Raw genomic sequence first — 139886 nt, 5'->3', positions numbered from 1 at the left:
TCTTCATGAAGCATGTTTTCCTCCGCATCGCCTTAACTCAGCCGGAGTACAAAAAATGGTAATTTCCTAAACGGTCAGGCTTTGCCGGGAGCTGAATTGCGAACGAAGGAATTCCTGTTGGGAGAGTTTGGGGTGAAATAACGTATGAGAGGGGCTGACTGCAGCCGCGCTGCCGGCAGAGGGGTGTTCGCCAGCCCCTTTGGTTTTCTGGGGCGGTGGGAGCTGTTCCTAATCCAACTTGTCTGTAAAGCTGGGGTTAAAATTAATGGAGAAACCTTGGTCATTTCCCCTCTGACATACTGGATGGATGTCATGACATATATGATTGAGATAAATTTTAGTGGTAGTATTTCTTAATGCGCATTTCAACACTTTTGCTGATTTCTAAGGCTGCTAATCTTTTTTTAACTTCCATTTCAGTTAGCCACGTGTTCTGGGCTGCCTGCCGCGTGTCTTTTTCCAGTTTCGCTGAAGGAACTCCTCCAGCTTTGCAGGGCTGCGAGATCGGTTTGAAAGGCCAGAAAAATGCCAGAGGTGAAAAATTGTCCTTTGAGGAGCGCAAGCATTCAAAGTGTGGTTTCACCTTTCGCACCTCACGAGGAGCGTTAGGTGCAGTGCTGATGCCTGTGGTAGTTTTGTCGTGCTGCTGTTGCAGGTGTCCGTGTGCGTGCTGTCCCGGCCGGGCCGGGGAGGAGGCTGTGCTGAAGGGTCCTGCGCTTCGTGGGCGCTTAAGATCATAGCTGTCCTGGTGTTTCAGAAGCAAAAATCGTTAAAAAAAATGAGTCTGTACACTGTCCTTTATAAAAACATTAAAAGTACAGGCTCAAGTGCCGCTCCCTGGGAAGCGACCACAAGCCGGTGGGTGTCACTGGGAGAATGGCCTGCTCCTTGTCTTTGCTTTAAAATGTGGCTTTGCTGCGTGCTCGTCGTGCTGATCAGCAGCATCTGTCGCTGTGAAGGTCTAGGGAAGAAAAGCTACGCTGGATAATTAGTGTTCGCTGAATCGGAGGTAGGGGAAGAGCGCAGCTCACGGGCGTCATTCTCCCCAGAAGCTGCAACCCACGTCACTCGCTTCCAGTTTTCTCTAAAACAAACCAATATACCCCAAAACTTTGTTGTCCTTCCAACCTTGCTTGCTTGCGTTTTGTTTTGTGTTTTGAGCCGATACAATGCCTAACGTCTGAGCTGTTGGGGAGGAAGCCTTCAGTCTCCTGCTCGTGGCAGCCAGAAAAGCCTCTCGGTGCGTTTCACCTCCTTGATCTTCGATCCGGCGTAGTGGGGCTTGCCAGCTTTTCTGAAGGGTGACAGGTACGGTAGAGCAGGTTTCTGTCAGTCAATAAGGGAGATAAGACAAGCATAAGGAATATATGATAAGCGTGAAGAATTGCTGTGTTGGTCTTTTTTTTTAATTAAACAGTAAATAAAATAAGCCTGTCGAGCAAGTTTGTGCACTTACCACAAGGCTGCCTGGGCAAGGAGGAGAATTTATGGGAATGAAAAATTAGGTTTAGGACAGGAAACAGAAACTAGGCGGGGGAAAAGTGGGAGGGTGATGTCTAAGTTTAGGTAATGGTACAGAGGGCAGATAACCAGCTTGCAAAGCAAAAGGCCACCAGGTAGGGAGAGTTACTGAAAAGTGTATTTGTGCTTGAACCACAGCCCTGCTCTTCTCCCTGGAGCCTGTGCTAGATCGACTGCGATAGTGAGGTGGCAGTTTATAAAAGACTCGGTCGATAAAGGACTGATTAGAAGAGATAAATATGTAACAGAAGTATTAGACATTCAGTAAATTCCTTTGCAAGAGATTTGTAAAGCACAGCTAAATATAGCAAGTTATTTTTAGAAGTTCATGCTAGCCATTTACAGCTGGCAAGTGGAAAACCCATGTCAGTGTGTGAAAAATGGCCTTTGTGAAACGTGTCAGTATTTCTGAATCCCCACGGCATCCAGAAAGCCTTCGGGCACTCGCGAAGAACTTGCTGTGGGCTAATGCAGAGCAGTGTCTGCGCTGTACCGGGCTGTTTTTTAACTACCTAATGGTAAGCATCTCTCGTTTATGGAGTAACAGGAGTGCTGTTTTCCTCGCAAGATGCTTGTGGAGATTTGGGACTACCTAGAAGGCTGACCGGAAGATTGTTTTTTTTCCTGCATCTGAAAAAATCAACATGTTTTTGTGTTCGAGCAGCTGTAGAGTATTTAGGAGTGTAGTGTTCCGTGAGTCAGGACTCATTACCCGCGTTCCTAAGGGCACATCTGTGCTCAGTCAGGGTAACTTCCCTGAATTCGGAGTTGAGCTATTTTGGTGGGACAATGTTTGGGGACTTCGTGCAGTTAGTACATGCTGTGTAAATAGAGCAGCTCAGAGCAGAATCCGGCCCCTTGGCCAAACACTTTGTGTGTTGGCTCGTAAAGCTTTGCTGCAAGTACAGAGAATCCCCTGGAAGCGGCAGGTCGGGTACCGCGTCCAGAACCCCGTCTCCGGGGTGGCAGCGTGGATGAACTCCGTCTCCTTCATGATGCAACTCCCTGGGAAATTCTTCAGTGGGAGTTGGTAACAATGGGCACATTCTTTTCCCTTCAGGGATCGCAGCCCTCTCTTTTGCGTGCTGGAGGAAAAATGGTATTTCTCGTGTTCTGCATGTCCCGTTCCTCAGCTCTCCATGAGGAAGTAGAAGATGTTCCATAGTGACCAAGCATTGGGAAGAAATTTAGGTGCATCCTCAGCTGCTGTGCATCAGGGTCTTGCAACATTCCCCTGAAAAACTGGATTTCCAGAGTTCAGTTCCTAACCCTAAAATTTTTCCTTGGCTTAAAATGCTCTTATTTAAGCACAGAATTAACTTTTATTGTCTTTTGTTTGTCTGCTTATTTGAGAGAAAAAAAAAAAAAGTGTGTGGCTGGTTTTGATATTTCTGTCTTCAAGTTGGAGAAGAGGAAAGCAAAATACAAAAATGGAGCTCCTCCTTACGTTCCATCTGTTTATTTGCATTGCCATAGCTCAAAATCATTTTGGGTTTTCTGTATGGATTGCTGAAGCTGTCGGGAAGTTGCTCTGTGCAGGGCGCCTCCGCGCTGCGGTCTGTGGGCCTGGCAGGCGCGGAAGCTTAGGAGCGGCTTGTTCCCCGTGGTAGTCTCTGGCTGCTCTTCCCCTAACTGCCCGTGCATCCGCACAGGCAGGGAGACCCCTTAAAGTTGCTTCTCGCCTTCCAGTGTGGGCAGGGGCATCCCGTCCCTTGACAGGGACGCCGTAGCCCCATCCCGGTTCAGCTGTCCATGCCGCGCTGTACCTGCGCTCGGTTGGAGTCAAATTAAAGACTGCGTTTCCTCTAGAAATGTCACTGGCCGATGATTGCTATGGTGATGAGGTGTGGGGTTTTTTGTTGTTTGTTTGTTTTTTCTCCTTAATTTGCAGTGCGATACTCAGGGAGCAGAGCGGGACTGGGGATTAGCCAAAGACCTGCTGAGCCCGCTGCCCGTTCGGCCCCGGGGCTCCTGGAGGAGCGGCGATTCTCCCCTGGCTGTGTCCTAGGGAGAAGCAGAGGCGGTCCTGGCTTTACCAACTGCTGCACAGCTAACAGACGTAAAATAATCGGGTCAGGGAGGGGATATTTAGGTATGAATGACCTGTGCGAGGGTACTGGCAGTCTGGTCCTGGCAGATGGGAAGTCTATGCTCTGCGCCTGCTCTTCTACACAGTAGGAGGGTTTTTGTTGTTTTTTAAAGTGTTTATTTCTGAAAATCTTGCTGCTTTCTCTCTGCATCTGTTACACCCAGCGTCACGTTGTGTCCCTGCGGTGTTAGATGAGGCACTCCGAGCACAGCCCTCCTTCTCCGGTGCACGGAGATCCTGGTGGTCCCTGTAGCTGTCGCCAGCGGGTGGGCACTGGCACTTCTGTTCCCGTGTACTCAGGGTTGTGGTTTCCTCTCTTGGCAAGAGAGGACCATTGCAATCACACCGACAGAAACTCAGATAAGTGTGACCCTCCTCTGAGGAGTGCAAAGCTAATCGACGACGTGCATCTGTGACATCTCGAGCATCGCGGACCCTCGAGCAGCCCTGCCATGCTCCGTTCTGCAGCCCCATCTACTCTTCCCGGTGGCAGTGCAAGGTGGTGCATGGGGCTGCATCCCCCCGAGGGGTCTGTCCTGCGGCGACGGTTTCCTTCTGTTTTAAATTCTAAGCACTGGGGGGGAAAAGCAGCACCACAACCTCTTTTAGGGCTCCTGGTTGTAATCCGTGCTTTTTCAGAGGCTGGTGGCTTTTGCAAAGGTAGCACATTTTTTTTGTTTGTAGTCTTTGGTTACCTGTGGTGGCTGTGAAAGGCTGAAATGAGAATCCCCACTAGGTCGTTGCTGAACAGGCTGCGGGGCACATCCTTCAATAGCTGCAGTTTCTGGAGATGTGTTTATATATCCATAAATACAACCAGAAAGTTCTTTGTGTACCTCCTAAGAGTCGTGCGCTGTAGCTGGCACTCCTTCCCTCCCTCCGGCCAGGCGCAGCTTGGCTGGGGTTATTCTGTGCAGAGAGATGGGACTTTATTTTTACTAGAAGAGTAAATTATTGTGACCGCAAACTGTGGAAGCTGGCATCGCTTACTGAACACTATTAAGGAAGAGGAGTCCTAGAGGATTCCTGATCGAATTCATTTTGGTGCATTTCCAGGGAAACGGGCTGAGCCGTACCAAGAGCAGGCAGGGTCCTTTGGGGCTGTCGGGCGGTGGTGAGGCTTTGCGTGCAGTTTGCGGTGATTTCCCTGGCTTGGAAGCACAGCGTTCTTCCTCAGCCACGGCCCGGCTCTCCGCACGCCTTCCCGGCGCTGCGTGAGCAGGGCTGACCCTGCCGCCGCCTCTCTCCCACCCGCACCCTCTCCCTGCTGCCAGGCTTCGGGTGTGCAAAGCGGGGGGCACTGGCAGCTGTGTGTTTGTATCGGGGGGGAACTTCCGAGTGTTTGTTAAAACGAGGGAGAATATGGGCTTATCTCTCCCAGCGTGGAGATGTAGCCCTGTTTTTCCACGCAGCCGATCTCTTCCTGCCCGGCTCCAGCTGCTGGCCGCAGTGGCCCCTTCCTGCTGTCGAGCCGCTTTCCTGTGGCCGTGGCTCATCCCTTTCTCCCCGGCCCCGGTGTCACCACGCCACCGTTCGGGTGCCACCGAGGGAAGGGGCGATTTTCCGCCAAGTATCTGTGGGTGGGGATGCTCTGCACCGGGCTCTGGTGCTGTCCTGGCTGCTGGCCCCCGCAGGGACACAGCCCCCCGGGCACGAGCATCCTCTGTTCCCTCGGTGGCCGTGGTGCCAGCGGGCGCTGCTGCGGCGGGGTCAGCTGCCAGAGTCACCCTGTGTTAATTTCCCAAGAAACACCCCATCATTATAACATCACCCGTCATACCACAGCAGTACCCGATGCTGTCCGTCCTGCGAGTTTGTATAGGATTTGTCAGAAGCTGGTGTTCAGCCAAGGCTCCGTACGTGTACGAGGACAAGTCACGTTGGTCCGTAGGAGTCTGGTTTCCATTAAACGCTCCTCGGGAGCCACGCCAGGCATTCGCAGCGCTGGCTCTCCCTGCGCCTTGTCCACTCCTTTCCTAACCCTAAATCTTCCACAGTTGTTTTGCTACGGTGGGGTCTGCGCACAGTGCCAGCCGGCTGCCCCGGCCACCCCAGGGACGTCCTCGGCGGCTGTCACCTCGGCGTGGGACGGCGGGGGTGGCTGTCCGCCTTCAGCCGCCATTAGCTCCGGGCAGCGGGGTGGCACGTCGGGGTGAATGGGCATGGTCACTGCTCGGGGCTTCCTACACCCGGCTTTGCTGAAGGTGAGGGTGAGGATGGCTCCCCAAAATGAAAAAAATTCCTTGTCCCAAGCAAAACCAAACAGCGGTGAACTAATTAAGGGGCGCTCATTTTTATTTCACTGTTAAGCTAATGTGAGATGTGGTTTATAGCACGTCCACCTGGATTTCCTTCAGCTAGAAAACTGGCAAATAAACTTTCAGGCCAGACAGCGTTTTGAAAGGAAAATGTAACTTAAATCAGCTATACTGTTTCTTTTTTTTCTGGTTAAAATATATTGTGTTTGGCTTTTTCAAACCCTTCTCTGCTATTGCTCTACCCCGTTTCTATAAAAACCAAAAGGGCAAGCAGCTTGCCAAGGACCATTTCTCCGATGCTGGGGCTAAGCGCGGTGCTGACACACGCGATGGAAAAATGCTGCATGCAAATCCTCCGTCCCCGCGGGCGCCCGGGGATTTGCGTGTGCTGCCATGCTCCCGGCTCCCGGCGACGCACGCAGCCGGAGCTGGCCGGTGCCTCCTCGCCCGCACCCCGGCCAGCGCACATGGAGGGGCTCGGACGGGCGCTGGCCGGGGTGCGGGAGGGTGGGATGTGATGAGCCGCCTCAGGTGCCGCTGGCTTTCGGAGGGGCTGCTCAGGGACCCGGCAGTGGGTCGGGATGGGTGTTCAGATGGAGTGATTGAAGTTCACCCCCTAATAAACGTGGTCGAGGAGCGGCTGGGCGGGGGCCATCAGCAGCGTCCAGGGAAGACGACGAGGGTTTGCAGGAGGACAAACAAAGATTCCCCTGAGCAACAACTGAATGAGAGCCTCCGGCCCTGGCCTGAAGCGAACACTGCGGGGACTGAGAGTGAATTATTTGCTGAGGTTTTCCATCAAATCAATGACATCATTCTGTGCTGGAGTTCACCCATTTACGCGCTCCAGCCCCCCGGCAGCTGTGCTTAAATAGCGACATTCAGGCCTGAATCTGCCCATTCAGGAGCGAAGGTTTGACCGTCAGAGGAAACTGCTGAACGAGGCTTTTGAGGGGAAAGCGGGCACTGCGTGCGCTTCGAGCCCGAGCTCCTCCCCGGGCTGGGGACCTGGCTGTCCCCGCGTGCCGCGGTGGCTCGGGGCCCTTGGGGAGGGCTGGGGAGCCCCGGGGTGCTCCTGGCCCAGGGACGGGGGAAGCAGAGCAGTCTGGGGACCTGCCGGGATCCCAGGCGGGCCACTTGATTTCTTTTCTTAGCGTCCAATTCAGTGTTTTCCAATTTTTCTCTCCCCTTCGTAGCAGTGTTTCGGAAAACTCTGTGTTTGCCACTGTGGTGACAAGTTCTTTTGTCACTGAGTCTGCAATAGAAAAGAACAAACAAAAATACACCCAGATGACCATTTCCTTAAGGCCAGAAATGCAGGGGTAGCCTATACTGTGCAGACACAATTCCTCACTAACTCACACCTCATTTTTGGCCATTATTTCCCCCCGGATTTTAACAACTGATGCCAAAAGTGATTGTGCTCGTCTTATTTGTTTTAAACAAACAGCCAAATTAAAAAACCCACCCACGTACGCAGCGTTGCTCTGTCACAGCAGTCTTTCCCCTGGTTTGGCAAAGCAGGGGTGTGTGAGCTGGGTGCACGTTACCGTCAGTGCCGTCACATCTTCCACGCTTGCCGCTTCCTGAATTTCAGAAAGCGCCGTCTCCGGCGCACCCCCCCAGGGGAATCCAGCCTGGGGCTGTGCCTATAGCTGGAGCCCAAAATTAGGGAAAATAGCAACGTAAATCAAAGTATAAAATTATTCCTTTGCTTTTGTTTTATTGTCTCCATCCTATTCCCTGAGGTCAGGGAAGTTCAGCCTCCTCCTGTTTTTTATCTCAGGTATTTGCTGTTGGAGAAAGACTAACCCCCCAAAAAAGCGTGTAGCTGTGTGCAGGAAGACGTGGTTGATGCGGGGCTGTCGGATCCATCGCATGGCCCTCATGCTCTGCCGGCGGGAGAAGGACTCGGTCTCTCCCGCGGTGAAGCGTTCCCTGGGGCTGTCACAGCTGTCACGAGGTGGGTGGGTGATTTTGGCGCTGGGTCTGCTGCGTTCTCGCTGCCCCGTCCCGGCTGCAGCTCCTCTGCCAGTGTCAGCAGACACCTTCGCAACGACGGAGCCACTGACGAAGCTGTGAAGCAGCCGCACAGGATGCGAGGACACAAAGGATTCTTTTGGCTAGAAAATTCTCTGGAAAGTCCAAAAATAATTTGGGCTGAGCTACCAACCACCATCAGGAAGTGTCGTTGCTTCGGGACTGAGCGGTTCTTCACCAGCGGGCCAGGAGCGGGTCCCAGGGCCATCTGCAGACGCTCTGATGGGCGCAGCTTGAGCCCCCCGGCTCACTGCGCTCAGCTGCAGCGCTGCCGTACTTCTCTTAGGGCCTGTTTGTGCCTGTGACCCCCTGAAGACGGGCAGTTATTTTGGGTCCTATCTTTTTCCCCACGTTCATTTTCCGACTCGACGGATTTTTCTCCCATATAATGAAAAAATTGCTTTGAACAGTGGGAAGCCTGTCTGACAGCCTCCGTGCTCCGAGGAGCTGTGCTGATGCCCGCGTGGCACCGGGGGTATCTCCTCCTCTGAAAATGTTCCTGCGGCGGTGGCGAATGCTGCACTTGAAGCTGCCTGTTTTCCTGGAGGGGAAACGTGTCCGTGCCTCTTCCTGTGCGTAGCAGGACACGAGGCCATTGATCGGCTGCTTGTACGATTCGGTGCATCCATTAGTACTGCAGAAGCGTGTTCAACAACACTGAGAGAGAAAAAGAAAACAAAACAAAACAAATGCTCTCTGCAGCCTCTAATGGTTATTAATGTTACAACATTTCCTGAAGTGCTTAAATTCATGATGCCTGTGGATTTTTCTAACCACCTCACTACATTTTTGTTCCATTCAGGCTAAATTTCTAAGACTTGCTGCTCCTGTATATAACAGTTGCAAAAACACACAGCCTTATTGCTCTGTCCTTTTCCAGGTTACTCATCGGCAGTACAGAAATTCTCCCAGACTTTGCAGTCCTTTCAGTTCGACTTTATTGGTGACACACTAACGGATGATGAGATTAATATTGGTAAGTTTTCCTCTTTTTGATGCAAACTTTCAGTGACTGAGAAAGTCTCTCCTTCTCTAGGAATTTGCCTGCACTGATGGGTTTTAAACAGCATCAGGAGCCGGGTTCCATAGCGTATTTTACAAAGTTGAACTTTCACGGGTGGAGTTTCACATTCCCAATTCAGCGGATAATTTGCAGAGGTTTTCCGCAGCTCCAGCCCTGCTCCGTGCTGCCAGGCGCTGGGGCGGATGGTGGCACGGCACTGGCCTCCCAGCAAGTCCCTTCCCAGTGCCACAGGTAGACTGGGAGCAGGCGTGGCCCAGAGCTTTGGTGTATCTCCCCATCCAGGCGGGTGCTGCTCCTAAAGCTGCCTTTGCTTGGCAGAGAATGCGTTACAAAAACAAAGCTGCCCTGCGCTGCCCTGAAAAGGGACCAGGCTGCAAACTGCCGGGAAAAATGAATCGCTGGATGTGTCGTGTGGCAAATAATCGCCAGTCTCTGCCTTCGCGGAAGGGAAGCCTCCGGCGCGTATGTCGTACTACTCCCCACACGTCTGTTTCAGGATTAGCAATCCTGAAGCCGTTTTACGTCCCTGCTAGCCCGGTGCAAATGTGCAGGTTACGCAGCTGCCAGCTGCACCCAGGGAGCTAAAACAAACGGCCTAAGTGCCCTAAACCCAGCGCTTTTCAAATTAGTCCTGCTCTTGGCTTAGCTAGCGCTGTTGAATGGCCCGTGCAGGGGCGTGGGTGCTGCGGTGGTGGCAGTGGTGGCAGCGGGTGGGAGGGACGGCAGGAGATCCTCCAGCCCCCGAGGGTCTGACCCTGGCCCATGGGGCAAAACCCTGGGGGCACCTGCCTGGGCTGAGGGGATGGGGTTGCCCGAGGCGGGGGGCGCAGGGCGTTAGCCAGGCTGCTCCGGGGGGCCAAAGGTTGAAAAAAAAGAAGGAAAAAAAAAAAATAAAGCTTTTGTCAGGCTGTTGTTGAAGAGTGGCTGCAAGTGTGACATTGCTGATGTCAGGTCTCTCGGCCATTGCTGAAAGGGGAAGGAAGTAAGGCCTGTTCTTTGGCTTGTTTTATTTAAAGCAATTTAAAGCAGACTGCAGCTTACCCTTCAAAATCTGATTTCCTTTATGGAAAGTCTCTAGGTGAAACCCACTGGAAATGAGTCAGCCTCCAAATCTAATGGCAATAGAGGTGCTGAATTTCCAAACACATCTGAATAAGGGAGAGGAAAACATTGCCTTATAAATGCCCCTCCTGGGAGCAGAGGGATCTGAAGCAAACAGCCGCCCAAGGAAAGGAGCGTCCCTCCTCTAGGCTGGAAGGGACAAAGCTCCGATGTCCCGTGCCCCTGCGCTGCCTCTCCGCCTACCTCCGCGCGCTGGTCGCGGGAGGGGAGCGGAGCCCACCGGCCGTGAGCCCGTGCGGCAGGGCTGCGGTGCTCAGCAAGCAAGGAAGACTGCTGGAAATGGCAGAGGTTGAATGGGGGGATCGTAGGCGGAGGAGAGCAAGAAGAGATCACAGCAACTGTAAAACACTCCATGGTGAAACGAGCACGTTTCCCTACTTCTGTTTTTCTTGGGGCATATTTATTTCGCTTTGTCAAGACGAGTTCCCTGGTTTCCCTGTATGAAAAAGCCCGTGCTGTGTTCCTCCTCCTGCACCAAACCCTGCAGTGCTTGCTGGGGCTGAGCCGCTTTGCAAGGCTCCCTTATTCCTGAAACAGCAGCAGGGCGTTGACATCTCCGTAGCAGCTTCCATCTCCTGCAAGGATGCCAGAGATCTGCGTGGGAGCATAGGAGCTCATTTGATGTGCAGGATATGGGGATGAAGCAAAACATTCACAAGCACTTCTTATCGTACTTCAGGGAACATGTTTGATCTGTAAATATAGCTAATGGCACACTTCTTTCTTGTTATGTAGGCAGAGAGCAGGCTGACACCCCTGCACGTCAGGTGGTGGCTTTGAACACTGCAAGTGTGAGTCAGGACACAGACGCTGAGTTGATGTTGTCTGTCGTGAGCAGCGCTTTGCCCCAGGAACATTAATAATTACAGACGCACCCGTGTTACACAGCGGCTGCGGTCCCTCCACCGGTCACCTGCACGGGACCCGACTCGGCAGCTCCGTCAGAGATGAACGGAGCAACGCAATCAGATGGCGTGTTCCTCTCTCCCAGGCACAGGAACCTGAAATCCTCTGTTTTTAAGCAGCTGACGTTCCTGGCATGCTTCTGGCCGCGGCCAGCTGAGTCACTCCCGGCAGTTCCCAGGTGTGGCTCGGCAGGCAGTGGTTGCAGGCAGCCTCCCTGCTCTGCTCTGCGAGGGTTTGCAAGCGTTGACCGAGGCCGGTAGCGCAGGTCCACCCCGGTGCCCCTGGACACCGCTGGTCTGGCAGCAGGGTGTAGCCCAAGCCACGTGCTTGCAGTGCAAGGACAAATTCAGTGGGTTGCTCTGCGACTGCGGCCAGGAAACGTGTACCTGGACTCCTCCTGTAGAGCAGGACAGACAGACATCTAGTGAAAGTTTTAGGCACTGACATTTTCCCTGTAAGTTCAGGGCTGGATTCTCTTTCTCCCCATGATAATTCCTTTCCTGGCTCGGGCTCCTGGTGTCTGTGCACACTTCAGATTTCATATCGTCCTGAGTAACCACAGTGAAAGTCAGCGTGTCAGCCCTGTGGTCAAGCGTAATAAACTATTAGGACATTGCATGTGCCGGCCTCTGAAGCCCTCGCTCTGGAAGAGAACTCAGAAGTTACTGACTCATCAAGAAGGTTATGTTTTGATGATGCCAGCTGAGGGACTGTGTCACGAGGCTGTGGTTTTTCCCTTTTGTGTCTGTCTCAGCAACTGCAGAGTGAATCCTCTAGCACGGGAAGCTCCTACTTGCTGGCTGTGCAGCAGCATTATGGCTGGGTTTTAGCAGAAGGACAGGTACTTCTCCTAAGGTACCGGCTGTGGATGAGGGGAGAGGGCCCTCAGCTTGCAGATGGAGCACAAATCATCCTCTCCCCTTATCTGTGGGATGAGCTATTGCTGTACGTGCCTCGCTATACGACTGCTTTGTCTCCTCGTGTTACCCTTGCAAGCCAGGCGTGCCGGAGCTCTGGATGCCGCCCGCTCAAGAGCTCTGGTGTCAGCCAGGCGCTTGCGAGATTCTTTGGTTCATTCTCAGACAGTCTTTAAATTGCTCAGCAGTGGTCAAGTGCCTCCGCGTGCTTTGCAGGGAGTGCAGGGTCTGAACTGCAAGCACAGGAGCTCCTGTGGGTTTTACAAAGCAAGCCGTTCTGTGCTTTACACGTGGCAGTGGAAGGGTGAGCGCGAGGCCCGCAGGACCCGTCCCCAGCGCTGCTCCGAGCAGGGTGCTGCTCCCGCAGCTGGAAGGTGATGAGTGGCACTGAGGGAACCTGGGAATCCCGGGTCATTCCCAGGTACGCTGGGGCAATCAGATTATTCCCCGCGGGCGTTCAGCACACGGCCACGCTGTGTGCGTCGGCCGGTTTGCCCAGCCTTGTCTTACAGCCTCCCGGAGAACTGTGGCTTTTGCAGTGCTCCTCGTTTCAGTGCTGTTCGTGCTCTGCTGGTGAGAGAGGTTTTCTCCCCTGCTACAAATTCAGCCCCTTCCCGTGTTCTCCTTCGGTGGGCAGAGAGAAGGGCCGAGTGTTCCCCCTTGGTGATAACCCTGTTGGTGTGGGGAGGCTCAACTGCTCCTACCTAGTCTCTCTTTTCCCCGGGCTATGTAAACCTTGTTGTTTCAGTTTGTTAAAGGAAAGGTTTTGTATTACTTTTGTTGTAGTTGGACTCCAAGAAAAGTGCTGATCAATGAGATCTTTTTGTTTAATTTTTAACATTTTGGGGAGTGGTGTCGACGTCCGTGATCGTTTCTACACCTGCTGCCTTTCCTTCGCAGGTACACGGACTTTGTGCTTCTTGTGGCTGAACGTAATCTTTGTCATTCAGGGCTGTTTTCATTTTACAGACTTGTCTTGGTCCTAGAAAGCACCTGCAGCTCTTCCCAGCTCAGGCAGAGGTGCTGGGCCCGTTCCGGCACTGCCGGCAGCCGTCCAGACAGGACAGGCAGCCCCGTGCTGCCCGCAGCTCCCGCGGTGGCAGAGCCCGTCCCGCACGGTCCCTGGTGCCGGCGGTTGCCCCTTCCTCACGTGTTTGCCCCTTCCCTGCCGCCTGCCTTCCCGGCTGTGCAGTGCAATTCCTCATGAAGGCTAATCAACGTCATCTTCCCTTCCCAGGGCATTATCTCCCGCACTGCTCCGGGCAGGAGGCTCTCCTCTCCAGTGTGTAAATAAATACCCCTCGTGGCCAGCCTTTACCTATGGCCTTGCCTAACTCGGTTTCTGCCAAAAGGGGCCACCTCTTCTCTGTTTTTTGGCAAGCCCTTATACAGCGATGCTGGGCTAGATGCGGGCACCCCGGCGTGTGTCCCATGCTCCGGAGCCCCATCCCAGCTCCACTGACCAGCCTCTTCTTTTCTTACAGCTGAGTCTTTTAAGGAGTTTGCAGAGCTGCTCCAAGAGGTAGAGCTGGAGAGGTCCATGATGGTAAGATGATCTGAACTGTGCTCTGGTAATTACTGCCTCGTCGCAATGTTTAAATGCTAAATCACAGCCAAACGGCACCACATACCTTGGTGTGAAGTTTCCCATCGGAGGGAAGCGGGGAGCCCTGGGATGTTGCGCTCTGTACCATGTCTGGTCCACAGTGCCATCGCCGCGGGCCCTGAGCACCAAAGGGGAGGTGCTGGGTGGGGGAGAGGTTGTCCCGTGCCAGTGTCCGAAACCTCTCCCGCGTGCCAGGTAGTCGTGGAGCCCCAGTGCCACTGGGCTCACTCCAGGCGTCCTGCTGTCTGCAGCAGGTTTGCTCTGTGGAGCCGGGTATGTCTTAGCTGGTAACAAGCTGGTTTTGCAGTGAAACGACATGTTAAAGAATAAGAAGCGAGATGTATTTTTTAGCTTCGTTTTTGCTTCGTGGAGCACGCGGGTCCGCCTGTGCCCCTGCCCTTGCCGGCACAGCTCCCGCAGGGCGTGCGCTGCCTTCGGTCTCCCGCTGCGTTGTGCCCTCCGCCTCTCCAGAGCTCCTCCAGAGCGAGTGTTGGCTTCCCGTTTCACTCCTAATTCCAGGAAAAACACGAAGGTTAGGCTCGGTAGAGAGCTTTTGCAGCATGCCAGGAATGTTCTGCTTGGCTCCGCTTTCCTCTGCCTCGTGCAGCAGCGAGAGCTGGTGCCAGGCTGCTGGCTGGGCCAGCGCCGCAGGGGTGGCTGTGCCGGCGGGACGCCACCGACCGCCCCGTGGGTCCGCAGGCAGGCAGGGAACGGGAGGAAACCAGTAAGAGGCTGGAGGAAAGCAGTAAGGTATTTCTTTATTAATTATATCCCAGGTACAATGGCTCCTTTGGCAGTGGGTAGGCAGGTGGAAGGGATCATTTCAGGGATCATGGATGCTTTTAGGGATGCTGTCCAACTTTTCTAAATCTTTTTTTTGCCCTCCACTTGTAGGACCAGTCCTTTACAGTAGCTCACTCAAAAGGTTTCACACTCTCACCATGTTGATCAGCTTTAAATGACCTGAAGGGCTATGGCAGGGTAGTGTCGTATCCCCTTCTCTTCCCTTCTCCCTTCTCTGGAGCTCGGGAGACAGTAGAAGTGGGGACGGGAAGAGACAGCAGGTCGTGTCCCAGTGCCAGGGTGGAGCTGGAGCCAGTGGCACAAACTGGGGTGAGTTTGCCTGTGGATTCATGGAGAGGATGTTCCAGGAAAGCGTCTTTCAGACATCTGACAGGCCTGGAAGAGGCACAGGCAGGCTTTCCTTTTTCCCTAGCTGTTACTGTTATTCTCTCGCTGTGACAGATAACCTGCTGTCATTCCTCTTTTGGCTGGATCTCAGGAGAAGGAAAGTCCATCATTTATTTGAGAGCCGTGCTGTTAGAGCCATCAAGCCCAGTGCTGTCTGTGGTGAGAAATGCCAGACCATGAGAAAGCCACGGCAAGGAGCCAGCCCCAGCTCTGCCTTCTGCTCGCGTGAGCTCGGGGCCTTCATCACGCCTTCTCTGAGAAGCAGCTCCTGCCCATCGCGGCCTTGCCGAGCTCTTACGGGTTGTTTAGCGTTGGAAAACAGCTCGTTTCAGGACTGCAGCAGCCACTTCCCGGCAGCGCGCTCGCCGGCATGAGCATCTGCTGCGTTCAGTGGGAGATGCTAGCAACTCGGCACGTCCCTGCCGCTGGGGTCTTACTCGCCTGTCTCAGCTTTGCACTGAAGACAGGGGTGGGTGCTGTCATGGAAAGCAGGGCTGGCGCAGTGGTGTGCCCGGGTGGCAGGAGGGACTGCGGGCAGGTTGTCCGGAGCAGAGGAGCCGGTGGCGGCGGCAGAGGGGAAGCAGCTGCAGCAGCACGTCTTCCCTCCCCTTCCCTCCCCTTCGAGCAGGCAGGGCAGCTCGCTGCGGGCAGGGACCCAGCTGAGCTGACAAGTAAGTAGCAGTCTCCAGTGAGCTTTGAGAATATATTTGTTCTGGTTTGTGCTTCTCGGAGAGAGAAACAAACAACCTTGCCTCCTGGGGCTGCTCCTAGTTAGGGCTCGCGCAGCAGCCAGCGTACTTTGAACATCAGTTCTCTCGGCCCTTCCCGTGTCTGATAGGGACAGCGGTTCTCTTAAAACAGGATGGGTGGCGGGTGCTGTCGCTGACGGGATTGTCCTGCCTGAGCGCAGCCTGTGGCACAGGGCTGGGGGAAACCCGTCTGTCACTTACTGAATGTCCCCGAGGCCTCGTGTGCCGTGGTTGGGGTTTTCTGTGTGTTACAGCTGGGGAACCATGGATACAGATGGGTTAAGTAACTTCACGTACGGACAGAGAACAAGTTTGCAAGTCAGACATTAAAATCTAAGAGTTCTTGGCTTCTAGCCCCGTTCAGCCTCTGTTTAGGAGAAAATGAATCTGTGTCCTGTAATTAAACTGTTTCTTTCTCTGTGCTGCAGGTACAAAACGCTAGTGATTTGCTGATCAAACCTTTGGAAAACTTTCGGAAGGAGCAAATAGGTTTCACCAAGGTAAGGCTTGATGGTTCCTTTGTTTTAAATTTAAACAAATGTGTTTTCTATTACTATATTTGAATTCAGTTTTTCCTCCTGTTTCTTTTTTTGTTGTTTTTAAAAAGTAGACAATTGTTGTACTATGTTTTGACTTCATGCTTTCAGAAACTTCCCCATCTAATGCTGGCTTTCAGCTGCTGGCGCAAGACAGTCCGTGCTGTGACTTTTAGTCTGATTTTTCAATCAGAAGAGGCTCCAAAACCTTTTCCTGAATTCTTTGGGTTCTCTTCTGGCCGGATTCCAGCACAGTCTCCATCCTGAGTGAGGAGTGCTTGTTTCAACCGGTGGTCAGGAGCTACTCCTTGCTTCTTGCCCTTTTCTCCCCTTTGTTCATTCAGTGCTATGGAGAATAAAATACTTTCCATTGATAAGCATGTGTTAGAGCAGAGGGAGAAAGAGCAGCAGAGGCCGGCAGTCCGAACGTGATTATAGCCATGGGGCTTTTGTTATGAAATATTTAAATAAAGCATCTAATGAGTCTTTCAGATGCACCAAACTTTTAAAGAAACAAACTATAAAAAGCAAATCCTGCACATGTTGAGCAGAAAAGATAATTTTTCCCTTGTCTGCTATCAAGGAGTCCAGGTTCCACGTTACTCGGCGGCAGCTTGAAATGGGGCTGGCTCTGAACCAGCTCAGAAATGGAGATGTTTTGGAGAACACTTGGGGCTTGGATTCAGCCCAGCCCATCTGGAGTCTTTGACGTTTAATAAATACAGGATTTGAGAAACCATACTTGGTCACCATCCTGCCCTTCAGAATCCCCCTGTACAACTGTGCGCGTAGAACGCCTCACAGAGAAGCCGCAGCAGCGTGAGCATGGCGAAGGCGGCAGCGGTGGCCATCGGTCTCGTGCTGGCGAAGCGGCCTGCGCTTCCCTGCTGGGCGCGGGGGAAAGCCGCCTCACCTCCTCGCCGGCGGGTTTTGCAGCAGGGCCTCTGTGTTATAAGCACCGGGGCTGAGAGAAAACTCCCTCCTGATTGATCTGTCTGCATTAGTAGGGCCAGCACGTATTTAGAAAAGAGTCGTGGGGAAGGAGTCATGGGGACAAGGTCAAGCCTATTTTCCCCTCTGTGTTTATGGAACACTTTGAGTCAAGAGGGCAATGGTCTGCAAATGTTAAGATGACAGTATTACAGTGTCCTTCAGGCAGTTTTCTTCTCGGGTAGCCCTTAAGGTGTGTGAGGATTACTTTGTCTACAGCCCGTAGCTCTTTCTGCTCCGAGAGCCGTGCCGCCTCCCGCCCGCGGGTCCCGTACCCTGCCTCCTGCTCCGGAGCTGGCCGGTGCCCGGCTGGCAGGCACGTGTCTTGGCACGGTCGGTGCCGTAGCCCCGGCAGCGGGGAGCTCCGAGAGCTGACGCAGACTCACCTGGCAGCTTACAGCCCTTCCTCGGTCCCTGTGGACGGGCAGGGTGCTCCGGGGGGAGGCGTCAGGCGGTGACCGTGGTGGGACGCTGTTCAGAAGCAGGTAAGGGAGGTGGCGGAGGGTGGGGATTTGTCGCAGGTGGCTTGGAGGTCTTTGTGCTTTGGCTTTGGTTTTTGTTTCTGATGAGGAACACGAACTGCAAAGGTGTCGGGGGCACCTCGGTGAGAAAGGGCTCTGCCGCGGCTCAGCGGAAGCGCTCGCGCGCAGGAGCTTGCGGGGGAGCGCTCTGCGCCCCGCCGCGTTTGCAGGTGCGCCCGCGCTGACGGGGTGCACGGGGAGGTGACGCGTTCTCCGACAACGGCCTGCGGCCTTGAGCGGGCGCGAGTTTCGGAGCGAGCCCCAGCCCGCTCCAGACCCTTGCCCTCACCTCCGACGCTCGCCGCTGGCCCGGGTGCCGCTGGGCTGCGTCCTCTGGGTATGGCCTCGGGCACAAAGCCTTCCTTCACTTGCCAGCCTGCAGAGCTCCTCCGGGTCATTCGCATCCCTCAGCAGAAGGCGTGAAATACAAATGAGGACTCCTCACAATGGTGCTCTGTCGGCGAGGGGTCCCTCTCCATTTCTGCTGTGCCTTCACTGACTGGCATCACCCGAGTAGATCCTTCCTGATTTACACCATGGGGAGAGAGGCCGGGGCCAGGCTGTGGAGCAGACCAGAGACATGACACAGAGAATTTGTGCCCTCTGCTTTCGTTTCCCATATTTTGGCAGAGTCGCCTTCTGTGAGATGTTTTCTGTTCTCTTTGCGAGATGCTGAAGCCAGATAGGAAGAGCCTTTGAATTGGGTCTTTGTGATGACTCTGGCTGGAGAGCAGCCAGTCAGTCTGACCGAGACATCTGAGTCTGCATTAACCCGTTTTCCCGGGGATGAATGGAGTCTCCTCGGTCAGATGGCGAGCTCCCACACCGGGGAGCCCCCGGGGCGTCACTAGGACCCGCCGCGGCCGCCCCTCTCCAGCCGCCTTCCCCTGCTAGCCGCAGACCTGTGGGATCGTCGCTTTTCCTGTGACTTGTTGGTAAATGTTTGTATGTGTGGACATCAAGAATAAAAGCGGAGGATCCGGGATCCCCTGAGCTGACCCATTTCTCAGCCCTGGCCACGGAACCTTATTCTGCTCGAAAGCTAAAGAGCCAGCGAGAGTTCGTGGCTGGGGGGGTGCAGCACCGATTTGGGGAGCGTGTGAAGGAACCAACGTAATCGAGACTGCTGCGAGCGCTGGCGAGGGCACGGACGTATCAGGGAGGTGCAGGCATCGCTTAAGGGAGAGAGCGTGTGGGTGATCTGTTTTTTCATTTCATGTTAGACCGTGGTCATGGAGGCTAGGCTGCGTGCTTGGTCCACGCAGGCTATGAACTCGGTGGATTTTGTGCCATGTGCCGTCTCTGTTCGGCAGAAGCTCTTTGAGTCCCAGGCATGCCTGGTGAAGCCGTGCCCGACCGTGAGGTTTGCAGATGAGCAGAGGAGTGTGTGGGGTTGTGGAGTTCCTGATTAGCAGGGGAAGGAGAGGCAATTCGAGAGCGCGCTCCCTGCAGATGGGAACGGGAAGGAGGATGGTGGGGCTGGTTGTGGCCTGAAGCCCCGAATGAGCACGGTGTGACTCGGCGCACGTTCCTCTTGGTCTCCAGAGCTGCGCGGCAGAGCGACGCGTGTCCTTTGCAGCAGATGCAGCTCCGCAGCAGCCCGAGGAAAGCCCCTCCTCGCCCTCTCGCAGGACAGACCCCCTCGGCGTGGCGGGGCTGGGGCTGAGCTCGGGGCGCTGCCGCGGGGCCCCGCAAGGGTGCCCGTCCTCCCTCCCTGCCGGCAGCCTCCCAGCAAAGCCCTCGGCTTTCAGCTCGCACGCTGTGGGCGAGCTCTGATCTGGGGCTGGGGTACTTCCGCTAAGAGCCTTGCTGCAGTCATTAAGTTTAGGAGGATTTGAATAGAAAAAAGTTTCATTCCAATTCCACTTGGAAGAAGACAGCTTTTTTTTTTAAAAAAAAAAAAAAAAACACAAAGCAAAACAAAAAAGTCAGAGGGGAAAAACTTGTTTGGACTCATTGTAAGCTGCGGGAGGAATGTTTACTATGCTCTGGGATGCTGAATAAATGCAGTGTTTTTCAAAAAGTTCTTACATAGGAGATAACGTGTGTTCCTAAAAGCACTTAGTTAATTCTGTTATTAATATTTCATTAACAATAATTTTAAAAGCAAGGGAGGACAGTAACTTCTACTTGCTTTCGTCTCTGTGGGAGCAAGATCTAAGGAGCATTTGAGAGAATGCAGTGGGTGAGGGAAAAAGAGCAGGTTAAATTGAGTGTGGTTTTATAGAAATGCTCCTTCTACACCCCTCAACAGCATTTTACATTTTAGAAATGATCTTTTTTTGTATTAACTGCTGATACACCATAAAAATTAGTTAAACTCAGGCATGAGGTATTTTTTTCCATATGAACATATTTCTCTTTCTCCCGTTTCTTCCCTCCGCCGCTTGCCAGATGAGGCTGCAAGCCGAAGCAGAACCTGCCGCCCATCTCGCGCCTTCAGCTCCTCTCCACAACAGCTTGCGATTTCCCCAAACTGGTCCGGGGTTTGAATTTATTCAGTGCTGTCTTCTTTATCGAGCGATGGAGAACACATCAGCGTTTGTGTTCGTTACTGGGCGTCCGTGCCATGAGTGCAGTAGCTCTGCTGCAATTTCAGCAGGATTATTGTTGCCTTCCTCAAAACGGGGCATACTGGGGTGGGAAATGCAGCAGAAGCGGATTCATTTAATATTTACAGGCTTTCAACTTGTGGTGTTTCCCAGGCTCTGCTCAGAGCCACACGGCAGCTTTGCTCTGAGGCGGAGCAGGGACGGGGACGTTCGGGCAGGGGCAGGCAGGGGGGAGCCCGGGAGCACCCAGCACCGGCTGCGTGCCCGTCTCCCGTTCGTGGCCGGCTGCACGTCCCGCTGGGTGCCGATCCTCCACCCGCACCCCTGCAGGTGTGTTCGGAGGTGGAGGCTCCCGGCAGGCAAAGTGTGTTTCATTTCGTTTTGTTTTTCTTTAAGAAGAAGAGAAGTAGCCACAGGAGCTGGGCTGGGCTCCTCACTTGCAGCTCACTCTGCCTCTTCTCGGGTGGGAATTGCAGAGGATCCTCATTAGCAGCTAATGGTTAAGGGAGAGTTTTGGCAAGTCCGTTTGCCCTTTCCCCCCAGTCCTCGGCTGCTCCACCTCTCGCTCAAGCTGGAACTGAGCGCCTGCCGAGGGGCTCCGGCTGTGCCCCGCTCCCGGCAGCAGCAGCCGCTGTGCAGGGCAGGACCCGGCACAGGCAGGGCTGGCCGAAGCTGCCGGTGGATTGACCGCTGGACTGGGCAGCCTGCGCTTTTCCGAGAACTCCTGCTCACTTCTGGTTAAAGCAGCATCTGCTGAAGCTTAGAGGGCGAAAGCTTAGACTCTGCTGAAGCTGAAGCAGAAGCTTAGACTCTGCCTACATAAGCTGAAGCTTAGACTCTGCCTGCACTCAGGTGAAATCGGCTCGGTTTCTCTTGGTGAGCAAATACATGAAAGTTGGGAGGCTTCTTGGACTTGGCAAATCTTAATGGGAAGGCAATGCTGTCCTTTGCTGAATATTCATGAGCAACTAATTTGTGCTCATGTTTCCAGATTGTGCTTCAGTCTGGGTGGTTTTTTTGTGTTGTTTTTTTGTCTTGGCTTGCTCTGTTCAGCAGCCAACAAGCTGTTAGAAGCCTTGGCTTGACAATCAGGAGGGATTTGTAGTTCATCCTTCTGCTTTTCAGTTATATGTTAATTAGCCAGAGTGGGAAATGATTGGCAAGCCCCCTTTTAGTGGCCAAAACCACCGTTCTGCGCTGCGCTCCTTTCTGCACAGCAGCAGTTCTGCAGGAGCGAGCTGTGCTCCACACGCTGGTGTCCGTCTCGGCCATCGTTCCCGATCCCCGCAGAGAGCTCGGTGCTCGCACCCCCGGCGCAGCCGCATGTCCCTGCCGTCCCTGCCTGCCCGCGGGCGCTGGCAGAGGAGGAGGCGCTCCCTGAAGGAGTTGCTGTCTGGCCTCCGAGCTCCTGCTGCAGAAAAAGCTCTTCCATTGCTCCCCCAGGCTTTTTCTTTCTTTTCACCTATCTTTTCTGCTGCAGAGATGACCCTTTGCCACAGGACGGGCCGTGTCTTCCCGTGGGGCACTGCCCATGCGAGCTGGTGGCAAGGCTACTGCGTGGGTCCCGGTTTGTGGTCTCCCTGTGGCTGCAGGCTCGTGTTCTCGTGGCCACCTGCATGGGCACCACGGTCACCCACAGCTTGTGTTCTCCCCCCATGGGCTGACGTTCCTGTGGCCGTCTGCACGGGCACCACGGCCACCCACAGTGACATCACCTCTCCTGGGGACGGGATGCTCACCTCACCGGGAGCCATGCGCTCCCAGGCTGCTGCATCCAGAGGCACGTCCGCTGCCCTGCCCAGCACCGCTGCCCTGCCTGCGGGCTGTGCCGTGCCCGGCCGAGCAGCACCAGGCTCCGGTGGGCAGCTGCTCCCTGCTCCCTCGCCCCGTGCCTTCCCGCAGCTCCTGGGGCAGACGAGCAGCCGCCCAGCCGGAGAGCGGATGGTGGAGGGCAGGAGAGGTTGGTCCTTGCTCTGGGCTGGAGTGTGGCTGCCGTCCCTCGTGGCCGCTCCACCGGGGTGAGGGACGGCTGAGTCACCCTACGCGTGCTGCTCGCCGGCGTGGAGAGGCAGGACAGGACGCCGGGAGCAGCGCCTCGAGCGCAGGAGCACGCTTCAGCCCCTCGCCCGCTGCACCTTCAGCCGCTCGCCCGCGGGTGCCCTAAGGAGCGGGGCTGGCACCGTCCCTTGCTGTGCTGAGAGACCACCTCTGCATACCACCTCCGTGGGGATAGCTGGGCGCTTGTTGGTTGGGTTCGGAGCTAAGCTTTCCATCACTGGGGGGTTTTGGGACCTGCTGCCAGCGTGGCCATCCTCTCTGAGATGCGAGAGGCCGGCAGCAGGGGAGGTGTGAGCCGCAGACCCGCGGCGCTGCGTCGGCCGCCAGTGCTCTCGGGGCAGCTGTGTTTCACTGCGCTTCTGCGGCCTTGGGGTTTGGTGACTCCTCGTTACAGAAATTAAAACAAGCCTAGGTTCCTGGCTGCGTTAGACGTGGCATCTGATGGCACAGACAGACAATCCAGAAGTGTGACCTTACAGACATGGTAGTCGGGGCTTCGCAAACGCTTTTGCTTCTCTGGGTTTGGATTTACTTATCAGGGGTGTTAGTCACGAGAGTGGTGTTTTGTTTTGACAGTCCTTCCTGGCATCGGCTCCGCAGCTGCAGTGCTGCTTAAATTAGGTTTCACCCTTGGAGGAGACTGCTCCTCTGGATTTGATATGGATCTCTCTTTATTCTGAGGTATGAATTTGCTAACGTGGAGTTACGGTATTGTAACTGATATTGCAGAGGATGATACCAGAAGATACAGTTCCCTTCAGGGATCGTGTAATTACAGCTCTCTGTAGGGCAGTAGGTGTAATTACTGGCGTAAAAAGGTTTGCTGGTCTAAGCCTGCCCTGCTCCAGACAGCTAAATATAAGCAGGGATATTCGAGTTGATGCCTCTGCATTTTTCCATGGTAATTGTGCTTTCACAATAGCAATGTGCAAGGATTAGAGAAACAGGACTCTCTTGTGCGTGAGGAGTCCTTTTCATAGGAAGGCAGCTGGCAGGAACGCTTGTCTGCCCTTTGTCTGAGGTGCCTCCAAGGAACCGGTGTCCACCAACGCAAGCCTGGGTGCAGATGGCAAGCTGCTCCTCCAGCAAAGGCCGAGGTGGCTACTGCCAGGAGATCTGACCTAGCCATTCAATGTGAGCGCCTTTGCCCTTCCCTGACAGACGCTACCCACGATGGGTGACGTGGGGAGCTGTGCAAGCTTCGTGTGCTCCAGTAAACAACCTACGAGTGTCTCCCTGTGTGTGCCCACCAGAAAATAACCCGTCTTCTTCCAGAGGCAATACGGCAGTAGCCGCTCTGAGCAAGGGGCTGAGAAGAAAGCAGACAGCTGGGGGGGGCTAACCGTGCTGAGCCGAAGTAGCAGTTTTGGGAGCCGCCCGGCGTCCCGCTGTGTAGGACATCCCGTTAGACTGCACAGTCCGTGCAAGTGGAATGGGGAAGCAAAACTTCATGGCAGGAGAACCAACTGAAGAAAGAGAAAGGACTTTATTTAGGAAATGTAGCTTCAAACTTTGCAGACACTGCTGAATTCATGAGGAAAATAACTGGTCTCAGCCAGTCTGGCAGAGTCCATCTGCTCTGTTTCGTGGTGGCATTGGTGTGTGTTTGCTTATTCATGAATTTCTGAATGGGGCAAGAGAACAGCATTGCAGAGCTTTTAGGGATAACTGTTGAAAGATACCAGTAATTCCACAGGAGGTTGGGATTTCCTAACCCTGCTTTCTACTTTCATGAGCTTTCAAAAGCTAGACGGAGGATTTGGGCATCCTATACACACCCTGTAGTATGTACGCACTAGCCCTCAGCTACTTGGACCTGGCATTGAGGCTGCTGCCTGGCTGGAATTTCCTTATTTTAGCAATTTAAGTGCCTCTCAGCAATCACCGATGGCTCAGTTACCATCTGATGTGGGTATTTGTCAACCTGGCTTCTACTCAAGGTTGTCTCCTGATTGCCACAGTCCTCTGTGGTTTCGCAGTCATTGTAAGGCATAAGCAAACAGCCGGGTCCTCAGCTCAGCTTCTCTCTGGGCTTCGTTCTCAAGTGTCTCTTGTTGCTCTCCATCTAGATGTTTACCCTTTCAGGTTTGTCAGCGTAAATAACTCTTCTTGTTATAGTCATGCCCTCACAAAGTCGTTCTTAACAAATCAGTCCACACGTTGTGTTTGCATGCCTGTGGCAGGCATGTTTGAGATCTACAACAGGGCAGTAAGAACCAGACCATCGTCACCTTCCAAGGGGTGAAGTCTTCACACGGTGTACTGTGAAACAGCTGTGTTTGGGGCAGCGTTCCCCGGGGCTGTATCCAGGGTGGGCTTGTGTAAGCTTTGACTGCGAGGTTCCTCATCTCTCTTTCCAGCACTGCTAATAAAGTAGACCATGACTTCCCTCCCACGTATCACCCTTCTTGTCTTCTGCTTTCATTCTGATACTTTTCAGAAACACATGATAAAAGCTTCAAAACAGAAAATTGCCACACTCTTCACAAATCTTTTCTTATCCCAGACATGTCTTGGACATCGAAGTATTTGCCCAGTTGTTTCCGAACTATGTGAACAGCACATTAGGAAATGGCAAATGGGTTTTTGATGTATTAGTATGTCTCAAATTTACTTGATATTGAAGAGATTGAGAGGGGAACAATACCTCATCAGTAGGGCTTTTGCCACCACGCTAACATGACAAAATACTTCAAGTGCCTGTGCGACAAAGCATTGCCAGAGCTTGGTCTTGAGTCGTAACTAAATCCAGTGTAGGCAACAGACTGTGAAAGCAGAGCAAATGGAAAGTGGCCTCCTGTTCTGGTTGGGTCGACCAGAATTCTTCCATGGGAATACTGAATTGCAGAGAAGATCTTGGCGTTGTTGCGTGTTCTCATCTGGAAAATGCCAATAACTGGTTCTGCTTCAACTCTTGCATCTACAGGAAAGAAAGAAAAAGTTTGAGAAGGATGGGGAGAAGTTTTATTCTATGCTGGATCGCCATTTGCATTTGTCTTCCAAAAAGAAGGAATCCCAATTACAGGAGGTGAGTATGGAGTTTTCTTCAGAGTTGGGTCCAGAAACAACACCAGCAGCTGCTCTAGGCCTTAAAAAAGGGGGGAAAATCATCCCTTTCAGTAACCAGTTGAAATAAATCTACCTAAAGCCTAGATTCTCTGGATGAGACCAGGGAAATCGAGATCGTAGTTCTCCTTAGCGTGTTGAACGGTAGTAGTGGCTTTATGCATTGTCATCGCTTGTTCTCACCCTTAGAGTACAGGGCAGTGACCGGTTATACTGGCACAGCTGGGGACTGGCCACCCTTTCACCCGGCTTGGGGAACTGATCTGGCTGAAAAATAACTGGTTATTACTATTTTTGCCAGCATAGTTTCCCGCCCAGCTCTGGTGTTTGCAGGGGTAGTTGTGGCAGCCGGCCCGCGGTGGCAGTGAGCAGCAGGCAGAGGAGCGGGTGCCCCTTCCAGCTGCTGCGGCTGCCAAACGTGTTGCAACAAGAACGGAAAGCCCCAGCTCTTCCAGCCCGCATCAGAGCAGCTGGATCAAATCAAATCTGTCAAACCAGTTGTCAGATCAACCTACATGCATCTTTGCAAGGCAAAATTTGGGTAAGCCGTGGTAACACGGCGTGCCACGTTGTCCTACCTGGTGCCGCAGCTCTGGAATTGCTGGTTTCGGTCGCAGCTGGAGTCAGGTGAGAGGATCATGACGGTGGCCTCGTCCTCACCGGTGCAGGGCTGCGGGTGGAGAACGAGCTTATGGTAAAATAACAAATACGCTTCGGGAAAGCCTTGTCCTTGCAGAGTGGGGTGAGGTTCTGGACCCATAAACGAAAGGGAGCCAGAAAAGGGCAGACCTGGGAAGAATGGCCAATGCTCCAGTCTTCCGGTTCTGCGCACGGTGTTCAAAACCTGGGCCGGACACCTTTGGCAGGCTTTTTCTTAAGTGAGGACAGAGCTATTTGTGGGCTGACAGACAAATGCTAGTCAAATATTGTCAAGCTAGTTGTCATGTATTTTCTTTTTCCACCTCTCCCTCTTTCTTCCAGGCTGACCTTCAGGTTGACAAAGAGAGACACAATTTCTTTGAGTCCTCCCTCGAGTATGTGTACCAGATCCAGGAAGTACAAGAAAGCAAGAAATTCAGTATTGTTGAACCGGTAGGAGCTTCCTTGTCTTTCAGGCCTTGTTGTTTGATGCTCAGATATGCTGACAGTCACAGGAAGGGATGAGTTAGCAAGTTGGATTCAGTCCTGGGGAGTCTTGTGGTGGAGCAGGAGTTAACCTTGCATGCTTGGATTGCTGCAGCTTAACAGCCTTGGTGGTGTTTGCTGGAGCACTGTGAAGCCGCAGACTTGTTTCTCATGTCTGTAAGTCGATCCTGAGGAACAGGCTGGTAGCTAGAGGTCTTGTTATGAATTATCTTGGACACGTTGTGTTTGGTAAGCATTAGCTCTCTTTATTTGGTCCACTAACCTGTCATGGCACAGGCTGCGGTGGTACCAGCTCGTGGCTGTGTACAGGGACCCTGCCCTGGGTGGGTGGCTCTGCCCCGGTGCCAGACGCGGTTGAGCGTAGGATCACGTACGTCTCGCGGACAAGCAATCTGCAGATCTGCTCTTGTTCTCCCAGCAGGGTCTTTCATTGCGGGTGTGTTTTATTAAGACAGATGCGTGGGTGGTAGACCTGGGCTTTAGGGACATTGTGGTGGATAACTCATACTAAGACTTGCATCACTCCAAAATTGTAAGAAAAAAAAAAAATTGTGTATGCAATTTCTGAAACCCTGCTTCCTGTCTATCTCCTCTGATTAGAAATATAGAAGAGAAGTTTAATCTGTGTCCTTTCCCTCCTTTGCAGGTGCTGGCTTTTCTCCACAGCCTCTTTACTTACAACAACCTGACAGTGGAGCTCACGCAGGATTTCCTCCCTTATAAACAGCAGCTTCAGCTCAGCCTGCAGAATGTGAGTTCCTGCCCAGCTGAAGTATTTGTTGCATGTGACTTCTATTCTCATTTGTATTTAAACGCCTCTGGTGGCAAGGCTTTTCCATGCAAAACACTGTCCATGTTTGCGTTGTGGGAGGTGCAGATAAAGTTATTTCCTTCTCAGTTCACGTGTATTTTCTCCTCTCCTGCACAAGAGAGCCTGCAGGTGCTCTTACAGTGTTTTTCTCTGTCTAGAAGGGGCTATTGCAATTGTATCATTTAACCTTGTGCATAAACAAGCCTGAGAATTTCTTCCAATTTCATGAGATCGAAATTGTACACGTCTTCTAAAAAGGCCTCCAATCTTGATCTTAGTGGTATTGGCTTACTACATGCTTTGGTAAGCTCCTCAGCTGGCTAAGTACACTCGTGGGGTAAAGTATCTGTGTCCTGTTTCTTTTACCCTCGGTCTTTTCATGGCTCGCCGTCATTCCCGTGGAACAACAGCCATAAATCTGTGCCAAGCCGAGTTCGCTGCTGGCTCGTTAATTGGTCTAAGTGGTGTTCCATAAAAATGCCTTGATTTTGTACCCCGTGTTGACATGACTCCTTAAAAATGATTTCATGCCAAGCAGTGTAGCATAATCTTTTGAGGAATCAACACCTCGGTTTTGTAAGAGACTACGCCTGTTACCTAAACAGTGGTGCAAAGAGGAGTTCAGGTGCTTCCTTCTGCTCCACCTAGCCTTAAAATGTGCAAAGTTTCTTTTATTGAAAGAAGAGGTGACCTCCCAGTGATGACTCCTCAACACCATTTCCATGTACGGTACGTCAAACCTTGTCTCTTCAGTCATCTTCAAGGGTTGTTCTTGTAGCTGGAGTTTTCGTGTGAATTTGTGGAGTGCCTTCCGCATTTTGTACATTGGGGAGTGATTCATTTCTGCCAGAGCACCTAAAAAATTTGACCAGGAATACCTGAAGCTCTCTCTTTGCTCGCGTTCAGATGTGCTTCTTTTTGTTTTCTCTTAACAGACAAGGAATCATTTTTCCAGCACGCGGGAGGAGCTGGAAGACCTGAAGAAGAGGATGAAGGAAGCCCCCCTCACCTGCAAGCTACCTGGGCAGCCGACCATTGAGGGCTATCTGTACACTCAGGAGAAATGTAATGGCTTTTATATGCACCTGAATGCGTTAAAGACTGTGTAAGCCTGGGCTGCCCTGCTCATAGCCCCGCTGCGTGGGCTGCGCTCAGCTCCCGTGCCGAGGCCAGCTTTAGTCGCGGCGGCGCTGTGGGCTGTGCTGCGCGGGGCGTCACCGCCTGCCAGTGCCCAGGGTGCCCAGGGCATCACCGTCAGCGTGAGCTGCCAGCTTTCTCAGCAGTGGCACAGAGCTTTCTCCGGGTTACATGAGCCGTGTAAGCAAGGAGCTAATTGCCCTGCGCTCAAATTAGATGAGATTTATGACTCTCTTGTAGTGCTGGAAAGACCAGGAGCTCTGGCAGATTGCACCTTGGCTGTGTTTTATCAGAACGAATCTGGTGTCCTCCCCAGCTTCCCTCTCGCCGCGTCTCTGAGGGCATCTGAGCACAGCTGAGGTGTTAACCGGCGATGAGAGTTAAGCTGCTGAGAGCGAAATTTGTGATTCTGTGCAGAATCGAATCAAACCAAATTCAGTCTTTTACAAATTTTCGCTGTAGCTTTCCATGGCCATGCAAGCATGAACACTCAGGGGACAAAAGCCTGTATGCAGAGCTGTGGCCTCTGAGTCGACAGACAGCTTGCTTTGTGAGCAGTTAATTTTTGGATTGTATACACAAAGGTACTTATACATATATTTGTATGTATGTTTATCCTGCTTTTAAAAGAAAACACTTAGACGTAATTTTAGGCCACAAATGTTGCATGTTCCGGCATGCCAATGACTGTTTGCTGCCTCTATTTATGTTTCCCCTATAAATTGAGTATGAAGAGAGTTGTACCTGCTAACAACTGCAACTTAAAAAAAAATACAGAAAAAATATCAGTTGAAGTATTTCATATAAAGGGGTTCAGGTAAGACAGCAAAGAAAAGTGACAATAAATCTAGTGTGATATAAATAGGAACTTCAGAGCGTTTTAAAGATGCTGTTGTCTTTACTGCCAAGTTTTCATCAACAGGAAAAAATAGCGGTGTCTATGTGAAACAAGCATTCAAGACACGTAGGATCCTGCCAATGTAGGTCTTGGCTGGACTTGGCCAGGCCAGCCTGGCTCGCGACCAGAGTCCCACAAACACCCTTTCACCAGCAGCGTTTTGGGAGGGCGCTGGAGGCGGCTGCCACCCTGCACGCCTCTCCTCCTCCTCCTCCTGCTCCTCCTCCTCCTCCTCTCCTCCTCCTCCTCCTGCTCCTCCTCCTCCTCCTCCTCTCCTCCTCCTCTCCTCACGGCTCTTGCCAGTGGAGATGCTGGCAAGGGAGGTGTCCCCACGGGCCGGCAGTGTCCATCCCCAGAGAAGTGTGGACATGCGGGAAACGCCGGCCATGCCCTGCCGGCCGCATCCAGCTGAGGTGCTGTCTCTGACTCCAGCTTCCCGTGTGTTTCTGCAGGGGCGCTGGGCATCTCCTGGGTGAAATATTATTGCCAGTATGAAAAAGAGGCCAAAACCTTACGGATGACGCCCATGGACCAGAAGCCTGGAGCTAAGCAAGTGAGTTGGTTTCTTGGAGGGATGTCTGCAAACATTGACCCAGCCATCAGGTCTCACCTCCAGTCCGCCCACATCATCTCCTTCCGTACGCAAACAGACATACGAATGCCACGTCCAGGGCGGCAGAGGCCAGCCCCGCTGTTGGGAGCAGTCGTCTGGCAGCGCCGGTCCTCAAGACGTGCTGACAGTGGGCTGGTCCCACCGCTGCGGCTGTGGAAGGGCTCCTGGCCACAGAGCGGAGGGGTGGGCTTCGTGTCCCTTCCCTGCCTGGCCGCCCAGGCCGGTGGTTTGCACCTTGTGAAGAGAAGTTTCACCTCCCTCTCTCCCAAATGACCTGAAGCCCTGCAGGGTTTGGCAGCGGAGATGCGGGTTCGTGTAATGTGAGCGTTATTTGGGCAGTGGTGACTTGCAAGTTTGGTCTAGTGTGAAATTTCTGCCTTTCTAGACAAGCTAATTTTTATATTTATCCATGCAAACGGGCAGTGAACCTGCAGCCTGGTTTGCATGTAGGCCTCTGGCAGTGATTGCAAGCACTTGAATTACTCAAGTTACTAGATGAGTGCTTCCAAAAGCAGTATTTCTCTGCCTTTGCATGTTCGCACAGTCACTGGTTTGTGATTTTGATTTCTGTTCTCAGAACTGATTACATGCGAGTGGGACTGGTGTTAGGCGAGGAGGAGAGGGCAGCAGTTGCAGCTCTAAACTGTGCAATAAGGCAACGACTTGGGGAACTGCTTCTTTCACAAAATGCTTTGGTTTTTACCAGTGAGTGATGTGTCTGGGAGTTCCCTGCAGTTCCTCGGCGTGACAGAGGAGGGGTAGGATGCAGGCGTGGATGACGGACCGTGGCTCAGAGTACAGCAAGTGCGTCCAGCTGAGTCCACCCACCCTCCTCTGCCGTGGAGCTACGTCCCCCGGGGACGTCCCAGTCAGGCGTGCTGTTCTCCAGTTCGTGATCTCATGGTCTGTTCTTTGGCAGCCCTCTGCACGCTGCAGCAATAAAATAAAATGTATTTTTTGGAAGCCTTTGGCAGAGACCTTGGCAAAGAAATGTCCAGAACATTGACTGGAGAGATCTATTGTCATCTCTGCCATAAACACGTCTAGTAAGGCAAATTAATGCAGGTAGGGGCTTGTAAAATGTAAATTAGTCCCCTTCCCAAACTCTTGCAGTCTGGTAGTCTGCACCTTCGGGTCACAGCTGGCCACACAACTTCAAATGCTGCAATTACAAGGACTGCTCTTAAAAAGCCCCAAACAACCAGCACATGCACAAAACACAGCCAGGAGATTAGCATCACGTGTAAGCCGGATATAATCTTGGAGGGGGCTGTCCTTGCCACCGGGCTGTCCTGGATCCGCTTGATCCGCTTCTGCCAGCAGTCCTGCAGACGCAGCGGCAGTGACAGTCAGGGTGGTGAAAGCGTTCCCGGTTTGCAGACCCAGCCCTGGGGTCTGGTTGGTTGTGAGGTCGCCTGGGTGTCTCTTCAGAGTTCCTGCAAAGTCGTGGAGATCTCACGATCGCGTTCCAAACTGGCTCCGCTCTAGAGTCAGTTAATGCCCCTTTATTAAGGGGCATGAAGGCAAAGGGCCGGAGCTCAGCCCCACAGTGCCGGCCTTTCATCAGAGTGCATCGGCTCTGGGTTTGGTCAGTTAACATTCTTCTTCTACAAGGTATTTTGTGTAAAGCTGTTTGGACCATGAATGCTATGGATAATTGGTAGCGCTCAGCAGCCCTGATAAAAATTAGGACCCAGCTGTGTCAGATAGCAGACAAGCACGGTGCTGGCCTCCAAGACCAAGCGGCTGCCTCGTGAGGTTTGTTTATAGCAGCGTTCCTGCCCTGTGGAGGCATATTGCTTCTCGCTGAGATATTCAGCACTTGTTAGCGGGGTAGTGCCGTGACATCTAGAACATTTTGTGGCTGAGGAGAGGAAGCCTGGCTCACAAAGCCTGTCATCTCTGTCTTTGTTGATGGTGGGAAGGCCCGTCTGTGCTCCTGGTACAAATGCCGCGGGGCCGGCAGGGCGGCCGCGGGGAGCTGGTGCTCTACGGGCAGTGCCGTGCTAGGCTGCAGCCGGAGGGTGCTCCGGAACCTGCAGTCTTCTCCTGTATTTCTTGCCTCTAATCTTGGCTTTAATTTTCTCTCCTAGGGCACCTTAGACCTGACACTGAAATCCTGCGTAAGGAGAAAGACTGACTCTATAGACAAAAGGTTTTGTTTTGACATTGAAACTAATGAAAGGTGAGATGCTTGGTATTCCAGTGGCCTCCGAACAGACAAACCCTGTAACCCTGGGTGAAATCGCATTCTGCTCTTTATTAAAACCAACTTTTGCTTCATTTTCCTGCCTGGCCCTGGGTGAACTCTGCGCAGGTCTGGGACCATCACGCTGCAAGCGCTCTCGGAAGCCAATCGACGGCTGTGGATGGAGGCCATGGACGGGAAGGAGCCGGTAAGTGCTGGGGGACGTGCGCTGCCGAGCAGTGTCCTCTGCTGGGGAGGAGCAGCGGCAGCCCTGGCAGGCTCCTTCTTACAGCTGGCGCTTCGCTGCTGTCGCTTGCTTATTCAGGCGTCGGTTCGGCCACTGCACAGCCGCAATGGGGTTTTGTGCTGGTCTGCTCGCAGCACAGCTTGCAATGGGGATTTTGGTTTTCCCCCTTGAAAGCTCGGGTGCGTTCCCCAGTTGTGCCAGACTGCGTAAGGACTGTGGCCCTGCTGGGTCTGGAACGCTCGGTATTTCTGGGGCTCACAACTCGCTCTCCAACCTGCGGGAGGTGATTTTTTTGTCCGTCCCCGCTCTGAGGAGCGTTTGGGAAGTCTGGCCCGTGGGAGCGGCCACCCTGCGCCAGTGTTCGCCCACCTTTCTGTGCCTGCTGGCGTTTCCCTCCTCCAGTCTGAACAAAGCACAGACTCCTGCGTTTTACCGCGTTTCCTCTAAGCGGACGGCGTGATGTGCAGTGCAGGAAAACCCATTTCTGGCAGCTCCCCTTGCCTTTGGAGAGCTGCTTTCCCTGGGTGGGCTCGGTGAAGAGCGCTGGCGGTGAGCGCGCTTGCCGACCTGCTCGGGGCCGTGTGGCTGCTGATGCGGAGGTGGGACGTGGGAGCAGGGAGATGGGACGTGGGCACCCTCCGCAGCACTTTTCTCCTGCTCGTTTAAAGAGGAGAGGACGTGGGACAGTGTGGAGGGCCAGCGTGCTCGTGCTGGGCAGGCAGCGACTTCGGGGATGGCCGGGGCCCACTCAGTTTGCATGATGTGTTATTAAGTATACGGGATTTTTTATTTTCTATCAAGAATGGCACCTGCTGTTTATTATTAACAAAAAAAATACAACATTTATTTTTGTGTGGGATGAAGGAATGTCTTGACACTTGAATTTTTAAAAGCAAGCAAACAAACAAAAAAGCCCCAGCCCCTGTGTGCCAGACTGTCCCGCTGCCATTTTTACAGGGCACCTAAAGGACAAACAAAGTTTCCTGTTCAGTTTTTGGGAGACCTCTTTCCTAGAAATAGTTGCTCCGGTGAAGTGTAGGAAGTCGGCAAAACCTCATTTATTGTGTAGGTAATGGTATCTTGCTTAGTTATAAAATGACATTTCTTTGGGACATTGTCTTACTGTTTGTGATTGCCTTTGGGTGATTCATGGGGTGCTGCATTTTCTTTCGAAAACAAATATCATGTCATGTTGCATTATGTTTTTGTTTCTTCCTTCTCCATTCCCTCCCCTTTTTCAGATCTACCACAGTCCCATCACGAAACAGGAAGAAAGTGAGTCATTTCTGTTGCTGTTCTCTGAGCTGTCGACGCTGTCCGGAGGTCGGGCAGTGTATTTCCTTGCAGATACACTCGTCCTCAATTTCTGCTGAATAGGCTGTGTACTCCCTCCGTGGCGGCGGTGTAACTCCTTTCCTTTTTGTCACAGCGTCTGGTACTGAGGCTAGATAAGAATGAGTTGCAAACGGTACAAGTTATCCATTGCAATGTGCAGCTGTTATTTAGCACTAGAACTAGCGGGACGTGGAGTTCCATTTGCACTTCTAAACCCCAACATAACAGAGGGCAAAAAAGATCAGTGAGAGATTTTGAGGACGTTTCCCTTAGCAAGGATTATAATAGGAAAGCAGAGGGGGCACTTAGCTCCCATCCCACCACCTGGTCCCGTGTCTCCCCGCTCACAAGCGGGTGCGCCCTCCCCACCGCCCCTGCAGCCCCCGGGGCAGGCTGCCGCCCCTTCGCCTTTCCCCGCGTACAGCCCCTTACCGCAGTGGCTGAGCGTGCTGCCCTGGAAAGCTCTGGGGCGTCATTAGCTGGGTGAAAACTTGCATTCTGTATCTTAGAGCTTACTTCTATCAGCACTTTAATTAGCTGACTTTAGTGAGCGTAGAGGTAGCATTATAGAGGCATAAGCATGAAACCTGTTGTTTGACTGTGTTTGCATTACACGCCTGGAAAGGATGCGACTCAGTGTTTCACAAAAAGAAATACACTCTATTTTTAATAGATTAGAGCTAGAAAGACTTCAAGTCGTATTATACCACTCCGTACCAAGTACTGAGTGGATCTGTCCTTAACGGTGTCTTTACTCATTCCTGTGTTGGAGCTAAGATACCTCTGAGCTTTTCATCACCGTTGCTCAGAGAAGAGAGAATAGGTACAAACAACTTGCTGAAAATACAGTGATTCCAGAGGATTCGCCAACACAGCCTGTGCTGTGACTGGAGTTGGTCCAGATGTGTCCTGTGGCTGTTTTTTCCAGTAAAATGTTGTTTTACATTAAAAAGATAAAAAACCAAACACTCACACTCCCCCCCAAATAACCTAAACCCAAAAAATTCCAAACCAACAACAGTGTGGTCATTTAGGAGAAATTCAGTATAAATGTTTGCACTGAACAGAAAGGTATTTCCCGTTATAACTTGGACAATGCTTTCAGATATCCCAGAAAAATTAGCAGAACTAGTAGCATGATTACAGAAGTAGAAATACACGTATAGAAAAAAGTCCTGACTTTCTACCTGCTCCGTGATGCCTGCAAGACAGGCACAGAGATGGTCTGTGGTTAATTGGCTGGAACAAAACCCTGTGTTCTGCTTTACCCAGCGTATCAAGCTCTATTGTTTTTGCTTTTTAATCTAGCCAAGTAGATAAGCAGAAATTACACGATCCTATGATGTGGAAGAGCTTTAACTGCACATTTTGCAGTGCTCTGGAGATGATTAATCAACTCCTTATCAGACACAAATTCACATGTGGCGGGGCCCTGATTTATGCTTTTATTAAAGACAGAAAGGGGGTAGGGAGCAATGCTGTAACTCAAAATAGACTCAAGGAAAAACGGAGAACATATGGAACTAGTAATTCCTTCTCAGGATTTAAAGAATGCCTGTGTTTTCATGGAGAGATGTACACGATGCAGGTGCACGTGTGAGCCCGGCTGTGCGCCGGGGCACCCAGCTTTGCGTGCCGAGCAGGGTCTGGGTACGGGGCCTTCCCAGAGGTTTTCCACGGGGAGCCGCGTGCTGGAGCTCAGCAGCTAACACTGCTTCTCTCCTTTGAAACAGTGGAGCTGAACGAGGTCGGCTTCAAGTTTGTTCGGAAGTGCATCAACGCCGTGGAAACTAAGGGTAAGGTGCTGGCCGTGGCATCAGGAGGTGCCGCCGTCCTGGCACGCGTGGCTCCCCGCGGCCTGGAACTGTAGGGCATTTTCTGCAGCACAGCGCTGTCAGTGCACAGTCGAAGTCTCGTGCCATTGACTGAAGAACGCACGTCAGGGAGCAGAAATCCCGCGCGGTTTGCAATGTCGTTATACCAAATTCCGGTTAGGACTGAATTTCCACCTTTATCCCGTTTTCACTCATCGGTTTCTCATCTTTGGCTCTGAGAAAACTCACTTAGGCAGAAGGAGAACAGCTCTGGAAGTCTCGCTGCTGCGGGGACGGGGAGGGGTTAGCTGGGGTACGGGGTTATTCTGACCCGTTTTGTTAAAAGCGGCAGGACGGAGGAGGCTGGTGGGTGACCGCTCACCCTCTGGTCTCCCGCGAAGCGCCCGGCCTGTACCGGCGTACATCGCTGGCGTGGGCTGCAGGACGAAGATAAGTCGCTCCGTAACAGCGGGGCCGCAGGCTGCCGCGGGGAGGGGTGGCTGGCTTCATTCCCAGAGCCTCTGGGGGCTGTGGCCAGGGCCGGCCGACGCGGGGAGCAGCAGGGCGAGGGACGCTCCTCACGGAGCCGGGCAGGCGCCGCGGTTCCGTCTCTCCCGACGCTGGCAAACGTTCTCCGAGAGCCTGCCCGGAGGCCTTTGCCTTCTGCGGCAGTTCGAAGCGATCCGCGTTGAAGCGGCGCTCGTTCCAGAAACGGCGGCTGTAGCCAGGTGGGCCTCGCCGGCTCCAGCGCGGGCTCAGGCGGGGGCCCGTGCCGGCAGGAGGTGCGCGACCCGGCCGCGCCCGCGGGCTGCGGGGGGCAGAGCGCGGGGGCCCGGGGCGGAGCCTTCCCGGCGCGGCGGCTGGCGAGGAGCTCCGCTAGGTGGGGCTGGGGGGCTCCAGCGGCGGGGGGGGCCCTGCTGACGCGCTGTGGCTTTCTCCTGCCTAGGGATCGCTACGGAGGGCATCTACCGGACCGTTGGCAGCAACATTCAGGTGCAGAAGTTGCTGAATGCCTTTTTCGGTAAGAACTAATTATCCCGTGCAACTAGATTGTCCTGCTTTTGTGTTGTTCAAGAGGGACAGAGAGGATCGGGTTTCTCGGTGAGAAACGTCCAGCGCGGCTGCTGGTCCCTGTGGCCCCTCCGAGGCCCATCTTCCCCTCCTTTTCGGAGCCTTTTTCTGCAGCCCGCTCTGCTGCCTCTCCCTTTAAACTGCGTTTATGTGTTCGTGGTGCAACCTGCATTTTAAGTTAAGTGAGCAGCAGCGAGATAAAGCGAGGCCGTGACCCTGGAGCAGTGGGGACGAGCCTTTTCCCATCGTGTGCTAAAAATATTCAGGCATTTTGGAGTCGTGTGCTGGGGACGTGTTCCTGCTGCAGGCCCAGGGCGCAGGACATCGGCCAAAGGGAGATGAGCCCTCGCCCTCTCTTCCACTGCCTGCACGGCCGGCAGCTCCCAGTCCGGGGCCGTGGGAGCTCCCGGTCGAGCCGCGGCGGCAGCGGAGGGGCCGTGGACAGCAGGGCTGCACGCGCCGTCGGGCGCACGTGGCACGGGTTTGCCAGTGTCGCCCGACAGTCGAGCAACGGCAAGAATCATTGCTCGCCCGGCCGCCACGACTCCTTTCCCTCAATAACAGCCTGTGTCCCCATTCTTGTTTAGGCAGCGCAAATGAGAACCAGACCTGAAGGTCAGCGCTCGTTAATTAGCGTGCGGGATCCTGAGGGTCCCAGCATTTGGGCAGCCCCTCCTGCAGCACCGCTGCCAGGGAACTCGCCCGGCCGATGCTGTTCGCGGGGAGGTGCCTTGTCCCGCAGAGCCACCACGGCCCCCTCCTAAACCAGCCCCCGCAGACGAGCTCAGGGGGACCCTTTTCCTCAGTGGGGTATCACAGAGAGCTATACCGGGAAGGTGGCCTCCGCAGGGAGGCCGTTACCCTGGTTTAAGGTTTTCACCCGGAAGGACTGGGATACCTCACTGTACGCAATGTATACGTTAACAAGTCAACGTATGCATTGCTGCTGTAAGCCTTTCTGCACACTGAATCTTGTATTGCATACAAGCATGTAAACCGGTGGGTGGTCTTTATACGAGGCACGGTTAAACTCCCTGCAGCAGGTCGTGGGGCTCAGCAGCGTTGCTCCGTGCCGGGACAGGCGCTGCCAGGCTGGGACCTGGCTGAGGCCATCGTGCCCCTGCCCCGTGGCACGTGTGGGCCAGGGCGGGCTGCGAGCCCCTCAGGTGAGCCCCGAGGGTCGGTCTCCCGCATGCCCAAAGGCTGAGCCCTCCTCGGCGTCCCTGCCCGAGGGGCTGGAGCTCAGGGCAGCAAGTACATTCACAGTGATACTGCGTGTCTCGGGCTCGCACCAGCTACCTGCGCAGGCATTAGTGTAGTAGTCAAAGGCTTTTACTGTTGTTTTTTACTATTTTTTTTTACTATTGTTTGCTATTGCTTTTACTATTGTTGTTGTTTATTAAAACGGCTGGTTTGTGCTGACATATAGCTGTACCCAGTTCCTGTGGAGCCATGACTTCAGGCAGCTATCCAGTTATGCTTGCCTGATGACTAATTACTTAGCCTAAGTTTTTATTGCTTCTTGATTCTCACCCTCCCTGTGAGTAGCTCTGTGGTTTTCTCCTCTGAACCCCATCAGTGAGTGGCTTTTCGTTTTATTTATATGCATTGGTCTGGTTGACCACTTACCACCACACTGTGTACGAACTCACGATGGAAAGGCCAACAACACAGAAATAGCTGCTGCAGAAGGATTTCATCCTGAACTTCAGTAAGGAGATGGATTTTTTTTTTCTCTCTAGTCCTATTTCTTTTTAAAAATAAATCATGTGGTTTATTTCTTTAGTCCAGCTGCCCCCCATCTGCCAACCATGTCCTTTACTTCATCATACCACAGAAATGATGTGGTTGTTTGGTGAGGGTAGGCAGGAGCAAAGTGTACTTCCACGCTGCTGTGCCACCTCCTCTGAGCTCCCTCCTCTCCATGCAGCGAGAAGGAATATTTCCAGAACAGCCTTCAGGGGAGTAGCTGTGAAGGAGGGATTGGAGGTGGACACTTAGATTACTTTGGATATCAGAAAGCTTGTCTTGGATCTGTTGAAATGTGTTGTTTCTGCCAGTCTTGGCTGTGCTGGGAAAAAAACAAACTATAGAGAATATGCCCTCACTAACCTTTCACTACTGCTTAAATGTTACCTTTTGCTTCTTCCTTTGTCCCTAGTTAGCAGTGCTCCTCAGCCTCTCCAAAATACTGACGCTGGTACTGTGGTTCTGCTTTTCCCAACCGTGAGAATCAGCAGCTTTCTTCACCTGCTGCTGTAGCTTCGTTTGTCTCGAGAGCATACCCTCCCTGGGAGCGTGCTATTTATTAACAGCCTCAAAATGGACCTTATTTTAAAGCCATTTTGTTCTTTCTCCAGATCCAAAATGTCCAGGGGATGTGGATCTCCAAAGCGGCGATTGGGACATCAAGACGATTACCAGCTCACTGAAGTTTTATCTCAGGTAGCACTGCAGGTCACGCCTGCCCTGAGCGAGCAAGGGAGCTTGGGGCTGATCCACGTGAAAAGTGGAGTGAACTGCCAGATGTTAACATCTGGCTGTTGGAAAGGGCAAAGAAGTGACAAAGGCTTTGGGCAGAGGAATGGATTTTATTTTTTTATTTTTTTATTTTTTTTTTTTAGAAATATGCCTGTTGTAGAAACCCCACATCCTGTGGGGAAAGCTGATTAAATAATACTGGCTGGGGGGGGAGTTGCCTCGCGGAACCGGGGTGCTGGAGTGCGAGCAGGTTTGCCGGTCGGTCCTTCGAGACCAGTCGCGAGTGGGTCACGCTGCCCTGCCAGAGCTCAGTTTTCTTTCTGGTTATTGCAGGAACCTATCTGAACCCGTCATGACGTACAAGCTCCACAAAGAGTTGGTCCTGGCTGCCAGTAAGTCCCGCAGCTGCCCTGCCAACGGTCCCTCGCCCTGCCCTCCCCAGCCAGCGTGCATCAAACTCACTTGACAGAGCTCTGCCAGCCCGGCACTGGGGGGTCCGGGCTGAGAAATAAGCCATAATAATTCATAATAATTCATAATAATTCTTCAAATAAGCCATAATAATTCTGAACTGGCTGCATCCTCAGAGCATGTTGAGAGCCAGCGTGCTGAGATGGAGACTAGAGGGGTACAGGGAGTTGGTCATCTCCCTCAGCGTGAGAGTGCTGGCATTTGGAAATTTATGGCACACTCAGAAACACCTTGGATTAAAGCATCCTTCACACCTCCGTGCCTCCTTGAAGTGAACAGGAGGGTAGGAGAGCACCTGCCTCTCCTCAGTTGGGACCTCTGGAGAATTAATAACACTTGTTCTTTCTTGGAAAGGAAAATTTTCCACCATCTACTGATTGTGCTCAAGCCCAAGATTTATTAGTTTCAGAACTGGTTAAACCAATGATGGCTGGGTATGTGCAAAACTATAATCCCTTCCCTACCCTCCCTCAGAAACTTGCACCATTAAGCTTCCCAGCTACCAAGATCCCACATTATTCTTTTCACACCAAGTATTTTATTGTTTCTTCATTATTTATGTTTCTAAGGGTGACCTCTTTGGGTCAGGGACTCAATTTTTTTCCCTGCAGGACATTTTACCGCGTTGTTCAGTGTTACAGCTCTCTGGGCTAATAAGATACCTAGCAGAGAGGCTGTGTGTTCCCCGGGTGTGCGGGGCGAGGGTGCGAAGGGGAGTACCTGGCCATGCCCAGCCTGTTTCCTTGGCCGTGCTCAGAGGCAGAGTGCGACCCTGAGCTCCCTTTCAAGCTTCATTTCTCCCTCTTTCCACTTCATTTTATTTCTCACAATGATTACCCTGTTGCTATGTAATCTCACTTTCCTTTTGCTTCCCATCACCGAGTTTGGCCAGCCAACCCTACATTGCAGAAGGAACAGCTCCCACCTATTTTCTTGGGCTTTATCTTTCTCTTATGTGTTTATTTTGAAAGTGGTGGGCACAAACTTTTCTTTGTGTTACTTCTTTCCAGAATCTGAGAACCTGGATTACAGGCTGGGAGCCATTCACGCACTGGTCTACAAACTACCTGACAAGAACAGAGAGATGTTAGAGCTCCTCATACAACACCTCGTCAAGTAAGCAGATGTTTTTGTCTAAAGCCAAAGTAAGGGGAATAATGGAATCAGCAGAACAAGCCATTTTTTGTAGCGGTTTTGCAAAATTGTATCCACCAGGGTCTGGCTAGGAATTTACATTTGGACTGCACAAATGGTATGATTATCCTTGCTACCGACTGCATTAAGTGATGCTTCCCTTTCTAATTGCCACTTTCATCCCCTTTCTGACAAGCACCAAGCAGGAGATAATTTTAAAATGAAGATACTCTCTGACAGCAGAGCTGTAGATTGCCACCTCTCACTCCATTTAACAAGAACATTAGGTCTGGGGTTTGGGAACGGCTGCAGGACCTGTGTCCATGGGCTGAATGTGAAGCGTGCTTTGGTTTTATCTCCAGCTCTATGGATTCAATGTCCTGAGCCCTTAGAGCAGCACGAAGGCTTGACCGTGTCAGTCTCTGCTCTCATACAGGTGTTTTGGATGCTTGGTGGCACTGAGCAGTGCTGCTTCCACGTGCTTCCAGCAGTGAGCCCCTGAAAAAGTCTGTTTCGTGATGATAACGGCACTAGCACTGCACTGGGAAATGGGTATTTTCCTGCCTCCTTGTCACACTGAATGCGAAGGCTCAGTGTGGAAGCTCTGCCCTCTCCACCCCAGGGAGAGCAGTGGCAAAGCAGGGAGAGAGGCTTGTGGCGAGCCATGCCGAAGCTCAAAAGCCAGGGAGCAATGTGTGTGCAGGTCAGGAAGGACCAGGGCTTGCAGAAGCAATGGCTTTTGTGTGACAGGGCCTGCTTCGGACCTTTGGAGGAGTCGTTTTGAAAACTGGACTGTTTCAGAAATAAGCAGGGCTGATCTGGATTGTCACGCCCTGACACTCGAGGGCGAGCGCTTGGCCCTCGGTGCCGTGCCCCCTCTTTGGGGCGAGGAGGGCTGGCTGGGGGATCCTGCCTGCCATCTGGTTCCAGCCTTTCATGCATGTGTTTGTGTGGTTTTTAGAGACCTTTCTGTGTAAGTGGCAGAGCTGAGAGCGTCTGGCATGCAGCCCAATGAAGCTGTCCTTGTGGTCACTGTGTTTATTCCTTAAAGTGTTTACACTTAAATTCTGTTCCCCCTCCCCTTCGTGCTGACAGAAACCTCCTTAACGCCAGAGCTACAGGGCAAAGCCAGAATTCAGTACATGTCAGCAGCAGAGTCTCTCTCCTCTGGTCCACCTCTGGAAACAGGTAGTGCCCACCTCGGTGGTTAGTACTGCAATCGGTGCTGCTCCGCAGGCTTGCAGGCTCCTCCGGAGCTTGAAGGCTGCTGGACAGAGAGCGCTCTGTTCTGGGAAAACAGTGGTTCTTCCAGGAAGAAGATGCTGTGTAGAGATTTACTGAAAACCTCCAAAGTATGCTCCCTACATTCAGTCCTCCTCCTCCTTCAGAGAGAGGAAAAATTAAAGCCAAAGTTCTGGATAAACAGGATATTCCAATTTAAATGATTCCTTTTTTGTATGTGTTGCACAGATGACTTTTGCTTGCAGAGTTAAAAGATGAGTGAGGAGTGGGAAGGGATCAAATAAAAATGCTGTCAGCATGTTGCTCTCCCAAACAGTTGTCCTAGCCAAACGTGCCTGTCGTAACCAGAGACGCGTTTTACCTCTGGTAGGGTTGGGAAACAAATTCTGCTGAAACAAAATGAAGAGAATTGAATGACTGATTCTTACCGTGTCCTTTTTTTATTGCTTGGAATAAGATCTGCTTGGAAAAAACCAAACCAACCCAAAACCTGTTCCTTCTTTCCCTCCTCTCCGCAGCATATGTGAGCACAGCCGAGAGAATCTGATGTCACCGTCTAACATGGGGGTGATATTCGGACCTACCCTCATGCGAGCGCAGGAGGACACCGTGGCGGCGATGATGAACATCAAGTTCCAAAACATAGTGGTCGAGATCCTCATCGAGCACTTTGGGAAGGTACCGGAGGCAGCCGCGGGAGCGGCTCCGCGCAGCTCCCGCCTGCTCCACCGTGGTCCCGCACGCTGTTGCTGTGGCAACGCTGCACAGCTCTGGCTCCTTTTTCTGGAGTCTCCTGAGGGGCTGGGGTTTTTATATAATAGACTCCTCTGAAGTGCTTCAGAAGGAAACAAATAGTGTAGCAGATACGTTCCTCACCGTTGCCTTTAGCTAGTTCTGAAGGAGACCCTCAGTCTAGGGATTTTTGCTGCTCCTTTTAAATAAGGGGAATATTTATTGAAAAAAAACCCTGTTCTATGCCTGGACATTACAGGACTTTACTCTTTCCTTTGCTGAAGACAGGAGCTCGACCAGAGCATAACTAGTTTCAGTGGGCACAGTCCAAGAGGAGACCCTATACAACTATTAATACAGGGGAAAAAAAAACCCAAAGCAGACAAGTACTGAAAGGTTGATGAAAACAATTCAGCTGTGCATACGACCTGTTCAGATCCAGGTGTAGGGATAGCGTGGGCAAGCCTGGGGAGGGGAGCTGCTGCCTGGGGCTGAGCAGTCGGAGAAGACTTCAGCAGGCGGCCGGCGGCTGTTGCCTTGGGGCAGCGCTGGGCACAGGGCGGTGCACCCTGGCGAGGCTCCGCTTGCCTCTCATGGGGTCTTTGCTGAATATTTTTGTCTGAGAGCATTGCCTAGATGCACAGTCTGGATTAGTCTGCCGCGGTGGGTGCTGAAGATTCACATGCAGACAACAGCTTTTTGTCATGTGGCATTTTGTCTCCTGACGGAAAGCAGCATATTCCACTCTCTTCTGCATTAGCGCTTTCTCCTCGTGATATCTGGTACAGTGGCTTAGGGTTTTCAGGGTGGCTGGAGGATGATAGAGCTCTATGTTAATATTTAAAAACTTGAGCCGCGTTTGCATTCAGGTCAGCGTGCCAGGGACCAGATTGCTTTCCTGATAACAGCACTAGGTTCGAAGGGGTGAGTTTGGTCCTTCAGCTTTTCATAATACCTTGAATAATACCATATTACCTTTTCACATTACAAAGTGTCCACACAATCTCTTATGTCTTAGAGGTAGGGAAAGTTTGAAGCCATCCTTTAAAGGATGTTGTTTGCTGTGAGGAGGATGGAGTAGCGCTGCCAGCAGACAGGGCAGCACATGTGCAGAAGTGAAGCTCCCTTTTCAGGAAAGGAAGAGGAGGCCAAAGCTGAAAGAGCAGGGCTCTTGCAAAAGTGGATGTGGAGTCAGAGCAACCAAATGGGGACCAGATGGGTGCCATGGGAGTCGGTTGCGGTGCTGAAGGTTGAAACCAGAGAAACGGCATGAAAGAGCTCACAGAGACTTTTGAGTATCCACACAAGAAGCTCATGAAAATCACAAGCTGGTTTCTTTGTAGGTCTCTGCAAACGCTTTAAATAAGTTCCCACAGCAAAACAGGGAATCGTTTGTGTGCTGGGGTCCTCGTGCAGCTTGCTCCAGAACTGAGCCTCTGTCCTCCCCTCTTGGACAGCCTGCGGTGCAGACTGAGTCAACACACGATTCACACTGCCACCTCTAAGAGCTGGAATTAAATCTTTAATTAAGCCAGACATCTCTTTGCTTGCTTTTCATTTCTTCAGTGATAAGGTTAAGTTAGTAACATTTATTAGATTGAGCTAGTACATTTATTAGATTGAGCTTGTAAGTTCAGCATCAGCGCTGACAGTGCCTTCAGCTCACACATGAGCAAACACTCTAAATGAGTCTGGAGGAAGAGAGAGAGATGGTTTATATAGTGCAATATGAAGACTCTAAGGACAAAGTAACTATTCATTAAGTCTTTGTGGATAATTACTGTTTCCACAGCTTATATTTCAGTGCCATGGTTAAATTAAATAAGTTGATCACTCTGGAAACACCTTCTTCATTGTACAAACCTTCTAAATATGAGGGTCTGTCAATATCTTTGTACCTTCAAGTTGTTTAACTTGGATTTTCATTTAGAAGGCAGAAGAAGAGCAGAGGCTGCACCCACATCTTAAAAAAAGTAGTTTGCGGTGGGTTGTAGCATGGTTTTCAGATGTTGAAAAGCGTCTCATGAAAACAGCGTTCTGTGGTACTGTATAAGCATCCATGGGGAAGTTAACACTTCTTTTTTTCTTTAAAAAACAATATTGGACACTTGTCAATATATAGGAGTGAGGTTGATGTTTCCAAAAAATTGCCCTGCTGCAGGTAAACGTTTGCTATTTTAATAATGCGTGAGCTGCTGCTTTTAAATCATGGGCTGTTAATGTCACAGCAAATTCCTCTGAAGCCAGGCAGGGGGAACGCACCGGACCTTGTATTCTGGAGTGGAGAAAACGTACTGGCCCTGCAAAGGGCAGAGCCCCTCTCGGCATTTAGCATCAGCAGCCACGCCGTGTCACCGAATCGGGAAGGACAAGCAGCTGAAACGACGAGATCGGGGCTGGGGGCTCGTCTGGGTCTTTGCCCTGCATGCCGCAAGGGCAGCTGCAGAGCGTGTCGTTCCTCTCCCTTCAGGCAGAGCAGGGCAGGCTAAGTCAGGAGCAAAGCCCGGGTACCAGCACGCTGTACTTAGACCGAGCCTGCTGAGTGAAAGCCTGGGCAGACCAGGCTAGGCGCAGCTCCGGTCCGACCTTGCCCCTGCACTGGCCAGGCAAGAGAGGTGTGGGGACCCCGGCCGCAGAGATGGCCGGTGCCCACCCTCACCGTGGTACGCGCTACCTGGTCTTTGGGATCAAGAAGGTTAACGGGGGGGCATGTTTTTCTCTCTCGTCCCCCATCTTGATTTCCCAGAACTGCTCTTGGGCTGGGAGAAGAAAGAACATGCTTTTGGTTTAAATTACGAAAACGGCATACTTAATCAAATCAGAATGTTAATTTCTTCATTTAAAAATTTTTCTGGGTGACACGATAAAATTGTTCTTCTGTAACAAAGCGTGTGCTGAGGGAGTGGTGGCCCTGCTTGTCGGTTGGGTCTGGTGGGAGCTCTCGTCCTCTGGGCCCGAGCCCTCTCCTGCCGACAGCCGGGAAGGGACCGGCTCCGCGTTCTCCCGGGATGGGCCGCACAGCCTCGGGTCTTGGCAGCCCGTGCCACCACATTCACAGTAACTCACTCTTTAAAGCCTGATATAAATTCAGTTAATATCAACAGGAAAAACACAAGAGTAGTTGGGTTTGTAGTAGTAGTTAATGTGGTGTTTCAGATCTTCAAGAGACTGCCTGGAGGCTTAATTCTTTCTCAGCTCTTAAAAAAAGCACTGATAAATAAGAAACTCTAAATTAAACATGACCAAATAGGTGCCATATGACCAGTGAGAAAGGGAGGTAAAACTCCTTAGCAGCATTGTTTTTATGCCAGTATTTCATCCAAGATAATTTCATAGTGCCACACACTTCATTGTAAGCCAAGAGCTGAAGGGATTTTTAGCGTTAAATCTAAAACCATGCGGTGGTTTGTTCGGGTGCTTTCTGTAGATTGTATCGCCTCACTGGTGTGGAAGTCTTGATGTTTTCTCAGAAACTGTCAGCTTCAAAGCTTCCTTCATCTGCTCCGGGATAATTTGCTTCTACACATTTTGTCTGTATTTGTGATTTTGCTGCGTTAATTAGCTTAGCGCTGCAGTTGCCGCAGTGGGTGTGCAAGGTGCAGAGCAGGCAGCCCGTCTGTCGGAAAGCCCGCGGCAGGACGCGTCTCCAGAGGTGTAACTAAGGCATCAGCCCTGCTCCAGCCCCTCCCTAGCCCCGGCGGCCGGGGCTTTCCTGGGTGCTGCCGACCCTTGAGAGCGGCCGGCGTGCACCTCCGGTCCCTCTGCCGAGAGGCTGGAGGGGCTGGGCTCGCAGGGCTGGAGCCGACGGCTGCGAGGGCCCTGCCAGGCTCTCGTGGGCCGCGGCTGCTCGGGGCGGTTTGGGGCAGCCCTGGCTTTTCCAGCCCTCCTGGGCCGGTCAGAGGTGACTCGGGCCACAGACCGCTCCTGTGCATGCTGGAGAGCAGGGAGGAGCAGGGCAGCCCTTGGCAAAGGCAGCGGGTGGCCGCTTGCTGCGCAGGAGCTGGGTCTTTGCTCCTGGCGTGGCTCAGCTGCCAAACTCCTTCCCAGAGCCGAGGGACCTGACAGCTTCGAGCGCGGCCGTGGCGTGCCGTCCTCGGAGGGCTGCCCGCCGTGCCGGCGCGGCGCCTGGCCCGGGGGTGCTGACCTTCGCGCTGTGGGAGGCTGGGCAGGGCCGTGGGGAAGGTGTCGGTGACGGCCACCACCTCTGTGCTGGGCGGGTGGACCCTGGGCTGGAGGTGAGGCAGCAGCCCCTTCGTGCCGGGCTGGGTCCTCTAAACGTGTCTGCCTTTACAGATCTACTCCGGCCCCCCAGAAGACACCTCCGCGCCCCCAGTGCCTCCTCCCAGGGTGGCTGCCCGGCGGCACAAACCCATCACCATTTCCAAACGTCCTCTGAGGGAAAGACCTGTCTTCTTCGGTGCTTCTGTGGAAGAAAGTGGAGGTCAGTCCAGGTGTTCGCTGACGCCTTACCGGCCTCTCGCCCCTCCTGTTTCTTTCAGCACCTTTCCAGGAGCAATGGAGGTAACGCAGCAGGGCTGCACTTCCCAGGCCGCGAACACGGCAGACAGCGAGGTCTGTTGTTCAGGGAGAAAGGAAAGCAAAAAACCACTCACACATCGGTTGCATCATCTCACAACTCGGACTCCATGAGGATTTTTTTTGCCCTGTTGCTTGCAGCATTCTCGGTTAGCTGAACTAAGACTGGTTCTTGCATATGAGAAGCCCAGTGGAGAGGTTTTGTAGCTTCAGAGGCAAAAATGCACAGTGATGCAAATGCAGCTGGGGAGCAGAGTTGGTGGGAGGGGGGCGAGCGTGCCCGGGCGCGGGGTGGGCTGCGTGCTGCTGGGGTCTAGTCCGGCCCGAGCGCGTCAGTCCGAGAGGCTCTGCAGGGCTGGCTCCGCCGCTGGCGAGGTTACATCCCGAGCAAGAAGGCTGAAGTGCTTTTTCAGGACCCAGTGATAGTATTTTCTAGACCAGGTACAACTCTGCTGTTAAATTCATTTGATTGTAAGGAAACGGTAAGGCCCTTATTATCATGTCGAAGGGCACATGGATTTAAAATCATATTTCTCTCTGCACCCGGTTTGCTCTAATTGTCGTTGAAAGCTGTGCCCTAGATCACATCATCACCAAAGAGATGAAAAGTCTTTTTCTCTGTGACAGTTTCAGAGCTTTGATGATGTTTTAGGCTTAAGACTACAAGTGTACTTTTTGGCACTGGCAAAACATGATTGATGCAAATTGCTCTTTAAAATCACAAGACTGCTCATGTAGTTAGAGATGGCCTTGCATTTAAATGTTTCTCCGAACTGGGAGCAGAAGCATTAGCATCTGACTGCACCGAGGCTGCAGGGTGCAATCAGTTTCATAGCAGCGCTTCTGCATCCTGTGCGTGGGTCTCTAGCACAGCAAGAGCGATGAGACGAAGGATTTGGGGGGGACATGAAAGCGTGGTACACAACTCCTCATGAGCAAGAGTACTGGAACTGTAAAAGGAACCCGTAAGTGTATTCTGTTAGATTCAGCATTGTTTCAGTTTTCTTTATTCCTCGGCGTTTGTGTGAGCCACTTGCTGTTGGCGTTTTGCTCAGAGTGAGGAACCGTTGCTGCCAAAGCAGCCATCTCCTCCGGGCTCCCCGCCGCAAGCGTGCTTGTCCCGCGGTGCTGCAGGAGCTCTGCGGCTCTGCGGGAGAGCTCTGCACTCCCACGGGGCAGAGACCGCGACGCCTCCGTGCCGCTTCCTAACCCGATGGCTCTCTGTCCCCTTGGCTCCGCAGCAGACCGGCACGGCCAGACCCCCAACGGCAGCGGCGGCACGGAGGCCCCCAAGCCGCTGCACCGCAGCCGCCTGCCCGCGCCCCGGCCGGGGGGGGACGAGCCGGGGCGTCCCCCCACCGAGGGCCGGCCTGACCTGCGTGCCGAGGCGGAGGTGGGGAAGCTGGTGGCCAAGCTGCAGGATGGAGGAGCGAAGCCGGCCAGCAAGGCTGCCAACGGGGTGGTGGCCAGCCCTGCCCTGAGGACCTCCACGCTCCAGGCCAGGAGACCGGCTCCCCGGCCAGGGATCTACGGCAGAGAGGGTGAGCGTGCGCCCGGGGCTGTGGCTCGTGCTGGGACCCCAGCCGAAGCGAGGCAGAAGGAGTGCCGTCCTCCCGAGGAAAGCTCGAGGCGCCCGAGGCAGCCCTCCCCGCTGCGCATCGTGCGCCGGGACGGCCGGAGCGGGTGGTGGGCTTCTCGCCTCGAGTCTTCTTGATGTAGCTCAGCAAGAGGGGTTGGGAGACCAGACTAGCTGGAGTTATGGGCACGGGCAGCCCGAGGGTTTGATCAAGCCTCGGCCTGCTGAGTTGTCCCGTTTTATTTCAGACAGGGGGTACTTTTGGTCTGTTGCTTACTGGGGTTGCGGCTGCTGCGGGGTTTCAGAGCAGCCTGCAGAGCCCGGTGCCGGTGCTGGTGCTGGTGCTGCCCCTCCTGCTAAGCCAGGCAGATGCCACCAGTGTCAGACGAAGCAGGCTTTCCGTGCAGGAGCTGAGCCTCTGCTTGTGCTGAGCTCAGCCTAGCTCAGTGGACTCATAAAATCCAAGCCTAAGTAGCGAAATAAAGACCATTAAACCCCAAGCAATTTGTGCCCAGTCTAACCAGCCGTAAGCATGCTGGATTGTCAGCGCTCTCCTCGGCAGAGAGAGGAAAATGGCAAAAGTCACTGTCACATTTTAATTTCTGATGGTTTTATCTGTCAGGCCTCCTGTGACGCAGCTTCTGGCTTACCGAGGCTTTACTGGGAACGTTTATTTCAACGCTTCATCCATTGGTGTTAAATGGAAATAATGATTTATCATTTGTATTCTAATAAGCTTTATACAGAAACTTAGTACAGGTAGAAGTAATTAGCTTGGGGCCAGATCCGAGCTGGCGTTGTGCGTTTCAGTGGAGGAAGGCAGGTAGGTAGGTGTTTGCGTATCCGCGTGTCTGTAGACATTCTCCTCCGCAACGCCAGGGAGCCGCTTTTGGACAGTACGCGTTGCTGTAACAGCAGGTATTTGGTGCTGAGTTTTATAAAATCCTCAGGACGATGGTCATAATAAAAGATGTATTGCTTTCTGCAGTTTGCCAGCTTTTCCGGTGCACTTCCCAGTGCTTTTCAGATGCTGTCATACCCTGACAGCTTCACAGTCCTCTATTTAGAAAATAAAAACCAGGCTGTATTCTTGACAAATGACTCCCGTGTGCAACGGAGAGAAAGAAGAAAGGCCCGGCTGGGTAGCACAAACATCAAATTAATCTGACTGACGCTACGGGCTGTATTTAAATTTGTCACATAAATGGTAGGTGGAAATCTGCTTTTGGAAGAATAAGATATCTTTTAAAGTTGGCTTATACATCAACTGCATTTAGTGCTTCCAAGTGTTATGGGTTTGCGTTATCACACACAGTGCGCTGACAGCATGTCCTGGAGCCACAGCGTAATAAAACTGGCTGTGTTGATCCTCGAACGTATATATAGGAGAACACTGAAGTAGTAATAAAGTTATATTATGTCTGTGTTGATACTTGCAAATCAGTGCTAGCGTGCTGTATTGAGCTTTTAGTGTGCACAGTTTGGGGATAATTTGAAAAACTGGAGAAAACAAGAAGCGTAGGCTGAAGGATTAGAAAACAGGCCTTTTACTGAGAAATTCAAGCTATGCAGCTTACCAAGGAGAAAATTCAGGATCAGAATTCACAAATGCAAGTGTGGAAGAGAGTTGGTTAAGGACTGGTGTTTGAGCTAGCACATCAGGATATAATAAGTTTCAGTAACTAAGGGGCTGACAAAGCCTTGGTTAAGTAGTTGCAGCAGTTATTTATCCTACCAAATAGAAAAACATCTTTGACATATTGCTAATCAGAAACAGGAGACTCTAGCAGTGGAAATGTCTAAATCAGAAGGGCAGGAACCCAGCCCTTAAGATGGTTTTGAGCCATATAAATGGCCAGATGAGAAGAGCAGGATTGCTGTCCTGCAGAAACGCGCCCCGGAGGTCTGGGCGCTGGAGGGAAGGTGTGGGGTCTCCAGGGGTGTCAGGCAGAGGCTGACACTTATTCCTTAAGTCTTCAAGGGTTAAGTGAATAACTTAGGTTGGCTGGATCTTGGGGAAGAAAAGCATCCGAGGCAGGAACTCCTGCGAGCAGAGCAGAAAGCTGGGGCAGAGGACAGGTAGTTCCACCGTCCGAGATAAAAGCTCGGAGAAGCAGCAGCCCCGGGCTGCAGGGATCGCCAATTTGTGCTACTCCTCTTGCTTTTGAAGAGCGGCACTGCACAGGTTTTCTTTAAGAAAACTTGTCCCCAGGCAATATCATCTTTGCAATCTGCAGCTATATCAAGTTTGTCATCGCAGGGTCCAGCATCAGTCCCTCTCTCTAGTGCTAGGAAGGCTGAGTGGGCACAGGCAGAATGGGAACTGTCTTTTCCTGGGACTCTTTCCCTAAATTCTGGCTATCGGCCACTGTCAAAGAGAGGATGTTGGGGCAGACAGAACTAAGCCCGCTAACTTTGTTTAATGCCTCTTCATAAACATCTAGCCCTCCACCAAAGCTTTGTACTCAGTGTTTGTAATCCTCAACCTTGCAGGCGAGTACGACGGCGTCCCTAAGCCACGATCCCATGGCGATAAGCCCGTGATAACGCGTCCCCCTGTGAGACCTCCGGACCCACCATGCAGGACTCCTGTCCCTCCGAGGCTGGAGCAGAGGCCGGATCTGATAGCAGGAACAGCAGAAGACATGCCTTCATCCGTGTAAGTCAGCAGCCCTCGGCGGGCGCACGGTACCCGGGGCGGGCAGCTCGGCCCGAGAGAGCTGCCGGCACCCAGGGGCTTGGGGAGCGTGCGGAGGGACGAGGTCAGCCTGGGTGGCAGGAGTAGGAGCTGGTGTCACCCACCGGGAATTCTGGAAGAGGAGGAGGAGAAACACCGCGTTGGTTTCCAGCAGCGGTGGCGTGCAGTGGCTGGAGCCGTGGACGTCCCTTCGACACTGGTGCAAGCGTGGGTTTGAACGTCACGTTGGAAAGCTGTGAGAGGGCACAGCCTGGGAGGGGAGCGTAGCCATGGCAAAGGCAAACACACGCAGGGAAAACAAAGCTCTGAACCTTCTCAAGTACGGCCTTGGGGCTGAGCTTTGTCCCATCACCTTCTCTGCTATTTCTCATGTCAGCGGAGCTGGAGAGCCCCTCCCTGCCAGGCTCTGAGCAAGCCTCCCAAATGAGACACTTCCCAGGAAAGAACAAGATCCAGCTTGGACCTCTCTTAAGGAAATTGGATGGAGTTCAGCTTCATCATCAGATTTCTTTCCGATTTTAAAGAGACAGAAACCCTGCTGGCTTCAATGGGAATAAAAAGAAGAAAAAAGGGTGACTAAATACACGGGGATCTCGGCCCAGCTGCCAGGACCGGTTTGGTGCGGGCCACGGAGCTCGCCGCTGCTGCGCGTCCAGCAAAGACGTGCGTTTCGTTCCCCTGCCATCCTAGCAGGGCCGCACCCCAAGTCTGCGCTAACGCCCGTCACCCGGTGTTCTGCCACCGCGCCGCAGCCCTGGGGTGTGCGGGGGCCGGCCCCGGGGCCTCGCCCTGCCCGTAGTTGCAAAAACATTTGTCACGAACCGAAGCGCGTCTGCCGTGGGAGCCGCGCAGCCCGCGAGTGACGACCTCCCGCAGCAGTGCCGGGGGAAGCGCGTGCCGTGGGCGAGCTCCCGAGCGCGCTCTGCGCTGGCCCCCGCTCTCTGCGAGAGCTGCCGGTAAAGCCGCGCTGTGCAGCTGATCCAGGTCCTGCGCGTTCACTCCTTAGTCCAGCAAAGGTGCCGCGAGGTTCACAGCCACGGGGCAGGAACAGGCCTTGCCTGGGCTCTCCTGAACCACTTGTTAGAACTTTTCCTTCTGTGAGGACAGTTGGAAGCTAAATATGAAACACATAAAAACTGAAGGAGAGGCCATAAAACGTGATGGATGCAGGTTTACAAACCAGCATGTAGGATTATAAGCAAGAGCATGGAAAGAAGGAGTCTAGCCAAAAGCGATGAAGGGCTGCCTGGCCAGGGCGGTGCGAAGGCAGAGGGGAACGGAGCTGGCAGCACGAGGAGCGTGGCTGCTGCCTCGGCACAAAAGACGTTGTTCGAAGGGGATCGTCTTCAGTGTCTGCTAATGCTACTGCTCTTTTCCCTGGCACAGATGAGATCTAATTAGCAAATTGCCTTATTGGATAACTGGGGTGACCTCTCTTGTTCTCTTTGCAGGGTGGCCTCTAGGACAAAGTTCTTTGAGACAGCTTCCCGAAGAACAAGCAAGTAAGCCTGGCACTGCGAAGCTGGCGTGTAAATAAAAGCAGCCCTGCTGCGTAGGGTGCTCCCTCTGAGGCAGAGCGCGTCAGCTCGGGGAGCCCCAGCCCCGACCTTTCTTGCCTCGTACTCGTGGGTACGAGGGAGATGGGTCTCAGCGAAAGTGCTGGAACTAAACAAAGAGCACAAAGTGTAAAATGTGAATCCAGATAGAGACTTGCTAAGTTAAATGTAAACCTGCTAAGTAATAAACATAGCTATGGATTCCTTTTATCATGCCTGTGGATCTAAGTCAGCGTAGCGCACGTTGTACTTACTTCTCAGCCTTTGCGAAGAGCCAGAGATAAGATCATGGGAGAGATGAGGAGGGCTGCTTAGATCGCAGCAGCTGATCAGAGGCGCGAGCCAGAGAGCGGATGGTGCTACACACAATGCGTAGCTCCACCGCAGAGAGGTACGGTGTGATGGAGTGATAGCTTGGGCACCGAAGCCTTCGGGCTAGGCTGGGATGGCAGGGCTTTGAATTGCAAGCATTGTGGTTTGTGGCAGCAGATTTCATTTGTAATAATATCTGCTCAAATAAGCTTCAGCTTCTCGCTTTTAAAGATGGCCAGCCCTTGCCAACAGTGTGAGCAGGTTTGCATGCAAGTGATATATGTTGTCTGTTAGAGTTGACAGTGAGTTCACTTGTTATATTGAAAAATATATCCCTGGCCTGACTGTTACCCAGCCCTCTAGTTCGGTTTGTGGATCCGAGTTTGAGCCTGCTTATTGCATTCATTTTTCTTCTGTATTCTTCTACTTCCTTATATACAGTTCTTCATCGCCACAAGGCAGGATCCCAGGTGATGAGAGCTGAGGCTAAAGGTACGTCTTTATGACAATGAATCAAATAATAAACCAATAGCATACATGTAACACAAATTCAGCATTTATGGGGTGGTGGGAATCCAGTGGAGGCAATGGGAATCTCAAAAGAAAGATCAGGAGAAACGTCCTTCCTGTAGGAGACCCTTGCAGAAGGAAAGACAGCGACTGGAGGTGGTCCGTGCTCTTCGCTGGGGGGTAGTGCGGCAGGGTGGAGTGAATCGGCCTCCTCTGCCCTTCCTGAGCCTCCTCGCTGCAGCAAGGGTAAACCTGAGCACTCCGCTAACGGCGGTGCCGACATCTGGGCTCGCTCTGGTTGTGGTTTTGCCATTGCTGATGAATTTACACTGCTGCACAGAGCATGCTTGTTTTCTTCTTCCAGACTTTGTAATCACCTCAGCCCAGCTAGACCCGGGACATTTTCTGTGCTTGTGAAACGGACGTGTCGCAGCTAAGACTTTTCCAGTTCCAGTGCCCCTGGAGAGCAGCTATCTTACCGGACGATAATTTCAGAGCACGCTGTCAGAAGTGGCTCAAGAAATTAGAAGAGAGGGAGATAACGATGGAGAGAAGACCCTACCCAGACGTTTGTGTTGAACCGTTCCCAGTCCTTCCGCGCTCCTCTCTGCGCAGGCTGCGCAGGATGCTCGTGTGGGCCCTTGCAGGTGACCGGCAGCGTTTGCAGGGCTGGGCGAGCACCGGCAGCGCTGGGCAGAGCCATCCAGCCGATGGGCTGTGGAAGGGACAGCGGAGGACGGGAGTGGCCGTTTACCTGCTCACTTTTTGGGAAATGCGCCTTGGCAAGGGTGACCTTGGGCAGACGTTGGAGTCGAAACGCAAGGGGCTGACTCCCCGTGCTTGGATGCAAGGGTAGAATGACTGGAGTTTGGGTTGGCCCCCTTGCCATGAGAAGCTCCTTCCTTTGTTGTGTTTTCCTCGCTCAGTAAGCTATTAGTGTGTTTTTTCAGTGTGTAGGAGAGCAGTGTATGTTACTGGAAACGCTTCTTTGTGCTAAGGCAGGCAGGACAGGAATTGGGGGGACCACCGTGCTTAGCTCTGCGGGACGTCTCTTCATCTCCTCCCTGGCATCAGCCTGCCCCTGTCCTGGGAAACCACGCCGGCCGATGCGGCTGTGCCAGGGGGCTTTGCCCGAGCAGGGCCGCATCCCCTGCCTGCAGGTCGGCTTTCCGGGAAGCGCCGGTCGGGTCAGCAGCCTGCGAGAGGGCGGCTGGGAGAAGGAGGCAGCAGGCGCTCCTCCTCCTCCTCTTCCTCCGGCATGAGCCACTCTCCCACCAGATCCGCTTCCCACAGGCCCACCAAAAGTCTCTGTCCTGGGGTGATTCTGGTGGGTCCAGGTGGCGAGGAACTGAAACTCGCTGAATATGGGTCGAAGCCCACCATTTTTCCAAGAGGCACCCAGGTTCTTGTTTGCTCATTACATTAATTTCCAATCCAAGAGACGTCCGGTCTCTTTTCCTCAGCAGCGGCCGTGTAGATGATGCCCTTTGGTCGGGAAGGGTTTCTCCCCGCCAGGACCACCCCTAGTACCCCTGTTAGCAGTAGAGGCTTATTTGTGGTTCCAGCTGACAGCAGGGCTCAGTTCCTGAGCTGTAGCGTTTACCTGTAAATAGGCAATGAGCGCTTCCCTGCTTCCTCCCTCCAGCCCAAAGGCGGCTTCCCTGTTTTGAATGATTTTCCTTGGGTGCTGGGAGCATCCCCAAACCAGTGGGCAAACATCCCCATTAGCTGCTTCCCGGGTGCTCCATCCTCTCGGGCGTGCTTTCTGCCCTGCCTGGCGCAGGTTTGCTGCCGGATGCTGCCACGGTCCTTCCCCTGCCGTCTCCTGAGGCTTGCCTTGCCTGTGCATCTAGCGCCTGTCTGCTTTATCGCTGAATGTAGTTCTGGCGTTCTCTGGACACACACGTGTCGTGTCAATGGTGCTTCCGCTCCCTCGGGCTTTGGCCGTGCCCCAGCTGCTCGCTCCTGTACTCCTGCTTTGAACAGTGGCACGTAAAAGTGGCTTTAAAAAAAACCCCAGAAAACCAGTGATATCAACGCCTAGACTGTATTACGCACACCGGCGTCTCAGGGCTTCTCAAAGCTACGGTGAGCCCTTTCTGCTGCACCCTCTCGCGAGCGGCCGGGAGGTGTGAGCAGCACCAAAACAGAGCGCATCGTGTTTTTCTGATCAGGTATCTAAGAGAGCAGGTAAGATGGAGCTGCGAGCCAGCAAGGCTGAAGGAGGGAGAGGGGTGCCCTGACCAGCCCAGAATGGCTGTGGCTGCTGGGGAAGCCTCTGGAGCAGCCCGCGAGCTCCGCTGCTGGCGCTGGAGCCACCTTCCTGCAGCACCCCGTCAGCCCCGGCCTCCTGCTGCCGGCCGGCCCTGGCACCCCAGCCTGCCCTTGGCTTCGTCACCTCTTGGGGTGGCTGTCCCGGAGCCGTCAGGCCAGCGGTTCCTCCACAGAAGCCCAACATTTCCCAAAAAGCCTTCCCCTCTCGGGGCTGTGCTGCGCGGACCCCTGGAGGCTGGCGGTTTGGGAAGCGCCCGGGCTTCCGCGGACACGGGCGGCTCTGGCGGCGGCACCCCCAGCGCGGCACAGGGATGCTGCGCAGCGCTGGCGCCCACAGCGCCCGTCCCGTTGGAAATGGTGGCCGTGGCATCCCCCACGCTGCTCGTGTGCGGTCAGCCTCGCGCTCGCTGCCCGGCGCGGATCCCGCGGGACGGAGCTGGTGTCCGTGGGAAGACAGACATCCGAGGGAGCTTGGTTTTAAGTCTGACATTGTAAACAATGGAGGGAAGCAGCTTATTAGAAACGTATTTCGTTGTGTCCTTTTAAAGTCATTTGTCACATCTGTGTCTGTGCTGGTTTTTCCTCCTCCGTGTGCACAGCTGAACGCTGGGGACCAGCGGTGGAGCAGCTGTAGGGTGTTCGGCCGTGCTGGTGGAGGGCTGCGGGGCACAGTCCCTGCTGCCAGTGCCATGGGAGTGACACAGCTGGGACCACAGGGTTCGCCCCATGCAGCACGGCAGGTCCCCCAACATCAGCCGTCGGAGCCGTTTTGTCATGTAAAAGCGTAGATTACTTCAAGTGTTTATAAAGTTTCCATGAAGTAAAAAAAAGAAGCGTCCAAGTGTGGTTTTTTTCTTCTTTAAACAATGTCCCAGTGTTGCGCACGCCGCAGCCATCCTCTGCTGTGCAGATCCCGGTGCTCAGTCCCGCGGGCAGCGCAGGACCCGTCCCAGCGCCCCGGGGACGCAGCCGACCCTCCCTGCGCGTGGCCAGGGCGCACGAGCGGGGCCCTGCGTGCCCCGCGTCCCGTCCCCGCCGGAGCAGAGCGACCGCGGGAGCGTGGCACGGCGGCACGGTGCCGGGATGAGCCCGCAGGGCCGAGGCACTGGGGAGGGACCAGGGTGCGCGGGACGCAGAGCAAAGGATGCCGGACCTGTGAGGGTGGTTGTTCTGCCGGTCACGGAGAGGCATGTTTGATAGTATGTGTTTGTTAAATGTTTTCTCATTTTTAACTTCAGCTCACTGATTCTTGTTCAGCCTCTGTCAGCGTAAGCACCTTTCTACCTATTTATGGTTACTGCAGACACAGCACCAGCTTCTTTCCATCCATCCGGCATCTTTTTCCCCTCCTCACGTCTGTTTTCCCATCCCTCTCAACTCTGACGTGGCGTTATGCACTAGCATTTGGTTTTCAGGCTTCTTTTATTTAACAAAAAGACCTCTCACAGGAGAACGCAGCTTTCTCTCTTAAGTGGGAGTCTTGCAACCTGCTTTTGAGCCTGAATTTATGGAGAAGCGCCCGGCCGAGGTGACCCCGCAGGAGCTCGCAGCAGCGCGCGAGGTGCCGGGAGAGGGGGGCTGTTCTGGGGACGCGTGGGGCGGGCGAGCCGCCCTCGGCCCCCGCTCGGCAGCCCCCACGCTTTGCTTCCCTCCCCGAAGAGGAGACGCAGCCTCTTCCCACCACGCTTCCTAAATACACCGCTCGCTGCTTTGTTGAGGGTTCGTTGTTTTTTTTAACCTAGTAACGCGGATGGAAAAGGCTGCAGCTCGGGAACCGCTCCGGCAGTTTGAGGTGAATGAATTCAGCTCCGGTGTCTCTGAGGGTCTTCAGCTGAACGACGGGGAGCGTTCTCACGTACGCCCTTTTTAGGCTGCTAATGGCTGCGTTCTTCTCAGTGTCCTTGCTGCAACTATTTTGTGCCACCCCAGCCCTGGTTCAAGGGTGCTGAGCCTTGCAGCGTGTGCTCCAGGTGAGCGGGCCTGTGCCTTGCCCTGGCTCCGGGCCCCTGAGCAAGCGCCCGGCTGGGCACCGTCCCTGCCGAGCACGGTCCCGCCGTCCCCTTCCCTGCTCGGCACCGCAGCGCGGGGCCTGCGACCCCGCTTGCAGCGGCAGGAGCGGTCCCCGGCAGCGGCACGCAGCTCCCCCCAGGGGCAGCTGGACGTGGGGTGCCTGCCCCCGCCACCCCCGGGCCACCGCGTCTTTCTTCCAGCCCCGGGAATCGCTGGTGCCCGTTAAGCCCCTGCACCATCCGCTGCCGGGAGCAGGAATGGAAAAGGAGTCCCCGAAGCACCTTCCCCACGGCAGGATTTACTGCAGCTCTCTGCATGTTGACAGCCTTGGCCTTTCTTCTCTTACCAAAGAATAAAATCACTCTCCTGGCAGGGAGCGCGAGTGGAATGCCGATTTCTTCATAGCCGTGCTCTGCCGTTAGCAGTGGGCGAGCGCTGGCCGAATCGCACAGTTCACGCGTGAGGCTCATGGTACGTAACGTGCAATGCTTCCTTTGCTCCCTTTCTGTTTTTCCCCATCTCTTCAGCGGGGAAGACGAAGCCTAATAACGTAAGCTGGCGAGAGCCCGCAGTCCTGATCAGATTACTCCAGCGCGCAACCGGCCGGGGAGCCTGGGGAGAGCTCTTTCTTCCTCAGCTCCTCGGCCTGACGTGCGGCTCGTTACAGCGTGAGCGCTCGCAGGGCTCTGACGGTGAAGCCGCTCCCTCGCGAGGGCTCGGCTCAGATCCCCGCTTAGGAGAGCTCAGCGCTGGAGCGGGTGCTCAAGCCGGGGCCGCCGGCTGGGCCGTGGGGTGCACCCGCTGGCGCGGGGCAGGAGAGGGGCCGGGCAGGGCGGGAGCGGGCGGCTCGGGCTGGTGCTGGGACGTCGCCTGGAACGCTCCATGGCCCCGCGGGTCCTGCGTGCCAGCGGCACGGGCTGTGGCGTGACCCTCTGTGTGTCCTTTTATAAATTAACCTAATCCCCTCTTAACCACGGCAAGGTTTCGATTACCCCCCAAGCAAGACTTACAGACTGCAAAATCTCATTTCTCTCGTGATTTGAAACGCTCTCCCGCTTTTCATCCCGGGAGTATTTGGGGGGTATTTTGTTATTGCCGAGTTACCTTCGGGGTACGGAGGGACAGGGCGAAGGTTTGTCTCAGCAGTAATTTGGGGAGGGAAATGATCGTGAGATGGGAACTGCTCACCCGACCTGCAGGCGCAGGGTGCTGCTGCAGCCAGGAGCCGGAGATGAAGAGCGGGGCCGGGGCCGGGGCCCGGTGCTGGGAGCGGTGCGGGAGGCAGGGAAGGGCTGCAGAAAGCACACGGGGATGGGTGGGCTTGGGAGCGGCCCCCGTCTGCCCTCCCAGCTTGGCCAGGCCTCGCTGCAGCTGGTACCGACCTGCGGCCAACGGGTCCGTCGCAGCCGCGGCTGCCACCGCGGGTCCCGGGGCCGGCAGAAAGCTCACGGCACGATTCCGCCGGAGTCGCTCGGGCTCCGGGCTTGCTGGTTAAGCATAAAAAGCTTCAAACCCAGAACTAACTAAAAAGATCCTTGTTAAAGCTGGAAAAAACACACGGCAGCGTTGCAGAGCAGCGGCCGCCCCTCGCCCCGTGTGTGGCACCCGCCGCCGGGCCCCTGCCGGGGGCACGTCCCGGTACCCCCCGCTCCGGTGCCCAGGAGCGTCCCCTGCCCGGGACTGACACGGGGCTCGATGCCCGGGGAGCACGAGCTGAAGCAGCAGCTTGAGGGTTGTGGGGTTTTGGTTTTGTTTTTTGGGGTTTTTTTTTATTTTTTCCTGGCTCCTTGTTTCTCTGAAGTTTCCTTTTGGGGGTGTAATTTTTCCAGGATGGATGCCTTCAAAACAACAGCGATTCAGGGAAAGAAACTGTTTTATTTTTCTATTAGCCCTTGTAGTAAATGATTACAGATTGGAACGAGCACTGAGGCACTATCCCAACAATTCTGGTGTCCCAACCCACAGGTGTGTGGTTTGCTTTCTTAAGGAAAATGTTTTGATTTCATCTGAGCAAGAAAAATATTTTCCAGCATAAGTAAAACCTTGTAGGTTTTTATACAGGGAAAAGATATCAAAACAAGTAGTTTTGAAGCTTGATACTGGGCCTCAGTGAGGAATTCCCAGAGGAAGAATTTGGAGAGGTTAAAGGCACACTTCAGTAGACACATCTATATGATAAATTTAGAATTGAAATGTGCTTAGTGGAGCACTGACATCTTGAATTTATGTCCTGCACAGAGACCCATGCAGGCGCAGGAATCCACCCACGCAGGGCTTCTTGCAAGATCAGAGTCTTAGTTTTAAGCTCCGTAATTCTCTCTGGCCCAACTCGCTGCACAATTAACTAGCTGAATGCTCTGATTTAGAACCAGCTTTCTACACCGGACATTTTCTTGGCAACGTCAGGAGCATTACTTGGCCTATACATCCATAAATCAAGAGTCGGGCCACCAAAAAAAATCCTGCAGTTGGCTTAAAAATCAGGAGATGCTTTGAACCAGTAAAAGCTGCAATACTTTCATTTTCCTTATGTTTTCAGAAGTTTATGGAAGAAGTGCTTTCACAGCCTCTAGCAGAGTCTGTGAGAGAGCTCCTCAAAGGCAGAGCTTCTGAAGATTCTTGAAATCGTATGTAAAACGTTGCCATTCCCATGGAGGGTTAGAGAAAGGTACCCCTTCACCCCCCGCGCGTTGCCCCCCAGGACCTCCGTCCCCTCACAGGTCCGGCTTCCTTTGCTCCGTGTCCTGCGCACCCTGGTCCCTCCCCGGTGCCTCGGCCCTGCGGGCTCATCCCGGCACCGTGCCGCCGTGCCATGCTCCCGCGGTCGCTCTGCTCCGGCGGGGACGGGACGCGGGGCACGCAGGGCCCTGCTCGCTCTCTCCTTGGCGTCTACCCGCCGGCAGCGGTGGGAGGCAGCAGCAATTTTGGATAAGGAGCAAACCCCAGAGCTGGCTGACGTTCCTCACGCCAAGAGCACGAGTCGGCGTGACCCCGCTGAGGTCTGCGGCTGCCGCGTGAGCCACCGGAGCCCAGCGCAGGCGGAGGGCAGAGCGGCTCCCGGCGCCTCTCCCGGCACTGTTTGCTCAAGTCAGGCGGGATGCAGGAGGTGCCGAGCGTGCCGAGACACGAGCTTCAACAGCAGCAAGAAACAGGCAGCCCCTGTCATCGACCGACCGAGCTCCTGGCAGCTCTAGCATCCCTCCGGTGAGGCAGCGATGCCTTCCCCGCACTGCATGCTCCTCGCCCAGGGCATCGCGTACTTGCGCTACGGAGGGGGTCTCCTGAGGGGTAACGTCACGCGCAAGCAGCCCCTGCCGCCTCCCCTGCAGCTCGCCGGGCGGGCTGGGGTGAGCTGCGGGGGCGGTCAGCAGCTGCCCCGCAGCAAGGGCAGGTACAAAAGCGGGGCGGGGGGCCGGAGCCCGGGCGTCCCCGGCCCAGCCAGCGCGGGGGCTGCTGCAGCTGGACCGGGCGGCTCACGCGTCTCCTCGTCAGCGAGACGGCTACGCGGGCGGACCTGATGGCTTTGCCCCAGCTCAGCAACGCGTGCTGACAGTGCATGCTGCCAGCCCATGCTGCCAGCCTCGTTATTCACCTCCGTGCTTCCCCCGACAGTAAGGATGGGTTCTGTGTGAAGCCGGTGTGTTCACACATGGTTAAAAAAAAAAAAAAAGCCCAGCCCAAAAGCCTCGTACCAGAGGCTTGGCATGGACGGCACGTTGCCACCCTCCCACTCCTGCGCCGCTGTAAGCTGCTCTGCTGTTAAAACCTGCACCTTAAAGCACTTCGTGGTGCCCCCACAGGGTCTGGGGCTGGGCTGAGCAAACCGCTGAGCTGGGCAGGAGAGGAGCAGCGAGCTGCGAGAGCCCTCACCACCTTCGCCGAGGCCCTGGGCGCTCCCGGGGCCGTCGTGGGCGCTCTGCAGCGGCCGTAAGGCAGCCCGGGCCCCGGCGGGGCCAGCGGGACGGCAGCAGCCAGGGCCCCTCTGCGGGCTCCGGGCGAAGCCTGGAGTTTTCATTAGTCTGTCCCGCACGGAGTTGCAAAAGCTTATGTTATGCAAACTGGAGAAACTAAACTAAATTACTCAAGTAATTTCATAATGAACAGTTAATTTGCTCATTACCAGGCCCTATGACCTCATGCACTCCATCCCATTCTGCTTCTCACAGCTGGAAATCTTTTAGCACCAGGATTTGTATCAAGGGCAGTCTCCAGCCATTGCCTGCAATTGCTTTGTTTAAATAGGCAGTTTTAGACCCACGGCAAGCTAGCGTCCTGCTGGCTCCTGGTCCTATTTCTGTTCTTTGACTGGGATAAACGAGTGCTGTAAGATATCGTCAGTCGCAGGACAGTTCGATGGCCGGATTCTGCCCCCTCAGTGCGATGCAGAGGCACGGTGTGTGCATGGCCCGGGCTGCACGGGCAGGCGCCAGCCTGCCGCCGGCGCGGCTCAGCGCCTGCACCACTCGCCCTGCGCTCGCCCAGCCGTGGGGCTGAGCCCCGCTTGGCAAGGGGGGTGGCGGAGCCGCCCGGGCCACCACGGACAGGGGCCCGTGACCGCGGCTGGAGGAGGTGCGGGGTGGCCCCCGCGGACGTGGGCCTTCAGCAGCAGGTGGGTGTCCCGCGGGGACGCTGGCCAAGCGGCACGCCGGGGGTCCCCGCAGGTGGAATGGGTTTGGGCTGTGCTGCTGACCGAGGTCCATCCGCATCTCCTGAAATAATCCAGTGTGCAGAGCGTTGCCCTCCACCGGCTCGGGCTGGTGCGGGCTCAGAGGGTGAGCGCAGCCCAGACCCCCGTACAGCGGGAAGGCATCCAGGGAAGCGGTAGCCAGCGCAGCTGTGTCAGTGTGTGCAGCGCTCCCAGGGCCCCTGGGGAGGTAAATCACTGCTGAAATGTGTGTTTAAAGCAATTCATCATCATTTTAGGAAATGGAACAATTTTTCTGTTTTAAAAACTTCCCACTGGCTATTCTGAGGACAAAGGCAAGCGAACTGCTTTGAAGCACGGAGCCATTTTAGGCCTGCTTGACCTGAGATATTTTCGGGGGGGGGGAAGCAAGCAAGATTAATTCCTCGCTTGATTTCTGCTGTTGGAGCCCACTCTGCAGCAGAGGGGCCCCCTGCCAGGCACAGCCTGCTGCTCCCCGCTGCTGCATCGGGAGAGCTGCTGTGTCCCCGAGCCGCCCCGCTCGCTCGGCTGATGGAGTCTTTCACAAAAGGTCCCGCTGCATTTGTTATCACACAGCTCCAGAAAGGGCACCCGGCCGCCTGCCTGCGCCAGGGGCTACTTGCTAACTGGGCCAGGAGGGTTAGGGCCAGGAGTCTGCAGAAAAATGTACCTGGCAGCGCGAAGTGGAGCTCTGCAGCCCTCTTAGCCCTCCCAGCGAGTCCTCCTCCCTGCTGAACAGCGTTGCTTTTTCTAAATGGAATGGTTATTGTGGATATTAAGTGGGTTTCTGCTCCGGAGCAAGACCACTGCCAAGGACAGAGCACTTGGCCCGAGCGTTTCTCCCTTCCCTCTGGAGGCTGGGCTGCGCTGAGCCCCCCGAGCCCCCCGGTCTCCGCCGGGCTGGAGGGCTGGGGCGGCTCTCGCCCGGCCAGGGCAGCACAGCTTTACCTGGCCGGAGCTGCGCATCCCGCATCCCTTTGGGCCGCCCAAGCCCTGGCTCTGCCCGCACAGCGGGTTCGGTGGCTTGGACTTGGCTCTCCTGTGGTCACAGCAGAGACGGAGACACCCGAGCGCCAGCCACTGCCCCGAGGACAGCCAGGAGAGCCCCACCGTGCCCTGCTCGTGGCCCCCGGCCCCTGCTCGGCTGGCACAGCATCCTGGCCTCAGCTAGAGGCGATGCTGTGGGGCAGGGACGGGGTGGCCCTGCCAGCACCGGCGGCGGAGAGCTGGCAGCCTCCCGACCGAGGGGCCGGGTGCGCAGCAGCCACACCACCGCCCTGCCAGCCCCGCCGGGAACGGGGCTGTGCCGCCAGCAGCGAAGAGGGGAAAAGTGTCTTTTTTTTTTGCATGACCACCTGCATGAGATTTCATAGGTGTGTCTCTTCTGCCTCTGTTTCTCTCTGTGTAGACACATCACCCCAAGACACCCCTCGCCAACATAAGCGTCAGGCCTGGGTCCCTGGGCTCTTCGCTCGCACGCCCTGGAGCCCTTCCACGCCTGCAGCCACCATGTCTCCCGTGCCCGGTCTTCTTCCTCTGGCTGGGGGATGATGAACGACCGTCAGAGCCGATGGGGCAGCGATCGGCGCAGCGTGGCACAGGCTGCAACCTGGTTAAGAAGCAAACGAGCCCTGGAGCCCTCGTTTGTGTGTGCGCGTGTGTGTGTGTGAGCAATGACAAGGACTTCCCGAAAGACAGACCAAAGTGATGCTGGCAGCTTTATCTGGACACCTTGTGCTCTGAAGTGAGAGCCAGGGCAGAGAGTTGACCAATTCTACCGTTACTAGTATCGGAAACTGTCCTTGCCAGCCATTCACTGGCTGTGCCTTACCCGGGCGTGCTTGGCTTTCAGCAGAGTAAGGAGGTAAGAAGGAAGATGTTGGCTGAACCCGTCCTGGACGTGCACACCGTAATTACCTTCTTCTCCCTCACGGGAACTGGACTTCGTTTGGAAGGCTCGGTGCTGTTCAGCTGGAGAGCAGAGGCTTCTCCAAGGGCTGCTCGGCAGGACTACAGGCACGCGGCTCAGCACGCGTTGCCAGCGCCGCACCGGCAAGGCGGCACTCACCAGCTCTGCCAGACTGCACGGCTTGCGCGCCCTTAGAAATGGTCAGGGGTATCAGCAATTTCGATGTAATTTGTAGGTCACGGTGAATATCGTGATGCAGCAGAAACGGCTGGAGCCTAACAGAGCAAAACTAGTTCAGATGAAGTGAATTTGCCCTTTTTGCCAGACCCAATCCTCTGCAGACGCTCAGAGTAGCTGCCTTACTGCTGTCATACAGGGAAATACCACGCAAGCCACACGGGGCTGGAGCCCATTAAGAGGACAGAGGCCGGCGTAAGGCCGGGAGACGCGTAGCCACGTGAAGGACTGGGTCCGTCACCCCGTGACACGTTGGACCGGTGGCTCCTGAATGTCCCGGGGACGTTGGTGGCCAAATAGAAGTCTGACAGGGGGACACTGGGTCTAAAAGATGTTGTCAGGTATCTGCGACAGCACCACAGCCCGTGAACGGCGGGGGATTTTTCAGTGTCAATTAAGGGTGAATTTTGAAAATAACACATTCGTGTTTAACTGTGACTCAAACAGAGGGACGGGAGGGGATTCTCTGCAGACGACTAAACGTGACGCTGCTCACGTGCGCAAGGCTTCTGCGCTGCAAAGCCCATTCGCTTTCAGCTCGCGGGGTATGGGTACACGTACCGCTGCTGTGCGGGTACGCGCTAGACGTTGCCAGCTATTTGTGGACTGATGAGGTATTATTTTTTTCCCCAAGCTCTTTGGTCTGTCTCACAGTGAACAAAATCTTGACCCTGTGCCGCGTTCGCATCTGTGCTTTGTATTAATAAAGTGGGCTGATAAGCAGTCTTTTTTATTACTCGGAGAGCGTAGGTCAATTTTATAACAAAGTTCCAGCAGAACGGATTTACAAGTGCTCATAAAGATACTGAAAACAACAACAAAAGGAGGAGGACACTGGCCTTTATTAGCTCCTTGCTCTGAGAAATACATTAATCAAATGAAATTCAATTTAAAAGACCCAAAGAGGCATATATGAAAGGATTAGTCAATTGATGTGTAAATGAATTAACAGTTCAGACATGTGATTAATAGCAAAATCTGACTGTGAAAAATAGCCTACGAATAACCCGACATACAGCCTCGTCCACTGAAAAATGACCCACTTATTCCTGGCATCTTCAATAGCTAATATTCATCACGCCGGATAACATTTTTCATGCACGTAACTGAAACAAAAGCCAAATACACGCATAGAGCAGTGTTCCGACAAACGAGATTCTGCCTTTATTATACTTAGAACAACAACAGATTTTAAGATTACAAAACGAGCTGAACACCAAACGCGAAGGTCTGCCCTGTGGCACAGCACAGGCCGAGCGCTTGCACGGGACCCAAGCACGGACTGAACCAGTCAAAAGGTGAGCATTTTCCTTTCCCCGGCATCGTGTCATTGGGGTTGCCTTTATCCTGGACGCCAGACAGGCTCCTCTTTTTGGTTAGGAGAACAGATGTCCTTCAATCCCGTACGGCGACTTCGGAGTCACGGTCGTCTCCTGGGCGTCCTCCACCGCATCTCGCTGGCCGAGCAGCGGCTGTCGCTGCTCTCCAGTCTCGATGACGTCGTGACATTGTAGGTCTCTATTTTCCTTCTTCAATGTATTCAGGGCCAGATCATAGTTCCAATTAAAAAAAAAAAAAAAAAGGGCAGTGGCAGCAATCCAACTAACGTCCTTCTCTAGAAGCAGCATTTGGCCTCAGATGCTATTAATTTAGGCAAAACACTGCCATTTCTGAAAGGCAACTGAAAGAGACTGCAGTGTTGCAACCGTAACACAACTGCAACCGTAATAAAATGATATGTGTATGCTTTGGCCTCATTGCAGCTCGCAGAGGATAAAGGTTCGCAACGCAGCAGCAAAGTCCCACTGAGGCAGAGCAAAGGCGTTTTCTGTGTCACGCGTAGGAAGCTGAAAGCTTAGCCCTCGCCTTGGAACCAGGCCTAGGGAAATTATTGTACAATATTACATTATTGTACCTGAAAGTCTTTCTGCCCATTTCATAGGCTACTTGTTCTTTTTCTTTCGGTAACCCTGCGGTGTTTGCTTCGTGACTTTACTCAGCTATGGTGAAACCAGCAATTGCAGAGACATTACGCTTTGTTACTTTCACGAGTGTAGCTGTGGGCTGGGAGTCCTCCCCAGGCAAAAAGGCACCAGCAACGAGCTTTTTAGCTTATTACAAAGAAAATAAAGTATATCAATATAGAGAACTCTTTTTATTACAGAGACGTGTTAACAAATAAAAATAGCATTAAATCGCCACAGAACACAAAAACACAAAATGCACAGAGAGCAGCTTATTATAAATCTGCTGTGGTTTTACGTGTGGCGCAGATATTTACTCTTTGAATCACAAGCGTGGGTTCCCCCGCCATTTTAAAAGGGAATGGGCAGAAGTCCCCCGTGCTGCCTGGAGCAGGTGAGCAAGCGCGGGTGGGCGCGGAAGGCTGCAGCCTGCGCCCCTCTCCCCCGGGGCCAGGCCGACCCCGCGAACAGGCTGGAGCTCCCCGTCTGCGGCCGGGCCGCCGGCCGTGCCCCCCGGCCGTGCCCCCCGCCTGCGGCAGGTGTCCATCCCCGCTGCCCCGGGGCGGCAGACACGGTCCCCGCCGCGGCGCTGGCGACCGCTGCCTGTCCCCCTGCCCCACCGGCATCTCGGCCGGCTGCCGGTTCCCAGGTACACCGTCACCTGGCAGCGGGCGCCGGGAGGCGACGGCGCAGAGCTCGACGCGCCCAGTCGTTACGGTACGAGAAAGGATTTCTGTGCCTCTCAAAGTCTGCTTTGAGACAGTTAGAAAACAGCCACCGCTCTGTAATTCCAGGATTCTGCCCTAAAGTGCAAGGACACTTTCTGCAGTCAAAGAGGGCAGAAACCAAGGATGCTCTGTTGTCCCCCAAGTGCAAATCCTATCCCTCTCTAACCAGAATCGGCTACAAGAAAGCTGGAGAAGCAGATACCGACACCAGACTATGCCAGTGTACGCTCCGTTCGTGCCATGAAAGGATGGACCATTGAAAACTGGGCGGTACCTAACCAGAAAAAAGTATTAAATTAAAAGCTTCCATTAATATTGGCACATACTGACTTCTCTCCTGCAGAATATTTAGTTGTGATCAGCGTGCAATCAGAAAAGGAACTCTCTTAGAGCGTTACGTTAAATAGATATCTTTAGCAAGATAAATGGGGGCATGCCTTTTTTTTAATATATATATATAGATGTTTAACACACATTATGGTATTGAGACATCTGGGGAGAGCGATCAGTAAGTGGAGCGACAGCGCACGTAGCAGGAGCTGCAGAGACAGCCTGTGTCGGCAGGTGACTCTGCAAGGGCGGCCGGCTCTCCCCGCGGCACTGCCGGCCCCTCTGCCCGGGACACAGGTGACACCTCGGGACCACCTCAGCGTCCCCGCGGACCCTGGCAATGACCCCGCCGGCACCCCACAGGCCAGGGAGACAAGCGTGAAACCAGCACACGGTGGCAAAGGCGGTCAGTGCCCTGCCTTCCCTCCGCAGGGCCGACTCACTTGGCATTTACCTTGCCGGGCACGGTGTGCAACGCTCACTGCTCTGGCTCAGCGCCATTGCCCCTGAAGCCAAGCACAACGGGCCTTTTGACTTCTACGGGAACAGTGTTCGGCTGCTGCCAGGTTCTCCAGAAACGTTCACACAGTCTCCCCAAGCGGAGAGCCGCTCCCTAGCTCCCACCCGTGCGAAGCGAAGCTCCCCGCTGACCGCGGACGGTGCTGGCAGGAGCCTGCTGGGCCAGGGTGGGCCAAGGTGGGCCAGGGGCTGTGCTGGCTGGCCCGGGGCATCCAACTGCACCGCGTCACCTGGCCCACTTCTTCTGGCATTACGTAGAACTGAGGAAGAGTTCCTCCTGCGCTAGCTAAGGCAACCTCATCGCACCTCATCGCGCACCCTTTATCTCACGAAATTGTACCCTTCCATGCAAAAATGCCGCTCCCGGGCCGACGCCAATGTGTGTGCTCCTTGTCTTCCATCTGCTGCCTTCAGCGGGAGCTGACGGTCTGAGCCATGACCTGGATCAGGCCAGCACAAAAGCCCACACATCCCAGATAAACCAGAGCAGAGCCAGTGAAAGGCAAGGGGGACGTGGTCGTGGTCTGCTCCCTGGCCGTGCAAGTCAGCAATGCCACAGGGGTCCCCTCTCCTGGGGCTCGGCCGTCCCGAGGGAAGCCTCAGGGCCAGTTTCTACATGATTGTGAAGATGGTGACATTCTCTTTGCTTTATTAAAGCAAAAGTAGACGAGAAAATGCAGAAGAAAACACAGAGTACAAAGATATATGGCAGGATCTGGACTTTGGTATTTCGTAAGTCTCTTTTTTCCCCAGTTCCTGCAGCAGCCCATGCAAATAAACAAGGAAACAGTGTTAACTCTCCCCAGCAAATACACACACAGGTGCTAGCGATCCTGGTTCCCACATCCTCCAGTCATCCCTCTAATAATATCACAGAAAGTCAACTTTTGAATAGAAAGTTGCAGAATTTTACTCTGATGCTGAAGCGGTGCAGAACACAACCCCAGTGCCCCACGCGAGCGCCCCGGGGCTCTGGGCTCCTTATCGACAAAGGCAGCCGGGCTGCCTGCCCCGTCGGCCGGGGACACTTCACCTGAGCTCCTGCTCCCTTCTCAAAGCACGCGCGGTTGGAGGAGCATCGTACGTGTGAGCTGCACCCATCTGGCAGATGATACATAGGCAATATCCCCTTCTAAACCATTTTTCATTTGCGCTATGCTTCCACCAGCAAATCAGCGTATGCAAATCCCTATTAAGTTTGATTTCTTCCCAATCTCCCAGCAGAAAAGTACCCAGCAGGATACCTCCACTCATTAACTAATGAGAACTTTACTGACATGAGCTTCTGCAAAATAGAACGCTCTCCAAAGGAGCTATTCAGAGTGCTCGTGAACATCCTCCCATTGATGACAGAGATCAGGGCATTACCAACCCAGTTATTCGTTGTATTCTTCTGCTAATAGCCAGAGAAGTTCAAGAAGAGAGGAATGCACCAGCAGGAGTTTTTTACTGGTTCATTTGCAAATGTTAGTAGATCATATGAACATTTAAAATGCTTGCAGCCCTCTAAAATAGGAAAAGTATTGAGAACACCATCCTGTTGGCTGGCACTCAGGAAGGGTATCTATGGATTCTGTTGCCACCTCCGCGAAGGGATTTCAGGAAGAAGAGCATGATCAGAGCCTTATCTAGCAGGGCAGGAAAACCCACTACAAATAACTGTACAGAGAGATCCTCCCCTTTGATAGGTTTGGGTTTTTCCCTACCCCTTCCCTTAATGAAAATCCCATAGCATGATTGAAAAGTATCAGGAAAATTACATGTTTGTTCTTGCTGAGAGCTTGCAAAGAACCCAGACGTACCACGAGGGCGTTGTCTGAAGAGCTGACGGTGATGCTCAGCTCGTGAACGGTCCAAGCAGCAGAAGCATTAGCGCTGGTTTCTGCACGACACGCGCGTGGCAATCGATTGGCCTAAACCTCATTCCCTTCACTTTTAAAGACATCTGACAAACACAGTAGCTGGGATCACGCAGGGGGAACGCAGCGCGATGCGATGCACTTGTCTGACCAGGTTCACCTCTCCGGGCACCGGCATTCGCTTCGTGCTCGTGGCGTCTCCGTGCCGGAGGACACACCGGTGCTCTGGGCGGGCACAGCTCCGCCACAAGCTCCGCTCCGTACCGCAGCGGCGAAACCACCGCCCGCCAACGAACCGCGTGCGGCAAGGCACGGACTTGCTCTTTGCCTGCGCCGGCACGAGGACGCCTTGTAGATGTCTGTGTCGGCAAAGCCAGACTGTGCCGCAGCCCCCGATGAGAAGTATTACCCTGCACGTGCCACGCTCGACAACACCCCTGGCCAGGTCTGACCAGGCAGTTTTGGTGGGCTCACGGCTGTGCGGGAAGGGGGGGCTGAAATGCCATGGGGAACGCAGGCTTGGCCACTTTGTGGGAAGCGGAGCCCACCAAATAAACAAGTCTGAATACGGGCGTCAGGTGGGCCTGTGTTTCCTTCTGAACCTGAGGTATGAAACGGAGTCAGGCCGACGCTCACGCCTGAAAACACAGCCTGCTTCTCCCAGGCGTTCCCGACTGCTGGGGTCACCAGCAGCTGCAGACCGACCAGCCTTTGCTGTTAGCTGGTCGTGCACCGAGTGCCCCCGCTAGCCGGGACGCATTCACCCGTCCCCACGGCGGAGCTGCCGCCTGTGCTGCGTCAGCCCGGGCGCTGGCTGTGCCACCGCCACGCCTCGCGGAGCTGCTGGGGACAGGCGGTGCGTGCCGGACGGTGCGGTGTCCCCCCGGGCTGCAATCAACCACTGCAATTAGCAGGAGCCGTGCGCGCTGCTCGGGAAGGCAGAAGGTCTCTTCGGCGTCTCCTTTACAAGCCCCTGAAGTGCCAGGGCAGCAGCAGCCCGTCGCCAGACACCTCCCGAAGGACAGGATTCACAGCAGGAGTCCCGTGGCCGCGCAGGTCGCGCAGGTCACGCGGATCCCGGCCCCGCTGCTTTGCTCCCGGGACGCTCGTCTGCTGGCATCAGAAAGAATAGTAAGAAAATAAGTAGCGTAGCTGGAAACCCGGGGTCTGCAGACACCCAGATGGAGGAGAGCTGGTGAGGGGCTGGGCAGGGGGCTTCGGGTGCCCACGGCAGGAGGGGAGAACGTGAGGTCTGAGGACGTCAGGCACTTGCGGAGGTGGGGACGGCTGTGTCGGAGGAGCAGCAGCTGTTGAGGACGGGAATGTGGCTGCTGAGTGCCCAGGCGTCTGCGGGGCAGACCGAGATCCAGCTTGACCGGCTGCAGGAAAAACATCCCAGGTGGAAAACAGTAGCCATCCGCCATCTTTGGGGATTTCCGAAGGTCATCTTCCTCCTCAGCCCTTTTGCTGACAACCCCGTAACGCCCCATCAGCTAATGTTAATGCTCGTCCGCACTGCTGCGCAGGCAGGGCTGCGGGGCGGCAGACGGCAGCGGCGTGCCGTCCGGAGCAGACCCCACAACGGCTGCGCGGCAGCTTCCTGACCCAGCAGCAGGTCCGGGAAATTCATCAGGCTGCAAATTCATCTCATCCCCCCAACTCTTCTCTGTTTCTCTACTGCAATATTTTAACTCATCTGCTTCCCAGCACCATAATGCAAATAAAAAGTCCGGAAGGATGCCAGTAAAGCAACCCACCTGCAAACTTATAGGTTCAACCTGCTTCTTGTCTTGTTCTGTTTTTAAAAAAAACCCCAAACCCAACAACTGCTGGCATTTTTCCCGATCTCCCGTGGCCCTGGGCCACTAAAAGTCACTGTAGAAAACACACAAACGAGAAAGCGTAGACACGGTGCCGCTGCCACCGTGCCACAGTCCCCTGTCCCAGCACAGCGAGCCAGCCAAACCTAGGCAGAAGCCGTGGCAGGTAGTTCAGTTCAGAGGTACCTCAGGAAAAATAGAAATCTCGGGAATCCCAGCAGGTAGTCAGTTGTTACTGTCCATCTTCTTGGCACGCCGCCTCTGTAGAGGGGATTCCCCAAGGCACTGCAGTACAGTAGTGCAGAAATAACAGGCAGGAGATGGCTGAAACGGGGGTGGCAGAACTGGGAGGTCCCTCCGGAAGATCACTGTGCGTGGAAGTAGATAGGCTTGACTTTTCCAGACAGGATCTTGGGAACCTGCACAGAGATGATCTCAGCCATCATTTCAGGGTAGTCCACGCTCACCATATGTGCCTTAATTAAAAGGTCAAATGTAAACTGATGCAGATCCTTGGCAATCTGGGAAAAGAAGAAAGTTTGTTAAGCGAGAAGTCCCTGCTCAGCGATTTCTCGGGGAAGATACCGAGCAGAGGTTAGCAGGCACAGCGGTCAGGGCTGGACCTGGCTGCAGTGGGACCTGCTTTGCTCTCTGGCCGTCGCTGCCCTGCCGGCAGTGATCCGACGGCAGGCATGCATCCCAAGGGTGAGCGAGGGAGCTACCCAGCCTGGCAGCAGGTAGCGTATTTTGCCATGGCCCTTCACACTCAGACATTACTGAGTCCCACAAAAACCGGGATGTATCAAAACGGCACTTTCTTACTCCTACAGAAACTTGTCTTACCGTGTGCAGATGCTCCTGACTTCACTTATTAAAAATTACTTTTTGCTTGCAGACGTGTAACTGTACGGGCATGGAGCTGAGCCCCAGGAAAGAGGAAAGGTCTAGCTCACATTTCACCAGTACAACTTTAAGTCCCAAATAGAGAATTTGTTTTCACTGCTGTAATCAGAAAAGGTTCCTTGGGGGCACTGAGATTTTGAGCTGTTCTGCTAGGCTGATGATGGAAAAGTACTGTCTGCAAAGAGCTTTTCATTGCTGAAAAAGGAAGCCCATAAACCCAAGCACCAGAGCGGCGACTGCAGGGAGTGACAGACACAGACACTTTCACTCCCTCGGCAGTTAGTGGCTGGCTGGCTGGCGCTCCCTCTGGGAGCACACTGCAACCCTGTCCCTGCAAAGGTGTGCCAAGAGTTAAACAGCCAACCACAAAGAATCACAGAACCACCGAACAGCCCAGGCTGGAAGGGACCTCGAAAGGTCACCCGGGCCAACCTTCCCCGGGAAAGGGAGCCTGGATGAGACTATCTAGCACCCTGTCCAACTGCCTCCTGAAAACCTCCAGCGATGGGGACTACCACGACCCCGGGGAGGTTGTTCCAGTGAATGATCATCCTCACTGTAAAAAGTTTCTTTCTTATATCGTTTCTTATGTGTATAGATAAGACATTTCACTGTCCTCTCTTACAGGATGCACGGAGTCCAGGACCTTGGTGAGCTGGTAAAATCGACGAGAGCAGGAGGTAGGGTTCTTCCTCTTGCAAGCGATGATACGGTCAAGTTCCTTAATGTAATTCATTCGAAGTTCATCAAAGAGCTTCTGGTTCTTCAGGCCATCCACTGGAACTGGATGGAACATGAGAAGGAAACAGTAAGAGTTGCCCAGAGAGTGGAGAGAATCAAAGAGCAACAGGAAGGCTGAAGAAGTGGTCGGTGCAGACCTCGGAGGAAAGATCTGCCCACCAGCCCTGCTTCCGCTATGGCCCTCACTCTGATCAGCTTGTTGGACTACTGCTAACCCAAGGACCCTTGTTCGGCACTCATTACAAAAGAGAGGCAATGTAACAAGCTGCAGCGCTATTTTCCTGCTCAGCAGCTGATGCTCGGAGGTCCCCGTGACGACAGCAGTTAGGCTGAGGAGCGACCTCTTGCAGGAGCTGCATGGGAGCAATGCCGCAATGTGCAGAGGTGGGACGGGCTAGCTGCAGGGGGCTGGGTGGTGGCATCCTTACGCTTGGCAGCTCGTCGTCTCTGAGCAGCCCAGATTGAAGTAGAGGAGAACATGCACAGCCATCCCTCGGGAAGTGTGAGTACCTGCACATGCACAGGGAAAGCACCAGATACCTCTGGGGCGATGCAGCATACAGCAACTGGAGAGCTGTTGAGGAAGGGATGTGAGTACTTACTAATACTGAAGAAGAGTAGAGCCTTCATACAGAGAAACTCCTGGGGTGTGATCTGAAGCCACCCGAACTCCTGAGAGAGGTGCCGCATCCTGACACACTGGCTGTACATTCTGGATTTGTGCATCCGGTACCTGGCAGGGCAAGACGCGTAACGCGAGGCAAGGAGATCAAAGCGTTGCCTGTGCGACGTGTGGGGAGGACACGCTCTGCCCGACCCGGCAATCCCAGCCTCGCCCGGCACATCCCCGCTGCCAAGAACCTCAGCTCCGTCTCGGGGGATGCTGGCAGCAACAGGCCTGCATGCCGGAGAGGAACGCTTCCAAAATGCCCGTGTGTAATCCTCTTCGCCTGGCAACGGATGACTACCTGGGATCTGCAAGCTTTGTTTGACCTTCTGCCTTCCTGAAAAACGACTGCAATGATTCACCAAACGTGGCTGCCCGCAAGGGGCGCGAAGCTGAGCTGGGAGCTCTCAGCGAGGTGGCGTGGTTTTGCTTACTGCTGGGCTCAGTTATTGTTTTTAAGCTCTTCTACCTTAGTGTCAGCAAACCCTCCCCAACTCTAAGCTGAGGCTACATCAGAGAGAACCCATCAGGAACTTACAATGTACGTTTGTCTCTGTTTCTGCTCGCTCCAGCTGACCAACCAAGCTGCAACCAGGAACTCAAATCCCTTAGAAAAAAGGCAGGTCCGTATGGACCGGCCCTTCACACCCAGCACCAGCGCTTGCTGCTGCCCTGATGGAGGCTGAACCCAAGGCAAGGTTGAGGAAAGGGAAGAAGGACCAGGAGAGACATTGCAACTCTCATTGCTCCTGGAGATCACTGCGGAGCAAGCAGAGGGGAAAAGCAGGGCCCTCCTATGCTTTGTTGGTCAGCTCTGAAAGCACGATCACTCAAGCTGTACATTTCATAAGCAGACGGGAAAGCAAATTCCTTGTCTTGTTCTCATTTCTCACCTAGTCTGACCCAGACAAAGCACTGTATTAGATTGCTGTTATTTCGCACTTACTCGTTGAAGACCAAATCTGGAGCGAAGTAAAGCATCCTGGAATTGACGTTGGTGAAAGACCGCCAACCCATAGCAAAAACCATAAGGCCCATCCAAGAGTACTGGATTATTGACATCTGGTCATCCACATGCAGGTTGCAAAATCCTATTAAAAAATGAGAGAGGGATGTCACAAGTTACTATTGGCTTCCTGCAGTTTCCAGGACTGTTTTCGTGCGGACTCCAGCTCTCCCGCAGTGCTCCGGTTACGACAAGGTGGTCGACAGCCTAACCTCAGCTTGCCCCAGGACCCACCACCCGGCCGGGTGACACAGCGGCAGCAGCCTGATGGGCAATCAGAAACAGCCAAAGCACAAAACCACAACGGCAAGGGGAGAAAGGGGATCCCCAGACACAAGGAGGAGATAAAGAAAACCACAAGCAGCAAAGCATTTTAAGGGAGGGCAGTGACAAGCAGTAATAAACGACATCTTCCCCCAAGAGTCTCAAACTTCTTCACAAATTGTCTTTGAAGGCTTCGGAAGACCCAGGGAGGTGAACAAGCCTCATTCTGTACAGACTGGACCAAAAAGATAGAGCAGGATGGGATTCAGTGACTTCCTGAAGTCCCGCAGGATAGTAGGTCCAACTCGGGGTGCTGAGCGGGTCCCGCTCCCCCCGGCCCCGGCTCGCCTGCCTCAGCCCTCCGTCCTGGCACTCATCAGACAGCCAGACCGACCGAGCCTTGCTGTGCCACACGCTCCGCAGTCACGGCGTAACCCCCGAGGCCTCCGCTCCAAAACGTTCACAACTGCCACGTGAGGCAGCATGTCAAAAGTAAGTGAAATAAATAGCCGATGAGGGTTTGTTTGCTTTGCTCTGCTCTGCTAACAGAAATAAATCAGCGGAAGGGGAGCGGGAGCCCCAGCAGCAATACAAGTAACCGTACCACATTCTCCAGACACTGAGGCAGAAACAAGCCCTCATTAACCAATCACCTCCTTTGGTGCCATTCTGGCACTCAAGAAATAAGCCGAAAAACTTCCATTATTTTCAACCCATTAGGACTTCACCAAATTTAAGTAAATGGATTTTAATGTATAATGGTCAGAGCCAGCAAGTAACCCCGAGGCCTCATCACACGGTTAACAAACTGCTTCGGTTTCTCTGTCAAATACACAATGCATTTATCTAATGACTATGAAAATGAATATGAAAACCTCTGCTGAATCGCAAGCTAAACAAAAAAACCAATTGAATTCAAATTAGTTTTCCCAGATGGTGGTTGACAGTTAAATCCCAGGCATGTTTACAACACACGCACAAACATCACCTCCAACACTGTACTTTTTTCCAGATCCTTGTCAGTAGTCAAATGTAATCTGGCTTCAAGAAAATCCTGTTATTTCAATCAAATATTAAAGCAATTCTAACACCTCCAGTGTATAATTATAATGCATTAAGGCAAGCATTTGCCTCTTGCTTGGGAAGCTGTCAACTGCAAATGAGCACAAGTCATGTTTTATGGCTGACTAAACTTGCTTTACGTTTGTACGTTCTCCGTTCAGCTGTCATGTCACCAGATTAAAAAACTGAAGCTTGTGTGCAAGTAGCGTCCTACCAAACCCGAACAGGGGATTTCCATCCGGGGGCTCTCAGCTACCAGCTGGGCATGGACCTGCCGGCAGCCACCGTGAAACTCGTTACCACCGCTCGAGTGCGGACAGGGCATCGGGGCAACTCGAGGCCTTCATAAAATCAGTCATACTCATCTCTAGGACATGTCTAAGTCAGATTTTCAAACTTCATTACAGTACCGCATGCTATAAAAACCTTTCTATTTATCCAGTAAGTGTGGTCAGAGATGAATTCACCGCCTAGTAAAACCAAAGCCATTCACAGCAACTGCTTCCTTGAATCTCCTCCTGCTCCGTACTGGCCACTGTTCTTTTTCCTTGCCTAGACTTTCTGAAAAGATTGGAAAAACTTGAGTTACTCGAAGAGGAGCCACGCCGCTGGCTCCTGCAGCTGAGACCTCATGGTGAGGCAGCGAGGTGGTGCAGGGAACGCTCCCGCACTGGCACCCAGCGATGAGGATGAACATTTCGTGGGTCTGCTACACACTCATCCCCCCCAGATCCCTAAGGTTGGGGTTTTCCCCTTTTAAAATTCCTCTTTGAAGGAAAAACGTATCTTGTCCTCTGAGGGAATTAGCAGACAACGCTCTATTAAAAAACAGAGCGAACACGAAAGAGCAGATCAAACTGAAGATTGACGGTCAGAACTTCTGCAGTTTGAAGGAAGCTCTGGAGAAGGCTCAGCGCAGCCCTCCCGACAGGACACACACCCCAGCCCGCTCGGGCGACCGAGTTCCCCGGGAAAGATGCTCTTAGCGACACAGACAAGAAAATCCTGCGAATACAAATGTATTTATGACGGCAGATGCTCTGCCTTCAAAAGAGGTGCAAGAACTTCCCTATGAGAAGTTGGGCCCAAGAGGTGCTGTAGGGCCAGAAATGACCTGCAAAGCCAAGGCATGATGGAGAGGATGAGGTGGGGGAGGAAGAAGGCAAGTCAGAGGTCTCTGACGTTTCATTTCCCTTGTGCCTATATTCTGGGAGCCAGGCCCATAAATCCTACCGCCTATACCCTGTAAGTGAGCTGGAGACAGAAAACATACCCGTGAACAGCGAACTCCGTTAAATGTAACCCTAATTGACACAGATGGTCCATCCCCCTTTTGCTGGGTTCAGCATCAACAGGACGAAGCCATTGGAAACACCAACATCTGCGGCAGAACCTCCCCGTGCTGCTCGCCCCGTCGTGACGCTGCAGGCACTGCCTGGGCCCCGCAAACCAGCGCCCAAGCCCCCTCTGCGGCCGGCCGGTCCCGTCGAGGACCCGCTTTCCCTTAGCCGCCAGCCATCCGCTACGATTCAGCGTATCTGGGGAAAGGATTTGCTGCTCCTGATCTCTGCTACGAGAAGGATTTTGGTGCACTTGTTCATTACCTTGTAATGAAGTTCACTAAAAAAAAAAATATTTGCGCAAGCTTTATCAGTGTTTAAGGAAAGGTATTTGAACACAACACTTGTTGTTACAGGACTTAAAGCTGGCTTTCTGCTTGTCCACAAAAACAACTTCTAGAAACACGGTGGCTCACTCTTCTAAAAGGAATCACTGCTTCCCGTTTCTGAGCTGAAGTGCCTTGAAACAAAACTGATTTTCAGAAACCAGATACCCATCACTTCCTGGAAACCTCCCCCCTCCAGGCATCTTAGATGATGTGTGGCCAAAATCACTGTAAAACAAAATAAATACAAACCTAATGCCACAATATATTGTTAAATTTTTAGTACTGGCATATTTTGAAGAGACCCAAATATGATTTCTTCTACAGAAAGAAATCATAGCAAAAGTAAAATTAAATTTACTGATGACTTGAAAAAGATCAATGCGTAACCTTTTTCTTGTGAATAATCGTAAAGCAGCACAGTTTGGAAAGAAATTCTTTATATTGTCTCCTGATGCGCTGCTGTGCCAGAATGACACCTGCCTAAGAGATCAGCAGCTGAACACCTCACGTGTTACTGTAAGTGACATCTCTAATATAAACATACACTCATTTTGTACCTGGAAATTTTGTCGTCCAGAGAATGGAAGAAGATGCCCGATTAATGGTATCCTTACAGCTAACGGGTGAGTTAGATATGCTGCAAAGCAAGCAAGCAACGGCCTGCAGCAGCCGTAAAGCCCTACCTAGCGGCAAGTACCCAGAGACTTTGCAACAGCTCTGACGAAGAGGTCCAGCTCCCGCCAGAGCAGGTGCAGTATTTCACCCGCCGGCCTGGGCACCGAGCTGCCAAAACCGCCGAGGGTGCTCCCCTGCCCTGCTGGCAGCAGAGCGCAGCCTGCCCGTGCCCCTCCTCGGCTCTGCTCTGAGCAGCCCTTCCCCACACGTGCAGTCCAGCTGTTCTCAACAGACCGGTCTCCTAACAGCTTCGGGAATGAACTGAAGCCTTTTCATTTGCTGCCAGTTCAAATGATCTTAAAACTAATGTGCTTGAGTGCTGATCTAAATTAACTGTAACATCTTTACTGAATTTATGCATATGGAAAAGGGAAAATACATACTCCTTCCACTTACCTTGAAGGGGACAGATTTTACGGATTTAATCAGATTTTTTAATTCTGTGTTTCAGCAGCTTTCTTGGCGAGCTGTGGTTATTTAATCTTTCCTTTCCAGGGAAACCACAGTTTGATTCTACCTTCTCCTACGCAGAATTTCAGTTGCGTAGGGTCCAAAGGGCCATACATTACATTTTCTCCACTAGACAGAGGCTGATAGTGCAACTGCAGGCAAGCAGGATTCAGAAATGCTCCCACCTGATGCCGCCGTGTTTCTAGGATATCACTGAAACCTAGCCAGAAGAAGTGCAGGAACACCTTGCTGCACTTTAGTCACTCTTGGTACACAGGCGATGTTCAATGCAGGATGCAAGGTTAATAATCACCTATTAACCAATATTAATCTATTGCCAGTACTACCAGGCTGAGGCTACCTCTATTACAGGTGCAAGTTCCCCCTCCTCCCACCGGCAGCAGTCACGGGAAAGTAAAACCTTTTCCCTTTACATCGATATATATCTTAACTGACACGCAGGGCTGCTTATGCTTAGTTAAGCCAATGCTTGTGCCAGATGTGCTTCGTTAACGGGCAAGGGGAAGAGGGGATAGCATTTGCACCCGTACTGCGGACCTACCGAGGACCATGCAGCACTTCCAGCAGCCAGCGGATGCCCGCTGCTGGGCTGCCTTGCGGGGCCGGGGACAGAGCGGAGTTTGCCCGCTTGGCACCAGAAACACCCGCCAAGATGCGCTGCCTTGGCTGCCGGCCTCGGGCGCTGCTCCTCCTCCTCCTCCTCACGGCCGAGGCCGGCTGTGCCGTGGCACTGCAGCGGCCGGTCAAGCCCTCCGGTCTGCTCCCACTACACCTCGCCAGCAACGGTGTTCATTAAACGGCCTCCAGTCTCCCAAGAGACCGTGTGAAGATCTTTCTGTTTTGATAACAACAACTGCAACCCGCTGTTTTAAACTGCTTGGGTTTTGTTTCCGTTACTTCTCCCCCTGCATGCATTCGCCCGCATCGCCCCCCTCCTGAGCCCGCCGAGCGGCAGGCTGCCTAGCCAGCCTGCAGACCCAGGAACTGAAACACTTCTGCTTTATTACCCAAAGTGTTATTTAAATAAATTATACACAGCAAACTACCTCTGGCTATGGGGTAGGATCCTGCAAGTTTACCCAAAAAAGCGAGGCGGCCGCAGTGTGCGCAGGGAAGGGCAACACCTGGGCACAGCTGCCCGCTCCCGGAGCCGGCCCGGCGCTGCCCGTTGTGCCCGGTCCTCGCCCGGCTCCCGAGGGAGCGTCAGCGCCAGAGCGGGCAGAACCCAGCAGCGGGCGAGATCCACCTCGCAGCGGCGGCTGGACCGCTGCTCGAGAGAAGGGGCTGCGTGACCACTGCCTGGAGCACCAGAACAGCAACGGCGCTGCGGTTGTTTACTCCTTCCCTGGAAAATATTGGGAGAATGACTAAGCAGCGAATTTGTGGTTATTACTGTTGAACCCCGGCGCTGGGACATGTCAGGGAACCGCTGAGAGAAAGCCGGGGAAAACAGACCGGCTTTGCCTCTCGCTGCGGGCACAGCGATGCTACCGTTCAGGCCAGCGCCAGCTCCGCAGCCGGCGGGATGGGGAGGGCGGCCAGGCAGCACCCCACGCAGGAGAGCTGCCCTCTGTAAGCCATCCCCTGGCCTGCCGAGGGGGTTGTGGTTATACTGTAACTGCCCAGAGAGCGGTGACCGCTCAGACATAAGAAGATTAGAATTAATTTTGCCCAGGTGCCATTGCTGGCAGAGCAGGTTGCGGCCCCGGGAGGCAGCGGTGCAGCGGCCGGCACTGCCGTGCGGCCACACACCACGGGGTTGGAGATCAGGTGCAGTATAGGGCAGTAAAAGCCTGTGATAAGGGGGTGGTTACGATGAAAAATGTTTTTCAAAGCGCTCTCCCTTTCCATTAGCACTACTGCAGTTTTACAGCCGCAGCCCCCGGATTGCTGGTAGGGTTTGGTGTCTCCATGTACTTTCCTGAAGAAATGCTGATGTCTGATGTAGATAAGCCGGAAGAGAAAGCATGATTTGTCCCTGGTTTCACAAGCTAGGTGAACCTTTTCTGACTCAAGAATATAAGAAGCAGAATGGGCTATTCTGCACTTAAGCATATTCAGACTAACGCTCCTCCTGGACCACCGGTCAAGCTGCTTCCAGGGGACTGCTGAATTTCTGGGAATGTCTGACGTCTGACTGCTCTTCATCACCAGGTTCTGGCATATAGTGGCAAACTTATTTTGTCTCAGTTTCCTCCTTTGGTCATATCACCCCGCACATAAAGAGCAGGATCCCTGTTTTCTGTGGCATTTCCTGAGGAACAGGGCCAGGGTGAGGAAGGCAGCTTGGTATCGTCCCCACGCCCCAGTCTCGGGGATGCTGGAAGGTGAACGGGATCCCGCTGCACCCAGTGATCTCAGTCTTCTGTAATTTCACTCATTCAGTTGGCAGGATTACGACATGCAACGGGCAGCGTGTTACGGACTGGTAACCTCTATGCTCAGAACCAAGGAACATTTTCAATGAAACACATATATCACTGGGATGTTTTCATTTACAGCACCTGATAACTATTACCATTTGGAAACTTCCCAACCCTATGTACTCCCATGTCACAACTCTGAATGCATCATAAATATATTCCAGCAGCCTGTCACGCAGGAGCAACCCGACTGCCAGGAAGAAGCCCTTTGGGATTTTGTAACTCTCTTTTGCTATTTTACAATTAATTGGCTTGTGAAATCCCAAAATGGCGAGGAAGGATCTCTCCCGTCTCTCAAGCCTCAGCTACTTTCAGCCCAGTTTCCCCCATCTCACTTCCACACCATGAAGTGGCACACTTCTGATTCACCTGGGGAATTTGCCCTGTTCACCACTGCATATGGGCCACGGGACGGGGCTAATACTCATTCAGAGAAGACTTCTGCAGGTCTGGTGGACACAGCCCTGGAAGCGGAGCAAAACCCCCACAGGGAGAGCGGGAAGAGAGCAAGACCCTGGTCCCCTGACCAGCAACAGCCCTTCCCACGGGGGGAAGCAGACGCATGCCTACACAGTACTGTGTGCAGGGGTATCAGCGGGGACAGACCCAAAAGCGCAAGTTTCTACATACTTGGTCACCCCCTGGTCACCTCTCCCATCAACCAGCCACCCAAAGGAGACAACGCTGCGGCTGCTGCTGCAGCCTGCTTTACGGAGATACTACACGGCCAGGCCCCTGGTGAAGACGCTCCCCCAGGGAACTGTGTGAGGGTGGGACACGGGCTGCAGACCACCTCCTTCGAAAGCCACCACAGGCGATGCGAGCAGGGGGCTTTAGGAACATGCCAGGGAAGGGACAGGATTTGTTAGTTCTCCTCCTCACCTGGCAAGGCCTTTGCCCATTTGACCACGTAGACCAGCTGCCTCTCCCCCAGCTCATTCAGGCTGGTCAGCAGGTTGGAGAAGGAGTCCGGCTGGCTGTTGTCATGGCCGGCACATACCACGCCAGGCTCAATGGCCTCCAGGACGTTGAGGAAGATGGGCTGGCACTCATACCCATCAATGCGCGTCATCACCATCTTGGGAGCTTGCTCCTCTGTGGGGCTGGATGAGCTGGCTGCCTCCACGTCATCTGGCATCTTCAGGTTACCCAGCTTCTTCAGCTTGCGGGCTGTGGAAATGACACATTTTAGCGTGATGCTTAAAAATAAAAAAAAAGCTTGAGGTTTCTTGGCCTCCAGCTCCATCACTTATATTAACGAGGAAAGGGAAACCGATGGCCAGCAGCAGCTACTCCTTCAGCGCACGCTGCCCAAAGAGTGCCTCGGCATCGCAGACCTCACCTAAGGACAAAAGGGAGCACACGCCGCACAAGGAAATCCATTTAGCTAAGGAAATCCATTAAGCTCGTTAACCTTATATGGGAAAGAACAAGCACCATTTACATCCCCAGCCATGATCAGTCTCACATTAACTCCCACTTAGAAATGGAGAGGAAGAACTGGGGAAAAGAGGGAAGAGGTGACTCGATTCAAAGAACTACTCGCATGCAATTATAAAGGGAAGCAACGCAAGCAAATAAACTCAGTAGATGGACACGTTCCAGGGAGAAAAGCCTGGATGCACTTGGATGCTTAAGTGGGACTGTTCCCTCCCAGGCCAGAGTGGAAGCGGGCTGCAACCGAGTGAAACGCCTTCTCCCTGCCCAGGGCTCCTGCAACCCCTGCTGCCCTGGAACCGAGCTCTCCCAGGCGGGTCACTACTCTACTAATATATTATGGAAAATACATTTTTAAAGCTAGCAGGTGGCCCCACGGCTGCTTCCCTGGAGTCTACCCAGCTAGCCCACCCACAAGGAGAAGACTCGAGCAGGGGCGGCCTTGGTCTGCCAGCCAGCTTCAAGATGAACGTCAGCAGAGTGGGCTTGTGGGGTTGGGAGTGCCGGCAGCCGCCGACTGCGCCCATGTCACCGTCACGACGTGCCTCTCCTGTGCACCTGGCTCTTAACTACAGATGCCAGTCTCCTAGCAAGCTACACCAGGAGCTTCAGATGTGCGACTTCAGAATTCTTGGACAGTCAGTGTTCACCTAATTTCCTATCTACGTAACAGTGTTCAGCACAACATGGGTTAGCAGGCTACTGCAGATGGGAACAGCTTTCACTCCTTACTGACTCCAAAAACCCTAATTAGAGAAAAAAAGCCGATGGCTTAATTCAAGCAGAGAATATAATATCAAACCAATTGTCCTTTGGGTTTTGGCTCCTTCATTACATGATACTTATCTCAAATTTCCTTTCAGCTGTAATTAGAAAAATAAGCAGCGAAACATAAAAACGTCAAGTTAAAGTGCAGCTTTGTAAATCAATTCAAAATGTTGATCTTTAAGTAATGTACTTTGGATGATCTACTGTAAAAGCAATTAAGACCGGCTGCTCTGCAAAAAAGGAGGAGAAAAGAGTAATAAAAATAAGAGACAGCAACAGGAAAACAGGGCTGCAGTGCAGCGTGGGGTGCTTCAGCCATCATCTGCCCATGGCAGGCCAGCCAGAGCACCGCGCCTCCCCCCGGCACCCCTCCAGAAGCCGCAGGCAGCGCGGGCAGCACCGGCGCTGGCAGGCTCCCGGCGCTCTCCTCTCTAGCCCCCGGAGAGCCAGTCCCGGGACAGGTACGGCACCGCTCTCCCTGGCAGCTGCCCTCGGGTTTTGTTCTCGGCAAGCAGCACGGATGAGAGGAGCGCAGAACGCCGATCCCGCGTTTCCAAACAACCTCGCGTTCATTCGGGAAGGAGGCACCGGGGCTGACCCCACCTGGGGCAGAAACCGTGTCTCATGGGGGTGCTTGGCACTGGACCTTGAGAGACGGGCGTGCTGCTAGGAAAGAAAAGCTCCCAGGCTTAAAAGAGGAAATAAAAACCGAACTGCATCCTCCACAGATGAATAATCAGTGCCCATCAGGTCCTGTGCGTAACTGAAGCCAAACCCGCACTGTATAAAACGCACACATGGTTTGGTTTAGATGTCAATTTTTTTTTCTGAAAATGGAATTCTCTCGTACTAAAAGATACTGAGTGAAGTAAGTAGAAAGCAAGCAAGCAACCGTGCTGGCTCTGAGTCTGCAGCCATAAACCAACCCCCTCTGTGTCGGAGAGCAGTAAAGGTGGATGATAACTGCTCTTATCAGAGGAGCCCTACGTCTGTGCTTTCCAGGAGGAGCTGTTCCACAGATCACTGAAATACTGATGCTACTAGATGGAGAAAAGCTTCAGAGGTAAAGATCAGCTTATATTCAGTCACCTGTGCAAAAGCCCTTTTTGGTGGTAGCTCCTACTCGGCAGCTACTGGGAACAAAAACAGAAATAAAAAATAGACATTAAAGGCATCCGTTATGCTTTTATGCTGGGATGAGCTAAGCTAGGCAGAAGCCTACATGGTACTTCTCCAAACCAAGGGGGGACGAACCCCCGGCACGTGTGACTGCAACAGGCAGTTCAGGGCTCGGCTGTTAGCAGGGACAGTAACGGGCAGGAAGCCTCGGAAAGAGCGGCTGGCACAGCACCGTCCGAGTCACACCCACAGCGCGTCTGCCGTTCGGCTTGGGGTTAACTGAGAAATATCGTACGTATTTGGAAAAAAGCTTAGAGGACATAATTATATGGTATCACGGTAAAACATTCACCAGTGCAAGAATCCCTAGGGAGCGATTATAGAAGTGACGCACATTTTGAGCAACTTAACCTGCCCGCCCTCCCGCCAGGCGTTTCTGGAGCTGGTGAAGGAGCGCTCTGGGCTCCAGCACGGGTTTTTCACGAGTGCTGGGACTCAGGGAAGTTCTGGAGACCTGGAAGAAAACTGCTTTTGGACTAGCAATGACAGAGAAATCCTGCCAGCCCCAGGCACCGCACGCTGATTTCAGCTGCAGGCAAAATGACAGAGAAGCTGAAACAGGACTTGACTTATATCCCGTTCTTAAAATTTTTTATCAACATCAACATGTGGCTTGTCAAAACCAGATGCTGTCACGCTATCAATCTTTTTGGGCACGATAATTTTAGTTGATAATTATAATAGTACTGGTATAGCAGATGTGTTTAAGAGATCTGAGTCAGTCTGGCCCACATAAATTAGAAAACTTGAACGATATAAAATCAGATGGAACCACTGAATGATTTTAAATCACCCAGGTGATCAATCTCAAAAGTAATTATAAATGTTGAAACAACATCAGACAGGTTTGTTTCTTATGATGGTTGCTCACGGTCTGTTGCTAGTGAATGTCTACATGCATTCCAAAAAGAAAATTAACCATTTCTACTAAGTCTACTAAGGTCTGTACGACAATGCCAAGATGGGAAAACAGCAACAACCGTTAAGAACTGATACCTGAACAGATTGATGAAGGTCTGCTGATAAGCTCAGGCTAGCAAAGCAAAGTACATTTCACTGTAAGTAGATATATCGAGCAACTGAACAAGTGAGCCGTATTCAGTGAATGCCAAACTCCATCCTCGGCAGCCTGAACTCGCACCAAAAGCTGATGGACAAATGCAGCGGCCCCAGCTGGCAGGGTGGCCGCAGGACTAAGAGGATCCCATGCCATGTGAAGGAGGGAAACGCTGGCCTGGAGAGCATCTTACCACCGCCTTTAAGCACTGATGCTGCTGACACTGGGAAACTGTGGTTAGACGTTCACCGTACGAGGGAGGTGTTCGCAAACTGCAGAAGCCATAAGAATAGTAAAGACTAGGCAACGCACCTTGGAGAAAGGAAGTAAAGAATTTTACCTAGGTGGCTATGCAGAGGCTAAAGGGTTATTAAGTCACAGCCAACAGATACCCACGGCAGGGACAGAAATTCAATAAAAGTAGGTTTTAGCAAGCAAAGATGTAATACAGATGCAGTTGCTGGAAATCAAGGCCAGACAAGATGAAAAATAAGGTACATCTATCACAACACTGAACGTAATTAACTACTGCAACTGTGGGGCAAAAAAATGTGTTAGATTCTCCGCTGCTGGAAATTCTTACATCGATATCAAATGTTTTTATAAGACATGAGCTCTACCTTAACCACAGTAACTGGACCTGAATTAGGACTAAATACAGGTATGCCTCATGACTTGGGCTTTTACAGGCTATCGGCAGTTATTGCAGTCATTTTCTAGCCCTACCGTCAATGAAATGAACTGAATTCTACATGTTTGGGAGGTTTTGCCCCAAGACAGGACCAACACGGAGCGCAGTCGCTAGGCTGAAGGTGCACAGCAGACGTCCCGCAGCACAGGCGGGCTGCCAGCTCCGGCCGAGGGCAGAGGCGCTTGGCTCCCACAATGGGAACAGCCTACGGGACCTCGCACGCCAAGATTAAAATGCACCGGCAGCAAACAAACAGGAGGAGCCTTAAATCCGGAGCTCTGCAGTTCAGCAGGAGTTGCGCTGGCTGAGTGATGTGCAGGGCGCAGACTGCAGCAGGACAGGGGGGTCCCGATGCCTGCGTATGCAGCGGGGGCTGGCAGGATCCGTGCAGCCCCGTGTGCCGCGGCACGCTCCCGGGCACAGGGGCTGGCAGGATCCGTGCAGGCACCTGGGCTGGCAGTAGGAATTGGTGCTGTGGGAGAGGCAGGACAGTGCACAAGCAGAACGGAGCACACAAAACCCGCGTTATCACTTTTTTTCTTGGTCTTTTCCTGCTCTTGGGCTTTGCCGTGTTGATCAGGAGAGAAGATTCTGTTTAATGGATTTCAGCTTGCAGGTCAGAGTGATCTCAGTCAATAATGAAGTGCTTCAACATATTGCCATCCTGTGCCAAAGCAGAGTCTCCTATATAAGGTATTCAGCGTGTCACCTCCTCCTCCCGTCAGACACGCTGCCAGCCACAGGACTGCTGGTCACAGGTGGCTCTATTATGCCTGCAAGTGACTGGTAATTAACAGGCAGTTAAAAACAACTGCTTGGAGCTTGGAAGCCTTTTCAAATGCTCTGCCTCTCTACTGTGGGAGAAATAACTGTGGACAAACTCATAGCATGCATGTTTTTAACAATTGCCTTCAAACTGACATTCAAAACAAATGTAAAACAGACCAGGCAGAACAGGTCAGGGTGACCCAAAGAGCTTAAGAAAAAAAAAGGGGGGCGGGGGGCTATCAGTATTAGTATTAATTTTGTCAGTGTGTCCTGCAGAAGAAGGTTACACTGATGCGTGTCTTCTCTTCCTTAAGGAAATTTCACCAGAAAAAAGCACTTACAAACAACAGCATGCTTGTTCTGGATGGCAGCACGAAGCCCTTCTGCTGGCTGCGGACCAGGGAGCTGGATTTGGCTCCTCGCCCCGTCCCCCGGCTCGGGAGCCCAGCAATCCCACGGGCAGGGCGTCAGCATCATCCCCGTCCCAGCCCTCCCAGGCGCACAAGGGAAGTGTCCCGGAGGAGCCTCCCTGCTTCCTGGGAAGCCCCCCTGTGAACGGCCACAAAAATGACTGTCATCCAGAGCTTCTGCGAGCAGGCGTGCGGGCAGGCACGGCGCTGGGCCGGGCTCCTCTGCCCTCGCTCCCTCCCAGCTGGGCTGGGTGACCAGGGCTGGGGGCAGAACCAGTGGGGCAGACACTGGGAACTGAGAGGCAGATACTGGGAACTGAGACGGGGAGAGCGTAAGTGAAGAGCAGTCAGAGCTAGCGCACGGGGTTGACGTCGCGGGGTTTTAGGACTGCGACTGTCCCAAATGTCCTTTTGGGACATTTGTTTTTTCTGCTTGCTACCAGGAGGAAAAGAGCGAGCCGCACGTCTCTGCATCACCCCCCGCCCAAGAGCTGTGTCCCCACCGCCCTCAGATTTACTACGTGACAGCAGCGGGGAGCAGGCTGGCTCCTGCCCTGCCGACGGGAGCGGGTTGCTGGTGCCGGAGCTGTAAGAACCGTTCTGGGAGAAATAAAATTAAAACCGCTGCTCCTCGGTGAGCAATAAAGCAGAACCATTTCGGCAGCACATTCTTCAAGACAACGTTCCAGCAGTCCCGGAGGTCCGGGAGGCACTGCCCATCCCAGCAACGGTGGGAGTATTCAAACTAAAATGTTGGCCCATCTAACTAGCCAGGGCTCCCCAGTTCCCTCCGCGCCGTGCTGAGGCTGCCAGTGGTTTCCTTTCTGTGTCACCCGTGACTCCCCCCCACTTCACCGTCAGGGGCCTTTTCATCGCGGGTCAGGTCCATCAGCCCTGTTTTTCAGGGTATTTTCTTCCTCACTCTCACATCAAACGAACTCAAAGATGAGCCACCCAGTGATCTACGTTGTACTTTCCAGACTTTGAGCAGAAACCCTCAGAGTTTGGATACGGTCTGTCAGGTTTCGGTAGAGCTACAGGTTTTGGAACAGAGACAAACTGTAACAAGGATCTTTACCAGTGATACAGGAGCAACTTCCATTCAGCGAAGAAATATACTGGGGCTGTAATGTTGTAAAGAAAAATGCCCCTTTCTGCCTGGGAAAAATAATCTTATAATGGGAGTGCTCTGTTCAAAGAGGCTTTGGTGTGAGTGAGAATCCAGCTAAGAGGCTGTTTACATTTTTTCAGATTAACAAGGTTTTAAAGTAAGGAAAAGAATGTTTCCTGAAACTCAAACAAAAGTTTAATGAAATTCAGTTTTGGTATTAGAAACCTGCAAATGTTTCCCAAAGCTCATTTCGCTCCATCAGCCTCATTTTTTCAGACATTTACTGACTATTAATAGGCCAAGTACACGCGTTATCTGCAGGATTAGCCCGGCTGCCCCAGCCCATCCCAAGGGCCCAGGGGACGTTACTCGGACCGTACCTCCGAGAGTCATCCCAGCTTCGTAGCACTTCCGCAGGCGGCAGGATGGGCAGTTTTTCCTTCTGAACTTGTCGATGGTGCAGTCGTTCCGGCTGGCACAGAGGTATTTCTGTTTACCTACAAACAGCAGAGGAAACAGCAGATGGGTGGTGGGTACCGATCAGACCAGGTCTACAGGGAGAAAGGGGCTCATGCTTGCTATCACCAGGGTCACCGGCATCGCTGGAGGAGAGGAGAGGAGAGGAGAGGAGAGGAGAGGAGAGGAGAGGAGAGGAGAGGAGAGGAGAGGAGAGGAGAGGAGAGGAGAGGAGAGGAGAGGAGAGGAGAGGAGAGGAGAGGAGAGGAGAGGAGAAGGGAAGGGAAGGGAAGGGAAGGGAAGGGAAGGGAAGGGAAGGGAAGGGAAGGGAGGAGAGGAGAGGAGAGGAGAGGAGAGGAGAGGAGAGGAGAGGAGAGGAGAGGAGAGGAGAGGAGAGGAGAGGAGAGGAGAGGAGAGGAGAGGAGAGGAGAGGAGAGGAGGGAAGGGAAGGGAAAGGAAGGGAAAGGAAAGGAAAGGAAAGGAAAGGAAGGGAAGGGAAGGAAGGGAAGAGAAGAGAAGAGAAGAGAAGAGAAGAGAAGAGAAGAGAAGAGAAGAGAAGAGAAGAGAAGAGAAGAGAAGAGAAGAGAAGAGAAGAGAAGAGAAGAGAAGAGAAGAGAAGAGAAGAGAAGAGAAGAGAAGAGAAGAGAAGAGAAGAGAAGAGAAGAGAAGAGAGAAGAGAACCATATCAGTGCCGGTTTCCCAGTCCACCCCCCAGCAGAAAATTTATATTGGAAGTTGGTATCTTTTGGGAAAACAGCACAGTTCTTCCTCTGCTGCTAGAGGAGAGGTTCATTGCCAGATACACATGCTCTGTACGAGAGCTGGCTACCCGAAACGCAGACCCGGCCTCCGCTGCTTCGCCATGCTTTAGCACGCCTTCCCTGCCCGCCCTCCCCGCTGCCAGGCGGCACTGCTCCTCTCCACCACACCGACAGAGGCTTCTAGACCAAGATCTCCAAGGGGAAAAACCACTCCGCACTGTGCAGCACAGCAGAGGTAGTCGATAGACAGCAACTAAAACGTAATGAAATACGGATAGTTTGGTTCTCATTTTTTAAATGTCATACACCTATTGCTTGCCTTTTTGCCTTCAAAACGCAGTTCGATCCTCCTGCCACGGCACTTACCTTCAGTTTGCTGAATATAGTCGCCAGGCAGTGGCCTTCCCTCTACAACCAGGACTCTCTTCACAGTGCTTTTTGGGGCTGAATTATTTTTTGTGCCACCCATCACTACTAATTGGGGTTGTTGTCTGCAGGTCACGGACACTGGGGCTGGGGAACTGATTGCATGGGAGCTGCTGCCCCACAGGCTCTGCCGCCGTGGGGCTCACGCCGGGCTGGCACCAGGCACCCTGTCCCCGGGCTGCACCCACAGCCAGGAGGAAGCTGGAACCGGCGAGTGCCTGTACAGGAGACGCTGCGCAGCAGCAGCTTTAGGGGGGCTTGCCGAAAATTCAGAAGCTACCTACTGTCAGACTAACCGGTATCTTAGACTCGCCTTTCCACTTGTTTAGAGAACAGCCCTTAGAGCTCCAGATTTCAGCTCTTTTTTTTTTTACTGTCTCATTTGCTAGACATGCCAAGAATGAACTTTCCTTCCTGACTCATCATTTGTTTTCTTGTCAAGTCTAAACACGTTTACTGGATCAGGATTTATCTGATGTTCTTCATACCGTTCCACACTAAACCAGTCTCAGTAAATAATAGAGCTGCGCACCTCAGACTCTGCGTAAGTAGCCTACACGGGAAATCAGTCTATATCCAGCTTAGCCTTTATTTATCATTCCGCAAGTGTTTGCTTTCTCTATTCTTATAGGAATAGTCCTTTGGAGTCATCAGAGATCCATTAAAAGGACAAGGTTGAGTCTAACTGCTTAATGTACCGGTTTTGACAAGAGATGCACCGATTTTGGTGCACTGATTTAACAGCTCCCCGCCTCCCACACACACCTCCACAACTTCTGAAGATATCAGAATCAGAAAAAAAAGCGGCAAATTTTTAGCAGCCCAGTGTCACAGCCCTCACCGGCACTGTCTGTTGCTTCCCATCGCCCTCCCTGCTCCAGCGAGCAGTTTGGTTTTCTGCGCCCTTGGGAGGGAGGAGCCCGCAGAAGGTCCCACCGCTCCTCCCCGGCGCTGGCTGCCAGCAGGGCACGGCTGCGGCTTCGCTGGCACGACCGGCCGCCAGCTGCAAGATCCCACCTGCAGCCTCTCATCACAGGGTCGCAGAAAAGTCATTATACGGCTTGGCTGTAATCAAATCCTGACACTGCGTGCACACGGGAGTACACTAAAGAGCTGCAAAAATACCGTACGTTGGAACTTCTTAGGATCGTCCCCATTAAAAGCTGATCATTGCACCAGCCCCAGTGCTGTTAAGACTGGCGACATAATGGGGCAAGCGCGCGTTACCTGCGGCACGTGATACCTTGCTAAACCCTTTTAACGCCGTCCTCATCAGCACCTCTTCTCATCCCCCTCCCTTTGCTCATTACCAGCGTTAAGGACACTTAGACAAGTCTCAGAAGCAGCGATTACACCAAATCCCAGAGAACACAAGCACCATCCTCCCTTCAACAGTTCATTGAGGAGGATGAGTAATAAACAACTTCAGCTGAAACTGGGTTACTGGGAGTTATTTTTGTGCTATGGGAAACGAGGGCCGAGGCCATACTCTCTCCACTCGACCTCTTTACATACATACATCAAACGAGAATGGACGCCCTACTTTCTCAGGCATGGGCACGGAGAGCTGCAAGGTGATTTTGCTCTCCTTCCCCTCCAGCTGCACTGCAGGATTCCTGCCTCATGACAACATCTGACGCTGGGACGCTCCAGAGCCCACCAAAACTACCTCGAGTATACAACGGCTGGCGTTGGGCTGCCGGGGAGGCTCGAGCCCAGCCCGCGGGGCCAACTCGGTCTCTGGCCGAGGCCGTCGGGCTGCCGCGAGCAGTGCTGCCCCGGGAGCGTCCGCACAACCCTCCTGCTCTCCCCTCGCCCATCGGCTCCTGCTCCTTCCCTATCTCGCCTCCCTAGTCTAAACTACAGCATTTTCGCAACAATAATAGCTCCAAATCTTTAAAAAGGTCAAGCGTCTCCTGGGAATGGCTCTAGTAAGGGAAGGCAGCACAGTCACTGCCTGAGCCCCCCAAGGACGCTCCAGGGTCAGGCACAGCTCCATCTAAATTCCCCTGCCAAGAGGAGGAACATCCACTGTGCCCAGCTCCCTCCTCTCCCCCAGGCTCCGGGCAGCATCCCGACGCGCAGGCTCGTCCCCCACCCCGCTCTGTCCCCCCAGGCACCCACGGGAGGGGAGCAGGGGCCGGACGAGATTTGGGAACCGGGTTCAAGCCTTGCTCGATGAGGCAGCCGTGCCCATTCCCATCAGCTCTTCAGCAGCATCCGCCAGCTCTGGCACTGCTGGGAAGGGACACGGAGAGGGAGCAATCTCCCAGCAGCCACGACCAGGCAGGGGCCTCCGCAGCCGCGGCCCTCCCGGATCACCGTGCACAAAGCGGGCACATTAGAAGAGTCTCTGCACAACTCTACCTCCCTGCCGATGGGTCAGATGAACGCAAGCTTTTAAGCTGCAGTCAACAACTCAGCCCGCGGTCATGGCACAGTGATTTTGCTGAAATAGCGAGGGCCTGCTTCCTGGGTCACAAAATAAACTCTTTGGGGCAGGAACCGATTTTCTGTTAACTGTACATGCATAAGTCTGGCACTGTTTATTTTAAGCTGTTAGCCATTAACGAAAAGGGAAACAAATGGTCATGCAGTGGCTACTCATGAGTCTGCTGCTGCTCAGCATGAGAATAAGCTGCTTGCTCGTCTTGTCCTAACTCCTAGGCATGTAGAGGTTCTCCTTTTAATTACCAGAGAAACCCAGCGCCCTCATCACTGCTATCCCCAGCTGTGGATACGGTTTGTGAAACTAATCCATGACCTGGGAGAGGGACCACATTGTGTCACTGCCCCAGTGAAGCCAACCGTCCTGAACGGCCCGTGCTCGTCCCATCGACCGCAGAGAACCCCATCAGCCAGGACGCTCATCACCTCCGGCACGGACCGACACACCGCCGGACCAAGCATCTCTGGTGGATACACCAGCAATAGCAGCTCCTCTGCTCCGTCCGCACCGGCGTACCCCGTCTTTCCTCTCCAAGCTGGGAGTGTGCGCTACTTGACAGGGACGTGAATGGCTGTGTAACCTCAGCGCAGCACGGGCGTATGGAGGAGAAGGTGCCACTGGCTGTAAAAGCCCAGAGAACAAGGAAGGGTGGCTGGAACACAGACAGGTTCCATCTGTCTTAAGTAACTTCCCATATACAGAGACTTGGTTTTAATTTCAGGATGATCTATGCTCTTCACTTAAGAACAAGCTGAGACATTTGCAATCAGCTGTTCTTTATTTAAAGATAAATGCATTGTTTTATCTTTTATTGACTGTAACACTGGGATTATTTTTTTCTCTTTTTCTTTCCTGCAAACAATAGAGATGTTTCCTCATATTACTCCAAAGCAGAGGCTCTTGCTTTGCAAACCTGTATGTACAGGTCTAAACTTGAAACGTACTCTCCTGTCTTACCCAGCGGTCCTGCTCTTTGCAAAGCCAGTCACCAGGCTCTTTACCACGGGGACGTTGGCAAGGCGTCAGCCTCAGGTATAATTACCCAGCTGACGACACCGCAGATATAGGCCTAGAGAAGACCCGTCTCCTTCCCTGCCGATACAGATACTGTTTGGCATGCACGTAGGTAAGAAGTGAAGTTACAAAGGTACTCAGTGCCCCTCTGCTCTGTCAGACCAGCACAGGAATCCCAGGAGATCGGTCTGTGCGACCGAGGCTCTTGCAGGCTGCTGCAGCTCCCCCCTCACTGCACACCACGAATACGCTGCTGTACCACTGCCCCCTTCGCTGCCCACAGCCCCGACGGCTCGGGCTCCCTCCTGTGCCACCTCACGCCAGGCAGAAAGATGCTTCTGCCATCTCCGAGTCCTCCTGCTCATCACCCGGGGCTGCAATGAACATCAGGAGCAGAGGGGAAGAGCAGTTCTCCAGTCTCGACTGAAAAGAAAGACTTAGATAAAGATTAGTTGCTCAATCCAGAGAAGCTATTTAACTAAAAGCCTGTTGCCACGTGAGTTGTTGTGCCTAGAGTAGTAATCTGTAATCTGTGCAAATGTCTGGAGTAAGATTTATGATTGTGAACGTGCAAACCCATCAAATGCCTTATGGAAGAGAGATATGTCCTTGTATTTCAGGGCATAAACCAAATTCTAACAGTTGGGGGATAAGGCCAAGCTTTCTGAGAAAGTGAATCCCCCAGGGTCTCATGTAACCACAGAGTCTCTAGTGCTCTTCTGCAGAAACTCTGGTCCCCGCCACTGTCACCAGCTGGGCTATGGCAAGAGCTGAGCCTGCGGGTTTGGTGCTGGGACCGCTCCGAAGTTCCCGCTTTATGGCCCCATTAGAGACAATGGAAGAGGGCACAGCTATTTAAGCTCTCAGGAACCAACACTAAGCCACTATTAATGAACTATCTTTGCAAAGTTGTTTTCTTAGTAGTCACCTGTATTTACCAGAAGACTAAAGAAAACAAAAGGAAAGCACCCAGCCCAGTGACACAGTGCAGGCTTCAGCACCGGCTCCACTTCTTCTTTCTCGGGGCAGTGACTTCAGCAGCTGCAGTGGCTGGGAAGGCAGGCTGGCTCTGCGGGGAGAGCAAGGGGGAAGCTCTCCAGGGGTCCAGAAACGATGGTCTGCAAGTGAAAACATCAGCTAGCCAGAGAAACACAAGCATGGAAGTTACAGATGTTGGCGAGCTAACAGCATGGGCAGGTAACAGCTCCGTACAGGAGACAATCTAGCAAGAAGCCTGGAGCCAGCCAAGGCTAAATGACGAGCTTTAAAAGTAAACAACTATAGGACTTGCAAGTTGAAAAGACTTGCAAGTTATTTTAAAGATGCTTAAATCCAGCAAGCAAAAATGTCTTAATTGCTCAGCTCTCTGGCAACAAGACAAAACTGTTAATGTTTTAACTCCTGAGCCTGTTTGAAGTCAAATTGTCTGCTTGAGATTCCAACCAATGTCACGTCCGACTATTCACTGACTGATAGCTCGCTCGAGCGCAGGCTGAAGCAGCGAGCAGCTGCCAGTGAGCGGCACAGCGCAGAGAGCTGCCACCCCTCAGGGCACCCAGCGAAGCGGGTGCTGACGTACCGGGTCACCCACAGAGAAGCACTGCTGGCGGGGCTGGGGAGAGCTGGTCTGTGGACGCCAAGGGGAGAGAAAGGAATCCCACCCGGCAGGCAGCACGGGAGACGGGCAGCAGGCTGTGCCAGGAGGGCCTGAGCTTTCAAAGGTCTGGCTATTCCACCTTCTGCTCTTCCCACGGATTTTTAAGGCCAATAATAGCCAAAGGGTAGTGAGAAGCCCACCACCGAAGCAGGAGCATCACGGTGCTGCAGCACCATGGAAGTCTTTTGCAGACCCGACTCTTTTGCATACTGTCAGATCAGCCACGAGAAGGAGAAGAAAGCATTTTAAAACATAGAATCATAGAATCATTTAGGTTGGAAAGGACCTTTACGATCATCAAGTCCAACTGTTAACCTAGCAAGGCCTAACTGCCAAGGCCACCGCTACACCATGTCCCTAAGCACCCCATCTACACGGCTTTTAAATACCTCCAGGGACGGTGACTCCACCACTTCCTTGAGCAGCCCGTCCCAATGCTTCATAACCCTTTCGGTAAAGAAATTGTTCCTAATGTCCAATCTAAACCTCCCCTGGCGCAACTTGAGGCCATTTCCTCTCGTCCCATCACTTGGTACCTGGGAGAAGAGACCGACCCCACCTCTCTACCCCCTCCTTTCAGGCAGTTGTAGAGAGCGATGAGGTCTCCCCTCAGCCTCCTTTTCTCCAGGCTCAACAACCCCAGGTCCCTCAGCCGCTCCCCATCAGCCTTGTGCTCCAGACCCTTCCCCAGCTCCGTTGCCCTTCTCTGGACACGCTCCAGCCCCTCAAGGTCTCTCTTGGAGTGGGGGGCCCAACACTGAACACAGCAGTCGAGGTGCGGCCTCACCAGTGCCCAGTACAGGGGCACGATCACATGGTGACGGTCTTTGAAAACGGTTCACTTTTTAACTTGTTGTCATCCTGGAAACTGGCAAGAAACTGTTGAATTGGCCCGGAGACATTTCTCTGGTGCAAGGCTAATCCTCAGCAGGTCAGGATGTAGAGCAATAATCTGAATGGAGAGTGACTGAAAGGGAATCAGAAAGACTGCACAGCAGTCTGGCTGTTAGCCCTCTAGGAAATTGCCAAATACTGTGTTATTTTTTTCATTTAGCTCTCTGCTATTTAAAGGCAGTCCCGTCAGGAATACAGCCCAAGGCGTCCCAGTCCCGCGCTGCCAGGAACACTGCACAGAGGCAGCTCTGAACTGGCCAAGGCGGCCATGAGATCTCATGCAATCTTGGAGGAACGAGGAAGGTCTACCATTTTTTGGGGGTGGATGCAGGGGACACAAAGACGACTCCCTTCCTGGATGGGATGGGACACCAGGAACCCCTGGACTGCCAACTGATTTGGAAGCGTGTTGTGTTTGAAGCATTTTTCTGTTTCAGGGACAAGCGTGGTATCATGAGGACCAAACCCTAATGTCTTTAACACATCCGAGCCATCCTAACCATGCAAAGTCACGCCCTGCCCACTTGTGTTGAGAAAAAACAAAATCTGTGCTGAGGTGGAGGCACTTTGTGTTTACCAAATCTTCGTTATTGTAGGAGAAAGAGTAATCAGGAGGAGGAGGAGTCCTCCTTCGCAGGCTGCGCGTGTCTGGCAGCAGAGGAGCAGCAGCCCTTCTCGCCGGGGCAGCGAGCCCCAGCCCTCTGCATCCCTCAGCGCCCGGACACCAGAGCGGGGTGACAGCGCAGGGGAGACGAGCGCCCGGTTTGGTTACAGAAAGAAGGCTGGCCATCCTGCAAGCGAGGAAGTCCACATCAGAGCTGAAGAATCTGCAGGGTGTATTTTAGAGCTGGCCTATATATAACCTGGACATCTTGAGAGAGTCTATAAATCAAGAGAGCTGACAGAAAGAGATCAGGAAAATATCCATGTCTTTTCTGTTAACTCTTCCAGCATCTTTCTGAAAGAACTGGTTGGACTTGAGCTTGCCAAAAACCTCAAATCTGTCAAACATTTTATCAAAGCAGGAGTGATCTGCTCTACTGGAAACCACAGCGTGTTTCAAAAGGGAAGAGGAATCAACGTCGTAACTTTTTTTCTTTTTTTAAATCTTTTTCCTTTCTAATCCCTTAGAAGGCAGTGTATGTCTATAAAACCTTCTTAAATATCCCTGAATTACTGCCAAATAAGTTCAGTATTATATTAGGCAAAGAATATAATAAAAGAAAAACTACGTGTCTAGCTATTCTCCATTCCCTCCAAGGTGACCCGTTCGTGCTGCTCTTCAGGTCCCCGGCCACCGCTTCTCCTGCCCGTTGGAGGCGGCTGGTTTACCCCAGTGACAGGAAGGCAACAGCGGCAGAAGAAAAGGTTTCCTTTCTCATTGGGGAAGCTTTCTGATCTGCTGCTGTAAAAAGTCTCCAAAGGTGACATAAGGTTTTCAGAGACGCATTTTATGGACTTTAAAACATGAGAACACACTGAAATATCAGCTTTCAATATTGCTCCTCAACTTTAAGAAGGAAAGATCTGGCTGGAAAATCACCAAGAGTTAGGATAGAAATCATCACCTACCACTGCCCTGCATTCAATATTTATGAAGGAGTCTGATTTATTGTCTCTTTCCCAAAATAAAGACTCTATCCATGTACCTCAGGGTAACATAAGATGAAACCTCACGCTCAGGCAGGTCCCCCCCACCGCTGCCACTCCTCACTGCGACGCACTTCGCTCCACGGTCTCGTCCAGGGGAAAGGCAGGGGGCTGCGGCTGCCCGATCCCAACGCAACCAAACGCTTCTAACCCCCTGCAGTACCTCAAGGCTTAAAAACTAAGAAGAGGCATAAATACCATTTAAATTAATGAATAACACAATCAGGAGAGGGAACAACACCGCAGCATATGATTCAGAGCAGTGCAAGCAGCCCAGGCTGCCTCCTCTGCCCCAGCAGCCATCTCACAGCCCTCATCCGCAGGCCATGCAGGATGGATCCCACCCTGGCGTAAAAGGAGGAGCACCGCTCCAGGACTCACCAGCGGACACAGGGTATTTCATCAGCAGATTATCTGACAGAGAGAGCCAAGACTCCACTTACTGTAAATCAACAATAACTTGCTGACTTAAACAAGCATCTGTTATTTACTCTGGCTGCACAAGTCAATCTATTTGGCCTTACGCAGAATTGGTGTGTAGCAAAGAGATGTGTCTGTAAATTATTTACTTGGGAAGAACATGCCAAACTTATTATCTATTAATATTATTTGACTGCCCTATTATGTCAACAGGATGCCGTTATCCTCTATGGCACAGCCCCAATTCTTCCCTGAACTAGTGCTGGCAAGTTCACTCCTGGCATGCATGACGAATGAGGGAAAATGCGACTCCGAAAACGTGCAGGATAACGGCAGCATTAATCTAGAAGCAGTGCTCTGACAATGGCCGGTGAGCACCCATCAGTCTGGGACCTCTGCTCGACAGAGGGGTGACGTAAGGCACGGGAGGGGAAGCGAGACACAGCGAGACAAGCCAGAGTCGGAAGCCTCCATCCCCATCGCTGGCCGCCAGCCGGGATCGGTGGTGCCTCCCTCTCCCAGGGATGCCACAGCCCGTAACACCGAGTGCCAACGGTGTGCCGGTGCACCGAATAAATTATGCTAGCACCGAGGAAGAACGATGATTTCTATTGGTTCATCACTCCAGAAAACAAGTCAGATGTGTGATTTACAGGCACATTACGTTACCGGACAGTTCGGCTTCCGCAACAGAGACTCTCACTCTGCTGCCAAGGAATGCAGTTAGAAACCAGACATTGCTGACCCACAGCCCAAGGAAACGGCTGGGCTAGGTCCTTCTACATGCTAACTACCAAGGAAAGATGGTGCAAAGACCTTGCTGTTGAGAGGGAACATCTGGGCTCACACTTCTCTCTGGAGAGCCTGGCACTACAGAGCTGGACATGAAGGAGAAGGTGCTTCCTCAAGAGTTGGGGAGAAGGATCAGGGACACCATCGTCAGAGCACGGCTCTTGATGGACAGACAGTTCTGCCGTTTTGCAGAGAGAAGTGACCCTCTGAAAGGGATGCAAGGGAGGAAAAGCATCCCCTAAATTTGGAGTTGTGGGTCTGAGATCGCAGAAGGGCTGATGGGAACTTAAAGCACCCTTGAGAGTCAAGAGGAGAAGCAGGAACTGACTGCTCCAGGGTCTCATAGGTCACTAAGATGATCAGGCATTGAAAAGGACTGTGTTTTGGCAAACTGGTTTGGCTACTTTTTGAGGGCAATCTGTAATGTGGAATGACAAACATAGGACAAAGAAATCAATTTATCCTTGAATTTTCTCCTTTACTAGTTTAAGAGACTTTAGAAACCCACCACACTTTGTCCCTGCCGCTCTTGCCTCAGTCCCCTTGGCTTGGCAGGCTCCCCAAAGCAAGGCTGCTTAACCTCTTTCAACAGGAGGAAAACATATCATGATGCTGCAAATGCCTCCAGCACTTACACGTTAGTGACTAGCCTGCTAGTGAGAGAACTTGTGTCATTAGCATCTGACTCTCAGGCTACTTTGGTAGAGAAAGCCAACGCTTGGAGGTGGGAGCGATTTTCCCTCCTCCCCCTGTGTGCATTACCTTCAGCCGCCCGTTTGAAGAAGACTTTGCAGCTACCACAAGTGAGGGCTCCATAGTGGCACCCAGACGCTTCATCTCCACAGATCAGGCAAGTCTTTTGAGGCGGAAAGTAATAGTCGATGGGCAAGACATGTTCATGGCCAGTCTCCAACCTGCAGCGTAAAACAGAAAGAGAACAAAGGCAAGGGTCAGCAAATGAGGTTAGGACGAGCTACGGGGGAGCACAGCGGATGGCACTTGGGAGAACGTTCATGGCAAACCCTGAAATTTCAGTGATGGGACAAGCCAAGCACTGATCAGAAAGGAGGCAAGCAACGACTAAGCCAAACGTCGCTCTGACCACGCAGAAGACCATGCTGGGGTGTGCCTCCTGACATTGCCCCTAGGTACAATGTGTGACAATCTGTGACAAAGTACAGGCATGGTGACAGCACAGCCTGGAAAGAGAAGACGACTGGGACTGGCTGTTGCAGTGTTCATGTAATTCTGGCTTCAGCAGTGAGGCTTGTACATCAAAAAAGGACTCTGCATGCTCATTAAGCCACGTGATCCCGCTCCATTAAGGTCATTGTTGTCACTTCACTACAGATGAGTTTATCCTTTTGATTCTTCATTTACACAAATCAATTCTTCCTAAGCTATCAAACCCCCTTAAGCTATTATTTTCCTCTTGCTTTTTTGTCTTGCTTGTTTTCTACCTGTTTTCTACCTATTCCCTCTTTCAATACCCAGCAACGGCTGGACTGAACCTTCTGCCAGGATGCCTTGCTCATCCACATGACTGCTAAATCCAGCCAGAAGCCTCTGGTGAAAACATAAAGCATTTGCTGTGAAAGTGTCCCAGTAGACTCCTGGTTATACCCATCCCATGGCGAAAGGCACTACCTCCGCATCTCCCAGTCACACGGGGCACACTGGGACAGTGCCATCGAGGTCCCTGCCCCGGGATGGCCCCACGGGCAGAGCACGGCGCTGCCAACCACCGAATGCGAAAACAAACCTCAGAGCCAAAAACAAAAGTTGCAGGGTCTGCCTTGTAATAATTATGATTAAATGCTGGAAGTGGGTCAGTGTGGATTACGGAGCTTCACATTTTCCACTCGGACTCAGTAGTCCCAAAGACCCATTTTGGGTTTTCACTCTGGGTAGCAGGAAACGAGGATGGGGACCGAAACCAGCTCTCAGCAGGGGCAGAGCACGGACTCCCACGAAGACCTGGGGCCATCTTTGCCTGTTGCTGCTTTCCCCAACCCCCAGTTTTCACACAACCTCTTCCAAGCGCTGCTGGGGAAGCACGAGGAGCCTCCTGCAGCCCTGGCACAACCCAAGCAGGTGCCAAGCACCATGAGAGGACTGCGGCGGTGCGGAGTGCTCAGGAGGCAAAGCTCCACGCCTCCACCCTCCTACCGCTCCCGGCCAGCACAGCCCGCAGCTCACATGGTGCTGCAAATGGGGGACCGGGTCCCCATGAGCCGGGACCCCGGGGGAGGACTTTACCCGCCGGTGCCGCACTGCACCGCGCTGCCTGCGCACGGCAGGCTGCAGCAAGGTGCCAACCAGCCGCGTTAACCACAGCATCGAGACGCTCCGAGAGCCAGCCCTCCTCTCCGACAGCGCGTTCCTCATGCTCCGCTCCACCCGCGTGCCCGGACCCCTTCCTCCTGGCTGGTACCCGTCCTGCCGCCTCCCTCCTGGCACACATTGCCACACGCTTGTTCCATCAGCCCTAGGGAGAAGCTGCTTTTTCGGAAGGCACGGCAGCAGGAGAGGCGCTTATCAGGATCACAAGTCAGCGCATGTCCAGGCAGTATGGGGAGCAATAGCATTTTAAGTTACTTGCTAAAACGGGCTTTTTGTCAAAACACCGGATGAGGCAAGTAGTTTCTAACAGCCAGTAGGTCACCACAACTTTCTGGTCAAAATTAGATCTGCTTTTGGTTTCCGGTATTGTTTGAATGCTTGTGGGCGAGCTCTTAGAAATCAAATTATACTAAAAGCGAACGTGACAGTGCCGGGACTTCTTGGGAAAAATCTTTATACTCAGAAAAGTCCCACTTGGGTCCACAGTGTGAATAAACCCCAAATCCACTGAAACGGAAAATAGTCCTGGGAGAGATGGCAGCCGGAACCCATACCGTGAATCTTCTGAAAAGTCTTGCAACTTTTAGAAAAAGGGGTCAGACACCAACACAGACCCCAGGGCAAGGTAACGCTGCCCTGCTTCTCAGTCCCTCTGCCCAAGCTGCCGCCCGTGGCCAGCACCCCTCCACGTCCCGCGGCTCCGCGGGCAGCTCTGCCCGCCTGGGTACGCCGCCAGCAAGGGGACGTCCCAAGCACCGACAGAGCGGCTGGCAGCATCGAGGTTTGGTTAAGGAAAGATGCGGGTGGTGTCTGTGCTAATCGCCAGCTTTTGCCCTGGGGTCTCCATCTCTGCGGTACGTCGCAGTGCACGGCACCGCTGCCCCGCGCTTGCCGGGCTGAGGCTGCAGCAGGCACCGGGGCAGGCGGCCCCACGCGGTCCCCCCTCTCCCCCACCTCCCACCCCTCTCCCTCCCCTTCCCCCCCTCCCCCACCTCTTCCCCCCCTCCCCTCCCACCCTTCTCCCCCATCTCGTTTCACTGCTCCCAAAACACCGGGAGATCCTGCAACCTGCACCCGCCCGAGCAGCAGTCCCAGCGGCATCGGCATTGAACCGACTTATAGTGGAAGAGCTTAAAGAGCAATCGCTCTTATGGAGAACGGTGGCAAGGACAACGATGCACTTGCGCAGGGGCAGCGGCCTGGTTATCATCTTTTGCTCAGATATTTTAATTCTGGTAACAGGAGTAGCTTCTTTAGCCCAGACTATCCATTCCCTTTTGTTCTGCTTCCCAAGAGACATAAATTAAACTGAGGAGAGAGAGGTTTTAAATGAGAAAAAGCGTTTCCTCAAGAACAGATGAGGAAACAATATTTGACTGGTTTAAATCACACCACAGGCTGAAAAATACTTTCCGGTGCAGACAGGACTTAAGAGACTGTTGCTGTTGTTATGTGAACAACCGGCTGGGATGCTTAATTTCAACCACAGACTAACTCCGTTACCAGAGTACCGGTATGGTTTGCCTTTCACGCAGGTGAGGGCTCTGCGTGAAGTACGGCTGTCTGTTCCGAGCCCCTCACACCCCGAGAGACAAGCACGAGATGGGACGATTATTGGCGAGATCAAAACCCAGGCTCACCTCTCTCCTCTGATCTTGCTGTCAGTTGTGTCCTTCAGGAATGCTGCTATCTTCTATTCCTCATATGAGAGCTATGCAGATCCTACCTAAATCGTAGATTAATAACTGGAGCAGCAATTCCACCCTCTGTTCTTAAGGCAAGAAACATTTTGAGGGATTTCTCATCTTTTTTGCAGCAGCAATCAGAATCTGCAGATGCTGCTCAACTATCCTGCCCTCACAATCTCAATTTCCAAGGCTTTTCGTGGATTACTGATTAAATGGAGGAGATAGTCGCCTGCAACATATCTGCCATAGTTAAGTCCCAATGCAACAAACACCTCCCTGCGTCGCCCTCCCCAGCATCCCGCCCGTCCTCCAGCGCAATCCCCGTGTCCCGTCCCCCGCAGGGGCCCAGGGCACCCCCCGCTCCCCCCGCCACGGCCGCACAAGCACCCTCCGCTACGCAGCCGTGGCACTCCGTCTGAGGTGCTGCCGTAGAGCAGAGGCCACTAAGAAATAACCAGCAGCAGATATAAAAGCTTTGCTAAAAATGCCTTATTTACCCAGCAAGTTTTTAGATTCCAGCAGTACCAGACCTTTCCTCTGACGACCCGTTACCTTTTTTCTCCTCTCTGTGCAATCAGGAATGTGAGAAGGGCTAATTCATCTTTTTCCATAAGGCCTTCCATACTGTGCTTTCCCTGTTCTTTGCACTATGCATTTCAGAGAGGACATGAGCAAAAGTGACTCTCAGGGTAGCGGCTGTTGTGCTGACAGAAGCAGTACCCTCAGAAGACCTTGGAGTATTTTTGAGGCTTAATTATTTAAGGCTGCAAAGCAGGGTAGCAATTAAGGCTTGAGTGGCTTTTTAAAGAGCTTTTTAAATAGCTGTTTCTCCTTGAGAAGAGTTGTGCAAGTACAAATATACCTTCACGCACGTGTGTATCTAGTGGACCCATATATGCGCACCTCCCTAGGAAGGGTGCTGAGCAGAGCGTCCCGGGGTGCTCGGGCTCTCCCTGCAAACCCCTGTGTGCCCGGCCAGTCTCTCCCCCAGCTGCCCGCCTACGGATGGAAATCGGAGGGAGCTGGCAGGCACTGACGGTTAATCCTGGCTGTGAGACAGGCTCGTCCCGGCTGTAACGCTCCTGCCTTTGGGGTCTGCCCAGGGAACCGTTCAGCCCCAGCGCGTCAGGAGATGGATGTTTCGGCAGCTGTGGAGCGGCCGGGCTGCAGGCTGAGCCCTGCAGCACCACCGCGATTCCCAACGCCCTCCTGCACCTTTACTACCGGCACCCACTGGCCACAGAGCGGAAGGGTTTGCCCAGGAATGCCCTTGATTTTAAAAAGACACCAATGTGCCTTTTCTTTTTTTTTTTAGAGGGAAAACTGTAAGAAAAACATAACTGAAAACACGGGCATCTCGGAGTGAGCTGTGATAATGGTACTTTTAGGGATCTATTTTCCAGTTTCCAAGAGACCTTTTAAGGGCGTTCTCGAAATACGTAGGTGACAACGCTGCAGCGAGCCAAAGAGGTGGCTCACGTTGGCTGCAGGGGCGTGTGAACTGGCAGCTTTCTGGGCAGAGCCCCAGAGCCCCCCTGCACGGGGGTCCCAGCCACCAGCGGCATCTGCAGCTCCTCCGCCCCTGCGCAAGGGAGAGGAGGGGTGGCTCAGCAGCAGGCTCATGATGTGCTCAAAGCTTTCCCCCGAGCGGAAGTTTTTACTCTGTCAGCACCTGCTGATTGCAGCCACCCCCCAGAGCCACGGGAATACTGAGGTCCGACAAAAACAAGCACCGAGCGCGTTGCGGAGGGCTCCAGAAGACGTGACCGCAGTTTGCACAATATATGGCAAGTGTCAGGCTGCCTCGGGAACCCAAAGCAGGGAGATAGCGTGGCGCGGGCAGACACAACTGGTGCAGCCGTGACGTCGGGCAGAGATTCCAGCCCTGGCGTGCGGCTTGAAGGCCAAGGTCAGGGCTGCTCACAAAGGAGCACGGCAGTGTTCAGGGGGGAGAAAAAACAACCTCAGTATCTCTCTGACGGCTATAGGACAAATTTTACTGTCGTTTCAGAAGGGTTCTTCAAGGAAACAAATAGAGTGTGTTGAGCTCCTGCCACATGCAAATATTTCTGTAGAGCAGGAGCTACAATTCTGCAATGCAAGCCCTTGTTTGTCAATAGTTAATTTCACCAAACAGCCCAGATTTCACAACACAGCCAGAAAACCAAGGGCAATAATGGAGAAAAGTCAACCACATCTCTTACCCCACACAGAAAGTTGCCACCTCAGCAAGAGACGGCACACGCCACCCAAAAGGAGCCAAGGCACAACTGCCCCCCTCCCCTGCCCAGAACTTCCGACTCCTCAGACAGACCACAAGAAAGTATGTTGGCTGCTTTATCTGCATGGCTTCTGCAGTCTATGCCCACCTGCTTAAATAAGATTAAGTCATTAAGCAATCCACCGTGCTAATATAGCACGATGCACATTCCTTACACTCCCTCTGTTTTCCATCAGCCTGACATAATTGAACAAACACAATTTCCACCTCCTTCACTCTTCAATTTGACTACGTTTTCCATGTTAAAATTACTCTAACAGTTGCAGCACAACAACCCACCAGACTGAAGCGAAACGCTGCAGCGTTGTTCTCGACACGGCTGTGCCCTGACGGCTGGCACAACCTCCTCGCGGCAGCAGCTCACCACGGGAACTGCTCGCTGTCGGTGCTTGCACCAGCGGGCTTGGAACCCGCTCCGGGATCTAGCTGCCTTGTCCAGAAACATGTCTGCTGAGGCACAATGCGGTGGATTTGCAAACACGGGGACTCAGCTGGACTGGCCTTCGGAGGATCCCTAACCAGGCTTTGCCTGCCCACCCACGGCGGCTGCCACGCACCCCAGCTCATCCCAGCCCGACCAGCCATCAGCGGGCAATCCCCGGAGCAGAGCGCTTGTGGTCACGCACCTTGCGCTTTGGGGAAAGTGGCTGGTGGTTTTGCACCTTTACAACGCTATCTCTAAAAATCGGCCTGGCTATAATGCTCAAGAGGATGCTGAGCCATGAACTGAATAAGCACCTGCACACAAACTTGCATGACACAGAATCCTGTCCAGTCATTTCCAGTACTGTCATTTCTGAGATACTGTGATGTTATCAGTAGTAAATGTTGCCTTTAAAATGGCAACATCTGTGCATGACATTTTCAAACACAATATTAAAAAAAAAAAGCTGGCTTCCCGTCAATGGAGTTGCGTGGCTCACGCCTGGACAAAGGTCTGTGACTCACGTCGAGGTGCAAGACCCACGTTCAGCTAAGAGCACGACTGTTCACTTCAAGCACGGGTCTCGTGTCCTCCGGCACATTCCCGTCTCACTGCCACTGGCTTCAGGCAGAGCTGAGCTGAATCTTCAATCCACAGCCGTTAAGCCACGTTGATTCAGATAACAAGGCCTGCACGGAAACTTTAAAGCATCCCATCTGTTAAAACGCTTTGAGCAGTTTAATCTATAAACATGCAGCCTTGTACACTGAATTTATTTCCTTTTTTCTAAATAGCCTTGAATATGTTTCTACACTGACCATGCCTTGTTTTTATGTATAACTGCTGGAGGCGGAGAGGCAAGATAGCATCTCTGAGAGCAGAGCATTGTGCACAGTGTGAACAACAGGGACAGTCCGTGGTAAACACATATGGGAACTTGATCTTCATTGGATTTAAATAAACATTAGCAGATGACAACGGGTTTTCCAAACATCCCTGGCAGGGAGGGCAGGCAGAACTAGCGTGCCCTCAGGAGAAGGTCCCCCCACCCACAGCAGCGTGGGGCTCTCCAGCAGAGACGGCAGCAGGCAGCGGAGACGGCAGCAGGCAGCAGCTCAGAGGCTGCCTCCCAGCCCAGGGGGCACAAACAACTTCAACAAGCACAGCTGCACAAATCCATTCTCAAATCTCCCAAATTAAACTCTCATTTTTATTTTCAAATGCTCTATTTACTTACTTTGACAGTTTATTTTTCACACATTGGGTGCCAGCCGCAGCTGAAGCCCCACCTCTACCAGCCCGGCCCAGGCAAGCCCACGGCTCTCCTTCCGTTCGCTCTCCTCTGCCGCACAAGAGGGCTGCTTCAGCCTGGAGCTGCACGGAAACCGGCTGCCGCTGCCCCGTGGGACGGCCTTTGCCCGGCACCCCGGGGACAGTGGCACCCAGCCACCCCGACCAGCCGAGCCACTGCACACCTATGGACGGGACGGACGGCAGAGGCACGGCAAAACACAAACTGCTGGGGAGTCTCCTGATTTTAACAATCATCGTTGGCTCTCACCTCCAGTCACCTCTAAGAAAGAAGCAGAAAATGAGGCAGGCATGCTATACCTGAAGTGCAAAGCCTGGGCGAAACCACCCTGCAGCCTCTGCACCGCACAGGCGGCCTCTGCGGTAGGCAGCTGCCTGCATTCTGGAGACAGTACTGAGACCAAACCTTCTGCCTCAAAACCTGGTCTCCAGCCAGTGAGCTCAGGGAGCAGCTTAAATAAATCAGCTCAGAGACGATGAAACACTTGATTTCCCCAGACAGAGAAGGTATCTACGAAAAGAGACGGCATAAATGCATTGCAAGGTTACTTAAGATGGGACCTCACCCGATTATGAAGCGTGAAGGGGACAAAAAGCAAAACAGGAGTAATGCAAGCGGGCTTCAGCCCTGACAAGCGCCCCCGAGGCCATCAGCGCCGAACACCGCATCGTCCTGGTGACTGCAGTCACCTGGAGCCTCCAAGGACAAGACCTTGGTGTCCTTGGTGCACAGAGAGCCCTACTTATTTCCCAAGGAAACAGTCTGTCCTGACTAATATTTTTTAAGTTAGTTTAACCCACACCATAATCTTCCATTCTCAAATCCATCCCCTCTGCTGACAAAAACAAAATGTGACTATAAAGAAAATCACAAATAATGAGGTACTCTTGATCCACAGATTTCATGCTCCAAGAGACGCTGCCGTCACGCCAGACCGGGGGTAGCGGCGTTCAGTCCCCTAGAAAGCATCCGGGCTGTTACTGCACTTGGCGGGGTACCGCAGGCTCGTAGCACCACGTACTAACCGTCTGCTTTTATAGGAAGACATTTGGCTTTCCTTGTTTGAAAACTAAGCGCAGTGATACTTATGAAGCACTTAGGAAGAGGCGATGAGAGTTCCTTGGCGGCTTTTCGCAACAGCCAGATCCGAAGTGCGAATCTCCAGAGGTACAAAACGTCTCCCTGCCCGAGCCAGCTCCGATCCCCCCGGGCAGGGCCAGCCCTCGGCAGCCCATGTGCGCTGGGGCTGGGAAGGGGGACGGGGGCCTGCCGGACCCGCGGCCGGAGCAGCACGGCTCCTCGTGCCCCGAAGCGCGCCGGTGCAGCCCTCCCAGGGCAGGAGGGGTTTTCTCAGCAGAAATCCCCGTCCTCACCCAGGGCTTGCCGGGCTCACGCAAGCACAGGGATCAACGTGGGGCAGAAGACCAAAGCTGCTCTCTCCACACGCCCTTCACGTGCAGATTAATGTTCCTTTTGTTTTTGCAGTACACGGATCTTAATGCCAGCACTGCATTTGTAAGTCAGACAAGTAGTCCCTGCTCCTGCTCACAAAGCCTTTGTAGAACAATACCTGCTCCGAGACTTTTCACTGGCAGGATATAGGGATAAGGGGAGGCTTGCAGAGGCCGGGTAATCGGCCAGCACAGACCGACCTGCGTCCGGTGACGGCGCGCAGCCACAGCACCTCATGTGAACCGGCCACTTGGTGCCCGAGGTACCTCCACAAATCACTTGGCCGGCCAACAAAGTACTGCCACGTCTCAAACAGAAAGCAACAGCTGCTGGAGGGAGAGACGATACGGTATGCGCGGCGCTGGCAGGACGCGGGGACTGATGTCAACGCCACATTCAGACGCCCCGCTCACCTCTGTGCTCGGGCAAGGAGAGAGCCCCTCTCCAAGCCACGGCCATCTCCTCTGCAGCCTGGCAGCGGGACGAGCACCGCGAGCCTCGATCACCCACCTCGGCTTTCTAACGCAGAACGGGAAACCTCAGGGCCCGCGTCCCTCTGGGCGCTGTCGGCAGAGCGCTCGCCGACGCCTCCAGCCCGCGGGCAGCAGAACCGGGCAGCCAGCCCGCAAGCACCTCGAGCACCTCGAGCATCTGCACCCCCCGAGCCCCACGGGGGTCACCCCAAGTCGTGCTGTCTCTTTCCGAGAGCCGGGCTGGCCCCTCCAGCCGTCCCTTGGCAGGGAGCGGAGGATGCTCCAGGAACAGGGCTTCCCTCCTGGTCCCCCAGGACCTTCAGCTAACTCCACAGAACCTGATAAGCTACTGCAGAAAGACAACCAGGGTGGACTGATTTAAATCGGCGTCATACAGAATTTCAAATGTAATCAGAATTTAATTTGGCAACAAGGATCCCTCTACTCAAGTAATCAATTTTCATCTTTTCTACGTCTGTCTTTTGCAGCGGTTCTCCCTAAAGAATGCATTCAGTCATGTTCCCTACATTCACATTTTCTCTCTGCAATGCGCAGAACGTCTTCATTTTAAATAGGGCCATGTTGATGCCTCTGCAGAGGATGTGACAGATCTTTTTGTTAGCAAGAGCCTTCTCCTGTTTAGCAAATATGCATTTTTTGTTGAAGCAATTATACAGTTTGTCATGACTTTTGATTTTCCATTCTGTAACTTAGAAAATGGTGTATGACACATTTCTTACTTATTAGATGCTGGGCTAATATTTTATTTGTGATCTGTGTCAAGTTGCATTCAAATGGATCCATAAATTCAACAGAAATGTGAGCATTTTAAATTGCTCTTCTGGTAAGTCACAACTAAATTTACCAGAGCAGACCGTGTTTCAAATCAATTGACTACTAAAGCCAAGCCAGGCTTATTTGTGAGCTGCAAACTCTGCTGACTGGCCCTTTTCGAAGGGACCTCCAAGATTTAATAGCCGTGGGATACCACCGTCCCGTGCCTCATTCTCTACACAGGTTAGAAGAAAACCTCCCGCATTTTCTGGCTTTTTCAACTCCCGAGCAGATCTCCGTTTGGAATCACTAGCCTTCCAACTGAACTGGCTGCATAAATTGGATATTCTCTACTTTCTGGAGCTGGTTTAGCAACGCAGCGAATTCCTGGTGCTGAGGTGCTGCTTCTGCTGGGAGCCTGACCTCCTCCGAGACGCCAGCAAAACCCGTGAACCACCCACCATTATGTTTTACTGACCTCCCGCGAGTTTCTCAGACTCTAGTAAACACAGGCTTCCACATTCTTCCGTGATGAGAAAGTGGGATACGGCTCCACACCTTGCAACATGTGCTTAACAGCGTTCCTCCTACTTACGGACGATGAACTGCCCCATCAGCTCTGCAGCCGGAGAGGGCACCTGCCTCTGTTCCTGCGGGAACTTGTGGAAACCTGTCTGATAATCCCACTCCCCGCTATTGCACCAAAGAACAAGTCGGTGCAAACGGGGGCTGCAGACCGGAGCCCTCCCTGCCACGCTTGGACCCCAGACCACCAGTACAGCTTCCATGGTGGGAAGGCTCCCAGCCGGATTGCTGAGGGATGTCAGGATTCACTTCCAGACTCGGATATTTAAAACACATAATATTTTCCCCACTTTCTGTGGCAGTGGAATTATTGCTAAGGAAACCAGTGCCGCAAATTCTGCATTTTTATTTTCTCGATTGGATGAAGCATGAGTTGAAAACGGGCAGATGGCAGACAACGGAGGAATCCAGCAGGGGAAAATGAGAAGACCACAAATACCAATTATATAGGAGGCACTTGACCGAGGAGGCCCACCATGCAAGCGAGACCTGCTAGCACGGGCAGCAAAGCAAAAGGTGGCATTGCTGCCTTTCAGAGGACCGCTGCTCCGGTCTCTCCCGCCTCCCCGCTGCCAGACGGGCCAGCACCCTCCTCTTCCTCCCGGCAAAGCGCGGCGGCCCTGGGGACAGATGGGGAAGAGAGGAAGAAATGGCAACACCCAGCTCAGGGAGCGGCCCCCACCTCCCGCCCGCGGCGCCGCAGCATCCCCTCTCGCCGCAGCGGGATGCGGGGGCTTGCTGCGGTGGCCGTGCATTGCCAGCTGCGCCCGCTCCTGCACCGCGCCCCGTTCCCGGCGCAGCTGCCGAGAGCCTGCGGTGGGGTTTTCAGGCTGGTGCCGGAACTTACTGGCAGAATTGGTTTATTTTTAGGCGTGTTTATACCAAGACCAAACCTTTGCAGAGACACAGCTGCAGGGGCATAAAAATGCTTTTTCTTATTATGTCTGGAAATGGGTGTAAGCTATATCTGCAAAATTTCTCTTCAGCTCTGCTGGCAAGCCATTTGTTTTCTAGAGGAGACTTTGCAACTTACTCAACAATAGCATCTCCCATGCCCTCAAAGCAGATCATGCTTTCAGTCATCTCACAAAGTGCAAACGCGCAAATTATAATGAAGGGTTCACATATCTATGGTCTTCCTGGCACTCTTAGCCCCAATCTCAGCAACAGAGGCAACACAGAGGCAAATTCCTCAGCGTCCCACAGCAACGGGCTAACGACCAGCCAGGTCCCCCTGCTCCGTGGCCTCGCCTGCCCCGGCGGCTGCCCTAAGGCCGCGCGTGCCTGCAGCTCACAGCTGCCCACACCTGCCAGCTGCGGCGGGACCGCGGCACCGCTGCGAGGCCGGGCTGGCGGGCAGCAGCAGCGAGCTGTGCTGGTACGGACCCGGCGGCACATTCACGGCGAGCCCAGGGCATCCCAGCCCGGCACAGCCCCGGGAAACATTGCCTTGATGCCGGTACGTCCTTTTAGTGACGCAAGGCACGGACGGCCGGACCTGTCGTTTTGGGGCTGAAAGCATTTCTTGAGAAATACAGAGAGCAGAACCCTGCAGCAGCAGCAATCGGCTGATCCCAGGGGACCCGCGTGCGTGGGAGGTACCCCGTAACCACAGACAGATGCTGCAATCTGCAGGCGCGCCGGCCCTGCTGGGCAGCGAAGCCCCGGGAGAGCCGAGGCGCTTTTGCAATCGTTGCTGAGCCCAGCACCCTGCCTGCTTCACCTCTGCTTCGCTCTGCCAAGCGGGCGAAGAATGAAAGCAGCCAGGAATCGTTTTCTTTTAAGCCTGCCTGCAAACCAAAACACAGATGCCATGTCTAATTTTAGGCCTCCTAGCCTTGAGAGCGTTCTCTTAATTCTCTTCTAAGCGAGCAGCAAGATAGTCATCTCAGGACAAAGCTGCCGAAGCGGCCGAGGACCCACCTTGACCCCAACTCTTGGAAAGCCAGAGGGTGCATGGGGGCAGAGAGCTCCATCCTCTCCTCCGGCCACGAGGGCACGGCTCTGCCCTGCCGCCCGCGTGGGCATGAGCAAAGGGATCACCGCTGATCCCAGGGGATCCCCGCGGACAGACGGAGCCCCCCCCCTTAACTGGAAACTGGCGCGGAGGGACTGGCCCGCTGCCCTGCGAACCTCAGGCTGCCGCCTGATCCCTGCGGGGACTTGGGCAACTCTGCCAACTCAGGCCAGAATTCAAGTGTTTAAGCACCAACGTGGCAAAACGGGGGGGGAGCCGAACAAAGGGAAAGCCGCTGCCCCCCGGGCCCCTCTCAGCTGCCACCCTCTGCCCAGCCTCGTCCCACCCTCAGCACAGCTACGGGGCGAGGATGCTCCATCCCGTCCCGCAGGCGCCCCGCACTGCCCCGCTCTGCTCCCCCTTCAAAGCCACCCTCCGAAAGGGCCAGGAACCAAGGACCGGGCTTTTGGCACAGGCTGTGCTGTAAACAAGAAAGGGGAAAAAATCCCTGTGCTACTAATATTTTTCTAACCATTTAAAGATGTTCCTGGGGACTTGGGAGCAGATCGGGAAGTAACAGATTTCTTTGCAAGTGGAAGATTGTATTATCAGGGAAAGACTTTCTTTTCCAACCAGAGGGGACATATAAAACCAAAGCAAATAACTGAAAACCAGAAAGCTAAATCCATGTGAATGGGCTGAGCTAACTGGGATGACCTCGCATGTTCTGAAGTGTACGAGCACGCACAGGGACAAAGCCCGGAGCCAGCCAAGGAGGGGACGCGGTCCGCACGGGGCCCACGGCTCCAGGCCTTGGAGCCGAGCTGGACACATGCCACCCAGACCTGCCCTGCTGAACAGAGCCAGCACTTCCAGACAGTGGGAGAAGGGACGTGGAGGGTTAGTTCTCAGCTGTGTGCCTGAGCAGTGACAAGAAGAGGTGCCGATTTTACGCCAACCCCCGCGACGTCCCTGCGCAGAGGCTCGCAGAGCCCATCCAGCCGGGGGGGCCCGTGACCGGCACTCCTTCCCACGGACGGCGTGGTGCAAAGCGCCCGTTTCCCCAGATCTCCTCCACAGGCAGTGTCTGCAGACGGATTGCTGCGGGCACCGGGGCGAGGGATGGAGATGTTATTTATATAAGAAGAGAATACGCATGCAAAAACCGTGCGTTGTGTCCACGGGTAGAAGACGACGCATGCCGCCAAATGCACACATGCACATGATCCAAGAAAAAAATGTAGACCATCTGAACAATATTTGCATGCGGTATTTCATTTTCCAGTTAACACATCTAATTGCTACCCAGATGAAAGCAATTAACCTGATCTGCACACGAATGACTTTTTCCTTTTCTCTCTTTTACAAGAGGAAAGAGGAGCTGCCGAGATAGCCCATCCAAACCCTCCCCAACGGCACGTCAGAAATGTGCGGGTGCTGCTGCTGCCCGCTCCAGATAGGCGGGGAGGGGGAGGAGGCAGGAGCCTTCGCTAGGAAATCACTGATACAAAAACTTGCGCCTGGACTCTGTTCTCAGCACACAGGCCAAGGTCAAAGCATTTTTTCTGCCATTTCTAACCAGCAAAGAAGCTAATGCAGCTAAAATATGTAACACCAGTCAAACTGCTGAAGGGTTGGTGAGAAAATTCCAGAAAAAGAAGTAAAGTATCATCTTGGGAAGGACAAGAAGCAGCCTTCTAAGGCCTTCCCCAACCAGTGAGAACATGGCATGAGAGGAAGCAAAGTCCAGCAAAGCCCCATTTCCCAACTCGTCCCAGGAGATGAACGTGTCCCGGTGACTTTATAAAATGTATTGTAGGAAATCTGCAGCCTCCCCTCTGGCATTTGTGGGGACTGCTCCTGCCGGCAGCAGTTCCAGGGACGCCCAGCAGGATGGCGGTCTGCCAGCATGGATGAAGATGCTGTGGTAACGCAGGATTTGCCCCCGAGGCTCTTCCCAAAGCCGCTGGCTGCAGCCAGCCCCGGTTTCTAGTCCCAGTGGGAGCACATTGCTGCGGAGGGAGAGGGCACTCACCAGCCTGCACCCACCCAGCACACACCCACCCATCCTCAGATGATTCACCAGCGCATCAGACCTCCCAGGCTCCGGCAAGAGCTTAACCCCGAGCTTCGCAGGCGGTGCTGGGACCCCGGATCAGGCGGCCAGCATCCAGGGACATCCCTCCCAGCGCCGCCTGTCAAAGGCACCTTGCTACAGACATTAAACCAGTTAAATCATTGCAACTATGCCCATGCACAGCGCGCGAGCAGCGGCCGGGACACTGCACGGTGCGCTGAAGCAGCTCTCCACACCCTGCTCAGCACGACCCGGGCTCTGCCGGCCTGGGCGTACAGCGAGCGTGTCCTGGAGGCAGTCCAGCTCTCCGTGGTGCAGACCCGCCAAACTCCACTACGGTTATGTACAGTAAAACGTGCCTGGCCGTGCTCCCCGGCTAACTCGCGGGACGGCTGCCTGCAGCGCTCCCTCGCTCTCGCAGCAGAGGATGCCCCATACGAACAGTACTGGCGTCCCAATATTGTTGGTTCTGCACTGACTTCCTAAGCCTTACTTAAGACATACCTTTTGCTCCCAGAGCTGTTTCAGAAGCGGCAGCCACCTTGCCTGCAATCTCGAGGAGCTCAGCGTGGTCCATGGCATCACGCAGCCCCTCGGCAGCCCCACGCCCCGGGCAGCGCGATGGAGGCACCCAACCAGCCCCTCCAGCAAAACCACGGGCTTATCCACTGCTCCTGACTGGGGATTGCTACTTATTTACTATGGTGTGTTCCATTCCGCTTTTTGATTGCACAGAAAAGTCACCAGGAGACCTGCAGAGAGCTTGGGGTGTAATTCATCCTGTGAGGACACCCAAGACGCCCTGAGCCGGGAGGCATCCAATTCCTGCCCCAGCGGGACGGCTGCCCGCTGCCCGGGGAAAGGGCAGCAGCTATAAATACCTGTAGAGCTGGGCTATATTTTTAAGATGATTTCTAATACTGCAAAATCACTTAATCTGTGGCCTGTGTCCCAACAAGTCATTCTTACCGCTTCTGAGGACGTGTCAGCATTTGACTTCGTTTGTTCTCATTATTTAAAAAGGCCTCCCCAGAGGGGGGGCTGGGGAGTTTCAAACCACAGAGGAGCGCGGGTGACCTTGCTCTTTCTGGCTTCTGCTCAGATTGCACGAAACAGGAAAAAAGCAGAGGCAAGAGAGCAGCCCGGGCCAAGCCTGCCCTTCCTGCCCATCCCGTCTCCCTCTGCCCACCACCCGCGCCGGCACCCGGGGAGCGGGGAGGCTCCCGCCCGGGTCCCCCGCGGTGGGACGCTGCACTCCCGTAACCCCTCTCCTGCAAACAGTCCTGGTGCCTGGGAGCTGGACGGGGCCAGACATCCCCGAGGACAGCCCTCGGGTCTGCTGAAGTACACAGACTACTGACAGGGCACAGAGTCCAGTGCACAAGCACGCTTCTGCAGGACTCCCTCCCAAAACCGAGCACAAAACCCAACCCAGCCCCCCGGGAGCCCAGCTCCAACAGCCCACAGCCGATCCTACGCTCTGAGGGACTGCTGCCAAAGCCACCGGCTCATGACAAACCTCACCTCCCTCCATCTATGGAAAAGGAATAATACCTATTTTGCATGGTTGCCGGAAGGCTAAATGAATTGCTGCTCATAACTGCTTCAGAAGGAAACTGCCATAAAAGCACAAAGTACTATTACTGGTAGTATTTTTATTACTGCTACAGGATATATTGAACTTCACCTAAAAATACTCACAAGAAGAATCAGGGTTGTCATCATTATTTTCAAAGCAGAATAAAACACAAACACACGTTGCAAGAACTGCCAACGCTGCCTGCGGCAGGCCCCTTGCCCGGGTGAGCGCGGCATCTCACCGCCGAGCGACGCAGGCTACGGGGCTCTCCCGGGGCGGCTCCTCCTTCGCTTTGCCCCACGCCCAGAGCCGGTAGAAGGATTAAGCTGTAGTTGGACGGGGATGAGGAGCACAGGCAGATCAGCGGAGAAGACAGAGGCAGCAGTGGATACAGTGAAAGGGAATATGGATGAAGAACCTCCGTCTGAAGTCTTTGCCATGACAACTGGGTCAGTAGCCTTTTATTTTAATGAGCTTACTCATACCACTATTATTGTTAAAAAATAAAGCTAGTTCTGGTCCACACAGTGTGCAGCGACTGTCGATAGCAGGGCCACCAGCCCGTCTGAGTTAAAATCCCAAAGTGACCAAACTGCTTTCTTCCACCGCAGGAAAACAAACAGAGCCTGGCTTCTCCGCGGCATTCAGCCTCAAACGCCCGGTCAGGGCTGGACGAGGTCACTCCAACTCAAAAGCCAGGAACGCTCATCCACCCAGATGCAGCCATCAAACGATCTATCCCCACGCGGGCGTACTCCTTCGGTTCCCTGTGAGGGAGATACTCCTCACCCTTCACTTGCTAAGGAGGGACTGCTTCATTCCTCACCGGGAGGCACCGGGATGCAGCGGCGTGGCCAGCTCAGGCACGGCTGTGCCCAGTCGCCCACCCACGGCCGCACAGGGCCGGCCGGGCTGCACGCAGCCGTCAGGCTTTTTTCAAACTACATCAGCCTCCCGAACGCTACGAAAGACTCGCTAATCTAAACGAACTCTGCTCTCCTCGGCTGAAGGGTAACTGACTCCGTATCTTGACGGGAGAACAGATTACCGCGTCCAGCCACCCCGCAGAGACAGCCGGGAAAGCCTCCGGTGACGCCGGCACACGGTGCAGGGCGGTGACACCGACCGACAGAGCTCTACACCCCCACCCTGGCCAAAGGAGGATAAAAGCATAAAGCAGCCATTGACCACCTTCTGTTTCCCTTTGGGTCCCCCTGTATGGCACGCCCAAACCTACAGATAATTGCCAATTACCCCCCACCGTCCCCCGGCCCAGTCCGGGGGTCCCCAGGGACCCGTGGACCAGCTGGACCAAGGCGGCCGGGGCTGGGTAGCCCACCGCCAGCCCAGCAGCCCCCCGCCCCCCCTCACAGCTGAGCTGAAGTTTATCATCTCGGTTCCTTTTCCCACCGTCACCGCCGGCGCTGACTCCTCACGGCCCTGTCCTCACAACTGCCATCTCAAAATGACGAGAACTGTCGAATGACGGAAAAGGACCGTCACCTCTACGTTTTTTTCCCTTCCCCTGCATCAATACTGCCCTGTGTTCTGTAAATCCCAAGCCCTGAAACACCTCCCTCCCAAAAGACAGACGTTTTTACCCGGTCAAGAGCGCAGCTCACCTGCCCAACCAGACTGCTGCTTGCCGGCTGCCAGCCTCCTCACGGCCCACGTTTAACTCCCCCTGCATGAACTGCAAGCAGGGGATGAACGCCTCCCACAGCCTCAGCCCCTGCTCTCGGGATTCCCACCGGGACCGCAGGAAATCACGGGGATCCTTTGCTGTCAGCACACGAGCGCGGTGACGGAGGAGGCTCCCTGCCTCGCTCACCCCCAAGGCCCTCGTCAGCCGGACACCGGCGCTGCCAGCGGCACTGCAGCCATGCAGGGACACGTCCCCTTCTTCCACAGGCTCCTTCTTCTCTAAGCAAAATTTACGCTTTCTGCTGCATGGCACAAATCTGAAGTTCACAAGACAACTTCTTGTATAGGCTTTAGTTTTTTCCGGCAAATACTCTTCACGATCAGACCCGATTTCCTACCCCTGGATCCCAAAGCGCTTTCAAAGGAAGGCTCGCCGCTCTGCAGCCGCGGCCTGTGAAGCCGAGGCTCTGGACGTCCCGGCTGGGGCTCCTGCCACCCTGCTCACTCGGGTGCTAACCAACCCCGCGAGCCTTGGGGCCACGGGGAGTGTATTGTTCTCACTCCTAAGGATCTACACAAAATTTAAGATTTGCTTCTCGCTCCCCAAAATAAATCAGCATTTTTATTTGGCTTTCTCTCATATGACCCAGCATCACTCTCTCTGCAAAAGACCTGAACGACAAGGGACCTACAAGAAAACAAATGTGCTTTTGTATATGAGATAAAAGTCCCTTGAATCCTCCTACTGTTCATAGTCAAAGTCAAATCCCAAGTTACACTTTGTACCAATTAATTTAAAGCTCTTATGCAGAGCAAAACAAGCTTCCGCAAGGACCCGTACGTGTGAGGATACCGGACGCACGGTGGTACCTCCGTGCCTGCAGCCCAGGGGCCCGTGCCCGGCTCCCTCGCCCAGGGAGCGCGCTGCGGGACGCTGCAGCCATCAGGGCTGCCCTGGCCTGCAGAAGAGAAGGGGCGACGGCACGTGCCCGTGCAACACGGTGCTCCATACGGTACAGCACAAGCACAGCACCCTGCACCCAACAACCAACCCCACTGAGCAGCGTGCCAGGCCCGGTACGGACTGAGGGACCAAGCCTTCGGGCTGGCTGGTCCGCCCTCAGCAGCCGAGGATGAGAGGGAAAGGAAGCGGGATCCGGATCTGGGAGCGTTCCCACCTGAGGCGAGCGGTAGCAGGGCTGGGCAGGGACGCCCCGCGGGCGAAGGCTGGATCACAGAGCCGGTGTGGCAGCATCCGAACAGCCGGCGGTGTGACCCCTCGGCACTGGAAGGTAACACATCCGCTGCTGTTCCCCAGACTTCTTCAAAAAACAGTAATGAGACCCAGGCAGTGGTCCTGTGGCCTCCCCTCACTCATCGCCTGCTGGACCATGAAGCCTGGGCTATAAGGAGGGACTCTGAGCAGGTTAGCGGTCCCTCTAAGGCCATGCTGCTGCACAGGTTTCCCACGCAGAAGATTTGTAGTGGGCAGAGAGCATCTTCCAGGTATTCCCTGCTGGTATCTGTGCCAGCCTGTGCGGGAGGAGAACATCCAGTGGAAGCAGCGGCTCCCAGAAGACACTGCCAGACGTCTTCTACGGCTGCAGCCGTGCCCCACTGCGGTGCCGGTCAGGGCAGAAGCCAGCGAGGTCCGCTCTGGAGCTACCTCTTGACCCCTGGTAGCAACGAGAAGTTGCAATAACACAGTTTGGTTTTCAGTCCAGTAACTATGAAAACAAGAGGAAGACAGTCGGCAGACAGGATGGCATGCCTGCACCGGCCAAGCATTAAGGGATGTGTGCTGGTTTTGGCTGGGGTAGAGTTAATTCTCTTCACAGTAGCTGGGATGGGGCCGTGTTTTGGATTTGTGCTGAACACAGCGTTGGTCACCCAGGGCTGTTTCCGTTCCTGCTGAGCAGTGCTGACACCCAGTCAAGGCCTGTTCTGCTCCTCACCCACCCCACCAGCGCGTGGGCTGGGGGGCACAAGGAGCTGGGAGGGGACGCGGCTGGGACAGCTGACCCCAATGACCAAAGGGACATTCCACACCATAGGGCGTCATGCTCAGCGTATAAAGCTGGGGAAGAAGAAGGAAGGGGGGACATTCGGAGTGATGGCGTTTGTCTTCCCAAGTCACCGTTACGCGTGACGGAGCCCTGCTTTCCTGGAGATGGCTGAACACCGGCCTGCCCGTGGGAAGGAGTGAAGGAATTCCTTGCTTTGCTTTGCTTTGCTTGTGTCCGTGGCTTTTGCTTTCCCTATTAACCTGCCTTTATCTCAACCCACGAGTTTTCTCACTTTTACCCTTCCATTCTCTCCCCCAGCCCATCGGGGGGGAGTGAGTGAGCGGCTGGGGGGGGTTTAGTTGCTGGCTGGGGATAAACCACGACAAGATGACATGCCTTTATCTGTCTCTTAATTGCTTACCGGGCATAAATGTTCCACTAAAAAGGGAGACGGGACATCTGCCTCTTGTGCACACTGTCTCCTGGCTCTCTGGAGGAAAAGAAAGAGCTGGAAAGGATCCGGTACCCATGCAGAAAACTTTGCCGTTGCTGCGTTCCTATGAATATGGTGTAGAAATGGGTTCATCCAAGGAGAGAGGAGATCACTTCTGGCAAATGCTCACATCTGACCTAACAATAACAAGGGAAGGTGCCCATGCCCTCTGCGTCATGTCACCAATTTGATGTGGCATCAAAGAGCAGCCTCTTCCCAGCTGACACAAGTCAGCTGGTCTGTCCAAGATGACTTTGCAGTGTTCGCTTTGCATCGGTTTCTAGTGCAGATGTCCCTTTTGGCAGAAAAGAGTCTTAAAAAAATAAAATTCACTTTAAATTGCAAAAAATATTGAAATAAACTGAACAAGAGGACGAAAAGACCATGTCTCATAAGCCCTGCAGGCAGCCAGGTTCATCTGACACTTCTTGCTTAGCATTGCCTTCGGGCTTACGATGCCGTGCTGTTTTTTTTTTCCACTTGCAAATGCGTTCAAGACTGCTAACACCCTGAGAGGGCAGCAGGGGAATGCAGGGGGAATAGAGCAAAACGGGCATAGCTGATACCCCTCAACTTACATACATCATCTTGCGATATACCGAACACTAAAATCTTCCTGTAAAAACTCACGTGTATGTGGAGACGTAAGGCTTATTGGGCTACTACATCAAGATTTCTACGAGCTGTAATGGCAAAGGAGGGGTTTGAGAAACCGCGCAGCAAGAGGCAGAGGCTGCTCAGGACCTCTGTAAGCAACCGCAGTGCCGCGTGTTCACAGGTCACCCTCGTGAGCTGCTGCGCACCGGCTGAGCTGCACGACGCTCGCCGGTGCAGTCGCAGAGGAGCCCCCGCTCTCCCAGCCCGCCCTGGCTGGGGAGGGGACGCGGCCCCAGCCAGCACCGCAGCCCCGGGGCCTGCAACGATCTCAGGGGCACGAGGCTCCCAGGCCTCCTGCTGAACGTCTGCGCAAGGGGGAACTTCATTTTTTCTATGTATTTCCAGCGTTGAACTGCATACGGCCACTGCGCAGATCTTTGGGACCTACCAGAGCAGCTCAGAGAAACAAATGGTTTTTGCTAGAAGTAGTAGAAAGTCTCCCACAGAATAGTTTTCTTTCGGTAAATGCTCATTTGGTAAATTCAGTATGTTCCACAGGATAATAAAATAATACGATTCTTTTCTTTTATATTTAACTTTGTAATTTTAGCCTACAATCACAAGCGGAAAGTATCCATTTCAAACTAAACAGCCTCCTGAAGCAGCCCAGGGGACAGGCACCAGCGAGCATGCCAAGCACAGACCGAAAGCCAATCAGAATAACAAATGCCAATACAGAAATGGCAAATTAGGACAGTCATTTTAAAATCAGTAATTTATAAAATATGAACGAAGCTCAGTGCTAAGACAAAAATGTAATTAATATGAACAACAGAAAAGTACAAAGAACTGAACTACTGCTCTCTATTATAAATTATTTTTAACTCTGTGAAATGAAACTGCTTTCATCGTACCAAAACAAAATGTTCCCACGTGACTAAAAAAATTTCCAATATTTTAGGAAATGTTGGAATTTCTTCCTGCAGGAAATGGCAATGTTTCCAGTTTTCCTCCCAGTTCAGGAGCACGCTTGTGAGAGGCGACCCTTCCCACCACGCACAGGCTCTGACTTCCGACCAGCTCCGGTTTTCACTGTGCCTTGAACTGACCATCGGAAATTTGCTCTCGAACGCCTTTATCTTTCATTTGCCGAGGAGCACGCAATCCAAAGGTGCCACCCTGGCACGGACGCAGAGCGAGCCGTTGCCTCCTGCCTGGAGCCAAGCGTGGCCTTGGAGGGTCCTCGGAGCGGAGGCGAGGGGAGCTGCGCATGGTCCGGAGGGGCTGCCCGGGCGGCCGATGGCATTCGGCATTCACTGCCTCGCTACAGTGTTTCTGCTTCAATTCTTGCCGGGACTGTCCCACACCTTCCCCAATCTGAAGCAAGGGCTGGAGGCAGAGACTTCCAGGAATCGCCTGCTCCGTGCCACAGGCACACGCCGGCAGCAGCGGCACGTTCCCGACACGAGCACCCGCAAACCCACCGGAGGCTGCCGGGCTCCTCGGCACGGCACGGCCCCTGCCCCGTGCCGATACCTTCTACGCCACGATGCCCGCAGGTGCTTTCGGCGGCGTAGTGACAGATCGTCGCCGAGCGCGGCCGCGCTGCCAGGTGCCTGCAGCAGCACCACCGTCCTCCGGCTCGGCGTGCGGCGGCAGCCCCAGGGGAGGCACGTCCCGAGGGAGGGGGTGATCCTGCCCCGGGGGCTGCTGCCCGTCCCTGCAGCCTCCCGAGACGGGAAGGTGGGTGGAAAGGCGCAGCTGTGCACCAGCACGGTTTTCTTTCAGATACGGCGATCAGATATGGCAATACGCAAAGCCACAAGTTCCCATGCGGGCAACAAAACATGCTTTATCTCTCGTTCACGATCAGTATATTGAAATATATCGCCCTTTTGACCTCAGAAAAACTGGACCTCAGACCACTGGAAACGGTTATTTTTCCTTCGTGCATTGCCACGGACATAAATCCCAATTTAATGGCACAGGAGGGGGCCGTGCCAGCCCCTCGGGCAGAGCCGTTCCCCACCGCCAGCACTGCACTCGGGCTGCTGCACCGGCAAGCACAAACCTGGGTGAGGATTGCGAGTACCGACGCTTTTTTAACACCCGTGGGCTCAGCCAGTGTGCTAACACAAGGACCATGACCTTTCCAGTCTGGAGTGTTTTCTGGGCTGTTCTGGGCATCTTCAGAGAAAAACAGCCAGTCTCTCCATGCGTTACGCCACCAGGACCAGGCTCCTCGTGCGGATTTCAATGTGCGCCCAGCGTCAAGTCGAACAGCCCGTCTTTAGAAAGGGCCACTTGCTGCCCTCACACCACCGCGGGCTGAGCCTAGGTAATTAGCTGTGAAAAAGGATAATCTCACTTATCAATTTCAATGAAAACTAACTCGTGGGAAAGACTAAACAAATCGGCATCCTCAAAACGAAATGAAAGCAAGTCAACCAGCTAAGCATGGAAGAAAATAAATGAGCTTTGGCTTGTATGCCACAATCCTTCAGACAGCAACTCCCAGGAGCAAGGAAAGGAACCACAGCCACTGTGCCCTGGGACTGGTGACGCAGCGGCCACGCCAGCCGTGGGGGAAGCCGGCGGTGCCCATCTCTGCCGCTCTCCCTGGTCGCAAGGGGTTCGCTGCACCCGCTGTCATCCAGCGAGAATAAGGCGAGAAAAAGAATTGCGCAGAACGTGAACATCCCGGCTGCTCCACTTACCCTGCCCCAGTGTATCACTTGTTTCACAACCTTCACTCAAGCCAGGACAGATGAGTGCCTTGTCATAGCCTGGTGGCATGCCAATTCACATTTAAATGAGTCCCGAGTTCTCTAAACCAGACACCGCACTGGTGCGGGACGGGCGTTTTGTGCTGTGTTTACAACAGCCTTCTCGTGCCTGTCAGGAGGGAACCTGTGAAAGCAGCTCTTAATTAACGCTGTATCCTGGGGAAAGCTCCGCTCCGATCCCTCCCGAGCTTCGCATAGGTCTTCTGCTTCATCCCTGTCCACGTGTAGGCGGTTTGAAAGGCAGCCCCAGCAGCACAGGCAGGCAGCCGCCCTGCCCCGCGCTCCCAAAGCCACCCGTGACTCAGCCGTGCTCCACGTGGATCTGATTCTGCACAGAAAAGTGGAGCACTGCTTGGGCAACCGGGGACAGAACTTGGCTGCAGAAGAGCTTAGCAGGCAGCTACAGGCCCTGTGGATCTACAGGCTTCGAACCAGCGGCCTGATCCAGCGGCTGCTGAAGCCAGGGAGCCCGTCAGCCAAGTGCCGCAGGGTCGGGGGTCCCCTCTTCCACCCCGGGCTCCCCTTCTGACTGTGAAAAGCCCGACGGTTAGCAGTGACTGAAGACAGCTTGGCAAACACCTACACGAGTTCAGGATACTTTTCAGGCATGTCCTAGGAAAGGTTTCTCCTACTGTAAATTTGCTGGGATCTCTGTTGCGACCTGGAGCATTCACTGCTAATTTAGGGCATAGTCGCCCCTGGTGAATAACAGCGATGCAAGCTGGCCTGGCACGACATGGAAACGCTGCTACCCACGACTCGCTCAAAATCTAGAAGCGATCAGGAAAAATATGGAACCTGTAGTTTTTCAAACAAGATCCAACAAGCGATCAGCCCTATCACCTACTAAATAAAAGAGACAAGAAAAGGGCATTTCCTGGTGACGATGCAGTGCTCTGAAGACAGCATTCGTTTGCCCCACAACGACTCGTACCTACGCAGAAACGTCAGAACATGATGCCTAAAGTCTCCTGAAAAGAGCAAAACCTCAGCTGCGCCTCAGGAGAAGGACCTGATTGCAGCCGAGAGCACTGGTAACAGAGTGCCTGACGCGTAAGGGTAAAGAAGAAAAAACAAGAATTGAAAGGTGATGAGGAAGAATTTTTTTTTATGCTTTCTCTTCTGCTTTTATCAGGAACCATCAAAAAGCTTTAGCACGTCAGTGACTTTCCCAGCCACCCAAGCTTCACCGTCCACGGATCCGTACCAGCAGCTGCAGACCATGAGCATGGCTATTACCAAGCCAGCCAGAGGGACAGGCTTCAGCAAGAGCATTCTTCCACGCACGGCTTGTCCTCAAAATAAGTATTTGCATAATATCGCTGTTTGCCAGCAGCAGGCGGGAGCGTCATCCCCTTCCCGAGGGCTTTTGAGTCCCGCCAGTGAAGAGCTGAGGGTCCCCCAGGCCTCTCCTGGGGAAGGGGACGCGGGAGCGGTGCCCAGGCGGGCGCAGGGCGGCCGGCTGCCGGGCACGGGCTGGGAGCGAGGGCAGCCCGGAGAGCCGCCTCCTGCCTCGTCTCATCTCTTAGTGCAGTATCTGCCCTTGATCTTCTTATCAGAATCTTATCTCCTCCTTCAGTAGGTAGAAATTATTACCGGTATTATCTGTAAGTGGTATCACAATTACATAGCTGGCCACAAAAAGATTATATAGCCATTATGCCAGGCGATGCAGAAACACCCATGTTTGGCGATGGCACTCGCCCAAGCTGATTACAACTGAACCGAGGAAGGGAACCTGCAGGTAGGGGAAACCAGCAAACGCAGGGATACCAAACAGGTAACAGTAGTAATAGCAAATGCCACTTAAAACATGTCTGAAACTACGTGGACAGCTAGATTTTTCTGAGCCAGTTGCCCCCTAAATTCGTTTATCACCTTTGTTTCCATTGCTTCAGTAATAGCTCCTTCTTTGATTCCATTTTAGCTTAAACCAAATAGGCCTACACCACTCACCCAGTGCGGGGTTTTGGTCTTACAAGTTTTGACACAGTAACCTTGGATTTATTCTGTCAGTGCTGCGCCTCACTCTTAAGACAGGTTATTGAGTCACCTCAGAGACTGCTGGTAATAATTATGCAATAACCAGAGCACAAAGATAAACAGCGATGAGTCTGCAGCGTATCAAAAGCTTGGATCAATTTGTTAATTACACATAAGCACTACTGGCACAATCGGGTACACCACATCAAAAGCTTTAAACTAAATCAAATTGTGTTAATGCCTGCTTTGTTTCCTCCGTGCTGTTCAGCGCCTCTAAACCCGGACAAATCCCCCCCCGCTGCACAAGCAAAGGGGCAGGCAGCAGCGAGGGATCGGCGCCGGCGCCGCTGCCAGCACCCGTCCCACCCCGCGCCCCAGCGCGCCCCGCGCCTGGAGACCACCGACCACGGAACGGCGAGGACGGTCCTGCCGAGGGGGCACCCTCATTCGGTCCTGTCAGACCTGCCGGCTTCCGAGGCAGCCCCGGCGGCTGACAGCATTTCTTTTACGAGCCGTGCGTGCCGTATCCCGGAGCGAGGTGGACACCAGCACCCGATTTTCCATTAGCGATCCCTCAAGCGATCCAGGCCCCCCCCTCACAGCTTTAGAGGTAAACTCTTCTACTCGGAACCCCAAACCCCAAGTGAGAGTAGTTTACATGAAGGGAAAATGTAAGCAACTCCCCCAAAATATTAAGAAACTGTTCATGCTTTAATGTCATATACGAAGCGGGGTGGGGGGGTGTCTCTAACTTCAAAAATACCAATCTATCCCGGACCCAGACTGCACCGGGGCAGAGCTGGGGTTTCAAAGAGAGGTTCACCTTGGGGGGAAGAGACGCAGTCCCGCTAGTACAACGCAGGACCGTTCAAAAAGGGAAGAACTAGGAGCAACACACCTTAAAATGCTCCTTATGCTTCTTCAAGGAAGATTGGGCTGCCGCTGCCAGCACTGCAACGGCGCGGGGATCTGAAGTGCAGATCTCCTTAGGCTGGTAAGGCTGCAGTGAGCCCACCAAAGTGCCCTCCACCGCTCTCAAAGAAAATGCCGAGACGACATTTTCCGAGGCTAAGAGGATAAAGCTTTCTGCGCAGTGCCACGTAGGGCAGGAACTTAAACCTAGCACGAGAAGCTAGCAGGGGAGCACAGGTCCAAAGCAGACCGTCCTTCGGTGAGCGAACTTTACTATAAAGCATGTTAGCTCCCACGACCCTCTTCCCGTGCGAGCGCTGCTGCCTGGGAAGCGGGTACGCGACCCGCTGCCGTCAGCTCCAGCCGCAGCAGAGGCTGCTCACTGCACTGGCACTGTTGCATGTTCAGGAGAAAATTAAAAGCCACAGCAATCGATAGGCAGCATGCTGTAAAGTTAATGGAGACTTTGCTAGGATGAAATATAAACATGGCAGCAATTAACTTGTACGGCTTTAGCCAGACCATAAAGGAGCATTCCACTCTCCTTACAGCATTTTAAAATTGCATCCAAGCAGAGAGAGGGGTATAAATACTGTCGGTCCGTCGCTCTCCCGCAGCAGCCGGGTAATGCTCTACGAGCAACGGAGTTCAAATGACAGGATAATGGTATTTTAAAAACTCTCTGTGGCAGCTCTGACTCCACCGATCCCTGCAGGTCTGCCAGCGGAGCCGCTGTGCCAGGGGAAGCGCGGACACGGACAGGGCCCGCTGAATGGAGCCGCAAGGAAGAGGAGCAAACAGCATTTCCCACAGGAATAAGGGAGATGTCATTTATCTCTAAGGCAAGACTCGGGCAAAATTCACCTGCCGCCCAGGCGCAGCCCACGCGACTGCCCGCTGACCACCACGTGAGCCCAGCCCTGCTTTCCTTACCGCGATACTCCCTGTCTGTGAGGGGTTCTACTGCACGGGCTTCGCAGGCAGATAAACCGTCACGAGGCTGAGCCTTCTGCTGTCAAAAACCTGCACCATCCATTGACAGCATTTGGACAGTAAAACTTCCCTAACTTTATTCACCCCGGCTCACTCTACACTGATTTCCGCAGAGATTTACCCAGACTCCAGGGGAACACACACGGAGCGCACCGGAGCACTCCTGCCACCGGCACGGAACTCACGGCTGGACTCTTGCTGGCCTCGCCTTACTTTTAGCCCAGCGTTTTTGCCAAGCCCTCAACTTCTTCATAAAATCCCCAAGTCAATTGTTGTGTGGATGATAATTCCTACACTGCCCCGATAAAGCTGTGAGCATTTTAAAGCAGCAAAACAAGCACAGAAGCAGGAGCATGACACATCTGCCCTGTGCTGATTTAAGGGGAAAATCTAACTGTTCGCTTTAATCTTTGCTCCCACCACAGAGAGTACCACAGGGTGAGCATGTGGATGTGCAACTCCGACGACGTGAACCCTGGCCGAGGCCGTACCAACTGCTTGTGGCCAGGGCTGCCTCCGGGCCAGCAGAAAAATCCTTTTGCAGTCACGGTCCCACTCCCGTTTCTACCAGCTGCAGCGATTCTCTCACGCAGGAACGCGCTCTGCCACGATGAGAGGGGATGACGCAGTATGCCCCCTGTTCATGCGTACCCCTGTTACAGAGACTGTTAATCTCTTTTTTTGAGGTTAGTCCACCAGGAGAAATTACTTCTGATCGAATCCTTCTTCTCAAACACATACACCTTTCCTCCTCTGCTGTATTCCTAAACACTCTTCTCTCTCTGCTTTAAAACACATCTTCTACCTGTACTTAAAACAGAGCTTCAATGCCCATGCGGTGTTTCTCTGCCTGTACACGCAGCAGTTTCAGCTTGCTCTGCACAGCGCATTCCCCGCGCGTCGAGCTCGCGGTGGAGCAAGGTGCAGGGAGAATTTTAACTCCAGCTCAAGACGGGTCTGTGCTCGAAGCGCAGCGTCCCGATTCCCGCACACTAACAGCGGCCCAGGGAAGGGGATACCAGACGCATAACGAAACGAGATAAATGCCATCGACCTTCGGGGGACGGCGGCGAATGCCGGGAGCCCAGCGCGGTGTTTCTGCACAGTCGTGCCTAGCAGGTCACAAGCGGCAGCGTGTCGGCAAGCGGGGAGGCTCCGACAGCGAGAGGTGAATCAAGCCGGGGCAGGCGGGACAGAGGCGGGCTGGGCGTGCGGCTTGGCCGGGGCAGCTGCGGGGGGCGGCGGGGCGGCCGGGGGGCGCGGGGTGCCGGTGCCGGCGGGGTGCGGGGTGCGGGGTGCCGATGCCGGCGGGGTGCGGGGTGCCGATGCCGGCGGGGTGCGGGGTGCGCGGTGCCGATGCCGGCGGGGTGCGGCATGCGGGTGCGGGTGCGATGCGGGGCGCAGGATCCCGGCGCCGGCGGGACGCGGGTACTCACCGGAGGTCGCCGTAGGCGCCGGCGTAGCCCTCGGCCCAGGGCCCCAGCTCGCTCTTGATGCAGGCGGCGGGGGCGGCGAAGGGCGGCCGGCCCGCCGCGTACCAGGCGTCGGCGGGGAAGTCGGCGGGCTCGGCGGCCGGCCCGCGCCCGCAGCCGAAGGGCCCGGCGGGCGGCTCGGCGCAGGGCCCGTAGAGCTGCCCCTCCTCGGCGAAGAAGGCGGGCCAGGGGGCCGCGGGGCCCGGCGGGGCCATCTCGGCGCCGTAGCGGCACGGGGCGGCCCAGCCGCCGCCCGCCGCCGGCCCCGGCGGGCTCTCCAGCTTGACGCGGGCGGGCGGCGGCGGCGGCGGCGCCAGGCTGAAGGCGGGGGGCGGCCGCGCCGCGGGCCCCGGCGAGCCGCGGAAGAGCCCCGGCCCGGCGGGCGCGTCGACGGCCAGCGCGGCCTCGGCGCCCGCGAAGGCGGCCGGGGCGGGCGGCGGCTGCGGCGGGTCCCCGCCGGGCGGGCGCGGGGCGCGGGGCGGCCCGGCGGGCAGCGCGAACATGCAGTCCTCGCGGGGCGGCGGCTCGGCCGGCGCCTCCAGCGCCTCCAGGGCCAGGCCCATGGAGGCGGACACGGCCCTGCAGAGCTGCTTGGCGCTGTCGCCCAGCGGGTCCTCCTCGGGCGCCGGCTCGGCCTCGGGCGGCGGCAGCAGCGGCAGCGCGCCCGCCTCGCACGGCAGCTCCCTCAGCTCGCCGGCGCAGGGGAAGGGCGAGCCCATGGCGGGGCCGCCCGCCGGCAGCGCCTTCCCGGCGCCGCGGGGCTCCTGGGGCGGCAGGAAGGCGGGCGAGCCCGGCGGCGGCCGGGGGCTCGGCGGGCAGGGCGCGCACGCCGGCGGCGGCTGGCTGCCGCCCGGCTCCTCCCGCGGCGCCTGGAACGCCTCGCAGACGCTCTGGAAGAGGGTCTGGAAAGCCCCGCGGAAGGTCCTGCCCCCCGCCCGCGGGTAGACGCGGCCGACCCCCAGCTGCACCTCCATGCCCGCCGAGCGCGAAAGCGGCACCGGCAGGCGAGGCGGGGGCGGCGAGCCCCGGCGGGCGCCCCCCGGCCGGCCGCCCGCCGTGCCGGCTAGCAGCGGCGCTGCCCCGCGGCCCCCATCCCCGCCGGGGCGGCGGGCGGGATGCTCGGCGCCTGCAACAGGCAGGAGGGAAAGTTGGGGCCGCGGCAGCGGGCAGGCGCGGCCGGCTCGGGCAGCTGCCTGCGCTCCGTGTGAGCGGCGGCGCGCGGGGCGCGGGAGGCAGGCGGCGGGGAAGGAGGTGCGGCGGCGGAGACCGCCCCGCGCCGCCGGCGCGGCCCGGGGGCTCGGCAGCGGAGCAGCCGGTGGCCCGCCGCGGGGGGAAGCGGCGCCCGCCCCGCCCCGCCCCGCCCCGCCCTGCCCTGCCCTGCCCTCGGCGCGGCTCCCCCCTGCGCCGGCGGCGGCCGGGCTGGGCGGCGGGGGCGGCGAGCGGGGCCCCGCCGGGCGGCCCCGGAGCAGCGCGGAGCCGCAGCGCCGCCGCCGCCTCCCGCCGCAGTTCCTCACCGGCGCCGGCCCCCGCGGGCGCAGCGGGACGGGACGGGACGGGACGGGACGGGACGGACGGGACTGCCCGGCCCGGCCCGCCGGCGGACAGCGCCCGCCACCGCGGCCTCTGGGCGAGCGCCCGGCCCGCCCCCCCCCCCCCCCGTGCCCCGGCCGGGCGGAGCGGGGGCGCGGCTGCGGCCGCCCCGGCTCCCCTCCCGCCGGCTGCCGGGCCGGGCCGCGGCGGCGGCGGAGGGGCGGGCGGCCCCGGCTGCCGAGGGAGCGGGGTCGTGCGGCCCCGCCGGGCGCCCGGCCCCCGGCCCGGGGCCGCTCCGCTCCCGCCGCCCGGCCGCAGCCCGCGGAGCGCAACGCAGCTGGGCGGGATCCGGCGGACAAAACGCTCCTTTGCGCCGTGCGCCGGCGGGGCCGGTGCCCGACGGCCTCCCCCAGCCGGGCCTGGCGCAGGGGGCCTGCCCGACCCGGCCCCGCGCACCTTCCCCGAGGAGCCCGCGGGAGCCGGCGGCCGCTCCTCGCCCAGCCGGGGCCTTCGCTCCCGCCTCCCTCTGCTCCGCACCCGGCAACGCTCCCGCCCGCCGCCAGCGAGAAACAGCGGGTCGGTGCATCTTCTGCACACCTGCCCGCGCTCCGGTCACCCACAGGGCTGCGAAAGAGCTAGCCAGCAGACGTGATTAGTGTAGGACCTACCATAAACAAGCCTTGAGCTCCCCTTACTGGTCCTGGAGTAACGGTCCTAAAGCAACCTCTTCTAGTGGGCACCATTCCCAGGCAACCTGGTAACAGACCCGCACTCATGCGAGATAGGTTAAGATAAGCCCGTTAAGTTCAACCCCTTTGGAGACAAAGGGAAAAAAGTAATAATTTGTTGCAAATGGAGAAGTGGAGCCGGTCGGGAAAACGAAGAATACGAACAATCATGCCCGGTCTTTCAAAAGCATTTTTACAAGCCGTAGAAGATAAACTAAGTACAGCCCAGCAACATTTGGCAGTGTCCTCCACGCGGCCTGAGCGGCCCGAGAGCCCTGCCTCCGACAGCAAGGTGCTGGGGAAGGCAAAGGGCTGGTGCGCGAGGCGAGGACGGCGTCGCTGCCCGCCCCACGGACCTCGCCCCTGGCTGCTCCCGGGGCGCAGGAAGGCGGCGGGCAGGGGCTGGCGGTACCTGGGCCCAGGAGCGGGCCCAGCGCTTCCTGGCCGCTGGTGAGGAAGACCATCGACAGAGAAACCTTGTAGGCTTTCAGTACGGACGAAACACCAAGTCGGTTTTTAATGACAAGTGAGATAGCCCCTAAAATAATAAAGCAGCACAGCTAAAACCTGAAAAGGTGAAAACAGAGGGAGATACCGTAACGTATGTGCAGAGTGCCTATTCAAACCCTCGCAGGTCTCGGCGATCCCCCCTGCGTCACTGGAGCCGGGCCCGGCTGGAGCTCGGTGCGAGCTCCCTCTCTGCGTGTGGCCCAGGAGCCCCAGGCCGGGGACTGGGGTGCAGCCCAGCCCCGCGGTGACAAAGCTGTGGCTCCAGGTGCGAGGGAAGGGAACACGACGGGAGAGGATCAGAGAGGTGTTTCGGAGGGATGCAAAGAAACCCGCAGAGACAAGGGGGACGTTTGTGTGGCCAAGCGTTAACCACGTTGCAAACTGTTCTTCACGCACCCACGGGGAGATGCCTTTTCGCGGGGTAGGCTTGTGAGAGAAGTGTCTCCTGCAGAAGTAAGGCTGTGTGCATCGCTTTTCAAACAGCTGGTATAAAGCCTTAAGTGGATTTTCTGAAAGGCTGGTACCATTAATTCAAAGAACCTCTTTTCTTTTTTTTTCTTGGACACAGATGTGTGCACGAACTCACCCTTCCTACCAGCTATGCAGTAACAACGATGGCCTAGCTTTACTGCAAAGCTGCTCTGCATTTCAGCAAGGATGGCAAAATCTAGAAGCACAAACCCAGGATTCACAACTGCATCTTGTTATGGTGTCCCCAGTAAATGATGCAGCCCCCCCAGGGAAATGAGCCGTTGCCGCAAATCCATGCAGATACCTGCCAAGTGGATGCGGATTCCGGCGTCTTTGCTCTTTCAACCTCCAGCAGTTGTCAAGCCTCTGGAGCAAAATACATGGACTCTGGAAAACATCAAGGGGAGGATTCTCATAATATGCATCAAGAAATGTGCTGGAAAAAGCTGAGGATCGGAGATGAAATATCACCTAAGAAACAGACGGCTTTGTGTTTTAAACAAAAAGCGGGTTATTCCCACCTGCAATTCTGCCAAGCCGCCTAAGAACTTTCTTTGACACCACCGTTCCCACCAAGGAAGAAATGTCCTCAGTCCGCGCGCACCGAGAACACCAGGAGCCCTGAAGACCTCGTACAAGTTAGAGTTTTTCTGTTCAGCTAGCCTCTTCTGTCCGGGATCGGGTACTTGGGGCCTGCGCGTGTCTCGGGCTCTGTCTCGGCGGGTGTTTGTCCTGCGGCCCTCGCTGCTCTCCTGGCCTCTCCTGGCCTTGCAGCGTCCGCGGGGACATGGGTTTTCCCACAGTCTGAAGTTCGCTGCCGGGGTCTGTGAGATGCTAATCGCAACAGAGGCGCATAAAGAAAGACTGCAAAATGGTTTATGTTCTTCTCAGTTTACAGAGCTGACACTTTAGTTTGGACTGATGCTGTGGTTAAGATGTATTATTTTAGAAGCAATTTTGTGACTAGATCTTCACGTAAGTTTGAAGAAGCTGGTCATTTCTCTTTTCTTTTCTTTTTTTCTTTTCTTTTTTTAAAATTTATTTCCTGAAAAGGCAACTTGCGAGTGTTTTGTTTTCCCGGTATTTGCATGTTCCTTTTAAAAATTACTAAACATTAATGGATTTTCTGGGTGCCTGTGTGTGTGGCTGCGCATGCTACTTTTTAAAGGCTTCGTGTATTTTAATCTTTATACTTGATTGACAAAGAAAAATCTGTACTGCTAATGCACAGAGAGTGTTTTACTTGCAGTTACTATCTTACAAATATTAAAATGTAACTTTAGAGTTTCAAAGCTCTTTTACTAGTTTCATTAAAGCTGAGTTAAATCCCTTCCATAAAATCACTTTCTGCAGTTTAGAAGTCACGCACGGTCTCAGCTTACATCTGAAATTCCGAGGGCTGTATTTTAACACAGTAAAATAGGCATCGTTCATGGAAAGACCAGGCAAAACCTCTGCAAATGTGTATTTTTTCTGCATGCAAGCTAAGCTGTAGTTTTGGTTATCAGATTAGTGGAAAATGAGCAGCAGCATGAGCCTACGCCTGGTTCAGGCAAGTGCCTTTCTCTTCAGTGTGTCGGTGCTTTTCTGTAGAACGAGGCTGGAGAACGCGCTGTGTGCTCGGACCTTCCTGCGGCTCTCGGTGGTGGAGGCTAAGGCAGTTGTGCGTTTCATTGCATTCGCTTGCTAAAACGTTAAGGTGGGCTGAAAGTATTCTGCTTCGCTTTACTGTCTCACAAATACTGAAGCGTTCTTTTCTAACGTTCCAGTGGTATTTGGTTTTATTCGTTAAATCTGAGTGTAAGAATTATAATGCGTTGCTTTCTGTTATGTAAAATAACATTAAAATCAGTAATCGGGGTGAACATCCAGTCTAAAAGTACTGCAGCTGAAATCAGATAGTTATGTTCAGAGGGACGTACGGACGCATCGACTGTTTTGAGAGCGAAGCCGAGCGTGGCCGGGCTGTGCCGGCGGCTCCCCGGGGGCTGCCAGCACAGGGCCCTGCCCTCTGCCATCTCCCCGCAGTCGCTTATTTTTCTACCTGGGTAGTGCACCGTTTAGATGGAAAACTAGCCGTGAGCGAAAACAGATATTTTTTCAGAAACCAGTTTCATTCTAACTGAGGTGTCTGCGGCTTTTATTATAAAATAATGACTCAAAGAAAAATCCAGCACGACGGGCTCATCGGAGTGTTTGGTAGCATGTGTTCCTCCAGGTCATCATGGCTTCATGCTGAGAGAAGAGGGGGAAAGGAAAGGGGGCGATGCGGCAGGAGGAAGGTTTGGCGAGCCCACCTTGCTCCCCGCGGCTCGGGGAGCTGGCAGCAGCTTTGATGCGAGCTGGTGAGCGGGCGGCGAGAAGCCGCGTGCCTGCGGGGTCCAGCCCAGCCCCGCGGCCGGCAGCGTGGCTGAAGGTCTCCGCGGGCCCCGGCTGCTTCTGCAAGGCTCTTCTCCCCGTCCCGGCGTTGCAAAGGTCTGCTGCCCCGCTCTGCCCTTGCCTTCGGGCAGAGGGAGGCCCAGCCGCCAGCCTGCTCTGCCGCGAGCAGCGCGTCGACGGGGAACGCCCGGCGTGCAGGGAGTTGTGAACTCGCACGGCGGGGCCGGGAGCGAAGAGATGCAGATCAAGGAGGTCTTTCGGGAACAAACTGCGTAAAGTGCGTGAAAGGATTTTAAGAGAAACGTCACCTTTTCCTTTATTTTATGAGTGAGTGGTTTACTGACGTAAACCAAATGCGCATTGATTACATTTTTTTAAAAATTGGGACCCTAGATTCATGTCTGAACTTAATACAGTTTATAAAAATAAGTCAAATTAAACATGAGAACACCATATTATCCTCTGTATTTGCCCCCAGGATCACAAAGACATTTTTGTCATTTGCCTGGTGGAAGTCACTACTTGAGCACCTAAAATTAAAGTTTCTTGAGAAGTTAATCCATCATTTCCAAGTGTCTTATTAAGGGTCGGAGGGAATGTTTCATTTTAGTTCGCTCAACCGGTCCGGGTCAGTAACTCACGCACTCAGAGCTGGGACAGGCAGGAAAACCCTTCTGCTTCTCTCCTGCGGTCAGCACGGGGGGTGAATGGATGAGACCTACTCCCAAAATCAGGGGGAGACAGGGACCATGTGCAGCCAATGCAATGCATTACATGTGGATAGCGCTTTATTTATCTAATAAAATACTTTTCCACATTTAAATAAGAAAGTTTTTGCGTGCTCAGAATTTAATAACATTTTCTTTAGCTGTAAAAATGATCTTAAAATTCTGCATGTAAGTTTGAAGTGATTTTAAATGTAGTTTGATACAGCACACAAAAGGAATAATCACACTATAATTAAGAAACATTTCATTCACTGGTTTTAATGTAATAAATGTTAAGAAAAATCTGAAAAAAATAATGCTGAACAAGATACAGTGCAATGTTTGCAGTTTGTTTCTCTTATCTAAATAGAGATTTAAAACTCCTGATATTGATTAACCTTCCACTAGCCTGACCCGTACAGCAGAATACAAGTTATTTAGATAACCAGCCAGTTGCGTGCGTATTGAATAGAAAATAAAAAGCAACTGAGTGAGGTAGCCGTGTGCTGAGCTGTAAAACCAGATGTAGGTTTACCTGCCTGTTCGGATGTTTGGGAGGGGAAGAGCGTGAGCGCAGTGCACTGTGTACACTTGCGTGAACTGCGGCACAAAATAGACATTTAATAAAGGAACCCATGTATAAAACCTTAAAGACATTTTTCCGTATTCTCTTGATTTAAATCACGTATTACGACTGCCTCTGCTGAGAAAAAGAGGAGGGTAATTGTCATAGGCGCTTCCCTTCTGAGGGGAACAGAGGGCCCAACGTGCCGACCGGAGCCAGCCCACGGGGAAGGCAGCTGCCTCCCTGGGGCCCGCGTCAGCCACGTTACCAGGAAGCTCCCGGCTCTGGCATGGTCCTCCGGCTATTACCCGCTATTGGTTACGCGGGCTGGCTACGGTGAGGTTGCGGAGAGAAGGCCAAAAGTGATCAAAAGGGACCTCAGGGCACTGGGGCGATGGTTGAGGGATCAGGAGCACAGGCGGTGCTTTCCTCAGTCCCGTCAGTGGCAGGGAAGAACACCGAAAGGAACAGGGAAGCTCCCCTGCCCATCACGTGGCTCAGAGGCTGGTGCCATCGGCGGAATTTTGGTTTTTTTCATCATGGGGACGTTTACATGGCACCGGGCCTGCTGGCGACGGATGGAGTTCAGCTATCTGAAAGGGGGAAAGGATTCTCGCCCATGAGTTGGCGGGGCTCATCGAGAGGGCTTTAAGCTAGGTTCGAAGGGGGAAGGGGACGTAACCAGGCCCTCTAGAGAGGAGACTAAGGCTGGCATGCCAATGCTGGGAGTGAAATCGATAGCCCAGCTCAAGTGCATCCACACCAACGCACGCAGCATGGGCAACAAACAGGAGGAGCTGGAAGCCACTGTGCAGCAGGACAGCTATGACTTAGTCGCCATCGCAGACACGTGGTGGGATGACTCTCACGACTGGAGTGCTGCAATGGATGGCTGTAAGCTCTTCAGAAGGGATAGGCAAGGAAGGAGAGGCGGTGGGGTGGCTCTGTAGGTTAGGGAGTGTTTCGATTGTGTAGAACTCGGCGATTATGATGATAAGGTCGAGTGCTTATGGGTAAGGGAGAGGGGGAAAGCCAACAAGGCAGATATCCTGCTGGGTGTCTGCTACAGCCCACCCAACCAGGATGAAGAGGCAGATGAAACATTCTATAAGCAGCTGGCAGGAGTCTCACTATCGCTAGCCCTTGTTCTTGTGAGGGACTTCAACTTACCGGACGTCTGCTGGAAATACAACACAGCGGAGAGGAAACCGTCTAGGAGGTTCCTGGAGTGTGTGGAAGAGACCTTCCTGGCACAGCTGGTGAGGGAGCCTACCGGGGCAGGTGCCTCGCTTGACCTGCTGTTCACAAACAGAGAAGGACTGGTGGGAGATGTGGTGGTTGGAGGCCGTCTTGGGCTTAGTGACCATGATACGATAGAGTTCTCGATTCGGTGCGAAGTAAGGAGAGGGATGAGCAAAACCACTACCATCGACTTCCGGAGGGCAGACTTTGGCCTGTTCAGGACACTGGTTGAGAGAGTCCCTTGGGAGACAGTCCTGAAGGGCAAAGCGGTCCAGGAAGGCTGGGCATTCTTCAAGAAGGAAGTCTTAAAGGCACCGGAACAGGCCATCCCCATGTGCCGTAAGATGAACCTGCGGGGAAGATGACTGGCCTGGCTCAACAAGGAGCTTTTTCTGGAACTCAGGAAAAAAAGGAGAGTTTACCACTTTTGGAAGAAGGGGAAGGCAACTCAAGAAGAGTACAGGGATCTCGTCAAGTCAAGCAGAGAGAAGATAAGAAAGGCAAAAGCCCAGCTAGAAATCAAGCTGGCCACTGTTGTAAGAGATAATAAAAAATGTTTTTACAAATACATTAACAACAAAAAGAGAGCCAAGGAGAATCTCCCTCCTTTATTGGATGCAGGGGGGAACATTGCCACCAAGGATGAGGAAAAGGCTGAGGTACTTAATGCCTTCTTTGCCTCAGTCCTAGATAACTAGTCAGGCCAGTTATCCCCAGGGTATTCAGCCCCCCTGAGCTGGAAGACAGGGACGGAGAGCAGAATAAACCCCCCATAATCCAGGAGGAAGCAGTTAGCGACCTGCTACGCCACCTGGACACTCACAAGTCTATGGGGCCGGATGGGATCCACCCGAGAGTACTGAGAGAGCTGGCGGAGGAGCTTGCCAAGCCACTCTCCATCATTTATCAGCGGTCCTGGTTAACAGGGGAGGTCCCAGACGGCTGGAGGCTTGCCAATGTGACGCCCATCTACAAGAAGGGCCGGGAGGAGGATCCGGGGAACTATAGGCCTGTCAGCCTGACCTCGGCGCCGGGGAAAATTATGCAGCAGTTCATCTTGAGTGCGCTCAACAGGCACGTGCAGGCCAACCAGGGGATCAGGCCCAGCCAGCATGGGTTCAGGAAAGGCAGGTCCTGCTTGACCAACCTGATCTCCTTCTACGACCAGGTGACCCGCCTAGTGGATGAGGGAAAGGCTGTGGATGTTTTCTACCTGGACTTTAGTGAAGCCTTTGACACTGCCTCCCACAGCATTCTCCTGGAGAAACTGGCAGCTCATGGCTTACGTGGGTGTACGCTTCGCTGGGTAAAGAACTGGCTGGATGGCCGAGCCCAGAGAGTGGTGGTGAATGGAGTTCAATCCAGTTGGTGGCTGGTCACAAGCAGTGTTCCCCAGGGCTCAGTTTTGGGGTTAGTCTTGTTTAATATCTTTATCAATGAGCTGGATGAGGGGATCAAGTGCGCCCTCAGTCAGTTTGTAGATGACACCAAGTTGGGCAGGAGTGTCGATCTGCTGGAGGGTAGGAAGGCTCTGCAGAGGGACCTGGACAGGCTGGATCGGTGGGCCAAGGCCAAGTGTGTGAGGTTCAACAAGGCTCAGTGCTGGGTCCTGCGCTTGGGTCATAACAACCCCATGCAACGCTGCAGGCTTGGGGAAGAGTGGCTGGAAAGCTGCCTGGCAGAGAAGGACCTGGGGGTGTTGGTCAACAGCCGGCTGAACATGAGCCAGCAGTGTGCCCAGGTGGCCAAGAAAGCCAATGGCATCCTGGCTTGTATCAGAAATAGCGTGGCGAGCAGGACTAGGGCAGTGATCGTCCCCTGTACTCGGCACTGGTGAGGCCGCACCTCGAATGCTGTGTTCAGTGTTGGGCCCCTCACTCCAAGAGAGACCTTGAGGGGCTGGAGCGTGTCCAGAGAAGGGCAACAGAGCTGGGGAAGGGTCTGGAGCACAAGGCTGATGGGGAGCGGCTGAGGGACCTGGGGTTGTTCAGCCTGGAGAAAAGGAGGCTGAGGGGAGACCTCATCGCTCTCTACAGCTACCTGAAAGGAGGGTGGAGGGAGGTGGGGTCGGTCTCTTCTCCCAGGTAACAAGTGATGGGACGAGAGGAAATGGCCTCAAGTTGCGCCAGGGG

At 53.8% G+C, this 139886-nt stretch overlaps 2 protein-coding genes across 8 annotated transcripts in view; one reads left to right on the top strand and one right to left on the bottom strand.

The window, feature by feature from the left end:
- Positions 1 to 56748, top strand: part of OPHN1 (oligophrenin 1) — a 69309-nt gene extending 12561 nt beyond the window's left edge. For 2 of the 7 annotated variants that reach the window (XM_072877293.1, XM_072877298.1), the window contains exons 2-24: positions 8789 to 8884; positions 13362 to 13423; positions 15852 to 15923; positions 25007 to 25108; positions 26128 to 26238; positions 26939 to 27043; positions 28039 to 28168; positions 29591 to 29691; positions 31845 to 31936; positions 32069 to 32147; positions 33428 to 33461; positions 35255 to 35317; positions 36282 to 36356; positions 38767 to 38851; positions 39221 to 39279; positions 40369 to 40474; positions 42253 to 42412; positions 46760 to 46907; positions 48244 to 48543; positions 51072 to 51237; positions 52728 to 52778; positions 53586 to 53636; positions 54019 to 56747. In XM_072877293.1, the coding sequence (XP_072733394.1) occupies positions 8789 to 8884; positions 13362 to 13423; positions 15852 to 15923; positions 25007 to 25108; positions 26128 to 26238; positions 26939 to 27043; positions 28039 to 28168; positions 29591 to 29691; positions 31845 to 31936; positions 32069 to 32147; positions 33428 to 33461; positions 35255 to 35317; positions 36282 to 36356; positions 38767 to 38851; positions 39221 to 39279; positions 40369 to 40474; positions 42253 to 42412; positions 46760 to 46907; positions 48244 to 48543; positions 51072 to 51237; positions 52728 to 52778; positions 53586 to 53628 (2240 nt within the window). In that variant the 3' untranslated portion in view covers positions 53629 to 53636; positions 54019 to 56747. Of the gene's footprint in view, positions 1 to 7654; positions 7832 to 8788; positions 8885 to 13361; positions 13424 to 15851; positions 15924 to 25006; positions 25109 to 26127; positions 26239 to 26938; positions 27044 to 28038; positions 28169 to 29590; positions 29692 to 31844; positions 31937 to 32068; positions 32148 to 33427; positions 33462 to 35254; positions 35318 to 36281; positions 36357 to 38766; positions 38852 to 39220; positions 39280 to 40368; positions 40475 to 42252; positions 42413 to 46759; positions 46908 to 48243; positions 48544 to 51071; positions 51238 to 52727; positions 52779 to 53585; positions 53637 to 54018 lie in introns of those variants that run through there. The other 5 variants (XM_072877297.1, XM_072877294.1, XM_072877292.1 and 2 more) reach the window with 4 other exon arrangements.
- A 10482-nt stretch (positions 56749 to 67230) lies between these two features.
- AR (androgen receptor) lies at positions 67231 to 131064 on the bottom strand. Its single transcript, XM_072876755.1, has 8 exons — positions 129587 to 131064; positions 100554 to 100705; positions 89653 to 89769; positions 82734 to 83021; positions 75228 to 75372; positions 74217 to 74347; positions 73499 to 73656; positions 67231 to 72491 (listed from the first exon to the last, which is right to left on the bottom strand). The coding sequence occupies exons 1-8, from the start codon at positions 130594 to 130596 to the stop codon at positions 72336 to 72338; spliced, it is 2157 nt and encodes a 718-aa protein (XP_072732856.1). The 5' UTR covers positions 130597 to 131064; the 3' UTR covers positions 67231 to 72335.
- Positions 131065 to 139886: the final 8822 nt, after the last annotated feature.

The sequence above is a fragment of the Ciconia boyciana genome, chromosome 12, assembly GCF_034638445.1.
Source record: "Ciconia boyciana chromosome 12, ASM3463844v1, whole genome shotgun sequence".
NCBI lineage: Eukaryota > Metazoa > Chordata > Aves > Ciconiiformes > Ciconiidae > Ciconia > Ciconia boyciana.
This window is presented reverse-complemented; position numbering and strand designations above follow the sequence as displayed.

What these genes read in the sequence shown, in the direction of transcription:
- AR (XM_072876755.1), bottom strand. Translation starts at nt 130,596, where the DNA reads ATGGAGGTGCAGCTGGGGGTCGGCCGCGTCTACCCGCGGGCGGGGGGC. An exon ending in AGCTGGGATGACTCTCGGAG is followed by an intron (nt 83,022 to 89,652) that starts GTACGGTCCGAG and finishes TCATTTCCACAG; the next exon opens with CCCGCAAGCTGAAGAAGCTG. An exon ending in CCAGATTTGGTCTTCAACGA is followed by an intron (nt 74,348 to 75,227) that starts GTAAGTGCGAAA and finishes TTGCCCTGCCAG; the next exon opens with GTACCGGATGCACAAATCCA.